Genomic DNA, 144179 nt, shown 5'->3' on the forward strand with positions numbered 1-144179 from the left:
CACAGTTTACAAATTTGTTAACTCTGTTTCTTCTGGGTCTCCCTTCTGTTTTCTCTGAGCTTCAGACATGATACAGCTGAGTGCTTTTTGGAGTGCAGTATAGTCTAGAACTCTGAGCGGATGTTAGAAGTTGTTCCCAGGAGTTTGGAAGCTTAGACAGGGTATCCCACATGAAAATGCCACCCCTGGGATATGGTGGTGGCTCTGCCCCTCCTAGGCTGTGTGACATTAACCACTTAATTTCCTTGCATGCCAGTTCTAGCTTTGTAAGATAGTGGGGCTAAATGAGCTAATTCCTAAACTCTTTTCTGGCATTGTACATATGTATTAGACCACTTCTTGGCCTTTAAAAAAGCAGAGCCATTTCCCATAACTTTATTTATAAATTACATTTGTTTAGATGTCCACTCAACAGTGTGAAGGATTTTCCAGTCTGATGCAGCTTTCAAACTGACAAGCTGGAGAGAATGCAATTACTTCAAAAACAAATTCATGATGACCAAAGCTTGCAGTAGCATTTAAAAACAAACAAACAAACAAGAAAAAACAAAACAGCAGCTAAAACTATTTTAGGAGCATTGAGTTGCATGTGTAAATAAACATTGACTCATTTAAGTTATTGTAACTATTGAATTCAATGTTTATAATGCTAAATTTAAAGGCATTCATAACTAACGTGTAACCTCAAAGGGAGTATGAGTAATTTATTTTATCTCTTAAAAAAGATAAAATGTGTCCTATTAAAAGATAACAAAATCTACTAATAAAATTTTACAGTCAGGTCAATACATTTTTAAAACTTAAAAGTAAAACATGCACAGTAAACAAAATTTGGACATGAGAGTAAAGAAGAGAAAACTTCACCAATTGCTTCATCTCACTGATGCCACTATATTGATACACTATATTTTGGTATTTTTTTGTGTGGATGTTCCTTTTTATCTATTACAATTTTAATAATGCAGTATATATATGTTCCTTTGATTTTTAATGATAAATTATGAAATGTTTTGGATGTCTAGAAAAATATAGAAAATAACATGGGCTCCATCATGTATTTACCACCCAGACTTCAGAGATAAGTTTTGACACGTTTGTTTCAGATCTCTTTCTTGTTTAAGATCTTTTCATTTTTACATAATAGAATATTAATAATATGTATGGAGCACCAAATTCATCCTATTCCTTTGTTCTTGTCTCTCATGAAATTGTTCTCTATTCTCATCCATTCTTTTCTAATTTTCTTAGAAATGGATGATTCCACAACAATTTATGATATTGTCTTCCATGTTTAAAATATGCATAAATGTTTGTCATCTACAAATTTGTATTTTGCGTTCATTATAAAATTTTTGGCATATATTCATACTGGTACCTATACATCTAGTTCATCCATTTAAATTGCTATGGGGCATTCCATTTATGAATAACTCAGAATTTCTTAGCTCATTTGCCTTTGATATAAGTTGTTTCCACAATTTTTACTATTTTGATAATTTTGCAAGAAACATCATTTACACATTTCCTTGTGACTATGTGGGAGGAATTTTTAGGATCAATACCTAGATTGATAGATTGCATGGTAGGTATATCTTCAAATGTACTAGGTATTGCCAAATTACTCTTCCAGGTAATTGAACTAATTTACACCCCTCGTCAGCAGTATACGAGTTTCATTTTACCTTGCTTTTACCAACAATTGGGATTTTCAGACTTTTGAAGTTGGTTAATTTGATAAGCTTAAAGTAACATTTTACCATTGTTTTAATTTTTATTTGACTATTTTACTGATTTCTGGTGAGGTTGAAAAATCTTCATGTTTGTTTTGATCATTTGGATTTATCTTTCTGTGAACTGCCTCTGAACTCTTTGTCCTTGGTTGTTTATTATTATTATTATTATTATTATTTTTTTGAGACAGAGTCTCACTCTGTTGCCCAGGCTAGAGTGAGTGCCGTGGCGTCAGCCTAGCTCACAGCAACCTCAAACTCCTGGGCTCAAGCGATCCTCCTGTCTCAGCCTCCCGAGTAGCTGGGACTACAGACATGCACCACCATGCCCGGCTAATTTTTTCTATATATATTTTTAGCTGTCCATATAATTTCTTTCTAGTTTTTTTTTTTTTTGTAGAGATGGGGTCTCGCTCTTGCTCAGGCTGGTCTCGAACTCCTGAGCTCAAACGATCCGCCCACCTCGGCCTCCCAGAGTGCTAGGATTACAGGCGTGAGCCACCGCGCCCGGCCTATCCTTGGTTGTTTTTTTTCCTTATTGATTTGAAGAGGTATTTGGACCAATTGATTATAATTTTATGAATAATGAGTACTTAAAAAGTATAGTATTTATTTATGTGAGCTTCATTCATGTTAGTGACAATTTATTAACACAAACATGATAAAGATTTTATCAAAAGCTTAAGATTCTATGGTGACTCGAGGGTCATATATCATGGGTATGAAATCCAAACTGTGAAAAGTACCTTTTTTGTTAATTTTAAGAATGCAGAGAAGACTATACACAGCTGTTAGAGTGTGGGAAACAGCCCTATGGGAGATTGCAAAAGGCCAGCTGATGTCATCATGTCACCTCCCTGGAATGTCTGTTTGTTACACCTTGAAGTAGAACAGATCATTCAGAAAACATTTCCACTAATATTTTTTTTTTCTTCACTTTGAGGTCCTCTTTGGGCCCACAGACCACAAAACATAACTTCTAGAGAGGTATAGAAAATGGTGTAGAATTCCTACATGAAAAACAAAATCATCTTATCTGTTACAGAGTTTATAAAGGTACGGATGTTTGTGATTAAAGTTCTTTTTGTGCCCTCCAGATGTTTGAAAATCAAAGCTCGTGTACCTGTGGTTATATCTGTCTGTCCTTGTTGTCTCTGCTCCCACTCTGTTCACACTTGCTTTTCCTCTTGGCAGCCCACAGTAAACGCCCTCCTGGTTACCTCCAGGGAGGTGGAGCCAGGTGATGGATGGAAATAATGTGAGACTGAGGCAGAGACTTCTAGTGTTCTTAGAATCATGCAGGCTTGGAATGTGTTCTCACTCTGTCACTTTCTATCTCGATGAGCTTGTTATTGACCTCCCAGGTTCTGTTTCTTCACCCATCAAACGATGGTCTGAGAATTATCTTACTGTGTCGTGAGCCAGGCACCATATGAGCTATGTCTCGTAGGGTGTCTCACTTAATTAGGGCTCCTAGGGCAATTAGTAAGGAATAGGGAAAAGCGTGGACAAGACTTAAGTGGTGGCAGCTATGAAGGCAAGAGGGCAGCATGAGACTTGGAAATTGAAAGGGTTGCCAAGAAGGCTGCAATCAAGAAGGAAACCCATGGTGGAAAGTGAGGCCAAACACGTGCAGAGGCAGGAAGCCTCCTCTACCTCCATAGTCCTTAAGGCACAGTTGCATTTCTGAGGGAGGTGTGAGAAACCAAAACGTTACTCACCGCTGAAATACCACCAAGGGTAGCATTGTGGTTTGCCTGAAGGAGTTAAATTCTTATTAATGGGAAGAAAATGCTTTTCTGGAACTGGTCATTCCATAATAATGGTGGGTTACTGAGATTTCATGATGCAGAAAGATTTCAACTGTTCTAACTTTCAAAGAGGGCATTGTTCGCAGAAGTTGAGTGTTCCAAACAGTTTAGGGTTTAATACCTTCAAGCATAAACACCTCTTTAAAAAATTTGCCCATTATATATGGGAATCATTCTAAAATATACGTTTTGTGACTCTGTCTTTTAAAGCAAAACATACTTATGTAATTTAATCTTTTCTTCCTGAATCAAGAGAATTATTACACATTTCAGTTTTTATATCATGTCATAATATAGTGATGCTCTTGGGATCTATTAATGTATAAACGTCTATTTGCACTGGCCTATTTGAATCCCAAGTCTTCCTTTAAAGTTTTATTCTGTTTTCTGTCTTGCTTTTATTTATCTTCTGATGTGCTGTCAAACATGTTACAAATATTTATAAAGTAAAAGTAATTGGGTTCTGAGCAAAGGCCCAAGGAGCTCTCCTTATAGTTCAAACAACTTCACTCACTCAAAATGTGTTGAGTGCCTAATATGTAACAGGCACTATGCTAAGTGCTCAGGATATAAAGATGAATAAAACCTCCACCCCCAAGGACCCCACATGCCGATGAATTATAAACTTCCCTGTGGATAATAGGCCTATAATTTCTTCTGTAAACGCTGAGACACCTGTTTTCGTTATTTGCCAAGGCTGCTTTCTCAATTCCTGATTCTCAGCTGCATTTCCCCTACTTGGAGTTGATGAATATCTAAACTTCCAAGAGTTGATAAATTCCTTTTACATATTAAATGGTTGTTGCATAAGAAGAATGAGCAGAGAAAATATTGAGAGGAGTTGGTGGCCATGTATTGGTTTGAAAGACTCTACAAGGTTTTCTACTGGCATGGTGTTTAAATGTCTGACTTTAAGACAGAGATTTTTGGACAAAATAGTTTAGTGGATCTGAATTTTAAACTCTGCTTTCTATTCCAAACAAAAATAGAATAGACAATATTACTTAGGTATTAACAAGATGTAGGTATACCGTGAGACAGAAGGTGAGCCGGGAAGCAGTGGCAAGGTGAGCCTGAAGCTATTGGCCCACCGTGCCTGGTCTAGAAATAGACAAGGAGTTCTCCGGAGGGTGGGGTGGTTGCTCCACCAACTTATGTTTGCAAACTGAGTTTGTCTTCTTGTATGAAACTGAAGGTGGCATTGGCATTCTTCTGTAACAAAAAAGGCTCGGAAGAGCCAGCATCAATGCTTGTATCTCAGGTTTTTGTAAAGCTGCTAGAGAGACAACCTCACAACCAGGGCAGGACTCAGCCTTTTTCTGATTCATAAAATGTATTGTTTTATAGCATAAGAGCCCTCAGCTGCCAATGAAAGACTTAGTTCCGATGTACCAGCCCTGGAGGACCAGAGGGAGGCAAAGTTAAAGCCATTAGCCAGAGAGACGGAAACAAAACTCCCCTAAGAACATCACCTCTTCTTGGTTGCCTGGGGGCTTTTCCAGGTTTAGCGCTGAGATTCCCATGGTCCAGGAACACCGGCAGTCCCAGGAAAATGAGGATGATCCATAATCCTAACCTCCCCCAACCCTCAAAATAACTCTGAAAACTACAATGGTAAAGCACATGAGAACAATGAGTACCAAGAAAGACAGCCGACAAGGTCACCAATCAGAAGACAAATTTACTCTTGAAAATATGCAAAATGACTTCATAATAAATGAGTTTAAGGAAAGCAACAAAAGTTATAAAACAAAGACAGCTTTGTATTAAGGAAGATAAATATGAGGAAAAAGCTGTTAGAAATCCTGGATGTTAAAGGAATGTATAGTCATTGAAATTTCAAAATATTCCAACTGGTTATTCATAGTAAAGATAGAATTTGTGAATTGAATGATGTTACTAAGGAATCCACTCATAATGCTGCACAGACTGATAAAGAGAGTAAGATCTTGGAAGAGAAATTAGGGTAACAGAAAATAAATTGAAAGATTCTAAATATATGTAATTTTTGTAAGGAGAGAAGAGAGGGATGGTTGAGAAAAATATTAAAGGGGATTATGGCTGATGCTTTTAAAGCCAGAAAGACATGAGTTTTCAGATTGAAAGCATCAAATACATACCAGGTACTGAGCAGATTACATGAAACAAATTCAGAATGACAAATTGAAGTTGTAGAGTATCAAGGGTGCATTCAAATATTTGGAAAGCTACCAGAGAGAGAGAGAAAAAACCCAGATTATTTACAAAATAACAATTAGGCTGATGGCTGATATCTCAGCTTCAAAAATAGATGCCTAGGCTGGGCGAGGTGGCTCATTCCTGTAATCCTAGCACTCTGGGAGGCCGAGGCAGGCAGATCATTTGAGCTCAGGAGTTCGAGACCAGCCTGAGCAAGAGTGAGACCCTGTCTCTACTAAAAAAATAGAAAGAAATTAGCTGGACAACTAAAAAAAAAAAAAAAAAAGAAAATATATATGTATATAAATATATATAAAATTAGCCAGGCATGGTGGCACATGCCTGTAGTTCCAGCTACTCGGGAGGCTGAGGCAGAAGGATTGCTTGAGCCTAGGAGTTTGAGGTTGCTGTGAATTAGGCTGATGACACAGCACTCTAACCCGGGAAACAGATTGAGACTGTGTCTCAAAAAAAAAAAAAAAAAAAAAAAAAGTAGATGCTTAAAAACAACTGAGTAGTGTGGAGAGAAAGGAATGCTTATACACTGTTGGTGGGACTACAAATTAGTACAACCTCTATGGAAGACAGTATGGAGAGTTCTTAAAGAACTAAAAGTAAACTTACCATTTGATACAGCAATCCCACTACTGGGTATCTACCCAAAGGAAAAGAAGTCATTTTATCAAAAAGACACCTGCACTTGAATGTTTATTGCAGCACAATTCACAATTGCAAAGATGTGGAATCAATCCAAGGGCCCATCAGTTCATGAATGGATTAACAAAATGTGGTATATGTATACCACGGAGTACTACTCAGCCATAAAAAGATGAATTAATGCCTTTTGCAGCAATTTGGAAGGAACTGTAGATAAGTATCCTAAGCGAAGTATCTCAAGAATGGAAAAACAAATACCACATGTACTCTCTAATAAATTGGAACTAGCCAATGGGCACATAAGTGCACAGAGTGAAGTAAAAGTCATGGCAAATCAATTGGGGGGAGTGGGGAATAGGAGGAGAGGGACAAAAATCCACCTAACGTGTACAAGGAGCACTATTTGGGTGGTGGGTACATTTATAGCCCTGACTCAAGCTATATATCAAAAAACATTTGTATTCCCTTAATATTTTGAAATAAAAAATAATAGAACAGTATTACCAAAATGCAAAGGGAAAGAAATTAGAATTCTATTATATATCAAGCTAAATTCTCATCTGAAAGTGAGTATGAAATGAGCACGTTTTCAGATTTGCCAGAAACCAAGAGAGTCTGTCAGTCACATTCCTTCATTGAAGTTACTACTGAAGAATTCTATCCAAGTGAAACTATCATTTGAAAGTAAGTGTCATTGAATCAGTAAAGGTGATATTGTAAAAAAAAAAAAAAAAAAGACAGTGTCAAATGAGCATATTTTCAGATGTGCAAAAACCAAGAGAGTATACTGCTCACAATTGAAGATATTATCTAAGAAGAATTTTTTAAAAAGCAACTGTTGAGTAAGGAAATTTATAAATTGTATTAATCACTGATTATAAGAAAAGGAGTCATTAATTTTTTAAAGGTGTAACTAAAATTCTGGATAAAAATAACAAGAAGAGGGGAGGGAGGATTACGGAGAAGAACTACTCAGGTGCCTGCACCTAATATGCTCAATTGCATAATATTGTTGACATTTCAAATACCTATTTGCTTTGTATTCAGAAAAATTCTTTGAAATTTGAATGTTTGACCCCGTTTCCACTTTCTTTTAAGCAAGGAGAGATTTGAAAGAAGACAAATCTTTTATCAGATTATTTTTAGTCAGGGTGGGAAAGGAAACTGGGAAAATGGTGGGAAATGGCCAGTGTGAAAGATTTCAGGCAATGTTTAAACTCACTGAGGTCTTCACGATCTGGTGTTGGGGTTTCATTAATATTTGATATAGAATTCCTAGAAAGCTTGGCACATACATACTAAAATGTTAGCACATATTTTAATATCATATTTAAATAATGGTTGCTTATTAATTACTTGGGATTATCCAAATCTTTTAGTTTTTTTTTCCTTCAATATAAATGCTTGAGAATTGACAGTAGTTATTTCTCTGAAGAACTTTAGAGAGTTTAGAAGAGGTGCCCAAGGGTGACCCCAACATGACTTCATATGTTTTTGATGTCATTTCTGTCTGTAAGTTTCTGTTTGAATTTGAATGTAGAGCTTACATTTTTCTCTTTTTGCCATACACACACACACACACACACACACACACACAGTTGAATACTGATATAGTCTCCATTCATTTTTCTACTGTTTCTCAATCTCTGATCTCCAAAAGAAATATTTCTTACCAAACAGATTTCAGACCACAGGGCTTGGGTTTTAGTAAGTACTTTTTTTTTTTTTAAATGAGGAGAGCATGCTAGTTCTGTGAAAAAAAATAGTAAGGAAAAGGAAGAGACCAAATAAAATGACATTTTGAAGGAAGTAATTGCCTTTGCGTAGCGGTTTTGAACCAATGTTGTTAAAGTGGTTTCTGGCATGATATGTGATTTTCCTATATGATATCCTGAATGTTTACCAGAAAAATTAAAGACACATGCTAAGAAGTCAAGACAAATCTGTGAGAATTCAGTAGAGCTTATTCATTCATTCACCACACACTTGTATGTGTATATATAATACATATGTAATGTATATATATATATATGTATGTGCATGTGTGTATATATGTGTGTATATATGCACACGCCTCTCTTTCTTTCTCCCTTGATAGTATTATGTTGTATATTGTCCTAACTTCTGTGGGGGAATAAAAGAAGTAATATAAAATCTCAAATCTCAAGAGCTTATTTTATGGTAGGAGAGAAAAAGACCTGTCAACATACTGCTATTTAAGCAAAAAAAAAAAAAAATTATGATGATATAATGCAAGAGATGTCACAGGCAGTAGATGATTCAGAGACAAAATAGCAACATAAATAAGCACATTCATGAAAGTTATTAAAAAGAAGAGGTAATGAGAGTTAGAGATATTTGAGGAAGTTGTGAAGGAGGCAAAGGAATTATCATTGGGGGAACTGGTGAGATTAAATGTGCTGAGGCAGAAATGGGCTGGTGTGCTTGGGAGAGAGTGAGTACATGCATCCTGCTGCAGCAGGTGGGATGGTGCGAATATCATTAGAAAAGTAAATTGAGCATAGATTGTCAAGAGTCTTAAGTGCTGGATAATAAGTATCCTTAAAGTTACTTGGGTGACACAATAAGGTTATGTTTAATGGGCAACTGATTATAAAATGGAATCAGGAGAGTGTCTAGATGCAAGATCAATTGCAATTCATGCAAACAAGATCTTAAAAGAACCTGACCTGTGGATACTACATCATGTGTGGCAGAGAACAAGCACACAGAGAGAAATAAGGGGATAATAGTTGACAGGTGTACATTAAGACCAGGATATAATGGGCAGAAAAGGAGGAGACAGAAAAATAGGTAATTCTGTGGAGTTTGCAAACGTGGGTGAGCTGGTTTTAACAAGGACAGATAATGAGTTTGACCTTAGTAAACTACAACATCCTTTTTGAAAACATTATTGGAAAATACTTTTCAGAGAAGTAAGAAGGTTACCCAGTTCAACTGCAAATACTTCTTAAGAAGTTGTATGCCAGGCAAATGTGCTTTGGATATGTTGAATTAGAGCCTCAGGGTTTGTAAATAGATGTTAGAAATCAGATATTTGAGGAAGCCTCACACTGTTTTAGAATACCTTAGCAGAGAAGAATTTGGTTATAAATTTGAATGTCTCCTCCAAAGCATCCCCATCCAATAGGACTTTCTGCAATGATGGAAATGTTTCTTATTAATATCTGTGTTGTCCAATATGGTCTTCACTAGTCCTATGTGGCTTTTGAGCACTTGAAGTGTGGCTAGTGCAACTGAAGAACTGAACCTTACATTTTAGTTAATTTGAAATAACTCAAACATAAATCTAAATAGCCTCTCATGATCAGTGGCTACCATATTGGACAATGCAAAGCTAAAGGATCTCTAAGTCAGCATGTTCGACAATATGTGGCTGGCATATTAGTTCAGGGAAAATGTTTGCTTTAGCTATATGATTAAAATTCAAACTTCCTTTGGTAACAAAAATTGCCATTTGGAAAAAATTATCCATTTATTGAGATGACAAATGTTTATTTATCATCTATCCTCTTCCAGGGTTAGTGTTTGCCACAGTGGCAGAAACATAGTCCTGTCCTCATGTGGCTCACAATGAGTGAAGACATTAAAACAAAGTCACACAATTGCACATGGAGATGGGCACAATAAAACAAGATAAATCTTCTGCAAAAGATTATAATGGTGTTCTGACTTAAGTTTGGGATGGTGGGGAAGTGGTGGGGAAAGGCTTCCTGAAAAGGCAGCATTTCGGCTGAAACCTGAACTCCAAGTAGGAATTAGAAAGGAAAGAGTAAACATAGAATGTATCTGGCAGAAGGCAATCTTGGTATGTCCAAAAGCATACTTTGTCTAAGGAACTGGGAGAAGGGCATTAGGGCACACACAACTTGTAATTGCCCTAGGTAAGGAAAGTAGAGTCTGTTTTCAGGTAAACTGTGGTATCTGTGAAGTATTCAAAATTTGCAGCTTTGCACTAGTTGAGAGTAACTGCCCTTAGACAAACTGCTCTGTTTTGTTCTATTCTTTCTCTTCTTCTTATTAAAACATGAAAATTTTGAGTGATGCATTGAATAATTATTCCCTATCTTCACTGCCTCTCTGTTATAGAATTACATACTTGGTGGTGCATAGTGGCTCACATCTGTAATCTCAGCACTTTGGGGGGCCCAGGTGGGAGAATCACTTGAGGCCAAGAGTTTGAGACCAGGCTGGGCGACATAGAAAGAACCTCTTCTACAAAAAATTAAAACATTAGCTGGGCATGGTGGCACATGCCTATAGTCCCAGCTACTCAGGAGGTTGAGGCAGAGGATCTCTTGAGCCCAGGAGTTCAAGGTTACAGGGAGCTATGACCATGTCACTATACTCCAGCATGGGTGATAGAGTAAGACCCTAACTCTAAAAAATATATAAATAAGAAATAAACAAATTCATGCTCAATCACTATGCCATGGGATACTGTAATATTTCCCCTTAGAGTATATGGAGTATATTTCTCCACTTCATTGTTGCAAGACTTGGCCACATGACTTGTTTTTGGCAAGAATGGGAGTCAATTGGATATGAGTAAAGGGTATAAACATGCTTTCATTATCTGGCTTGGTCCCTTACACTTCTGCCATCCTCCGTGAAGAGAACCTGTCCCGCTTAGCTGCTGGTTGACCATGAGGTGGAAACTTAAACTCAATTGGAAGCCTAAGCTAAATACTGCTAATCCAAGATGAGATCAGATTGGACCCACCATGCCGCAGAGATTAGAGTAAAAGTAAAGCAATGTTTGTTTTAAGCCACTGAGATTTGTTATGCAGCATAATTGCAACAGAGATCTATCTAATAAAGAGGGATGTTCTTTGTCTTCACTGGTTGACTCTCTACATACCAAAATATTCTCAACTAGTGCTTGAATTTTCAGTTTTTCTTTCTTTATCTTTGTTAAAAGAATTTGAGGCATGCAATAAAGGCTGAGTGTTCTGTGAGGGTTAGTTGAAGCAACATGTATCTCACACCAGTTTTACTTAAGTAGCCTCAATGATTATTCTAATTTAATTATTTTAGAGTGACTTGAGGATAAGTAGCAGGGAAGAACACGTGTGACATGGCTTTCCCACTCCACAAGTGTTCTTCATTTAACAAAGCCAGGAGATGTACTGGGGGAACGTGAGTGATACATCCCTTCTCAAATAGGTCTCACAGAATAGAAAGAGGAATGGGCAATTAAACAAATCATTGAGATAAAGAGTGATGGACATTTTAATGATGTAAGGGTGCTTTGGGCATAACTCAAAAGCCATTCCTTCAAGACATTTTCTTCTCTTAAATAAGTCAATTTAACTGACTGGTACATCATAAGTATTTGCAATTATTTTCTTCCTGAGTATAATTTAGCCTTTTCCTTCAGCTCTCAGAAGCTTCGAAGTCTTGGTCTCTAATCCCCTACTCTTACACTCACACAGATATTTTTAAGTTGGCTGAAACATTTGAGGTTACTTTTGTTTGTGCTTAATAATTTTTATACCATAATTCCCCTTAACTCAAGTCCTATGCTGAGTTTTTAGGTTTTCTATCTCCAGTTACTGTTTCTGACAAAGAAATGTGGAACTCATCTTCTTTATTTAAAAAAGCATTACTAGGATTATATTCTACTGAATGGATAATTCTTTAATTCTGTGTGACACAATTGGTCAAGAGTCTGCCCCTCTCTCTTTAACATGAAATTTTTAAGTCTTTGTTAATTTCCTTTTCTTGTGTCAGCTATTCATAAACTATTCCTTAGGGTTTAGAAGTTCAAATAAAAAGTTTTTTTCTTTTTATGCAAACCCTTTATAAACCTTGCCATAAGTTCTGTTGAAAGGAAATGAAATAAATGCCCAGTAATATCCTACTAAATTTTAAGCTAATGATGGAAGAGGGGAAGTATATGAGCCAAAGTAATTTCTTAACTATTTTTAGTTTTTGACAAGATCCCCTTAGGGGATCTCTGTTGTCTTGTTACCTACAAAATTTGGTGGAAGTGGAACACATAATTTAGAAGTTAGGAAGAAATATCAAAGGCTTGGATCAACTTCTTATGTGACTGCCAAGAGACCCCCCCCCCATTGATTTCCTGTCTTTAATCACTATAGGGGTAGAACTTACAAAGAAATGGCCTAGAGAGGTTAGAATGAGCCCATTCTTTCTTGTAAGCAGCATACAGTTGGATCTTGCTTTTGTACCCAATCTGACAATCTCTCTCTTTTAACTGGGAGTTTAAATCATCCACATTTAAAGTGATTATCACTATGATTATATTAAAATCTGTTACCTTTCTGTTTTATATTTTTCCATCTGCTATTTTTAAATTTCCTATATATATATATTTTTTGATTTCTCTTGGGTTACTTGAGTATTTTTATGATTCCATTTTATCTCTTCTATTGACTTATTATTTATACCTCCTTTTACTCTTTTTTTGTGGTTGCCCTGGGGTTTACAACGTACATTTTTAACTAATCTAATTCTACCTGCAAGTAATATTATACCACTTTATGTGTAGTGTGAATACCTAACAACAGCACATTCCCAATTCATCTCTCCCATGAAAGGATGAAGACATGCTAATATTGCCATACATTTTACTTTTACATATGCTATAAATGCATATACCTTGTCATGATTTTTGCATTAGACATTTTTTATAGCAATTACAAATAAGAAAATTTTTTAACCCTTATTTAGTACATTTCCAGTGCTTTATCTTTCCTTAGACCTAAGTTTTTAACTGATAACATATTCCTTATGCCTGAAGAGCTTCATACAATATTTCTTATAGAGTAGATCTGATAAAAATGAATAATCTTAGGTTTTGTCTGAGAGAGTTTTTTTTTTTTCCACCTTCACTTTTGAAAGCTATTTTTTCTGGGTATAGAAATCTGGTCTGGCAGATTTTTTTTGTTTGTTTGTTTCAGCACTTTAAAGATGCCACTCTATTGTCTTCTTACTTGAATGGTTTCTGATGAGAAATTTTATCCCATTTCTCTGTAGATAATGTCTCTTTTTTATCTTTCTACCTTCAAGATTTTCTCTTTATATTAAGTTTTCAGCAATTTGAATATAATTTCCCTAGTTCTGTGTTTTTGCATGTGTGTGTAACTGTGTGTGTGCTGATATTTATCTTGCTTGATATTCTCTGAGCTTTTTGGATCTGTTTTTTGATGTCTTATGTTAGTTTTGGAAAATCTTCAGGTGATATTTACTCAAAAATTTAAAAAAATTAAAGTTGACAGTGACTACAGATTGGCATTGCTCTCAAGTACCTGGCAGAAGCAAACTCAAATATTCTCTGGATGAAGGACACTTTACTAGGTCCACCAGGTAAATAGTTGCTAAAACAAAGTTTCAGCATGAATTTAACATCAAAAATCACCAGACATGTGAGGGAAAAAAATAGAAAGGGGAAAAATTAATAATAAAGAAGATAAGAAAAGAAAGGGGGAAAAGAAAATCTAAAAAAGCACAAAACAAAATAGTATTATAGTAATGGATCCAAATAGATTAGCAATTAAATAAATGGTTTTAGCGATTTCAAAAACAATGGACTGTATAAAAAACGAGAATCCAGCAATATTAATATATTGCTTATATATGACATAATTAAAATTTAATATAGGGAGGTTGAAAGAAAGCAGATGAAAAAAGATATACTAGGCAAATCCTAAGCAAAATCAACTGTGTAAGCATGGTAACCTTGGGAGTTTTTAAAGCTTACACAACAACGGGATCAGAGTGAGAACATGCATCTCCTCACTCCCTGCCCGCATTCTTAACCTTGAACATGTGGTAGGTCCAGAGTTGTGGGAAAAACATGAAGCCCACTTGAGGGAATTTCCTGCTGTTCTTGCACAGGGCACCCTATTCAGACTCATTCAATATTTGCAGATGTTGCTACTTGTCTAGAGTAGAAGTCACTTGAACTTACGGTTTCTTTTCCTCTTATTGTAGGCTGTCTCTCTCATTAGACCAAGCTATACTCTTTACCTTTCCACACTGGCCTCGACTTAGAATCACAGGTCAGTATGATCAGATCGGGTAGATCTGTTAATATGGCTTTAGAAGTCAAGAAAATGACATAACTTTTCTTCATGGGTGAGATATTTTGAGATTGCTGTTTGAGAAAATAACAATACTTGTCATATATTTCCTCTAAATAAATCTGGCTTTAATAGCAGAAGTCCCTGTTTTCTTCACTTCTGTTTATTTTCAATCACTCAAACTGACGCATGCTGTCAATATCTCCTCACTGTAAGTGTAAGCAGAAGTATTTAAAGAAAGCAGTATTGTTTTATTTTGGGGTTAGCAATTTTCCAGGGCCCACTGGCAGAAGTGCTTAGTTCTAAAGAATTGTGTGTGTTTGCTTTGTTCTAAATATAGGTTAAACTGAACGCAGTAGAGCCTGAAGGCTTCAGACTAAACCGTTTGGAATATAAAAAAAAAAAAAAAAAAAGTCCAGGGAAGCAGTATCTCCTGCCCAGAACTAAACAAATAAGCAGGTTTCTGCTAAATGCAGGAAACAAACTGATGGAGATCAGATTTTCTTCTCAAATCTTTTGGTGGTTTTTTGAACCTTTTTCCTTTAAAACTGTAAAACCAAAGTCAGCCTCCAATGCTACAGAAACTCATTGCTGTTGGTAAATGGCAACCAGTGTGTGGTCTTGCCGGACCATGGGGAAGGACTGCAATGTAATGGATGTGACTGCCTTAAAAAATCACATCATTAGGATCTTTTTCTTTGAACTCTGCCCTTTAGAATACTTTGTGCATGGATGTGGCATAATGCCAAAGAGCTTCTACTGTAAGTCTTCTTGCTTTGGATTATGCTGCCAATGAGAAAGGGAGGTGCATATGTAACATGTGGTATTAATATTATTAAGTTCTGTTTTATATTGTTTCTCAAACTGGAAACTGTAGATCCTTATGGCCCATGGACGTATTTTCAGAGATACACGAGTTCTTCATTACATATACTTTTTCAAATTTTAAGAATATCAGAAAAGTTAACATGAGCATATTAAAACAGCCTGATGGATGGTCATCTTCTGTATTAGTTTGTTAGTGCTGCTGTAACAAAGTACCACAAATTGAATAGATTAAACAGCTATTTATTGTCTCACAGTTGTGGAGGCTCGAAGTCTAAGATCAAGGTGTTGGCTGGGACAGTGCCTTCTGAAAGCTGTGAGGGAGAATCTATTCCATGTCTCTTTCCTGGCTTCTGCTGGTTTGCTTGCAATCTTTGGCATCCCTTGCTTTTAGATGCCAAGGATCTCTGCTGTCATCTTCACCTGGCATTTTCCTTATGTGCATGTCTGTCTCTGTTTTTAAATAGGAACACTGGTTATATTAAATTTGGGCCCACCCTAATGACCTCATTTTAACTTGATCATCCGGAAAGACCCCATTTCTAAATAAGATCACAAGTTCATGGTTACTGGAGTTCTGACTTCAACATCTTTTAGGGGGGTACAATTCAACCCAGAACGTCTTCTAAATAAGTATTGCTGGTGTGAGTTTATAACTGGAATAAAGAAAAGTAGCACTATTTTAATTGTCTTGTCCTCAAGAGAAAAAAGAGAGATGACAATACGTTTATAACATATTGGTGCCAAGAGAAGGCCAAACAGTGTCACGTCAAGACACCCCATAGGAAATTTATTTCATAGTAGTTGCAATAAAGAACAGTGGTGGTATGTGGTGGAATAGACAATGAATCCTAAGCAGCCTATATCATAAATGTCATATTTGTGAAATCTCTTAAAGTACCAATTCATATGCATTTCTACCTAGAATACAACTTATGACTGAGTTTTGAATCCAGGTAACTGGCAGCTAATTTAGCATACCTATAATGGAGAAGAGAGTTTATGCTTTTCTTAAAGGAAAAACTAGATACAGAGAAAATATTCAAATTTTATATTTTAATAATTGTGTAATGCCAATAGTTGTTTATTAAAGGCCTTCTTTACAGCAGGCATTATATAAATTGCTAATCCTCCTTCTCGTCCACCCAAGTTATTGCAATTCCTATTTGGTAAATGAAAAATCTGATGGGACTGGCATTTGGGTAATTTCTATCTAAACTCAAGGTTTGCATTCTTTCCCTTGCATTTTCATATTTTTCTTTTTTTTTTTTTTTCAACTTTTTAAAATAACCTTTATTTTTTTTAAAGTTAATATATGCAATATAGGAAACTGAAAAACACAAGAAGCAAAGAACAAAGTCATCCACGATCACAAGCAGTTTACAGTTGGACGTGTCCTTCTAGATCCTGACACATACACAACATCCAATTTTATGGGATTGAGATAGAACAGTGTGCATCATGCTTTTTCACACATCATGAATATTTACCAATCGAAAATCCCAAAGCTATGTGAGTATTTTGATAACCAAGAATACACTACACCAACTCAATCTGTTAGGAAAAAATGTAATCCTGCCTTTCTTGGGACAAAAATTTCATAGAAGACAAAAATGGCAACAGGCCTCTAGATAAAAGTACTGGCAGAGTTCCGATTAAAATACTGCATTCCCTTAATGCTCAATTTAAAGTCAAAAACAAAGCAACAGAGCACACTAAGTGTAATGTTTCTAAGCCAATTCATTATCAGATCTATACCATTAAAGTATTAGCAAGAAGATATGTTTCTATTTAATTACTTAATATATTCTTATAGTATAGCCAAAAGGGATGCACGTACATCAATGGCTATCATCAAAATGTAAAGATGAACACATCTGCATACTTCTCTCCTTTCATACCTCCTTCTGCCCCTCTGCTGCCAAGCTAATGAACAAGTCCTGATACGCACTGCTCAGAGGTGGTTTAACAATTCCATGTCCAAGATGCATCTTTTCTATCAATTATAACAAAGATACTCACAAAATGGCTATTCACTAGTTCTACTTTTTATCATACATTGTCATTTCAAGACATCTCCAAAGCTTAGATATTGCAAAATAATGAACTTTGTCCACAATAAACAGATACTTTACTGACTCCACTTAAGGCTTATGCAAGTAAGATGAGCATTTATCTGTGAGCATATCCTAGTGACTAGTCTTTGGCTTTGAATATCCAGAGATCTTTTTCTCTTTAAATCATGTGTTACCTCTCTTACTCATACAAAATCAAAGGATAGAGAAATATCTAAGGTGATGTTTGGGTCCATGAATCTAGCTGGAAATATAAACCTGATGTCTGGCCAGCTAGGCCTGCAAGTCTTAACAGGGCACTGTTCTCTGAGGAGTAGCCCCATTGAGAAGCTTGAGGGAGCCATGGCTTACTCTAATGAGATTAACACACATAATAATTCACAAATTTAACAAAAAAAAATCAATGTTAATTTTGCCCCCCTGCCAAACCCTAGAAGAGTGATCAAGTGTAGTCTCTAGTCTCTACCCCTGAGGTTATTAGCTGGGAATTTGTTTCAGATCTTTAATGGACAGTTGCATTTGCTTTCAAAGCTTTCAAGGTTTTTCACTGTGACATCATTGTTCCTTGGGCACATGGGTGAACTTCTATAATTAGGGAGGGCTTGGAGATTTATTTAGCTAGAGTTGCCTCCTGGAAAACTTAAGATGATGAAGTCTGACAGAAAAACCAGTCATTTTTAAAGAAGCTAATTTCTTTGACGATTAGGCACTTACTATTGTTTATTGAACCATCCAGTTCCCTCCTCCCTCATTCCAATCTTGTGCCATAAAATATTCCAAACATTAAGGCAGGCTGGACATAAATCAGGAATGAAATTGTAGTTAAATGGTACAGCCAGCTTGTTTCCATTTGGGAATAGTCCCTGATAGAAAAATGGGCCTTGCAATGTCATTTCAAAGATTTTGTTTCAATTTTTGCTCTGACAAGTAAGTGCAAAGATCAGAAATTGCATATGCAATACAAAATTTCAATTGCACCGCTCCCAACCTGGCAAGGACACCAAAGCTATTTCACATTGCTATTGGTGGTGTCTAGGAACAAGCATCTCAAAGGAAATAATTTATTGTAAGTAAATAATTGTTTTATCCTAGCAATGCTTACAGGATACGAAATCTAGGAAGAAGGTTTGATCACGTCAAAAGTTACTTGGCTCAGATAAAACTATCCTACAGGGTATCAATAGAATGGAATGTTGAGTTTAATTCCTCCTTCGCTTTCTTTTCCTTTCTTCCTTCCTTTTCTCCCTTCCTTCTAGTTTGCTTGCTATCCATTTTAAGATTGAACATGTGTGTTTATTTTATAATAATTTGGTAGCATGTTGGATACTTTTTGGATAGACTATCTTGTTGAAGTTTCAAAGCAAGGGAAGCAAATATTTCTTGGCTTTGGCTTCTAAAAGTTCCTTTTGCTGACAGGGGTGAGGTGTTGTGTATAACAGGTCAAACACACATTTGATGCACATGGTGGTAAATATATCTCAACCCTTTATAACCTCTTGCTGTGAAATTGGACTACATAAATAATGAAAGGAGATTTGATGGAAGGTCTAACATCCCAACATGGTTTGATCCCTGTATATTGAAAAGTTTGACGATTATGAAAGCTGACATTGCAGGTACCATGTGTACTGGAATTCAACTTGTTTCCATGTAGTTTCAATGATCTTTCTTTCCATTATGTATGTTTCCCAAATTTTCATGTGAATAACACTTTATAGCCTCAGTTGTGTTTTGTTTTTAAATAGTCTTTATTATTTTAAATATTGTACAATATATGCCTATTTTAGTAAATTCAAATGACTCAGAAGTATATAAATTAAAAGGATGTCTTTTTGTCTCCTATCATCATTCTTGCACAAACCCAGAAAACCAGTATTAATAGTTTGGTATATGTCCATTGGAGTATTTTTGATGCCCCCTTTTAAAAATAAATACCTATATCAGAATTGTTTTTTTTAAATGAATGGACACACATTATATTTTCATATTATATGAATCCCTTTGATTTGTGTTCTATGCTTTCCATCTTTTGGACTTTATTCAAAATCAGCATATGCAGATTTCCTTTTTATCTCTCTTAATAAATAGTTAAATTATCCAAACTGAAATATACATATTTAATTTTTTATTTATTTTATATATTTCTTTTTTTGAATATGACTCTGTGTGTGTGTACATGTGAGCATGCACTTTTAAGTAGTTAATTCTGTTATCTCTTTTGAGATGAGAGGGGAGGTTGCAATATATTTTTAGACTTTTTAACGAAGCCAAAAATTAAATATTTTAAAAAAATATTTAGATTCAGAGCTTATAGAAATAGTAACACAAATTACTCTGGCTTTGCATAAATATCTTTTTTAAAAAAAAATAAAACCATAAACTTTGACAGTAGGTAGACTGGACTATACAGCTGTATGTTCACAAACTAGCTTTATCTTAAATCAATATTCTTAATTCCAAGTGTCCTGGCATATAAGAATCATGCCAGTCAATAGACATCTTACAATGTATCTTCTCAGACCACAGTAGAATAAAACTAGAAATCAACTCCAAGAGAAACACTCAATTCTACACAAAGTCATGGAAATTAAACAACCTGCTGCTGAACGATTATTGGATCAATGATGAAATTATGATGGAAATCAAAGGATTGCTTGAACTGAATGACAAAGGGGACACAAGCTATTAAAATCTATGGTATACAGCCAAAGTATACCTCAGGGGAAAATTCAACACTTTAAATGCCTACATCAAAAAGACAGAAAGATCACATCAACAAACTAATGACACATCTCAAGGAACTAGAAAAGGAAGAACAAACGAAACCCAAAGCCAGCAGAAGAAAAGAAATAACTAGGGTCAGAGCAGAACTTAATGGAATCGAAAACAAGAAAATTATACGGAACATCAATGAAATGAAAAGTTCGGTCTTTGAAAAGATAAACAAAATTGATAGACCTCTTGCTAGATTAACAAGGAACAGAAGAGAAAAGACTCAAATAAGCCCAATCAGAAATGAAAAAGGAGATATTACAACTGATACCACAGAAATACAAAATATCATCTGCAAATACTGTGAAAATTTGTATGCGCATAAACTCTAAAATGGCACAAAAATAGAGACATAGGCCAATGGAACAGAACAGAAAACCTAGGTATAAAACCACCCACATATAGCTAACTGATCTTTGACAAAGCAGACAACAATATACACTGGGGAAAAGAATCCCTATTCAATAAATGGTGCTGGGGAAAATTGGATAGCCACAGGCAGAAGAATGAAACGGGATCTATATCTCTCATCACTCACAAAAATTAATTCAAGGTGGATAAAAGATTTTAATGTAAAGCATTAAACCATAGTAATTCTTGAAGAAAGTGGTGGAAAACTTCTAGATATTGGCCTAGGCAAAAAATTTATGAAGACGACCCCAAGGGCAATCACAACAAAAGTAAAAATAAATAAGTGGGACTTGATTAAATTAAAAAGCTTCTATAAGGCCAAGGAAATATTAATAATGAATAGAGCAAACAGACAACCTACAGAATGGGAGAAAATATTTGCAAGCTATAATCCTATAAAGGACTAATAACTAGAATATGCAAAGAACTCAAGCAAATCAGCAAGAAAAAAATCAAACCACCATTAAAAAGTAGGCAAAAGTCCTGAACAGGAGCTTCTCAAAAGAAGATAAACAAATGGCCAATAAACATGAAAAAAATGCTCAACCTCACTCATCATCAGGGAAATTCAAATCAAAACCCCAGTGAGATATCACCTTACTCCAGTCAGACTTTTTACCGAAAAGTCCGAAAACAATAGATGCTGGTGTGGATGCAGAAAGGAATGGTTATACATTGTTGGTGGGACTGAAAATTAGTACAAACTCTATGGAAAACAGCATGGAGATTCCTCAAAGAACTAAAAGTAAACCTACCATTTGATCCAGCAATCCCACTCTTGGGCATTTACCCAAGGAAAAGAAGTCATTTTATCAAAAAGACACCTAAATTTGAATGTTTATTGCAGCACAATTCTCAATTGCAAAGATGTGTAATCAACCCAATGCCCATCAATTGATGAGTGAATTAACAAAATGTGGCATATATGTACTGTGGAATACTACTCAGCTGTGAGGAAGGATGAATTAAGGCCTTTTGAAATAATTTGGATGGAACTGGAGACCATTATCCTGAGTGAACTATCAAAAGAACGGAAAAACAAACACTACATGTGCTCACTATTTAATTGCAACTTACTGATAAGCGCACATGTGCACAGAAGAAAGTGAATCTCAGAGGAAATCAAGTAGGGGAGCAGGGTTGGGGGAGCAGACAACCAGTGAAAACCTACCTAACAGGTACAATGAACACTATCTGGGTGATGGGTACAATTTTAACCTGACTTGAGCATTACAAAAGTGATCTATGTAGCCAAAAACTTTTATACCCCATAATACTTTGAAATGAAAAAAAAAATTTAAAGCTAAAATAAATAAATAAATAAATTAATTATTTTTAAAAAAGAACTATGCCAGGAAGAACATTGATTTTAGGTTATTTCAAGGGGAAATTTTTCTATTAGTTTAAGAAAACTGAATTTGTAATAATTTACTAATGTATGTTTAGAAATTATGGACTACGATTCAACATAGGCCTTATTGCTGTAATTTTGCTTATGGTAACACAATTATAAATAACTAAACATTAGTGACAAAAGTAGACCAAATGCCCTACTAGAAGATACTACTAGGAATATCAAAGCTTTATGAATGTTGAAGGACATACGTTATGATAAAAGCATAACATAAACAGTTACAGAGAGAAGTTTATAAATAGTCGTGTCATTGAACTAGAAACTTGGAATAATAATATGGGTACAAATATCTACCAAGATGCCTTTGACAGTGTGAACTAATTTCAATTTGTTGTATTCATGTGAATACAATAAGTCTTCACTTAACATCATTGAAGGGTTCTTGGAAACTGCGACTTTAAGTGAAATGCTGTGTAACAAAAGCAATTGTTTTTTCTTCATCAACATTATAATGAAACAACATTGAACAAAGGGACATTATTTCAGGACCTGTTGTAGCTCGTTTGCTTAAAGTCACAGTTTCCAAGAACCTATAGATGACATTAAGTGAGGACTTACTATATATGTTTATAGGAGCATCTTTCTCATTAAAATAATCCAAAATCAAATCGACATTCACTAGTGCTTTAGTGAAGCTATCATATTGAGATAGCTTCAAGCCAGTGACTTCTGTTTCCATCATTTTGAAATCTTCTTTTAGGAAGTAAAGAGTTAGTGTATATCTCTAAAATAGCAATGGTCCACAGCCTTGGCTGCACATTACAATCACCTGGGGAGCTTTAAAGAATCCCGAGGCCCAGATCACACTCCAGGTCAATTGCATCAGCATCTCTGGGAATGGGATCCAGCCGTCCAGTTTTAAAATATCCCCAGGTTATTCCAATGTGAGCCAAAGTCAAAGAACCACTGCTCTCCAGTCCCTTGCTACTCGCATACCAGATATTTTTGTTAAGATATTTAAAAGAGATTTTTTTTCAGTATATAATTTGAGACATTGTTTACTAGAGTAAAAAACATCTTGGAGATAGACTTGGGCTCAAGTGAAGATCCTACAGTTGCCATTTGTGAAACTTGGCTAACTCCATCTCTAGGTGCTTCGGTTTTTCTCATCTATAAAATAATTTGGTAAACATTTGCTTAGTGCCTGCTGGACACCAAGAATTGCATGGTCTAGCTCATAAGAGCCTCTTCAACCCCCTACAAGGTAGGTGCTATTATTATATACATTTCATGCTACTTCTGCATAGCCAGGAACCTCAAAATGTAAACTCTCAGGCTGTTCCCCAGACCTACTGAGTTAGAAACTCTGAGAGTATGGCCCAAAAATCTGTTTTTAAGAAACACTTTATATGATTCTGTTTTTATGTTCAAGTTTAAGAGCCCACTGTGCTGCACTACGCTGTGATAGTCTCCACCTCATAGGGATGTTGTGAGGATTAAAAAGAAAATGCATATGAAGTATTTAGTGCTGTGTCTAACTCACAGTAAGTGATTGATAGCTGATAGTATTATGTTGTTTTAGATTACCTGAATCAGAAATATATCTGCTCTTGCAAAGATGTAACCAAGCTGTCTCTTCTTTAGTTTGATGCTTTTTAGGAAATAAAAAAAAGTAGGAATATCATGAGCTTAACTCACAAACTCTTTCTCTTCCAAACTTTGATCATAATTCACTGTGATTTTCCAATCTGGCTGTATTTGCAATGTTGGAATTAGAACCTTGAACTTTGGTGTTTTTTAACTGTTTTGACGACAGTTTGGCAAAAATATTAACCATTTTATAATTCCTACCAGTTTATGATCTTGCTATTTCCCTTCCCCTCCCCCTAAATCACACATCATATTACCTTATGTGGATAGGCATTTGAGATTCTTTGCTTAGCCTTGACAAACAGTGTATTTGCTGTTACATCCTCTCCATTTTCCTCTCTACCCATAGGGCAAAGTTTAGTACCATCCTTGCTGCTGAAATAACCAACATGGTGCTAATTAATTGGTCATGTGAACACTAATAATAACCCCCCTCCTCTGTCTTCCCCATCAGATAACCCCAATTATTTTCCCTTGGCAAAAGCACATTTTCCTATGCTATTTCCATTGCAACAAACACAGACTAGTGCTGAGGGAAATGCCTTTTATGTGGGAATCATTAAAACCATCAGATGTGAAAATTCAGGCAATTTAGCTTTTAATAATAAAGCTAGCCAAAATGTTTTTGCATGGTTTTGTTCATCATAAAAAAGGAAGTTATACAAAGGCAGTGACCATGGTTATAGACTCACATTACGAGCTCTCCTTTTCCGAATAAATTGAGTTTCTAAAAAATTCCACAAGAAATCTTGTTTTAGGTGTGCTCAGACTACTACCCGAACCTTCATATCTGGATGAAATTTCCTCAAACTACAGCTAATAGGTATACATTTGTGGGTAATGTCATATATACAGTAGATTAAGAGCATCAATTATCATTGGCAACAAAAAGAAAATAATGAACTGTATGGACAAGTGTTCGGATTACACTCTATTGTAAGAAATTATCTCTGTCCAATTTCTGCTGCTATAACAAAATATCACAGACTGGGTAATTATAAAGAAAAGGAGTTTATTTGGATCATGGTTTTGGAGGCTGGAAAGTCTAAGATTGAAAGGTCCCATATTGTGAGGGCGTTCTTGCTGCATCATAACATGGCAGAAGGAATCATGTGGTCAGAAATGGCAAGAGAAAGAGCAAAAGTGGGCCAAACTTCTGTGATAACTAACCCACTCCTGTGATAAAAGCATTAATTTATTCATGAGGATATAGCCCTAATAAACTAATCACCTCTTAAAGGTCCTACCTCCCGACCCTGTTACAATAGCAATGAAATTTCAATGTGAGTTTTGGAGGGGACATTCAAAACATAGCAGGATCCTCTTACATTAAAATTCAGTGTCTTACTCTGGTATTGTCACCCAGGAATGATATGACAATGTCAAAGGCTAGTGGCTTATTGCACCAGGATTTCAGCCAATATCTGGGTTCAGATCCCAAGTCCACCATTTATCAGCTGTGTGATCCCTGTGTTTCAGTGACTGTCCTGCATAAAATGGTAACAGTCGTACTTCCCTTGTAGTGTTAACATGCAATTCAATGCATGTAGCTTATAGGGCTTTCTAACTTTAAGTTTGGTAATCATGCTCATTTACTACAAATATTAAGCAGAATTTAGATCACTGGTAAAGCACCTGGATAGGGCACTAGAATTAAATTTCTTATTAGCAATTGTGCAGAAATTTGTGAGAGATGTAAGCCTATCTTGTTAAAACATATGGAATAGACCATGTTGTTTGGGGGAAAATTGTTGAAAATTAGTGGTAACAATGCTCCCGTGCTCATCATTCTCAGGGTAAAGGGAGGAGTTGTTGAAAACTACTCAGTGCTGAGATGAGGCTCATTATAGATCTGAAGGATATGATTTGATAGAGGTGGGAACCCAGAAACTTGGCTTCTGTAGAAGTTGGGTCGGAAGAAATGAACTTCATTTCTTCTACAGTTTACTTCCACCATTACTTACAAAGGAGAATTTAAGGTTGGATGAGTTCTTCCATCTGTTGGTCCCCTATCCATAATTGTCCCATCTTATGGCTGGACTTGACTATGTGCAGCAATGAGGAATGTCACATAGTTTAGATAGGTTAGGGGTGATTTAATAGTTACAAAAGTTTTTATTTTGAACCTAGATCTGTCTTACCATGTCTTCTATCATTATTATAGTTATTTCCCTTGTAGCCAGTTGAAACAAGTCTAATCTCTCACTCCATGACAGCCCTTTAAGTGTTTGAAGATAGCTTTGTCCCAAGGCCTCTTTTCATTTGCCTAAAAGCACTAAGCTCCCTGTGTTCTTCATTACTTTATGGTGAACTATACTATGAACCTAATTCTGTTTCCTTTTAAAGAACCAAATGCATTTCATATTCAATGCATGAGCATCATAGATTGGGTCTGGGCTCAAGAGGAGTTGACAGTCTTCTCTGTTTCGGACATACTGCTTTTAATGTAATCCAAGATTCAAACACTTTAGCAGGCCCACAATTGCTTGATTCATAATGAGTTTACAGAAATCTATGATCTCTAAGTCTTTTTCACCCATGCTACTATTAACATATGTATCTTACACTTGGTTTTGGGGACTAGTTCCAGGACTAATATTCATAGGAAATTTCATCTTTTTAGGTTGGACCCAACACTCTAGCTTGATGATGACTTTTTTTTCTTGTAACCAATGTATTTTACTACTAGTATTAGCTGGAAGAGTGATATTGTGTCATGGATCAATACTGGTTATCACTACTAGCTATCACGTACTAGTACATGGATCAGGCTAGTTATCTGTAGTCTTGGCTACAAAAAAGCCAAGAATAATGTTACACTGCCAATCAGTTGGTAAGTCATTTACTAGTTTGGAAACCATGCCACCAGGTAGATATCATATACAGTGGCCATGTGATATGTTGGATTTCATTGTGTCCATTTGAAAAACCAATTTGAAAGTTTTCAAAATATGTATAAGAAAAAAAATAGACAATACCCCAAGGGCATGTTTTACATGTCATGTGGAAAGCTCAGACAATACGTGACCTACAAGCCCAGAAGTGTGTGGTCATTTAAATTGTCACAGAAGTGGTGGAATGTGAGCCAGGCAGGTTGTGAAGGTTAACTAGATTTGGGTTAGAGGGAGGGAAGTAGAGCATACATTTGAGAGAATCAGAAAGTCCAGGTGGATGAAGCAGGAACAGCAGGGTCACATTAGGTGATGTATGTAGATGAACTTCCAGGAACAAAGTCTGTGTATGGGAGAGTGTTGATAGTGAGTTCAGAAAGGTGGATCAGTGTACCTTGTGTGATGCTAATGTTAGAGTCAGTGTTCTTAAAAGGAGCAACTCTTCTCTGGTCAAGTAATCCTCCAGTGCTTCTAAGTGAAGATGCTGAAGGTTCCTGCATACTAGCTGTCCTCAGACTTGTCTTCATCTATTTCAATTACACTAAGTATCCATCACAAAGAGGAATTATGCAAGCAATCATGGCTCCTAGGATACTGAAAGAAAAATATCTGGTTTTCTTTTTATAGTAAGATGATCTGAGGATTTTTTATTGGACAGTGTGCTCATCTCTCATTGAATATTTCTCCCAGGTTCCTTCTAACATGGTCCACCTGGTTATTGGCCCTTTTCTGGGAACACTTTGAAGTTCTTGTGTTTTAATACCCTTTAAACCTATATTTAAGCATATGGTTTATTTTGAGGCTGTAAGTTGACAGTCATTTTCTTGTCTGTTTTTTGTGGCCTGTGCGGCAAAAACATCTGCTCTGACAATGGAAGGAATCCTAAAGTAGTAAGTCCTCATTAAGGTACCAGGGCAATAATGTAGTCCTCTTGGTATTTATTTCCATGGACAATGGCTGACTGTCAGTGATCCCTCAGCTTCTCTGGGTTTTGTTCCCTCACCCCTTCACAGTAGACTCTCAGTGAAAAGCAATTCCTTTCAGACTTGTATTTTCCTAATGATATATTTAATAAGGGAAAGGCAGGAAAACAGAGGGCATCAATGATCACAAGTATCTACATCTGGCAGTGGATTGAAAGGAAAACGGATCACAGCTGCCTTTGACAGTTAATGTTATTAAAATGTTCAACGTGGAATTTCTATTTTAAATAAGAAACACTTGAAAGAAATGGTCAGCATTAACGGGAGCTTAAATTGAAACCATGTTGGTTTGTAGGTAATAGAATGCAAGAGACAAACACTGCCTTTAATATAAAAGCATTCTTTACCCCCAAATTATCCATGTGGCCCTGTTTGTGCCACTGGAATTTGATTAGGTTTGGCTTTTTCAGGAAACCAGGAGTAAGAAGAACCCATTTAATCTTCTGTTAAGTGGTTCCCTGCCCAAGCCTTTGGGTAACTCAGTTTATTAAAATGTTCTGGAGTTCAGGTCTGTTAACTAAGTGGTACGCCAACCATATGCCTGCCTTTTGGCCTGTGCTGTAGTCTAACATCTGATTTGCTCAAGCCAGGGAGTAATAGAGTCAGTATACAATGGGGGACCTTGTTAAGAGCCCAAAATGGTGGGTATCAGTTCATTGTTTGGCCCACAGATTGTTAAACTCAGAATGCGTTCATCTGGCCATCGATATTTGTTGTGTCAACATACTGCAACTGCTTCCACTGAAGCAGAATTGCTGGTTCTAATTTTCCCAATGTACCCAGGAGCCTCAATGCCACTCACAAATAAGAACGCCATGTGTCATTTTAGGAGGGCTTACATTGACTTACAGCCTTTCTAATCTCTGTTCCGCATGTGTCTTTGTTAGTCAACTCAGCCAAAAAATATACATATATGTATATCAAATATATATAATATACAATGTAATATATATTATATACACACACATATATATATATATTTTCTTTCCTTCCCTAGGAAATTTCTGGTAAGTAGGTTGTGAGTATTTATAGGGAAGAATCCATTCTGCAACACCACCATAAGACATTCCAGAGAGCCATTAGGGGTAGATAGATTTGAAAGAAGCAAGAGTCTACTAAAGGGTTCTTAAGAGGAGAACAATCAAACTTCCTTGGTTAATGTTAATCCTGGCAGAAAAAAATGTAAAGATTCCACAGAGATTACTCCCCAGAATAGAAATTCTTGTTTCTGTTTCTTTTGTATACTGCCCAGTGTCCAGGACATAGTGTCTTGCCTGTTTCTCCTCCTATGATTCCATCTGCTGCTAATACTCACTCCCCAGAGTGCCTAGTGTCTGTTGCCAGGGTCTATGCCCTCAATAAATATTTGATAAAATGAATGAAATTGATTTCAGGTCCTTATTATCTATCATACTTAGGCTATTCCAATAGCTTCTTAACAGGTTTTCTCTTTCTATAGCATACACGAATCTGCCAAGAGGGATCTTCAAATGTTATGCTTTTGGTTGTTTCACTCATTATTTGAAAACTGTTAGTGCTGCCAAATTGCCCACAGGACAATTTGGAAACTTCTTAGTCTTATATAGCATTTAAGTCCATCCCAAATACCAGTCCAGCCTACCCTCTTGCCTTATCTCCCACGAAATTCTCCAATCAAATAGTCCTCTCTGGCCAAAGTGTCTCTAGGTCTTTCTGAATGTGAATTGTCTGGCAGCTGTATATTGACGCTTGTCAGCCCACTGCCTGCTCTGTCCTGCCCAGTGCTCTCTGCCCAGGAATCTCCTCCTGATCCTTTAGGACCTATCTGAAGCTCAACATCCTCCATGAAGCCTTTGGCTGGCATGTCCAGTTACAATGGATAAAGAACATCATTTCCCTGGTGTGTGGACAGCTTGCTCACAGTAGCCCCACATGAGAAAAATCTGGTGTCAAGCCAACCCTTTTTCTTGCCTCTTAGTACTGGTTGAACTCCAGTTGTTGGATTGGAAATTGACCTTGTCTCACCTGTGATATTTCTCTGGATCCACTTTAATGCGCTGAGACTATAAGCTGCACCTGTTCTATAATTGGTTTCCTGCTCATCTGTGTGCCTTGAGTATTCGTCTCTCTGCACATTTTTCAGTCAAGCCAGCCATGACTTTGTTTTGCCAAACTTTTCTCACTTCCAGGAAACACAGTAGGAGAGTGTGAAGTATCTCTCTTCCCTGTTCATAAAATACTCATACCTGTGGTGGGAACTGACCCTAACATGTGAGGATGAAAACCAAGCCCCAAGCAGCAAGACATACCACCACTACCTTCTCTGGCAGTGAATGCGCCCTTTGATTCAACTTTGGTAGGGATCCTTGTTCAGTTGAGAATTTACACCAGTGGTTCTCAAAGTGTGGTCTCCAGAAGAGCAACATTGGCTTCACCTAGAACTTGTCAGGAATGCAAATTCCCACTGTAGATCTACAGAATCAGAAATTGTGGGGGTGAGGCTCAGCAGTCATCCTTTAATAAGCCTCTCTAAAGTTTGAGAATTCTGGTTTACATGAAGGCTAGCAATCTCCATATGAACTCCTAATTAACTTCTTGTTAATGAGAGTAGGCGGCTCTTTATATATTTGAACACAACTTCCTACCTAAGCAGTCGGAGAACATTTTGTGTATTTCTGGCAGGCATTTGGGAACCTCACAATGACGGTAACAGACAACCTCAATGGCTGGAATCAGCAATCAGAAAAAGTCCTATTTTCAAATGCACCACCATGTTCTAGTAAGAGTGTAGCAAGATTGCTGAATACAAAAGACAATTCATTTACAATAAAAAGAAAAAACGAAATTAAACAATACATTTAAGATGTGAAGTAACTAGGACAAGATGTAACAATAGATGTGAAGAATCTTGGTGAATAAAGTTATAAAAATTAATTCAGAGACATTATTAAAGACTAAATAAAGGGATATACCACATTCATAAATTAGGTAACTGAATAGATAAATATATAAATTCCTTCTAAATCTAAAAATTCATTGTAGTTCAATTTTGAAAACCCTAAAGATCCCATGAAAAAATTGTTAGAACTAATAAATGATAAAGAAATATACCTGCAAATATACCAAGGATAGCAACAGATCTATACTTATATGGATATTTAAAATGTGGTAGAGGTAGTATTACAAATCAGTGGTGAAATGACAGACTTTTCAATAAATTGTGCTAGGAAAACTGGATATCCATATGGGGAAAAAGGAAATAAAAATATTCCAACTTTGCACCATTCACAAAAATAAATTCCAGGTGGGTGGATTAAAGATCTACTATGAAAAATGGTCAGTAGTCTTTTCAGATGATAATGTGGGGGATATCTTTATTACTACTGGTTAAGGATGAGTTTTTAAAACAATGTAAAATTATACTAATTATATTAGGGTACGGTTTTGTGGTAACAAATAGCCAAATTTTGGTGGCTTACAGATAAAGAAGTTTGTTTCCTTTTTTTGTTACAATGAAGGGATGGTGTTTGGGTCAGTGAGAGAGCTTTCCCCCACGTAGCCATTCGTGGAGCTTAGCTGAAGGTCATGCTTCTTTCTCCATCATGTAGCTTTCCAAGGATGCCCTGGATATGGCCCTCACAGGCTCCTAGAAAAAACAATTAAAAAAAAAAAGAGCACAGTAGAGCCTATTTGGGAGGTTTCTAAGGGCCAGGCCTGAGAAAGGTTCAGATTATTTCCACTCACATCCCACTGGAGGAAATTTAGGCACATAGTCTCATCTAATGGCAAGGTAGGTAAATTGTAGTTCAGCTCTGCTCCCAATAAGAACAGAAAGATTTTGGTAGCCAGTGATCTACACCATATTAATCACAAATGGATACATATGCCTATGTTAAAGTGACCAAAAGACAAATAGAGCAAAAGCCTAGCCAGCATGTGGGAGAAATTATATATGAATAATATAAATACTATACCCAGAATATATAAGAAACACTGAGAAATTAATTTAAAAACAGAAATTAATAGAAAAGTGGGCATAAGATTTGAAAAAGCACTTCAGAAAAGAAAAAATTCAAAAAGGAACTTTATTAATAATCAGGAAAGCACTAATGAAAATCACAATGAGTTACCTATCTATGTCTCTTTCTCTCTCTCTCATTCTCTCTCACTTAGAATAAATCACTCTATATACATATTTAATCTACTATATATATCAGATAATTTGAAATACTGTCAAAAATGGGGCAATGGGAACTCTTTTACACTGCAGTAGGAGTGGAAATTTTATACCCACTTTGGAAAACAGTTTGACATCATCTAATGTAGTAAAAAATGAGCATTGGATAAACCTTTCAAATTACTGAATAAGTAAATCACAAGAAATACAATAAAATTCAGGAGAGTAAAGCCTATAAAGTTTTCAAAGAAAAGAAGTTTAACTCAAGAATTTTACAGTCATTTATATCCATTTTGAGTATAAAAAACTAGAAACATGGTTTTGAACATGCAAGGACTGATAATTTTCTTTATCATTACAAAGAACCGTGGCTATCAAAAAATTTGGATATGCCACTGTCCATGATGTACTGGACTAGCGGGTACCACAAGGTATGCAAAGAAAATACCTAATTCTCCCTTTCTTAGTTTTGGGTTACATGTATGCAAAAATCAAAAGGTAGAAGTGCATGCCATATTGCTAGTTTTTAGAACACCATATCTCATTTTGGGAAATTTAGGTGCTTCCAAAAGAGAATGGTGCAATGTTGTAATGATAGGTCCCTTAGAATATGAATGATATTTAATAGGTTTAAGATTTTCTGATGGTTGATATTTGATTTCCCAGTTTTTGGCAGTGATAGTCTTTTGAAGACCTCCTTCAAAAAGATTAGTAATGCTAGGAATTACTGGTGGCTAGAGAGGTCTTCTAGGGCACTAAGTGTCCAAGCATTTAGTTGCTGACGTACTAGGATTCCCATTTAAAGTTGGTAAGGGCACAACCACAAAGTCCTTTAGTCCCCTTTTGTCTCAAGAAAATGCTCAACTTGGTCCTCATTCCTGTCCATATGCTTTTGTGCTAGGAAATTATACAGTAGTCGGATGTTTGTTATTCTGGGTGACATCTGATTTGAATACAGAGAACAAGAACCAAAGATAGACTAGCCTACCTTGGGGGACTTATGAATGATGGCCCAGAAGTATCAGTGTGAGCTAAACTTCATACTCCAAAATAGCAAAGATTTATCCAGGGAAACTAGGATCAGTCAACACATCTGAGGGGAATAAGCAAATCTGGAATCAGGAGGTGAAACTCAGAGCTGAGTGGAAGCAAAAAACCAGGAGCAAAGCTGGGAGTAAATGGAAAAAGGTCCCAAGTGATGCTCTAAATGGAGTTTATGCCTTTATTGGAGAACAGCTATGCAGAATCATGACCTTTGACGTTGCCAGAAAGGTAAAGGTCAGAGAAGACTTCCAGAAAAGTGATATTGGTGGGATATAATTATTCTGATGGGAATAGCAGAAAGCTATTGCAAAATCTAGGCTAGCGATGATGGTGTCTTAGGAAGGAGAGCCAAGAGCTTTAGTGGCTTCAGGGGGGAGAAGTGGTTTGACTTTAACTATAGCTTGAAGGAGGAGATGACAGGATTTACTGATGGGTATGAGAGAAGGGAGTCAAGGAGAATTCCATTAGCTGAGATGGGAAAGATTGAGTGCAGAATATTTGAAGTGTCTGGTGGAAATTAGGAATTCGGTTTTGAATATGTAAAGTTTAAGATGTCTGAAAACCATCTATGTGGAGATGTTTCTTTCAGCGGGAGGCTTAACAAACAACAGCTGTGGCAGCTGTTACTTTTCATCACCTTGACATTCAGTGACATAAATCCCTGGAAGTTGGAACCTGCTAACATCTGTCTCAGAAGGCAGAATCCTTACCCAACAAAAGCACTTAGGTTTCCCTTTCCATATAAACTCTAATATTCCTTCTATGTGGTTCTCGCTCCCTTCTTTTGGCTTTGTTTACCAGCCTGTGGCATCTGGACTCAAAGGACTGGATCAGGAAGCTCCAAGACCTTCTATTTCCATTGCTGATTCTATCAGCCCATTCAGTCACTGATCGTGTCTACCAAGGACTTACTCTAAGTGTCCAAATCAAGTCACCATTGCCCATAGTGGTGACCTCAGTGATGCTCCTTATATTGGCGTGACCTTCTCTGTCTCACTCTCCCAACCTTTTCACTCCTGTTTGGGGATCCTGATCTCAGGCTCTACTTTTGGAAAATATAAACTGTGCCATTCAAGCAACAGTCAACAGTAAACTGGAATGAACTGTCAAAACCGTAGTGGGCAGTCCCATTCGTCTTGACGTGTGGGGACATGTGGTGATGGCATTCATGGCAGCCACATAGTGTGTGTCCTTGTTAATCATATCACTGCCCACTCTGCAAATGGCGTCCGCTGGCTTCACACTGTACCCAGAGTGAGATCCACTCTCCTTACTGTGACCTCCCCTCACAACCACCCCTCTCCTGTCCATGACACTCCAGCAATGCTGACCTGCCTTTGCTTTCTGCTCCTTTAATGTATCCTTCACTCCCACCTCAGGGCCTCCTAGACTTGCTGTTTCTTCTGCCTGGAGTGCTCTTCCCCTGTGTGTTTGCATAGCTGGCTCTTTCGTACTTTTCAGCGTCAACTTTTTGGAGAGATCGTCTCTGATATCTCTCACTGAAGGCAGAAGCCTTGTTTTTCTTGTCCACTGCTGTGTGTTCATTGCTCACTCCAGTGCCTAGATAAGTGTCTGCCACACAGGTGGCCCTTGTAACAGATGCATTTGGTGCTCTGTCCACATCCTCTCAGTGCTTACCCCTCCATGTTGAAAGTTGCTTTGTTGTCACCTGTGACTCTCCCTGGAGCTTTTTCTGGCTAAAGGTGCCTGCTGGGCACATAAACAGGGCAAGCCAGAAATGCTAATGAGTTAATACCTTAGAAGTAGCTCTCAAACAATGACTAGCAGGGTTGTGTATAAACACCCTGGTTTCCTTGCTCTTTGGGTGGAGTAACTCTGAGGAATGTGTTCCACACTGTCTTCAAGAGTTCTCCACTTGGATTAAGCTCCAGTTGCCCACAGAGGTAACTTGCCTACAAATGTAATATTTATTCATTTCTTTTCTTTTCCGACTTTCTTCTCCAGTCCCTGCAGTGTTTCCTGAGATTACATCTCAATGAATCTACTTGCACTTAGATCCTTTTCTTACATCCCCTTGCTTCTGGGAACTCTAACCTCAGACAGTCCTCAGTAAATGAATGAATACATGCCCAGGTATTTATACTCAAATAGTATGTACTGTCTGGAAGTCACCAGGAGTTTACTTGATGTTCCCCCACGTTACGCATTCCATTAGTATGCTTTCTAATTCTATCTTTCGCAGGGAAAACATACAATAACATACGTTGGGTATGTTGTTTAAATAATGTTCACAGTAAGAACTCACTACATGCTTGTTGGTCCGAGAGTTAAGTCATGGAAGACATTTTTGATGTCATCCTGAGCTCTGCTGCGTGGGAGTGATGATGGAGAATGTCTCCGTAGGAAGCTCCACCATGAAATGAAAACAGAATGCATCATTAGAGTCAGAAAATTTCACAACCTTCCATAAACGGAGGAAAAAGGTCTTAAGCAAAGGGAAAACAGGAAGCAATATGAGGAGGAGGAATTTATTTTACTGGGATTTCGACCACGCTGGATTTTATTTTTATCAAAATGAAACCATGGATAGGTCAAGAAGGCTGGGCAAACCCCTGAGAGTGTGAGGTCTTAGATTTCCAACCAGGAGATTAAGAACTCGAGGAATTTGAATACATTTTGATCCTTCTAGAAACTGCTCTGTTTCTTGGAAGAGTCTGGATCTCCTTTATTCTTCTTCGAGAAATTCAAAATATTTTTTTTTTGGGTATGTAACATAGCAAACAGTTTTCAGGAACTCAGATTAAACTTGAAAGCCAGATTTCTGTAAGATCACTCAGCATTTTATTATTAGCATGGCCCACACCTGGGCTATAAATGATCCCAATCATTTTGTCTCCTTTTGTTAATCTTGTTAGACAAGGCAATGGGCTCTTGGCCAGTCTCTTACTCCCTTAATGTTACGAAAGGGGACAAAACCCTCAACATCTACAGTGGCCAGGCGTCCATGGGAGTTGTGGACAGGAAGAATGTGTTTTGGCGTCTTGTGTGAGCATGGGAGCAGTGAAGTAGGGTTTCTGATGTTTTAGAAGAAGCCAAAAGTCTAGATTTTCCTACAAAATTTTCCACTTTTAATGTTTTAAAATCACTGTGTAAAAAAAAAAATCCCTATCTGAAGTTCAGTTTTACACTTTGGCCACTTAGTTTCCAACCCCTACTTGAGAGAGACTTGAGGCAACTTTGACGTCATAATGAATGAAAGAGATCCCTGGTAACAGAAACACTGTCAGAGACCCTGTGCTGAGGGCTGGTGCCTTGCTGTTTAAAGAGTGGGCTCTGGCCAGGTGTAGCATCAGCATCACCTGGGAACTCATTAGAGACACAGACTCTTAGCCCCACACAGACCCACTAAATCAGAACCTGCTTTCTAACGAGCTCTCCAGGTGATTCATGTACACATTGCGTTGGCCTCTTCAGGGAGAGAAAAATCAGCCTATAAATGCAGCAGCTGCGATTGAAGTCGAATATGGAGAGAGGAAAAAGAATATTCCAGAAGTTGTAGAAACCTACAAAAGTAATAGCTAGCAAGAGATTTTAAAAGTGGCCTATTGATGAAAAAGTGCATATTTTGGTATGCAGTGAACCCTCTGTGGGTTCTGGCATCCATTCATTCAACCAACTTCTGGTTGAAAATATTTCTTGTCATTATTTCCTAAATAATACACCATAACAACTATTTACATAGCATTTACATTATATTAGGTTTTATAAGTAATCTAGAGATGGTTTAAAGTATACGGGAGGATATGCATAGCATATATGTAAATCCTATGGTATTTTATATTTGAGCATGTGCAGGTTTTGATACCGAGGAGTCCTGGAACCAATTGCCCGCAGATACTGAGAGATGACTATATACAGTCAATTAGTTGAGGAATGCAGTTGATTAAGGCAGCCCATCTCAGTATTTTCAGCCAAAGTCTGTATATTTCCAGTAACAGGATTTCTATATTTGGGTTATTCAGTCAATAATGTATATTAAAGAAACTACTAATAAATAAACAGTGTACATGCTACTGTTCTGAGCACCGTACCCAGGGATGAAAAAGGTATAGCTTCCACCCTCAGAACACTTAGTGTCTCCATGACAAGGCATGTCAAGTGCAGCCACACAGGCATAAATAGTGTGGGAATGTGGTGTAAGGAGGCAGAACTGGCCAAAAGCCCAATAACTGATCTTTGTCATGATCATTCAATGTGATATTATACTCACATTATTTTTTATTTGAGTATTTATTTGTTTAACATCTGTCTACACTTCCACACAGAAAGCACCATGCTTACAGAGACCATTATTAATTGAACAATCTGTCCCCTGCTTACTTCCACATTTACATAGAACTCTCTGCCCAGGGAAGGAGAATGTAAAAGAAAAATCATAGGAAACTTTGCATGACATGCTTGAGTCACTTCCTTTTACTTTCGTCTTTCTCTAAAAAGGATACATGGGAAGTAACATGAACTGAATTTAAAAACAAAAAACCCGCACTTCTGAGCTTTCACACACCGCTCCTCACTTCTCCAACTTCCCTTATCCCTTAACTCCAGCGCTAGGCACTGCTAATCTACTTCCTGACTCTATGGATTTGCCTATTCTGGATAGTTAAAGCAAATGGAATCATACAATATGTGCTCTTTTGTGACTGGCTTTTTTTCATTTAGCACAATATTTGAGAAACTTATCAAATTTTATTTTTATTCTACATTTTCTTGAAATAGAAAAAAAAGAAACTAAGGAAGAAGTTAGAATATTATGGAAGCATAAGTGACCCCAGAGCTTGAGCTGCATCATGCTTTTGTTTGTAAACTTAGACACACATGCTCTTTCTTTTTCCCTTTCGTTTGCTAGATGGTCCTAGGAAAAGTTGCGAAATGATTGGAGTTTACCTTCCATGCCTCTTCCTTCCAATTTTTATATCCTCCTCTTTCCTTTAGATATCCAATATTATAATGGTACATCTTTATTCACCGTAAAGTATTACATTATGATAGTGAATGTCTAAATTTGTTAACCTTGTTAAATCATACTTCATTTCCATAGAGGCCTTCAGTTTTCCATTTACAGGAGAGACTAATGGTAAACATTTCAGAAAGACAGGGAAACAGGCAACTATGTTTGGTTAAGGTCAACTTCCTAGATACTTGTTGAAAGCTTGCCATATGATGGGTGTTGGGCAAGTGCTGTATTAGAGAGGAAGTAACTTGCTCAAAGACACACAGCTATTAAGTGGTGAAAACAGAATTCAAATACAGTTCTTCCTGATTACAGGAATGCTACATTATTGTGGTATAATGCCTTCTTAATGCTCATTATTCATCCTGTAGGGTCTGCAACCAACAACCATTCCACCTCACCTCTCCTAAAACAAACACAGGACGTATCATTTGATATTTATTCTGTCTTTTGGCTCTCTCCCTAGAGAGAATATTATTAATTCTATCAGTTGGGGCTCCTGGTGGTCGTTTAAAAACATGAATGTCAACATTTGTTAAATTCTCTTTCTCTGCTATTTGCTAGAAAACTCTAGATCTGAGTCTTTGAAATTTACTAAACTGCATCTGAATATATTGAGCAATGGAGAACATATTAATAGTTACTATTAACAGGGAAGGTTCAGTTCTTTTATATTTATTTGATGAAAGTGAGGGTAAAGTGGAATGAGAACATATTTAATTAAACATTTATTGACTGTTTTATCAAGAAGTGCTAAAGGGAGTTCTTCAACTTGAAATGAAAGAATGCTAAACAGCAACATGATAGCATAAGAAAGTATAAAAGTCATTGCTAATGGTACATATAGACAAATATAGAATATTGTATTACCATAACAGAGGGAGGAAAATCACTTTTAATTCTAGTATAAAAGTTAAAAGTATTAAAATAGCTATAATGATGTTAATAGATATACAACATAAATACATGTAAATTGTGACATCAATAACAAAGTGTGGGGAGGGGAGAAGTAAATGTGCAGAGTTGTATGTGACCAAACTTAAATTGTTATCAGTTTAAAACAAACTCAACAAGGAAGACTGAACACCATGGGGAACGCTTTGGTATCTCGCTAAGTGGGTGCTAGAAAGAACTTACGGGATTTTAGCTTGTGTTTGGTGATCTTAGGAAGGATTTAAGGAGGAAGAGGTTTGTTTTTAAATAGAGGCTATAGGGAAACAACTCTATGCTTGGGTCGAGAGATAATTCTATGATTGGGTATTTTAATAAATTCCTATTTAGAAGACACAAGAAATGAAATGAGGCTAAGACAATAGAGGTAAGGAATCAGTAGCTATTCATATGAGCCAGGATATAGGGATATTTGGTCATTTTTCTGGTTTGGACAATATTTATGTTTTTGTGCTCACATGTGATTATGGAGTGGTCTTATTTTTGTCTTGGTCCATTGTGTTCACAGAATGGGTTTGTCTCATCTTAGTGTTATGGAAATTTTGTATGTTCAATAGGATAACACAATGACTCAGCTGTGAACACAAGGCCAGTTCCTCAACACCAAGGCTGGCTGGCAAGGGTTATTTTTCTCTTTTTGATCAGGCACTCAAATTTGCTGTGTGAAGAGTTGTGGAGAACTGGGTTTTACCCTGGCCCTGCAATTTACTAGCTGTTGAACTTGAGAAGACTTACATAGCATCAGAGCTTTAGTTACCTTATGTGTATAAGCCTTGGTTTCCTATATGTTTCCTTAAATGGGACTAATAAAAACTACCTTGATGGTTCATTGGAAGGATTAAAGACAATATAAGTAAATCTCCCAGCACTTTACCTTTCAGATGATCAGTCCATTTTGATGAATGATTGAGAGAAGATTATCTCCATTTTTATATTATTAAAATGTCATTTGATTAAATTGCACATTTATTAAGGACCCCTGACAGTGCAGGCTGGGTGACATGATCTTGGTCATGAGAGGGTATCACAGGCTCATAGTTTGTATTCTTCTCACAGAGCAGGGTGGGGTCTACTTTATAGGAAAGGTGCCCCAAATGTGCCCATTCCTCTAGTTTCTCCCTTCAGTTCTGCTCTGCTCATCTCCACTATCCCCCAAATATTAATATAAATCTCTGGGTTGCTGTCCTTATACATTACATACTCCTTCTCAAAATTGGATACACGTTGGAATCACTTGGAGGGTTTTGAAAACTATTGATGTCTAGCTTCCACCTCCAGACATTCTAATTTCTTGGTCTGGGTTGAGGGTATTGAGTCATTGGGGTTTTAAAAAGTTTCCTAGATAATTCTAAGGGGCAGTAGAGTTTGAGAACCATTGCCATAGACAATATTTCTCAGACTTTAATGTGCTTGTGAGTCATTTAGGGAATCTTGTTAAAATGCAGATTCTGATTAAATTTAAAATGCAAAATAAAAATGTAGATTCTGATGAAATTTAAAAGTTAAAATGCAGGCCTAGAAGTCTGCATTTGTGGCCAACTCCTAGATGACGTCAATGCTGCTGGTTCGAGGATCACACTTTGAGGAACAAGGCTAGATACATGTGTTCTCACTTAGCCTTGTGAAACAGTCTATAAAATTTTCAGTGGTGTTTCAGGTGGGATCTTTTAATGGAATAAGCTAGGAGGAAGGAGGGAGGAATGTAGTCATACAGACTTGCACTTCCACTGTCAAAAGAACACATTGAAGGGTTGGAATTTGCTTTATGTGTGTAGAGGATTTGTTACTAAGGGTGACTGGACTGCGTGTCTGTATCCATGAAGATCAAGTTCTTATATTCCTGGTTGTGACGAGCCTCCTAAAACAAAGAAACTCAGTTTCAGTAACAGTAAATTTAGGGGGGATGCAGATAGTCAAGATAAGTTTTTAGGTTGTGTCCTGTGTTTCATATCTCTACACCATTCCACCTGATCATGCCGTGAAAAGCCAGAGCTTGACTCCCTGTGGATCTCATCTGAGGGGGTTTTAACTATGAGAAGGACACTCTCACTACCTAGAGGGAGATGCAGAGGAGGCTTTGGTGCCATGCTGTGGCCTCTACTCCCTTTGCAGAGGTTTTGTAAAAAGAAGAGTGTGGCAAGGGATTTTTAACGTTTAGGTGCTATCTATTAAAAAAAAAAAAACCCTCAAAAAACAAAAAAACAAACCAACAACAACCTTGTTTTACTTTTTAATGGACCATGGAGAGAAAGACTGTATAGAGCTTTGGGTGACTGGATCCATTTTAGGCTTTTGCAAGGGCCTTTTCTTATGGAAAAGCATTGACAGGTGATGAAGTTTGCTAAGGTTCTTATTTGGAGCTGTAGATGAAGATACTAGTTATTCTCAGGTCATCTTAAGACCCTCCCTCTCTCACTTGAAGTATTTATAAGATATTTGTTAGGACATGCCTGGGAGAAGCACACCTTGGTTGATGAACATTATAGATAATTATGGAAGAAGCTTTAAGAAGAAAAACCTTAGGTGGTGATAAAAGATGGATAAATAAAGGCTACTAGCTTTAAGACTGGTGGTCTGTTTAAGGCTAACAGTTACAGGAGGCCCAGGTAAATTCAGAATGGATATGGTACAGGGGATTGGGTTTGGTTTGTACAGCAGATTCTGAAAATAATATTATGTGTCTTGGTCTTCTTTACTGTCTTCCCATCTTAGTTCCTCTCTAGGAATAGGTGGGGCATAGGTGTTGAAGAAGAAACTGTGCTACAGAGAAGGTGTGCTTTCATAGGTCAGAGAAGGTGGAAACTATGACAGAAATGGAGTTTAGAACTTGGCTGTTTGGCCCCAGGGCTTTTCTCACTAGACTGTGCTGTAATATTTCAAGAGAGTGTGAGTAATGGGTAATACATGTGGGCAGACTCGGGTTGTGCAAGGAGTAACATTTGAGAAGTGTAGGTTCTGGCTGGGCATGGCTTTACCTCCTGCTAATTTCTCTTAGCTAAAAGCCAAGCAATTTATAGTTGAATCATCCCTCAAATCTGAGACAACTATCTGTTGCTTTCTTTGTATAATTACTTCCTAGAATCACAAATGCAAGATTTAACATGGATTTCACACTGGGTGAAATGACTCTTTTGGTTTCTGAAGAAATGATGCTGAAGATCTCATCAGGAAGTGACACAGAAGACTGGGACAGGTGAGATCGACACCAATGGCAGAGTTAATTTTGGCTGCTAAGGAATCTGTAGTGAAAATGTCAGTAGCAAAGCTGAAGTCAAACATTATTTATCCCCCTGCAGAGGCTGTGCAGATCAGTACAAATACCCAAGTGCACATTCCCTGCATGGTCATCTGAAGCATGTATTGTTCATTGACAAGGCTTAGCAGATCTTAGCCATTTACTGAAATGTAATTTGTTTCTTTTTCTTTTATTTCAAAATATTACAGGGGTACAAATGTTTTTGGTTACATGTACTGATTTTGTTATGCTTGAGTCAGGGTTATAAGTGTTCGCATCACCCAGATCCCAGATAGTATTCATTGTACCCATTAAGTAGGTTTTCACCCATCCCCTTCTCCTCTCTTCCCCTTGCTTGATTTCCACTGAGTTTTACTTCCCTTTGTGCACATGTGTGCTCATCAGTTAGTTCCAGTTTAATAGCAAGTACATATGGTGTTTGTTTTCCCATTCTTTGGATACTTCACTTAGGATAAGGGTCTCCAGTTCCATTCAAATTGTTGTAAAAGGCCTTAGCTCATCCTTCTTCATGACTGAGTAGTATTCCATAGTATACATAGACTATATTTCATTGATACACTGATGAATTGATAGGCACGAGGGTTGATTCCACTTCTTTGCAATTGTGAATTGTGCTGCAATAAACATTCAAGTGCAGTGTCTTTTTGATAAAAATGACTTCTTTTCCTTTGGGTATATGACCAGTAGTGGGATTGCTGGATCAAATGGTAGGTCTACTTTTAGTTCTTTGAGGAATCTCCATACCATTTTCCACAGAGATACTAATTTGCAGTCCCACCAACAGTGTTCCTTTCTCTCTGCATCCATGCCAGCATCTATTGTTTTTGGACTTTTTAATGAAAGCCATTCTAACTGGGGTAAGGTAATATTTTATTGTGGTATTAATTTGCATTTCCATGATAATTATTGATATTGAGCATTTTTTCATATGTTTATTGACCATTTGTCTATCTTCTTTTGAAAAGCTTTTGTTCATGTCTTTTGTCCACTTTTAAACAGGGCTGTTTGTTTTTTCCTTGCTGATTTGCTTGAGTTCTTTGTAGATTCTGGTTATTGGCCCTTTATCAGATGTATAGCTGCAAATATTTTCTCCCATTGTATAGATTGTCTATTTGCTCTGTTGATTGCTTCGTTGGCTGTGCAGAAGCTTTTTAATTTAATCAAGTCCCATTTATTTATTTTTGTTGTTGCTGTGATTGCCTTTGGGGTCTTTTTCATAAATTCTTTGCCTAGAAGAGTTTTTCTAAAATTTCTTCTAGAATTCTTATGGTTTAATGTCTTACATTTAAGTCTTTTATCTATCTTGAATTATTTTTTGTAAGTGGTGAGACATATGGATCCTATTTCAATCTTCTACATGTGGCTATCCAATTTTCTCAGCACCATGTATTGAATAGGGCTTCTTTTCCCAAGGAGGTAACAGATCTCTACAAAGAGAACAATGAAACACTGAGGAAAGAAATCACAGATGACACAAACAAAGGTAAAAGCATATCATGCTCATGGATCGGTAGAATCAACATTGTTAAAATGTCCATACTACGCAAAGTGATTTACAGATTCAATGCAATCCCCATCAAAATACTAACATCATATTTCACAGATATAGAAAAAATAATTGTACTCTTTGTTTGGAACCATAAAAGAGCCCAAATAGCCAAAGCAATCTTAAGCAAAAAGAACAAATCTGGAGGCATCACATTACCAGACTTCAAACTATACTACAAGGTTATAGTGACCAAAACAGCATGGTAGTGGTACAGAAATAGAGACATAGACCAATGAAACAGAACAGAGAACCTAGATACAAAACCATGCACATATAGCCAACTTTTCTTTGACAAATGAAGTATAATTTCCGTGGGTGAACTACTCTGCTGAAGAATGCCAAGACTGAAACCAGTCTCCTCTTAGGAACAAGGCAAGGGTGGAGGGGCTAGGAAAGGTATAGGTCCACACAAAGAAGGGAACAACTGAAGGCTTGTGATGCAAAAATAATTATCATGCTTAACAGAAAGCATCACCCCATTTATTTACAGTCAGGGTAATTGAAACCTCATGTTTGGCAGTTCCCAAGATTTTGCAGTACAGATCAATCTACCAAACACTTTCATATATACCATATCATCTAATCAGTCAGTATCCACTCTGCACCTAATATATTCTCAATGGTCCAGTCAGACAGACTATATGAATACATATCATATTTAAATTGTTTTGAAAATGGAGATTAAACCTTTAATAATTTAAAAATGATATGAAGTACATTTTTCAGGACCCAAAATAAAATAAAACTAAAGAAAAAATATTCTAAGGGGTTAAAATTGAATTGCAAAGCCTGACTGAATGATCATTAATCTCAATGAGTTTTATGCATTTTTAGAATCAGAACATCATTTTCAAAATAAATTTTATAAGGATAGCTAATATTTTAAAAGTTAAATGATTGAAGCAGTCTTGGAAGAGACAGAACAGGGCCATAACTTTCCAGCGTCTCCCCCTCCCCTTCCTCTTCACCTTCTTCTCCCATGTAACCTGTTACCCTCCTTATTTTTAGTCCAGTCTCATATGGACCTCGTATGAATCTCTGCATGACTTGCAGAGCAGTTTGGGAATCTGTTCTAGTTCAATCCTTTTATTCAACAGATTGGTAAACTGAGGCCCAAACCTTGTTTAAAATGACAGGACAAGTTAACAATAGAACCAAGAACAGAGCTCAGTTCTTTAACTCTCAGCCCTGAGGGCTCATGCACCATGCCAGGTGACCTCTCCTGGAAGAATGCACCAAGGAATAAGAAGCTTTGTTGCCAAATGTTAGAATTCCTAAAGACCAACGAAATCCTCAGGTTTGCTTTGTATGTGGATCATCATTGATTTTGCCTTGTCAAGTGTACATCTGGTTCTATGACTGTTCTTTACCATGTCTTTAATACTTCTCCTCTGAAGTTGATAGGGTCTTGATTGTTCTTTGATGTGGCTTAACTTTTTGTCCCTGTGTCATCTGAATGTCCAATGTGTCCATTTTGGATTGTAACACTTGGATGGTTGACAGAGTGTCCAGCAGTTTCTCTTTGTCCCACATATATTTGGAAGTCAAAGTATTTTGTGCATGATGATAATGATCCTAACTCAACATGCCATCCACTGGGTCTGATTCATGAGGACAAATGAATGGGGCTGTAAAATCCCACCATGTTTAGCATGTGGGGTGAAGGGAAGAAAGGGATGAGTGGAAGCTATTGGCTTGCAACTTTTACTCCCTCCTGGCTCATCTCATTGATGTCACGGCCTGGCAAATGCCATGCCTGGCATATGCAACATATGATCTGCATACCTTTCATGTGTACCCTCATGAAAAAATGTTTGAAATCCACTGCACTGGAGGTTTTTTTTTTGCTATGATCCATTGGGGTTTAGCTGGGAAATGAAGTATCCAAAGAACATTATGGATTTGGGCATTTTCTTTTATAGGAAACATAAAAGCAATGTGAGTATATCTAGGCAGTAAATACTAAAGTTTTATTTAACCTCCATCCTTTAAATCAATTCCCATATTCAGATAGGCATAATTTTCTGTTATTTTAGCTTTTATGTTCTCATAGTCTTTTTTTCATACCCATTGCCAATATTCTCGTTCTTACCCAATGCAGTAAGTCTCCTACCTGGTCTCCGCCTGTTTAGTATTTTGAATCTAATCTGTCTTGAAAATTGTTACTTGAGTTATTGTCATAAATCCAAATGGAATTCCTTGTATAAATGAATGAGAGAATATAATACAAAGAATAGTCTCTTAATAGAAATTGTAAATTATTATAATTTAAGCTCCTAAAGCAAACCGTAGATTTAAAATGATTTTTATAGAACTGATATTTTCTCTGTTGTTTTACTTCATGTGTAAATGTAACAGAAATTTTTACTGAAAATGATAACCCCAGTGCCTATGAAGAACAGGTGATGGTGAAGGAAGAACTCAATGATGATTTGTCTTCTTTTATTTTTTAACATTATTGATGATTTGTGGCCCTTCTAAAGTCTTTTCAGAAATCGAGTGTATGTCCCATGGACTCCACTGTACATGTGCTCCATTCTCTTCCCAAATGAGCCTGTTGACTGGGTGAGAGCTCCCCATGCCATAGGAAAGAAGCCTGTTTCCTTTCTCCATCATGCAGTGGTGAAGGATGTGAGCCTTGAACTTACAAATGAAGGTTCTGTGTGGGGGGGGTGGATTGTGGGGGGTTGTGGGGGGAATCCTCAGTGACTCATTTTACATCAAGTCACAGACCTCAGTATTCATCTCTGGTCTCAGGCCCTCTGCTCTCCTTACCTTAATCTGAAAATGGGGCTGTTCCATAGTTCTTGATGTTTACCTTTCTCTGGAGCAATGGGGTTCCTGCTAAATCCTTTCTTCTCAAATAAAACCTGTGTATCCAAGACAAGGTGACCTTGCACATTACCTTATGAACTGGGCAAGAAGGAAACAGGTGAGCAGACTCTGCAGCAAAAGGCCTCAGCCATAGTGTGAGATGGTGGGAGAGGGGATGGCCTGAGACTGGGTTTAGCTTCAACGTTAAGGGCAAGTACTTGCCCTCCAGGCATTCACGGTAGACATATGCTCTCTCTGGTGTTTAATTAGTGTTTCCCAACCACATGGAGAGTCATTTACTTTTTGGAGTATGGTTGGATTTTAATGAATATGAAAATATGGTAATTATTAATATGAAGAATCTTCAGTTCCAACTAGCAAAAGAGATATGAGATATAAATATTAAAATCAAATCTTTATGCCTAGCTTGAACTTTCCTGCTAGGGGCATGAGAACTTGAACATACACAAAATACCCACAGACAAAGGAGGGAAGAAGCTGAGAAGTCCAAGTAGAACTCTGAAAGCTGCTGATTCTACCCTCCAGCTGCCTTCTCTAGACAGAAAAATATGAGGCATCACTTTTCTCCCAACATAGGCCTTATTTATAGAGTACATCTGTTTTATATTTCTTTGTAATTTCCCACACCATCTAGCATAGAGTGTGTACAAATACTCCTTGACTTATGATGGGGTTATATCCCTGATAAACCCATCGTTAAGTAAAAAAATGCATTTAACACATTGACTGCCATGTGAGTTATATTTAACTCAGGCTAGTTTTGAGCCAGGGCAGCATGAAGCAAAACCCTGCAGTTGGTTCCTGAAAATCTTACTTGTTGATGTTCTTATTGTTATAATTAATATTGATAATTTAATTCTAAAAATGGGGATTACATTGCATATAACTTATGCACAGAAAACAATAAAAAATAACAAATTAGAAAGGATCGTTTTGTTTTAGTAAAACACTGTGACGCCAGGGAAAAATTTTTCTTCTAGTGTGGCAGTCAATGTGTTAATACACCTAACCTATAGAACATCATAGCTTAGTCTAGCCTACCTTAGTCTAGCTTAGAACACTTACATTAGCCTACAGTGGGGCAAAATTATCCAACATAAAGCCTATTTTATAATAAAGTCTTGAAGATCTTATGCAATTTATTAAATACTGTACCAAAAGTGAAAAATAGAATGATTATATGGGTGCTATTGTAAAGTTGAAAAATTGTAAGTTGAATCATCGTAAGATGGGGACCATCTGTATAATGGTACAAATAAGTAAATACTGACTGTATTTGACTTTTGGGGGGGATGAGAAAAATAGGGGGCAGGAGTTAATATAATACGTGTTATTTGAACTAAAAGTGTTTACTTGAACTTATCATAAGAATTAGTTACTAAGGTAAAACTGAAGAAGTTACTTAACCTCAGAAAAACATTTTTAATGACATTTGGTTCCTAAAAGCTTCCTTTCAGTTAGAAAAAAAAAAAAAAAAACCAAATATAACAAACATTAAGGGGACTTTTGGTTTATTTTTGTTAATTTTAAACTAATATTTAAATTTGAGAATCTATAAACTACCCATCACAAAATATTTTAAAAACCATGTTGATACTTCTTCCAATTTCACTCCCCTTTCTCTTCCAGATTCGTATAAATTGTATTAATTTTAGGGTCAAGGTTTTGAACATTAATATTCTACTCTTTAACTATAATTCCTTATCTTGTTTTTTGTTTGTTTTTGTTTTGATGCATTATCTTCCTAGGCTGTAAATTTGGCTTAGAACAGTACAAAACTCCTGTGGAAGTTTGTAAGGGTGAAAATGAATTATTCCATGTAAATCACTTACCAGAGTACCTTGCACTGCTAGCCATTTTTACTTGCTCTGGTACGGATCACCAATCTCATCCATAAGGTGTGGCCAAGTGCTATAATGGAATCATTATCATAGCATTCTCACTCTTAAATTCTATATTTCTTGGACTTAAATATCTTTCCTTCCAAGTTAGAACTCATCCTTCTCTTTTTTTACAAAGTATGTTTGAACCCACTATAATCCTTTAGAAAATTAGCTAAGGTTCTAGGCCATTGTGGGTGACCTGCCTTGCTCAGTTTCACTGAACCAACGTTGGTGACCACCTGCTTTGTTGAACATGTATGTATAGTACACCAACAATTCTGTATTTTATAATTTTCTTTATCTTTATCAAAAGCCAGAGCTGGGCACTTTTGATAGACATGAGAAGTTCTGATTTACATTTTCATTTATTCAACAAACTCTTATTAGGTACCTACTATGTAAAAAAACAAAACAAACAAACAAAAAAAACCTCTTAAAACAATGTAGAAACTGTAATGAGGAATAAAATTTGGCCCCATTCCTCAAGGATCTTATTTAAAAAACAGGACAAGATAGTGTTGTAAACAACTCACTGGAATGCACAGCAGAATGGAATACTGTAGCTTTCTCAGGAAGATGGAAACTGTATAAGTGTTGATGAAAATAAAAGGAGCAATGTGGGGGAAGATCGCACCAGGAATTAGAGGGACACTGGGAGCAGATCCAGATTCAGGTGACAGAGGATCATCAGACACAGCACATCGCCCAGAGAATGAATGTCTGTTCTGTGCCTAAACTCAGTGAAGACTCAAGATATACGTCAAGCGAGCTGAGCACAGGTATGGGATGACAAGGAGAAGGTCATTCTGTGGAGCTCCAAGCAGGCAAAGTATCTGCCCCCATCAAGGAGATGTAGCAGTACTTTAAGAGAGTTGTCTGCAGAACTGGGGTTGGTTTCAGCTTTCTATGTACTGAGCAAAACAGGACAATTCAGGGTGGGCCTCCAGACGAAGACCCAGGATGAAGGCTTGATGGTGGGGGTCCAAATAGAAGAGCAATTGTTAAACTTGAAGCAGGGAATTTTACCTAAAATTTAAATCCAAGAGTTTATAGAATCACTTCTATTCCCGTGAAGGCTCCAGAATGAGGTGCAGGACAAGCCAGCAGCTTGGGAGGAGTCAGCTTCCACTAGGAGGAGAAAAAGTGCTGGCGGGTTGGGGCCTGGGAGAGTCATAATGAGTCTCTTTGCTTGTTTCCAGTTCCCTGTCTACGAGCTCCTATATTCACTGTCTGGCAGGTAGGTTGTACTTTTGGATTAAGTTCTTCTTTTGAACCTTATCTGAATTCTGTTTGCTCAGGTTTCCAAATTGCTCTGGGTGACATCTGCTTGTCACCAGTAAAACCAAAAGGACAGCAGGGTAGATTGCCTTGCACAGGGCAGACAGGTAATTGCAGCTTTAATTTTGTTTTGTTTTTGGAAGGATCCAGGTGTCCAACCTCTTTATCTCACAAAAGAACCTTAATAAATGTGCGAGTGTTGGCAGACAAGATGGCCCAGTGGGCAGCCTGCCCATCAGATGTGTTAGCCTTCTGCTATTGAAATAGTGCTTCCCATGGAAGCATCACACATTAGGAATTCTCTGTCGGTCCAAGCACCCCAACAGCTTCCAAGCTAGGAGCACAATTAGAGACATGGAGTCTTCTAAGCAGCCAAGAGATACATTTCACCCTGGAAATTCAGATCTCAACAGAGAGTACTCAGGCCGTGTGAACATAAATCATTTCCCTGAAAAGCTTTTCTTCTTGTGAAACCAAACTCTCCAGAGCTGGAATCAGCTGGTTTGTTGGTAGGTGTCTCTCCGACTTTAAAGAATAGACCACATTAGAAATTGTGCACATATATAATAAAGCTGGGTTATCTAGAATCTGGCCTTAACTGTCTTCCCTTTCAAAGCCAAGCGGCTTTGCTGCATGCACGCACAAATTGGAGTCAGATGTGGCAAAAGCAGGACTTCATCAGAAGTGGAATAGGCCGAGGCTTGGGTCTAGGCTTAAAGTAGCCCGAGGAGACTGTCTAGGGAGGTTCCACAAGCATGTGGAAGTGCTACTGGGTCTGAGAAAGTCAGTGAGAGGCAGGGACATCTGGCAATAGGCAAAGACCAAGGCCTTGGAAGGTAGACGGAGCCCAGAAAAAGATGTGGTAGGTCTATTTTCCACAGGGACTGGAGTTTGTGGGTAAAATTATCCCACTAGAAACACTAGGGATAGTAAAAGATAAGAGACACCGAAGAATCCTGGGACTCCGAGATGGGGGCTAGAGAACGTTCCATTTACTAGAATTGCAGAATGAGATGAAAGGGGATTGAGCAGAAAAGAATAAAGCCCAGTGACCAGAACTGATCGCAGTTAGAGACCTGAGGATTCCAATATAAGCATTCTTCTATCCTCCAGGTCCCAGGGCAATGTCATTTCAGCTGCCCTATGAGTAACCAGGCATATGGTAGGTACTGTTTTTTTACAGGCAAGAAAAAAACCGCTAAACCCCCACCCCCTTAAACTTACTATATGCAGCTAGCTCCAATCATGGACTCTGGTAGAACAGGCTTGATTCTTGGATTCTGGCAAGTGTGTCTATTTCCAGGGCCTTGGAAACAGATTGGCTCAGACCTACTGTCCTGTGATGTGGCAGGGTCATGGGTAGAGGCTTAGGGGGACTTCATTTTAGTGAAGAACTTTACTAAACTAAGAAGATTTGCCTCTTACCCTGCCTTCTGCCTTCTAGAATAAGGAAGCACAGGTTCCTTTGATAAGGGTAGAAATGGTTGGTCTGGGCCCAGTCTGGAAGAACAGGTAGACCTAGCCCTGGATAAGTCGGAGAAGAAACTAGATAGAGCTGGTGAAGAAAAGGTTTCTAGAACTTGTGCTTAATTAGGGGCTTCCAGTGCAGCTTCAGTGAGAACGAAAGAGTAGGTATCCAAAGATGAAGGTGACTAATTGAGAGAGCAGCAAGGGCTCTGAGGAGACAGTATTTGCTGGTTTGGAGGATATGGTCAGGATTTAGAGGTTGGAGAGGATTGGCACAGGATTTGAATACTCAGAAAAGGCTGGGACAAACCTGGAGAAATGAGGGACAAAGCAAGGCTCGGGACCCAAGTTTTTATGGAAGCAGATCTCTGAAGGCTCCCCTGATTCCAGCAGTATCTGCTTGTCAAGGATCTCACACACATTAGTGCCAATGCTAGATATCTCCTCACATTAGTGTGTATGTTTACCAAACATTCATCTGCTCAGCCCACTAGGACATAGCCTTCTTTGATAGTGGGGATGGCGAACAGGTATAATTACAGGTACAATTTAGTTTGGAGGTTGAAACTAGATTACAACTGGGATTCTATTGTCTTCTTCCAGCAAGCTGCCAGCATTCTCGGGCATCTGGCTCCGCTTCATTTGATTCGACTCGATTCCTTTCCATTCTACTCCCCTCCCTCTCCTTTCACTCTATCCCATTCCATGTCATCCCATTCCAATTTAGTTTTTATTTGTGGCTAGAACCATGCTAGTGGAATAGTCCAGTGATAACTAGACAAACTATTGGCTCACAAGGAGTTCCACAAAGTATATTTCATAAAGGACTAATCTTGTGAATTGCCTCTCAAGAAACAGCATTCCATTTTATTCTCTTATGGAGAATCATGTTATCATCTGGAAATGTATCAAAAGTTTGCAATAAATACATTGGTTTAATTTTGTTTAACCTGAGTTCCCCCAAGATTTTGGCCACAGAAAAGTTACATACTTATTAATAGCCCACAGAATTATTTCAAGGGACCCAGTAGGATTGTTACACGCGGTGGCTGGTTGGGTAAACTGGGGCTGGCCCCCAAATTTAAGTGTCCAGATAGACTAAGAAAGGAAAGCATTTTCAGTATAAGCTGGGTACCGCTGTTGGAGTTTTATGGGTATTGAAGTGCTGGGGTCAGGCTTGATCATGTGTGCAGGCTTTTATTTCTAGGACTAACTCAAGGAGTATCCTTCAGGTCTAGGTGAGAAAGTTTTGGAGGGAGAAGATGTATTATTTTTTTTCTCTCTCTGTTGCTTGGCTTTCAATTTGAAGGGTTACCAATTAGCTAGTGTAATGGTTCTCAACATTTTTTTCTTTTTTAATCAGAGAACATATGTCAGAATACATTTACGTGGGAACTCAGGCCTGTGGCTATCCCCAAAGGTTTATACAAATCCCACCCAGCATCCTGGCTCCTTTACTCTGGACAAAATCCTCAGTCACTGAATGTTTGAAGACACTGAAAGAGGTCCGACCTCAATCTTGCTGTGTCTAGATTGGGAACACAAAGGCCAGTGGCTTTACAAAGGGTTGCTGATGTCTCTCATGGGAATTGGGTTATTTTGGTGCCCAGTGTGTTGTCAAAATCAGCACTGAGAGGCCTTTCTGAGTCACAAGGTCCTTATACTCCAAACAGTGGTTTCTTTCTTTTGCATATTTTTCAACTTTTTTAAAACAAATATGACTGGGCTCAATATTCCAGATAAATGTGCAGCAATGAAGAAAGTGACAGGGGAAATCAAGGCAGCAATTGACATGCAGTTGGCTTGATAGAGGCGCAGCAGGTAGAGTCGATGGCTGAGGGAGGCACGAGTCAGAGTGAGAGCAGAGCTGGAGAACTGGAGGTCATTTTGCAGCCAGGAGTAGGGTCTAGCTGAAAGCCCGCCCTCATCAGAAAGACGTGATGTGAGGTCATGAGGCAGCAGCTGTGAGGACTGAGTTTTAAGCTGGTTTCGAGTTCTCTGGCAGAGAGCTGAGTCTGATACCATGACCTCAGCACCACTGGAAATAGAAAAGTGGCAGGTGCTTGGAGAACAAGTAACAGCCAAGCAATAGACGAATGATACTTACTTGCCTCTTGTATGCAAAAAGCCTATAGCCAGAATTGGGCCCAGGCAATTCTGGGAGGGGCTCAACTTTGAGGCAGATTCCATGGCTGCAGCTGAGAAATTTGCAGGGAAGCATCTTTTTTTTTTTTTTTTTTAGTGTTTATTCTTCTGGAAAGGGCTTTGTTTTATTTAGCCTATTTGGCATTTCTACATTATAGGATCCTTGTACCCTAAACAGTGATTTCTTTCTTTTTAATTATTTTCTTTCTTTAAAAAAATAAAGTTGTGTAAAATTTTTTTTTCCTTTCTCATGAGGTGGGTGGAATGGGAGGTATTTCCATTTTACAGATCAAGAATCTAATGGGAAGAGGCAAGCAAAGATGTATTGAAAGGCACGTGAGTGCTTTCTGTGGGATGCAAGATTGTGGTGCAGTTAAATGATCCTCTTCTCATAGTTCTCTGCAGTACTTGGAAGTTAGGATGTATGGATGATTTTCCATGTATAGTTTTCAAAATCTCAAAAATCATAGGGGCAGCTCCACACTCAGAGATTGTCTGGTGTTATGTGAATTTTGGGCAACTGGGATTTTCTTTTGTGTGCTCGGAGTTAGAACCTCCCCTCCCACCTCCCAGGCACATCCCATTAACTTGGCTTCATTCATTGCAGCTGGGCAACACATTGTCAAACGTACCTTCTTAAGAGCACAGGACCAGCTTGCCTACACAGATAAGAATGATCCCAGAAGATAGAGTTTCAGATCAGCCTTGTGGGAAGCAGATGTTAACTTTCACCTGCCAAAGAAACAGGAGGACCCTCACACTCTTTGATATATTTGGAGGTGACAAAAAATGACACTTTAAGTCTGTAGCTCTTCTAGGAAATATATCTGAATACTAGCATGAGATAGAGGCCATCAGATGCAGATTATGAGGGCCACTGTCACCCCTTATATAGTAGTTTAATGAGGCTTGTTACACAGTCTAGTAAACATATCAACACTGTTTGAATTCTAACAGTATTATTTTATTCCACACTTTGGAGACAAAGAAGGTAGATCAGAACCTGGTTAGTGCCTGCAGTTACTTCAGTGGTGTGTGCACACCATGTGTACTTTTTTGTTGGGTACTTTGTTCATTTTGTGAGAGAGATGGTATCAGGTTTTCATTTGTCACACATGGACATTTTCCTTGGGGTGGGGCTGCAGTTCTTATATTTGATTCTCAGCACAGCAGGGAGGCTGTACGGTTCTTGCACAGGTTACCATCACCTACATTTTTTGGGCGAGGAACACACTAGAAAACTAATCTCCTCCATGCCAAAGATGAGGTGATTGTGAGGAAGTCTAGAAACTGTCCTCTCAGGAAAGAGCAGGCGTCCTGCGAGATTTTGCTGTGTCCTAGACTGGGGTAAGCCAACTATCAACGTGAAACATTGCAGTGCTTGGGGTGGGGATGATCCTCAGAGGTTAAGTGGCTATCTCAGTTTGGGTTTCCCAAACGTAGACCTTGAGACAAGAATTCGGGTCCAAATATTTATCTTGGAGGTGATTTCAGGAAGGATGGATGTTGGGAAGTGAGAAAGGAAAGCCAGTAAAGGGAGTGGTTATGAGTGGGTTACAATTCTGGGCAATGAAGTTCATTCCTGCTGAGGACCCTCTGAATAGCTCAGCCAAATGGCATAGAAGCTGAGATATTTAACTCTCAAGTCTTATCCCTTATTGCACCCTCAGGCAGAAAGATGCACACACTGTTGCATATTTGAGAACTGAGGAAGCTTCAGGTGCTCTCTGGGGCAGGCTGAAGGCATCTGCTATGACTGGGATGTCCTCAGGGCTTAGATCCTCATCCCGATGTGCCTCTGTTATTGCTGGGCAGACTGGTTAGCTCAATGCAGAGTTGGTGGTGGGATACCCAACTTGCCCAAATGTTTGTCTACTGCTGATAATCCCCATTATTAATAAATGATTTTGGCATTGGATAATTTTGTGTGTATTTTTCTTTTAAAACCTTGAACTTCTTTAACATTTTAAAATTAGCTTGCATGTTTGGGAGGATATAGTGTGTGTTATGTGTGAGTGTGTGTGTTTGTGTACTTAGCATGCATAAGCCTTCATTACTGAAGGAGAATCAGTTGGACATGTCAATCCATGGATGATATGAAACACCACGCTTACAGTGCACGTGTGAACTTGCTTAAGCAGAAATGCCAAATGTCTTGATTAGAAAATGGCCTCACTACATGTGATACGTGTAGTATGAAATATTCTCTGGAAATGAATCTGTGGTCAGAATAGCTGCTGAATGGAAACCATGTGCTTATCTTGGGCCTTTCTTACTGAGTGGTCTGTGTGTTAAAATTAGGAACAGAAAGGTTGACCACACCAAAGGCCTCCCTGTATTGTGGAAATGTGAGGCCCTTGGTAGCCATCACAAGGAGTGAAAGGCAGTGTGGACTATGGTGGCAGGATATCCCTTCTTCCCCACGTGGCCTGAGGGAAGGGCAGATGACCCAGCAGAGCACAAGCTTGAGAAGGACGAGTGAGCATCATGCTGAAAGTAACAGCCCCACCTTCAGGGTGAGTATCTTAGAAAGCCATTTGTGTCAAAACTGGGCAGAGTTTTAAAAGATATGGGTGAAATATCAGAATAAATCAGCTATCTGATCCACTTTTTCAAATGACCCCTAGACAAAATATGAACTCATCATTTTTCACTACTTATCATCAACATTCTCCTGGTTTGGCAGGCTGACAGCGTAAAGATCTTTAAACTGTGTTGGTATAAAAGCAACACATAGTTTTCTTGCCACTTGGATGCATTTTCAGTGGTCTTGGGGGAGGTTGAACTTGAGGAAATATTTTCAACAGCCACTGTTGTCTGAATATGTTAAAATGTGTATGGTATCATTGTCATTTTAAGTTTTTCTATTTATCTGTGTCTCTGTTTCTCTCCATATACATAAAATAAAGATCTATACATAAAATATATATTTAAAATATGTATACATACTGTATCAGTCAAGAAAGCAGAAATCATGCCAGTTATTTTTGCAGAGAAAATTTAATATATGGAATGTGTTAAGCAAACATTGAAAGACTGAAATTTGTTACAGAAATAACAGGTATTACAAGCAGTTATTACCTCTTAGGCTATGGGAACAAAGAGAAGGACTTGGGGTTATGAGAAGCTTAGAGGAGTGGCCCTGCAGAGCTGGATTTGAGGGGCTGCAGTAGGACTAGTTCTTGGAGCATGGGGCAAAAATAAATACATATTACTACAGAATTGGAGCTGGAATCAAAAGCCACTGCCAGGTGAAGTAGCAGGGTTAGTGGGATGTTCACAGGAACAGCTCACCAACAAGAAGACGCAAGACTTCTCCCTCTTCCCATCTTGCGGTCTCCCTCTAGCACCCTTTACTGGCCCAGCCCAGCAGAGAGCAAGTGGCAACATAGAAATACCGTCTGCAGAGTCCCAGGCCCAGCATCCAAACCAGTGTTTAGAAGGTGGGCTTGGAGATGAACACAATGGCTTAATGGCCACCCAGTATACATATTGGATGGAGTTGTATGCAATTGCCAATGCTCAACTAAAGTATTTTTTAATCCAGCAAAATAGGCAATTTCATATGGTTCAAACAAGCACAAGCAAGTACATATTGCATTGTGTGTAATCGAAATACATTTGATGTGTTCATAAACTTTTACACCTTATAAATGTGTATATATATACATGTATAATCAAACCTATTTAAGGTGGAAGGAGACCTTTCCACACTTGATTGTGTCAAAGGAAGCCGGTGCCATTTCCCAAATGAAATAGAATGTATCTATGAATCTAATCTCAACCTATCAATAAAGCCCAGTCATCCTGGGACCCAGTGATAATTACACTGACATTTTTTCACATGGTGCCTTTTTTGCCTTTTTTACTTCTATTGAGTGTTTTCTCATCATGGCTACATCATTGATTCATTGTACCATTGCCTTGACCATGATCTGTCGTTTTCAAAGATCCACAGTGAACATGTTCCAGAAGCAAGGACTGGACTTATAGACTCCTCCAATATCTAGATTAGAAGAGGAAACACAGACTTTTTGAGGAGTTCTTCGAGGATTTGAACTCCCTTGCAATTGCTACTGCTATGGGGCTGCCACAGTGGTTTAATGTAGAGTTGCTGTCTCTTAGACAGCTGTGTGTCTGTGTTCGGGTACCTGTGTGCGTCTTTGGGCTGGGCTCTCCTAGTCTAAAAGGAGAAAGATATGTTTGCATTTTCTTTATGGGAGTGATTCAGAGGCCGTCGTGTGAGTCATCAGAGAAGGCACATGCTGTGCTCATAACAGACCATGGGAAGACTCCTTGGGCACTCGTCAATGGCTATTGTGCTTTTCCTGAGGGCCGTCGTGAAAATTCCTATTTTGTTTATTTATTCTCCAGCACTATTTAAATAGAGTATAAGAGAAGGAAGAGTGAGGCCCAGCAAAATGGGACAAAGAATGGGGCTGTGAACCTAAAAGGTCTCTGAAGTATCTGTGTAGCTACAACGTGCAACTCATTTCAGGGAATCCCGCAGACAGCCTTCCCAAAGTGGGCATTTCCTCTTGAGCAACCCACAATCCTTTCCTGGCCCGTGGGGCCTGTAGTCCCCTCTCTCCCCGACAAACCAATGCCACAATTTCAAAGAGATTCAACTGGCGCCCCAGCCATGCCTTCTAATTCTGCCTCTTTCACAATAGCAGGGAGTAGAGGAAACTGACAAATGAGCTATTTTTGAACCAGAAGTTGGCCCAACTGTCAGGCGTAATAGCAGCCGGGTAACTTTTGTGGGATAGCCCGCTCATGAAAGATGACTTTATAATTGCCTTCCAGATCCCAAGGATAAGAGCCTATGTTGAAATCGGCATAACCTTCTTCGGCTTTCAAAATCCAACCTCCAGAGGCCCAAGAGATGTCTTGGCAGCGCTAGCACTTGGCTGTTCATACGATGATCGTCTCCCCCGTTTGCCCAAATGTGTTCTGGGCATTTTGTTTACTCTGCGCATTGTCTGTTTGTGCTCTCTAACAGATCAAATGGCACCTATTAATAAGTCGTGGCCTCTTTCCAGAGGGACTCATTATTGCCTTTACTGCTCATAAAATCCTTTTGTGTTTAATCCTCTCAGCACTTTCCTTTTTTTCATGCCATCTGTCAGTGGGCTTTTGTGCCCTGTGGGTCAGTATATCAACACTTCACTCTTCCTTTCCTGAAGACAGCTCCCGTTTCTGAAGTCCTTTCACTGGGGAAGGCCGTTGGAACAACTTTCACAGGACAAGTAGGAGAACTGGAGGAATAAAATAAATAAATAAAACACTGCATTTGCCTCAGCACAGTTGAATTATAGCCTGATAAGGCTCTTGCTGAGGCAGGGTTCCCCTCTGGACCATAGTTTCACAATCTTATCTTGGGAGCACCGGCTCTTTGCACTCTGTGGTAGAACGAAAAGGTGAATTGTGGAAACCCATTGTTTGCTGGGAAGATGGAATGTTCTAAATAAGACGATGATTCCCTCTCGCATTGGCTTCTTCTGTTAAACATATAGGTATTTGTAGGACGTTTCTAACCCTGGGGCAAGGGGCCATAGAAAACAAATTGGTTCTCAGCTTTTCTTGAGAATTCCCAAACCCTTTCACTCTCCCCAGGCAATTATTTAATAAGTTACTTGCATATTCTCAGAGAGTTTCCAAAGGGGAGTCTGAGGTAAAGTTAGCATTGACTCCAGTCAATGGGCAGGTAGGGGGGTGACTTAGGTGACCTTGATCTGATGACCAGGTGAGCATGTTCCTCTTTGTGCACTGCAGCATTCGTTGGCTCAGTGTGAGAAACAATGAGACAAGGTTTACGTGTCTTGCATTTTTCAAATTTCCATCTTAGTTTTTGAACGGCTAAAGTCAATGAAATTGGGACTAAGACATAGCAGTTCAGCACTAGTGTAATGTGCTCACCAGTTATGGAGTCTCAAAGTACAATCTTTGGGTCTCTTGCATTAGAATTACCTGAATGTTTCATAGAAATGCAATTTCCAAGGCCCACTCCAGACCTGCTGATTCAAAATATAGGGTCTATATGTTTAGTAAGTGCTTTCAGTTATTCTAACACACATCAAAGTTTGAGTTACTTTTATAAAGGGCCAACTGGTAACTCTAAGATAAAATATTTCTTTCTATCTTGATTAGAAGAATGTGTCGTTTAACTATGCCAGGAAGGATATCCTTGCTTATCTATGAAAATAGATAAGGGGAAGAATATAATGAAAAGATTTAGTTTTGAGAGACTTTTTTCCTCCAATCTAATTTGGATAGAACAGTTGACCATATTCTCATTTCAGGTGTTGTTTGCTTTTATCTCCATGCAGTTCTGTTCATTTAATATTTTAAACACAGCAACAATTCTTAGGAGTAAAAATAATCATTTCCTCTGTATTATCTAGGGCTGGGTGAATGGGGGTATTAAAGTAAACTGAACATTAGCCAGCAAATTCTTTTTGTTTGAGCCCAAGCTGTTAAGCATGTCTTCAAAGCATTAATCTAGAAAGCTTCAGTAAAGAACTTGTGATGTCGCCAGGTCACCTTTTGGAGAACATATTCTCATGTAACTCTAGGACTTAAGTTGTATCTAAAGAAAATGTCTATGTAACCTCTGGAGCAGACTATTTTCTCCCCATTTAGATGGAAGTACAACATGAAAAACAATTTGATAAAGACTTAGTACTAAAGAGCCCAATAAATTGAGGCTTCACCATATATGGTTCTGAACCAAAAGCTAAACATTCATTGTCTGGACAAAGGAGACAGCGGCTTTTATCACAGGCATATTATTCTGCCACCAAAACTGTCCTTTGCATCTGTTGGCACAACACTACAGAAAGTAAAACAGGCTCCCAGAACAGAGTTGTTTCCATCCCCTCCCACATAGTATTCCCTTTGGAGCAAGCAGTTTGTCTGCGCTCAACTTTTTCCCTTTGAGTCTCTGAATCAGACAGACTTTCCCCAAACCCCTAGAGCTATTAGTCCTGTTAATCTTTGCCCTTCACAAATGAATCTTTTGTGCTGCTCGTTACTGGGCTTGGACTGCTGTCTTTCCTTCCCTTTCATTCTTTTTCTATTTTTTTTTCCAAATGAACAATAAGAGCAAACAGCTCAGGATAAGGGGAGGGGGGTGAGGAACGATGACCTCTGGTTGGTCAATCTTGATGACACAGTTTATGGGTTTGGAGGATTCCGTTGTCAAGGGACGCAGGGCAGGGTTACCTCGTAAGGAAATAATGTGGTCTTGTGAAAAAGAGCTAAGGATGAGAGAAACTGCAAGGTTTCTGCTGCGGAACAATGACAAAGTTCACTGGTGTTCTCAGGTGCAAGGGAGAGAATAGGCCCTCATTGTAAGGCGGCATCAGCACCTGCCTTTGTTTCTGGTTCCCTTGCTGCAGAATTAACACTATCTTGTCAATCTGAAGTCAGGTTGGCATGGAACATAACCACTGATGGATATTTAGCCAGTCAATGCATCAGAATGGTTTGTCCTTGTTGATATGTGTCTTTGTACACTCACTCCTCTACTAGATACATAAGTAACTGAAACCTTTACCGGACACAGAGTTTCATGAGGAAGCTTAACCCTTCATTGGCTAGTTATTAATATATCTATTTGTTTTAATATCACGGTGTGTTGAAACCTAAAGGCGTTACAAACTAAACTTGATAAGCTATAAGCACTGGCATTTTAAATATTGTTTTTTTTCTAATTCCAGGTGAAATTTTCTTTTCTAATTTTTTTTCCAAATTGAGGTATAATATACACAGTGCATCTATTTATAGTTTATAGCACAAGTTTTTGTAATATATGCACCCATGCAACTACCATTCAAATTAAAATGTAGAACATTTCTAGTAGACTCAAAGGCTCCTTTCTGCCCCTTCCTAGTCAATACCCACCCCACCCCCAAGAAACACTATTCTAAATTTATTCCCGTAGATAAATTTTGCCTATTCTTGAACTTCATATTCATGGGATAATACAGAATTTATTTTTTGTGTGTCTGGCTTCTTTCATTCAAAATTATGTCTATAAGATTCATCTATATGGTTACATAATATTTCATTATATAAATATACTGCTATTTATCCATTCTACTGTTGATGGGCATCGGATTATTTCCAGTTCACAACTGCAATGAGAATTCTTATAGAAGTACTTTGTGTATATATGCCATCATTTCTGTTAGATATGGCCAAGAGTTTTAGAAGTGCTGAGTTGTATGGTGGGCAGATATATTAAGCTTTAGGAGATACTGCTTAACAGTTCCATATTCTTTAAAAGGTTGTTAATGTAAAGTTAATCTAGACACAAGGAATGAGATTTATAATAAAACATTTGGACTACCCACAATATTAGGCTAGAAGGAAACACCACTCTAGGTTGATATTTATTTCTAAGCAATCTCCAAAAGCATGGTTAGCAAAATTGGATGATGGCTAAAGGCTATTTTTCATAAATAGTTGTCCATCTAACTCAAAGACGATAACTAGAAAGGAGATAAAAGTTGTTTATGAGTCAGAGTCAGCTGCACATTTTCCAACTTAGTTATCTCTACCAATTTTAACCTGTGGGCACAGGTATGGGGTATCTCTAACTTCCTGAAAGTGTAGATTGAAACCCTACTAAGGGTCATGCATCTTTCAAGGTGAAGAAAATAAGAGTGGGGCAGATTTATTTGAGATAAGTGAGACTTTGGAAACAGAAGCCTTTTTCCAACTTGGAAACAATTACTGTGTTTCTATAAAACTCACAAACCCTTCCTCCACATACTACAAAACTTGTTATTGGAACACCTTACAGAAAGAAAAGGAGACAGGGGCTGTTCTGTTGTTTTGAGCTACAATTTCACGTTCATTGTCCCAAGGCATAAGTCTTAACTTCTCTTGTAAATGAATCATTCCGTTTCATCAGAGTGACCTTTTAAAAATCCATGAAGTCAATAGAGTAATCTCTATTGACTCAATGTGAAAGCCTTCACTGTATATTTTTCTTTATATTAGAGACTGTGGGAAATACAGAAAGAGTGAGGATGGATCCTGCTTTAAGGAGTTGTGTGTTTAGCCTGGAAGAGGAAAGAAACTAATGAAATTGTGACCGAGTTAGGCCTAACTGCACAGTGCTGATGACAAGAGCGACAGGTGTGCAGGAAACGTGTGATCAGTGTGGGCTGGAGGAGTCAAGTAAGGCTTGTGGAAGAGATCAGGGTTAAGGCTAGTATTGAAGGATACAGGGGAATCTAGGCAAGGAGAGAGAAAGACAATCTATTTAGAAGAGGCTTACGGAGAAATACAGGGTAGAATAACCTTTAAGTAAAAGTGTAGGAGAGGAAATTTGGGAACCTTTAAAAGAAAGGATCATTTTCCCACAAAGTCAACCAGCTGTGAATGCATATCTTTCAAAGGTAAAGTCTCGGTTGTTATTTTTACAGTGGGGCAGCTTTAGAATAATAGGAATATTGCAGTGATTCACAAGTTCTGTTATTGTGCAAACCCTGGAAAGGCATATTCCCAGGCCACACTCCAAGACAATATAGTATCAGCCAATTGTTGCTGCATAACAAACTAACCACAAATTCAATGGTATACAACAGTCAGCATTTATTTACACATTCAAGGTTATGCAGGTTTGGCTCAAGTGTTCTTCATGTGTGTTCATTCTGGAACCCAGACCAAAGAGGCACCAGCCACCAGGGGCATATTCTTCTCATGGAAGAGGTTGGAATCTTCCATAGGGTATTCCTCTAAAGGCACATGCTGTAAGTTCTACCCACATTTCACTGGTCAAACAAATCACCCAGCCAAGCCTGACATCAATGGCATGGGAAAATAAACTCTGTCTTTAGTGTGAAGGATGGCCAAGTCACATGGGAAGAGGTATGAATGCACGGAGGCTGAAAAATTGGAAACAAAAATTCAAAGGACCACGTCTGCTAAACCTTTAACACATTATCACACAACCTCAGGAAAACCCTGTGAAGTTGGCCCTGTTATTACTCTAAGTTACAGATAATGAAAAGTTACCTTAGAAAGTCCAGGAGACTTATCCAAGGTATTCCTGTTAGTAAATGGCCAAGACAAAGCTCTAAATGTGTTTAAAGTTTAATATAACCCCAATAGCATGAAATATTTACCTAAATCCCTAGAAGAGGCTCTGCATAGTGTTACAGTGCATGTTACTTGAGCTGTACCTTTAAGATCCCCTTCACCTTCCTGTAATTGAAATCTCCATTCTTCAAGGTGGCTGTTCCCAACCTCCCTTGTTTAAATTCCCACATATATACACAAGACAAAACCCCTACAGCACCTGCTTTTCCATCTCAGAAAGAACTTTGGTTAAACCTGGCTTTCTTCTACCCCTTTCCTTTGCCATTGTGGACATCAATTAACCCCAGAAACTCACTGGTATTGTAACACATCTAACATAATTGAAAATAGCAAAAGAGTAAGTGAGCATTGCCTTATTATGAATTACTAGGTTAATCATTAGGAAGGTGCATGTTTTGTTGCCCCTACAACGTTTTACTTCTTACTAAAAATACTCAATCTTCATTTTCTCAACTTTTATAGAATTGTGAAAAAAAAGTTGGACTCACTCCATGTGCTAAGTGCTGATAGCTTGGCTCTCACTTCACTAGTTTCAGACCCTCACGTCATGTCGTTTCTTCTCCTCTGCCTTTGTCTCCTGCTTTATCCCCCATTTCTACTTCTAGTGAGAATCAACTGTACCTCCTGAATCCCTGTATCCTAAATTTCCTCAAATATGAAAACACCCTTGGGGCAGACATCAGAGCCAAACCAAGAGATTTCACCACCCACTCCTCGCCTACATATTCCCAATCCCAGGGCCCCTAACTCACGGCATCAGGATGAGTTGGGACATCTCAGAAGTCATGGTTGTGTTTGTTTGCCCAGTATCTTATGGTGATGCTTAACATTGTTCATTGATGTAGATTGGTTGGGCCTCAGAGTTCAAGAGAATAGTGATTATGGACTAGTTTAGAAACTGCCTGATGATATTTCCTGACACATGGCTCATTGAGGAGGGCATCTCAGCAGATAATGCTCAGCAGTGCCTTGCCCTTTGGATTAATGGGTCAACCTAGAAAGTAGCACTTCAGAGTGTTTGAAGGACCACTTGGCCTTTCTCTGCCCTTGGTGAGGTGCTCCTGGATATGGGCAGAGGTACCTGATTTTCTCAAGGACCTGTTGTTCTTTTCCATACTCTGACTTCCACTCCCATGCATATTACCCATTTCAGTTTTGGTGGTTGACCTTAACATTTGTCTATGACCTTACATTTGTGAATCGTGAAATAATGGAACATTTTTTTCCACTTACCATTCTGGAATAGTAACACTGGAAAATGTGAAGCAATAAAATGTTTTAGGATGTAAGCAGAGGCAAGGATGGATAGGGGATATGATATATAGATTTGACCTAGATTCTATTTTTTTGTTTATAAATTGCCATTTTGTAGCATTCATAAATTTATTAATTTTAATCCAAAAGACTTTTACTTAAAGTCTCATTTAGTAACAGTTAATTTACATAAATATAATTAGACACTTCTTCTAACTTCATAAATGTAATGCACCTTCATCCAATACTTAGGTTTCTCAGTTGATGTTTCCTTTTTACTCTGATGAAGCAACAATATATCTATAGCCACAACCATAGCTATGTCTGTGTCTATATTTGCTTTAAATTCCTTTTTTTTAAATGAAAGTATTTACTCATCTATTATCCCTTTAATACAAACTCTTCTTCCTTGAATAATTTATTTTTTTAGATGAGTTGATTAGTTTATCTTGGAGAATTCTTTAGGTTTGGCTTTTAGAAATACTTAAATGTTGTTCCAAGTTACTGTGGATGGCAAGGACACCTAAACAGTTTCCCCAAAGCCAGAAATTACGGGAATGATAGCTTTGCATTTGTTTCAAAACAAAAATATGTAACTTTTCACTAAATTGAGCTTACAAAAATGTGACTTCTCATAGTTCTGAGGTACACTTGAGAATCACAATCTTCTCACAGCCCAGGCTTCCAAAATAAGTTCTGCATTTCTATTTGGACCAGCCTATCCTGCCTTAGCTGTGACCAGGTAGGAAGGAAGGCCAGGGGTGGGAGAAGAAAAAAAGGAAGATGCTGGCACCATCAGCCCTTGTTTCAGCTGCTGACATTGCCTTTACTTCTTATCAGGCTTTCATGATGGTGGCTGGAGTCAGGTCACTGGAGTCCATCTATGGGACTTGGAATAATCACATCCTCCCCACTGCTCTCTACCCCTTTTAGATTAGGAAAAGTTTCAGTGCAAATATCAGAAAGAGCTTCCCTGCTTTGCAGTGAAATCTGAAGGTAGCTCTGAAAATCTCAGGCTCCAAATGCCATCCCCCACCTTTTCAGAAGACTTTGTTGGCTTTTTCATCCTTCAGGAATCTTCTACTCTATTCTTATTTAGTCAATTAAACAAAAGATTACCAAACTTTGTTAGCCACCAGGAAAGTGGAAGTTAAAAGCCAGAATGTCCCAAATATGAAAAAGTGACAACATCAAATGCTGCCAGTGATATGAAGCAACTGGAACTCTCCTACACTGTGGATACAAGGGCTTTGTTTCCTTAGTTGCTTTTTCATTTACATGTGTGTATGTATCTACTTTTTAATTCAACTTGATTCAGAATAAAACAACTTTTCTTTTTCTTATTTATTTATTTATTACATCCCTTCCTACCCAATTTTGATTATATTATGAATTTGGTAAGTAAAGAACAAAATGTACACAATGCAAAATAATAAAAGTAGATCCTGTTAATGTTTGGTATAGGAGAAGGAAAAATGACTTCCCTCAAACCTCCTAGGTTCTTTGGCAGAGCTATGAATTAAATTGACATAACACAGATGAACAGGAGAAAAACTATTTTAATTATATGTGTACTCACATATGAATGGGAGTCCCACAAAAATATGGGACTCAAAGAAGAGCCAGGTGATTGAAGCTTAGATTGCATCCTCAGCTACAGAAAGGAATTGGGCCTTGGGACTTCTAGGGGGCGGTGGAGACAAATTATGGGAAGGGGAGGGGAGGAAATGTATGAAGAATAAGGACTTTCCAGTTATGCAGATAAGTGAAAGTAGCTCAGGGGATAAGGTTGTTTCAGAGTAGCTGTCTTCCTGATACAGATACCTTTACTAATAAAAATTTCCTTATAGATGTAAATTTCTTTTGCAAAAGAGCAACTTTTCAGTGCTACTCCTGTGTCTGTAGTTTCTCAAAATAATCAGCTTGAAATAATCAATATACCAAAGAGGTATATTATGGGGTGGTCTCCTGCAGTCATATTTTGGGGTGGCATGTCCTGAACCCCAGCACTGGAATATTTTGGATTGGTGAGGCTTCTATCTTTGAGCAAAAGCAATAGAAAGTTTTATTCAAGATTTGTTATTGTACTTCTTTGTCTGTTAAAGCAACTTTGTCAGCTTTATTTTCCCCAAGCTCTTTCCAGGTGTACATTTTTAGGAACTCAGGAGTAATACTGTAGCTTTTTCTTCTCATTTGTCAGGAGACATGGTCTTTAGGTCTACTGAGGGCTATGGTGGGTTATGCAAGGATATGGAAGATTTCTTGGGTCTTTTCAGCTGGGTACTATGGACAAAGGTGGGCATTGTCTATATAAGTTTTCTCATGACAAAAACAGGGCTCCTGGAGTATGCTGAAACAGAAAAAATCTCTGTGGTCATCATTAGTGTTATTCAAAAATGTTTCCTGTTTTCCTTCTAGATCTTGATGTCAGGTATAGTCACATGATTTGCTTTAGCCAAGTACATAAGAAGGGATTGAAAGGTACCCATGGGAGAAAACTTTAAGAGTCAGTGTGAAATTCACCATTCTCTCCCTTTCTATTTGCCATGGTGACTGGCAATATTCCAAATAGAGGCTTTTTTGTCAGCCTGGTTCCCAGCATGAAGACAGTGCTGAACTCAGCCCCCAGCTGACCCATGATGGACATGTAGCATGAGCAATAAATTAAACCTTTGATGTCTTAGGCCACCGAGTTTTCTTTGTTTTTGTTACTGCAGCATAACTTAGGTAATCCTGAACTTTACAGATGGGTCCAATAATTGATGTCTGGAAGACCAATTTTGTTAACATGCCCCAAACAACAGGGTTTCATACATCAGAGAGCACAGGCATTCCCAGAAGATAAATGGGTCTGGAAAGATACCTGATGATTCAGAATCTTGGGGCACAGAGGAAAAACATCCTTCCTTGGCCTGCCATTCTTTGCCAAACTCCTGAGCACAAGTGAATCATGGTTCAGTGACTCACTGTGTGAACAGGGTCACAGAGAATCTTAAACCCTTGCGTTTTGTATCGAGAGTCCAACAGTCTTTTAGGTTGCCCATGGCTGAGAGGTTTAATAATAGAGCTAGATGCTCTATTATATAAGTGGTTTAATAATAGAGCTAGATGCTCTTATTATATATACTTGTATCCATGGTCAGTTTTTCTAGGTCTTCTATTCTGATTTGTTATTTTTAAAACTATGAATCTAAATCCTAGAGAAGTTAAGCAACCAGCTCACAGCTACACAGCAAATATGTGGCAGAGTCTGGCCTGGAATCCAAGCCCCATGTCACCATTAAAGAACTCTTGACACACACACTACTATGTGTTTTCTGGAATCAGAACAGAAAGAGAAGGTGGGTCATTCTAAAGTATTGATTCTTACAACACTTCCTGCAAATGATCCCTAAATGGGCTATGTGTGTGGTTGAGTCACCTAACTAAGAGAGAAAAGCTGAAAAGTTGGAGAGTTGGGGAGAATAGATAGATTAGAGAGGGAACACCATTTGCCCACAGGTGACTTTACAGCTCAGACCTCACTCTTAGCTATAGCATAAGAGAGTCGGGCTTCAGTTTCTTCTGTAGACCCACCTTCATAGTGAAACCCAAGATCTCCTGCCCTAATCTCAGCCACTGCTGGTTATCACTGGGGAAACCATGCTGGGATGGAGAACAAGATGAGGTCAGGAACCTCCCAACAAATGACAAGCATGAGGTCAACTCTCAGGTCTCAAGAGAACTGCTGTAAATGATGAATGGTTCACAGCCCACTGGCTTGGATGAAAAGAGAATTGGCTGGCTTCCCCTCTGCCTATCAGTGAGCTGGGTACCAGGAGCTGCATGAAAATGAGGGAGGCGTGAGTGTAGAGGAGGGTTGCAGAGATCATCCCTAAGGGGGATGGCTACAGGTAACCCACTGCCTCCTAGGTCTCTTTGTTTCCACCCCTCCCAAATGTTTGGCCTCTCACCAGAAATCTAGTTTCTTTTCTCCCCTGTGTTTGCTCAGAGGGTAAAATGACAAAGATTGGAGGTCACCAAAGGTAGAATGGATGAAATATTATGGTGCACATGGTCATATATCTTATCCAAACAATTCCTGCCTGAAAAATTGTAAGATTTCCTGACTTGGGCAGATTTCATTTGTACATGTGTAGGTGTCTAACTTTTAAATTCATCTTGATTCAAAAAAGAAAAAAATAATTCCAATGATTGTTTTGTCTTATTTATTTTATTTGTGTAACTTTGCTTCCCATCCACTTTCAATTCATGAATGGTTTAGTAAGTAAAAGCCAAAATGTACACTCCCTGCTAAATGATGAAAGTGGACCCAGTGAATAATTGGTATATAGCTTATATGTCTCTATTATCGGATTTCTTTTACTCCATGAAGTTGAATCCCTCCTGCAAGAATCGAGGGATGGGAGATGCTTCACGGCATTTGAACACCAGGGAAGTGCTGAAAACATGAGATGAAAACAGGAAGCTTCCCCAGCAGTGAGAGGCTGTCTGGATTCCCACATAGCTCCTCTGTCACATTTATCTTTGGAAGGCTCTGTAATAACACCTGTCACTCTAACCACAAACCTCCTTGAAGCTCATCCTTTCCCAAGGAAGGAGATTCTCTGTGCCAACCTGGTCTGGTGACCTATTTCAGCACCTTGAGCCTTCTAAACAAAGTTCACAACTTTGGGCCTGCTCAAGATAGGCTAGATGGAGAACAAAAGAACAAAATTGCACCAAACAATAAAATAAAAGAAATGTTTATAGTTTCTTTCTACGGGCAACCCAAGGGGGAGGGGACAGGGTTCATGAAATGAGAGGGAGGTAAAGCAACGAGAGGGGGCTGTGGCCCCAAGGACAAATGATGGCCAATTCTAGGATATGAGAGTAGCTTATGCATTTGCAAAGGCACTGCTGGCTAATATTTTCTGTTATGTGTTCTGTGTTTTATCCTCCCCCACCATTATCCTCACTCTTTAATACAATTCTATTGCATACATCCCTGGCTTAGGTGAATGACATTTTGAGAGACTTAATTAAATAGATTAACATTTGGGTTATCACAGAATGGAGAGAAGTGAACTTTAGCCAGTGGCTGTGAGACTGAGAATTCATCAGAAGCAGAACATTGGAAAAGGTGACTAGGAGAAAGGCAGCCCCATACCACTTCCTCTTCCTCCCTCCTTCCCACCATAGAAAAATCCCCAAATATGTGGAGGGTAGGGGTAAGGGAATTTGGGTTTAGGACATCCTTTTAAATGTTGTGGGTTTGGACATCCTTTTTAAATGTTGTGGGACAGGGTAACTCCTGCTCTCCTGACGAAGTTAGGGTGTATACTGGAGGAGACATTTGTTGCACATTTGCGCTGAAGCATCATTTTCTTCATTTTTAAAGGCACAGCAAAATGCACACATATAGCACGATAGAAAATAAACTCTATTGGTCATGTCTGTAAACAAAGACCACCTAATAGAACTATATTTTGGGTAACTCATTTACTCCATATATTTCCAGCCCGCCTTGATGTTCTATAGAACTTTGATTTCAGTTTGGATCCTGTGGGCTTCTGGCTTCTAAATTTTTATTTGCATTTTGTGTGTTAGACCATGTGAGACCCAAATCCAGTGAGGTTTCTGAACAACCCATTTAATCTCTGGGGTTTTAGGATGAGGAATAAAAATGACTGAGCTGGTTAATCTCAGCTGAACGACCCAAGTTTGTATTTTACATTGATTGAGATCCCACAAGTCACTCACAGAAACTTAATTTGGAAAAAGATTCTAGAGTTGCAGGGTCGGAGAAGTGGAGATAAGGAAACGCAGCAGATTATAGTAACTGTGGATATTGGCTTTGTAGACAGGTAGATCTTGATTCGAATCCTGGTTCTTATTTTATTGCACTTGTCATGTTGCTTAACTTCCCTGAATCCCAGTTTCCTCATCTGTAAAGGTGGCTAATCGATGCCCAGGTTGGTATTGAGTATGTAATAAAATACATTTGGTTCAGTTCCTGGTACCTGTATGTAGAGCACTCAACAATAGTAGCTGTTATTTTATTATTGATAATGTAATTATTAATCTTATTTATTTCATGTTCCTTGTTTCAAGGTGGGAAAATTTAGGCCCATGGTGGCCTGATAGAGGCCACATAATTCATAGTTAGAGCTGGCATTAGATATCCCAACTCTGAATCCAGCTTTCATTCAATTTGTGAAGTTTCTCACAGCTCTCGCCAAGCTGCACTTAGGTTTTCCACCTTCCACGTCTATCTGGCTTACCTGGGAGAAAAGATGATGCAGACAGATGTGGCCAAATGGGTTTGTGGAGCAGTGGTTAACTGGGGACAGGCTGTGTTGGTGAGCTCAGCCCGGAGGCTTCTTGCCTTCCTTAGTCTGCCCTTCCCGTCGAAACCAGACACTCTCACCTGGAAACTATGCATCCTTCTTGAGCACGATGCTTCACCGCCAGTCCAACCCTATCTATGGCTCGAGCAGCTGTTTACCTCCCTCAGACCTCTACCTAGAATTTTATAATGAAGGAGAACAGTGTGATGTAGTGGAAAGAACAGTGAGGTGAGCATTGAGTAATACAGTTTATAGTTCTGGTAGATACACTCTCCAACCAAGGGACACTAGGGGTAACTTAACCTCTCTGGACTACAGTTTATTTCTCTAAAAAATGAAGGGATTGGAGGAAGATATGTCTCTTGAACATGAATTCCTGAATCTATGAAAAGGAAGCAGTGAAGACTTGCTAAGTATACAAGATGGATCTAACTAAACCGCTGTTTGTTTCATTATTTTGTGAAAATGGGGAAAAAGGCAATGTCATGAAGTTTTTACACAAACAGACACTTGTTATATCAGGATAAATTTAAAAATTATATTAAATATCTGATTGTTGACTCACCTTTAAAAGGTAATAGGCATCAGTGTATTTTTTTTTTTTGGTGGATTTTTGAGCAGCAGATAAGTATTATAATTTCCTGCATAAAATGAAGATGCTAGCCCTTTTCTTTAGGCCAGTGTTTCTCAATTTCCAGACAATTGACATTTTGGGCCAGATCGTTCTTTTGTTGTGGACTCTGTCCTGTGCATTGTAGGCTATTTGGCAGCATTCCTGGCCCACTATATGCCAGTATCACATTTCCTTCCCTTCACTCCCCCTGCTGCCATGACAACCAAACATGTCTCCAGACATTGCCAAATGTCCCCGAGGTATGGGGAGGTGGGATAAGTATACCCACATCGTGGTTGAGAACCACTGCTTTGGGCACATGTATATGATAATTTCAATGGATGCTTTCTTGCTCTTAATCAATGTATTTTTCATTGTATTAGTCAGGACAGAATAGGCAGGGTTGCAGTAACAAACAAACTCTACATGTCAGTGTCGCAATGGAACAAGTTGATTTCTTGTTTTAGGGCAGCTGGCCTCCGTGTGGTGACTGAATGGCCCACGCTGCTTGCATTTGAGTTCCATCTTCACAAGGCACCCGTGGTGGTGGAGACATGGTGAGAAAGCACACAGAGAGCTCACACCTTCTCTTACATGTTTTGGCCCTGGAGTGACACAGGGCTCCTCTGTCCACAGGCTATGCTGAGATCTAGTCACATGGCTCTTCCCAACAGCAAGGGGGCTGGGAGACTTCAGGGGATACATAAATGATTTGGTGAACATTACTGTATCTACTACATCTTTCACAACGTGGAGAGTTGGATGTATATAGTAGAGGCATGGAGGGAATTTTCCATTTATCTGTCATCTTTTTACCTTGGGAGAGGCCACTAATAACTAGAACAGAGAATGTTCTCAATGTACTCAAATTCTTCCTTGTCCTTTGCATTTTACTTTTTATTGAATAGGTACTAGTGCAAACCATTGTGGTGATATTTCAGTTGCTCAACAGTATTTTTTTAAGTCCTACTCTGCCCCATTTTCTTCAAATAAAAGTCTCCAGAGAAGCCCAGAATATACAACTATGGGGTGGGTACTTCATTCTCCTAAGCCTCCAAACACACAGTGCCTAGTGGGAGCACCATGCACAGTTTGCGTATCTGTGACCTTAAACATTTTGAACCACTTGCTCTCAACCTATCTGACCTGATTGTAACACCTGTTAAGTTGCTCGGAGGAAGGTGATGGGGAGGATGTACAGGAGCGTCGCCCTCCATAGTCTAGGAGAGGTCTAATTTCTCCCTGAGCCCCTATCAGTAAAAGTGTTGGATTCCTAAATTCCCCTGGCGGTCAGGCATGGCTGACAAGAGTAAGGAGCACGAGACAGCACCCTGGTGCACTCATTGATATTTTTGCTTCACGTCCCAAACCTCACTCCACCCATTACCACCTGTATTATAGTTCCTACTCCTCAGCACATCTCTCTCTCTCAAGATGAGCTGCTCAAATTAGCAACGTCTTCCCCAGGCCTCAGCACACCAATGGACTCCCTCCGAAAGTCCGATTCTCCTTCCATTTCTGGAGGGATCCAGGCAGGTGCCCTGAGACCATATGGCAGCAATTCATCTCCAAATCTCTGGGACAGATTTGCTTCCACTTTCCTGACCTGGCTCCATTAATCCTTAACTCTTCCCCCCTACCTGGGTTTTCTGGGTGAGCTCTGTCTTTATGATTCTTCCATTGGGGGAAGCATTAGCAACAATGTCACTTGGTATCATTAGTTAAAAAGTGTCAAGCTTCTTGTTTGTTGTTTAAAGTAGATAATTTCTTTTCACCAATATAAAGTTAGAGCATCTTAGAATTAGATTAGAGAAGGAAGAATTTGTGCACCTGTGCTAAGGTGGCATATGTAATGGTTTATGAGTACAAATGTAGGCACCAGATTGCTTTAGTTCAAGATGTTGATCTTACAAGCTGCTGGAACTTGAACACATTACTCAAGTCTACTGCCTCTACTTCTTTATGTGTAAAATGGGAATAAAATAGTACCTACTTCACCTCGTCGAGCCATCAGAAGTCTTCATATAGTTAAATTTGTACTGTATGTAAATTTGTAATGTATTTAAAAGAGTGCTTGGCATGTAGTATGTGCAGCATACATATTGTTAAATTAAAATAAGTAAATAGATAGATAGATAAATATGTTGATATCCCCATTATAGCCCAGCTCTGCTATACTAAAGGAATCTGCTATATTCTGGAGAATCCTCAATAAAAGGCCAAATTATGATTCTTGAAAAATAATAGACGGCAGTCAGAAAATCCTGGTATAACAGGTTAGCCACTAAGGCAGGTATCAGGTTGTTTCCCAATTTTAACATTTAAAAGTGAATTTGCTAGTTGACATTCTGTTGTAAGGAAGAGCTTTGCCTTCTCCAGAAGGAAGGAGTTTGACAATCACAATCTTACAAGAACCATCAATGGATACTGAAAAAAATAGGTGAAAATCTGATGAGAAAGTGGGCATTTCCATGGTCTCAAATTATCTCTCTAGACTTTATATACTGATTGCAAAATGGAACATAGTAACTTATCAGTGGAAAAACCTGGTAGACACTTTGTAGCTGACATCACTAGCAATGGAACAAACTGACCTATTTGTCTTGATGGGATGGAATGAGAACATTACAAGCGTAACGATCACTTGCTTAGTATCCCTGCCAAACTTTCATAAACTGATCTAATCCTAGGAAATATCAGATCAACCCAAACTAAGAGACAAGCTATAAAGTAACAGTCCTCTATTCATCCAAGGCATCAATAGCATGTAGACAAGGAAAAGTTGAGGAACTCTTCCCATGTAGTCTCTTACAGGAGACTAAAATGGCATGACAACTAAATGCCATAGGTGATCCTGGACTAGGGGGAAGGTAGCTATAAAGGACATTATTGGGTCAATTGGTAAAATTTGAATATGAATTGTGGATTAGACAATACTAATTATAGTAACTTTAAATGTTCTAATTTTTATAATTATATTTTAATTATGTCAGAGCATATCCCTGTTCTTAGGAAATGCACAATGAAGTATTTAGGGGCAAAGATGCATAATGTCTACAACTTACTGTCAAATGGTTCAAAAAAAATTACAATGTGTGTATTGAAAGAATTGCAAAACAAATGTCACAAAATACTGAAAATGATTTATCTTGGTGAAAAGTATATAGAACTTCTTGGTACTATTTTTGAAGTTTTTTATAAATATGAAAATATTTAATATTCAAAAGGTTAAAGAAATTATAGGAGGGTATATTGTCTTCCTCATTTCCAAAAAAAAGTACATTTGTTAGCCAGTTCTTAAGGCTAGCATGAACCTGGGTAAGTAACCTGGAAATTCCATAGGTGCCCAGAAACTACACTTGATAGACAAAAGCCCTGTGAGGACTTACTAAAGAAACACGGTTCTCTCCTTTGGGTTTAGAATCTATAAAAGGAAAGCCTTTTGAGAAATCTCTTGGAGGCCTGGGGTATTTGCTGAAAACTTTGCTGATGCAGTTTTGTCTTATTGAATTAAAAGGTCTTTGTGGGATTTTGCTCCATGCATGAGGCTGGCATGGGGCCGCTCTGGTGGTTATCTATGGTCATGTGTCACACCAGAGGAAATCACCTCCGATGATGGGAGTGTTTAGTATTAATTATAGCTAAGGTATCACAGTGATATACACGAGAATTTGTTCTAAGGACAGTCATTCAGGAATATGTCAAATGTGGACTATTTGTGTGCCTGGCACACTCACCCCCTCCCTGGCTGTGCATGAAAACCAGCCTCGTGTGAGGACACCAGGGCATCCTCATAGACCATGTGCTGCCTCCACAGATGTCCTCGGCAGGTGCTTGGGTTAAAGACCTAGGCAAAGAGAAGACAAAAATATTATTTTTAATAATCCCTTCTGGGGTGTAGAAGAGGAGAAAGGGCTGAAAAGGCATTTGTTTCCTGAGTCAGGGGTTGGTGACTGTACCCAATTTTGAAGATATAAACAATTTCTATGCATAAAAGAGGAAAGGCAATTAAACTTAGGGGGTAAGGGCAGGAGGGGGCCCCTAGGGCAAAGATTTACCAGCAAATAAGACTGTGGAGAACTGTGTGCGCCCAGATTATATGATGATCTTCAAGGAAGGCCAAGTTCATTTTCTTTTCATACAGTACTGGCTGATTCTACCTCAGAGCTCTCAAGTGTTGTTCAGTATTTCTCTAGGGCAATTCTATCCCTGTAACACAAATCTCTGGCCACTAACAGAGAAAAAAAAAACACAAAAGTTTTTTTTTTTTTTTTTAATCTGTGGATGAAAATCACTGTACTCCTAAAATAGAGTATCCCCTCTATACCCTTTTAAAAATTTCATTGAGAAAGCGATTTCATTAAAAAGTTTTCAGCAAACACGATACCTCCAACATTGCTTTTCTTTCTCAAGATCTCAAGAGTGTTTTGGCTATATTTGGGTCTTCTGTGGTTTCATATGAATTTTAGAATAATTTTTTTAATTAATTTTTTTCTATTTTTGTGAAAAATGCCATTAAAATTTTGGTAGGGATTGTGTCAACTGTGTATATCACTTTGGGTTGTATGAATATTTTAACAATGTTGATTTTTCCAATCTAAGAACACAGGATGTCTTTCCATTTATTTATGTCTTCTCCAGTTTTTTTTAAGTCAATGTTTTATAGTTTTCAGTGTATAGATCTTTTGCATCCATGGTTAAATTTTTTTCTAAGTATTTTGTTCTTTTTGATGCTATCATACATGGGATTATTTTCTTAATTTCTTTTTCAGAAAGGTCATTATTGGTGTAAAGAAATGCAAAGATTTTTGGTTGGTTTTGTGTTCTGCTACTTTATTAAACTCATTAGTTCAAACAGGTGTGTGTGTGTGTGTGTGTGTGTGTGTGTATGTGTGTGTGGTTTTTAAGGTTTTCTACATATACTATCATGTCATCTACAGGCAGGGATAATTTTACTTCATGATTTCAGATTTGGATGTTATTTGTTTCTTTTTCTTCTCTGATTGCTCTTGTTAGTACTTTCAGTATTATGTTGAATAGAAATGACAATAGTGGGCACCCTTGCCTTTTAACAGATTTTAGAATAAAAGCTTCCAGTTTTCTCCATTGATTACAATGTTAGCTGTGCACTTTTAATACATGGCCTTTATTATGTTGAAGAAATTTCCTTCTATACCTATTTTGTTCAGAGCTTTTTAACGAATGATGTTGAACTTTGTCAAATTCTTTTTTTGCATCTATTGAGATGATCACATGGTTTTTATCTTTCATTCTGTTAATGTGATGTATAGCCTTGATTGATTTGTGTATGTTAAAACAGGTTTCCATTTCAGGAATAAATTCACTTGAACATCATGTATACTCTTTCTGATGTGTTGTTGAATTCAGTTTGCTACATTTTATTGAGGATATTTGCATTAATGTTCATCAGAAATATTGGCCTATAGTTTTTTTTTCCCTTTCTGTGGAATTTTTGACTTTGGTATCAGGCTGATGCTGGCTTCATAAAATGAGTTTGGATGTAATTTCTACTTCTATTTTTTGGAATTGTTTAAGAATGACTGGTATTAATTCTTTGAATTTGGTAGGATTCATCCATGAAACCATCTAGTCCTAGGCTTTTCTTTGTTGGGTGATATTTGATTACTACTTCAATCTCTTTATTTGTTATCAATATGTTCAGGCTTTCTATTTCATCTGGATTCAGTCTTGGTAGGTTTATGTTTTTAGGAATTTTTCCCATTTTCTCTAGTTTATCCAATTTGTTGGTGTATTAGTTCATTATAGTTCCTTATGAACCTTTTTATTTCTGAGGCATTCATTGTAATGTCTCCCTTTTCACTTATGATTTTATTTATTTGAGTCTATCTCTTTTTTTCTTAGTCTATGTAAGGGTTTGTTGATTTTATTTTTTTTTAAAAAACTGATAGTTTTGTTGATTTTTTTCTATAGTTTTCCTATTCTTTATTTGGTTTCCTTTTGCTCTGATCTTCATTATTTCCTTCATTCTGTTAACTGTGAGTTGAGCTTGTTCTTCTTTTTCTAGTTCCTTGAAAAAGTTATGTTTGAAATCTATCCTTTTTTAAAATGTGGGTGTTTATCTTTATAAAAGTCCCTCGTATTACTGCTTTTGCAGCACCCCATAAGCTTTGGTAAGTTATATTTTCATTTTCATTTGTCTCAAGATCTTTTTAAAATTCTCTTTTGAATCCTCTTTGACCCAGTGGGTTTTTTTTTTAGATAAATATTTTGTTCAAGAATGTGCCATTTAGTTTTTACATATCTGTACATTTTTCCATTTTCTCACTGGTATTAATTTCTGCTTCCATCCCACTGTGGTTTGAAAAGATAGTTGGTATTATTTCAATCTCCATACTTCCTCATTTCAAATTATATTACAAAGCTATAATAATAAAAACAATATGGTACTGGCATGAAAATAGACACATAAACCAATCAAATGACCAGAGAGCCCAGAAATAAATCCACACATTTAAAGACAATTGATTTTCAAAAAAGGTGCCAAGAAGACCCAATAAGGGAAGAATAGTCTCTTCAATAAATGGTGCTGGAAAAACTAGTTATTGACATGTAAAAGAATGAAACTAGACACTTATCTTTATACCATACACAAAAATCAATTCAAAATGGATTAAAGACTTAAATGTAAGACCTGAAGCTATAAAACTTCTATAAGAAAACATAGGGGAAAAACTCCTGTGTATTGGCCTTGGCAATGATTTTTCAGATATCACACCAAAAGCTCAGGCAACAAAAGCAAAAATAAATATGTGGGACTACATCCAACTAAAAAGCATCTACACAGCAAAAAAAAAAAAAAAAAAAAAAATCAATTTATAAAATGAAAAGACAGGATATGGATTGGGAGAAAATATTTTCAAATCATATGATAAAAAGTTAATATCCAAAAATATGTAAGGAACTCATATAACTCAGTAGCAAAAACCAAACAAACAAAGCCCACAACTGATGAAAAAAATGGACAAAGGACCCGAATAGACATTTCTCAAAAGGAGACATACAAATATCCAGCATGAAAACATGCTCAGCATCATTAATCATCAGGAGAATGCAAATCAAAACTACTATGAAATATCACTTCACACCTGTTAGAATGGCTACTGTAGAAAAAGACAAAAAATAACAAGTGTTGGCAAGGATGTAAGGAAAAGGAAACCCTTGTACATTGTTGGTGGGAAAGTAAATTGGTACAGTCATTATGGAAAAGAGTATAGAGATTCCTCAAAAAATGAAAAAATGAACTACCATATGACCCAACAGTTCTTCTGCTGGGTATATACACAAAAGAGATGAAATTGTCACCTCCCAGAGATACCTGTTCTCCCACGTTCATTGGAGCACTTTTTTTTTTTAATTTCAGGAAATTATGGGGGTACAAACATTTGGGTTACATGTTATGACTTTGCCACATCCCAACCATGATTTGAGACATGCCCTTTCCCCCCCACAATGCTCACCGTGTCCATTTGTTGTGAGTTTACCCACGCCCAACCCCCCAAAGAATATTACTACTGTGTGAGCACCTTAGTGTTGCATTATTTACTATAACCAAGATAAGAGATCAACCTAAGTGTCCATCAATAGACAAACGGGTAAGAATATTATGATTAATTAATATATATAAAAATATATGTGTGCATGTATGTGTATATGTGTGTATGTATATAAATAAAATAGAATATTATTTACCCTAAAATAAAGAGATACTACCATTTGCGACAACATGGATGAACCTGGAGGACATTATGCTAAGGGGAATAAGCCAGATACACACACAAAAAAACCACTACATGATCTCACTTATATGTGGAATCTAAAAAAAAAGTCAAATATATAGAAAGGGAGAGTAAAATGGTGGTTACCAGGAGTGGGAGGGGGAAGAAATGGGGAGAAGTAGGTCAAAGGGTAGAAATCTGAAGTTATATGGGATGAATAAATCCAGAGATCTAATGTACAGCATGAGGACTATAGTTAATATTATAATACTGTATACTGAAAATTTTCTGTGAGAGTAGATTTTAGGTGCTCTTACCACACAAAAAAGGTAACTATGGAAGGTGATGAATATGTTAATTTGTTTAACTGTGATAATCATTTCACTATGTGTATGTATATTGAAACAACATATTATACACCTTAAATATAATAAAAAGTTTCCAGCCAATATCCCCAAGCCTCTAGGGTATTGCTGATTTTGCTGGATTTAGGGGTCACTAATTGGTCTTACTTCATCCATCTGAGTCCAGAAATTACTTCTAAGAAACAATACACAGTTGTCTTCATGGACAATTATTCCCATTGTCACTGATGTGTGCCTTCCCCACTTTTTGACTGTCTTGATCTGTTCAGCACTTGCAATCAACACTCATAATTTCCTCCTTCGTTTTCTGGGCCCTGATGGCATCCATGGAGAAAAGCTTTCGACAAGGCTCTGTGTTAATGCTATAATATACATCAGGGTACCTGAACTTAGAGACCTTGTCTGTGCCCAATCGGAATAAGGGTCTCCACACAGGTAAAATAACTACAGGACGCTTATCACAATTTCTATTCAACCAGAAATCTCAGAGGGCTCTCGGTGCCATCCCCACTTTAGCTAGCATAACATGAAGATTTCTCAAACCATGAGATACAAGCTGAAGAATTCTAACCCTATATTTCTGTTAAAAATGAGGGTGCTTATTTGGGTCTTTTCATGTAAGATAAAACTAATCATTTAATACTAAACTGTACTACACTCCCTCAGCTTGTCAGCCTAGCTCAGCACCCAGGCTTTCTTTTCAGAATACTTTAGCATGAAGTATCTACTAATGAATCACATTTGCATCAAGTATGAAAGAGGAGCTACACTGCTAGCATTGTGGCCCTGGTGGGACTCCTCCAAATGGTTAATCATGCACTACTTTATAGACTCAGCCTTCCATTATGCCTGATTAGCTGGTGTTCACTTTATCCCTCACCTGCTGAGGGAACATAGTCTTGGTTAGCTTAGATATTCAGCCAGGCAGCAATTCTTAGACCCAATATGGGTCTAAGAAAGGCTACATTGTCTGTACAGGAAATGACCCCAACTTAGAAGCATTTTATCACAAAGTGTGTATGGATGTTTGAAAAATCCCTCATTAACGCACATCCTCAATCTCCTCCCGCTTTCTTTTCTCTTAAACACCTCTTCTCTACCTTGAATGGAAAGGATCTTGTAGCTGGTGAATGCCTTCCACAATCTGAAGGCATTTACCATTACCAGATGATGTCAGTGGGATGATAAGCGGGCTGTTATTAGTACTGTGCTGATAGCAGGCTCTAGCTATGCTTTTTTGGGATTGTTGATAACTTAACTTTGGATATGAGCAGAGAGTGAGTGAAGCCCTTAATGTTTTTTTAATCCCAAAGGTACTATATTTTTTCTTTTCTGGTGTTATCTAAACTATAATTCTAATGTTAGCTTCCATTTATTTATTCATTCATCTGAGATATTTTAGAACTCCTAGTATGTACCAGGTACTGTAATGATAGAGTTCACTGGCGGAAAAAGGCTACAGAAACACAAGTCAATCAAAGTGACATGTGCTATCATTATGGCTAGGAAGCTCAAAGAAGCCTACTTGGGTCTCCATTATAATCTTAGTCTTCCTGATGCAGTATGTTTACTTATTAAAACATTATTCATACCAGGTAAATAAGTCCCCATGTATCTTCTCCCAACTCCTTTCATGTGGCCAAGTTTCTCTCTCCTTGAGGATGACTTTCCAGACTATAGTAGGTTCTTACTCTTCTCAATCATAACCCTTATTTGTCTGTAATGTACACTTATGGCAAGTTGCTTTGTTATCTTTTTTGAAACTTAAATTTTGTTCCATTTTTGAAAAATCATTTCATGGTTTTGCAACTGTCTGCCCTAACTACAAGTCTCTTTAGGGCTAAGACTTGTCTTGTACTTGGTAGAATTGTGTCACAGGAGATGCACTGGATACAAGGAACCTGAATTCTAGTCTCAATTCTAGAACTCACTGGCTTTGTGACTACAAGCCTACAAGCCGGAAATTTAGTGTCTTGGGATTTCAGTAGTCCACTATAATAATGTGATGTTTAAATTTCACATCCCTTTAAGTTCTAAAGTGCAGAGAGTATACCAACTCAGTGCCTTAAATTTAGCAGGGCTCAATTAGCATCTAAAATTTTTTGAAATATAGATGGTCTCTGACTTATAATAGTTTGACTTTTGAGTTTTTGACTTTACAATGGATTTATGGGGTATTTAATGCATTTTTGACTTACAATATTTTTGACTTACGAATGGTTTATTGGGACATAACTCTATCCTAAATTGAGAAGCATCTATATTGTTTATTGTTATCAAGTGCACTCAAATGTGGTCAACTTCAGATAGATCATGATTTTTTCAAAAGGAACCCTAAAATTTGGGGCATGTACTTCATAGCAAGGTTTTTATTGACCAGAATCAATTATTCTCCTTTAGATAGTGAGCTTAACTGTGGAATCAAATCCTAGTCCTGCTCCTAGTACTTGTGTGACCCTGGACAAGTTATTTAATGCCTCTAAGCCTCAGTGACTTCATGTATATTAAAAATAAAATTATGAATAATGCTTGCCTCAGTGTTGTTTGTTATAAGTAAAGTCAAATGCTACCTTGAGCTGATGTAGAAATGAAAATTAGATATATAGTTTATAAATTACTTGAGTTTTAAAATTTTTTGTCTTTTAACTTGAATCTTGGGATAATTTACCCAAGGATTTTGAGAAGCTGTCACAAAGGGTTTAGGGTAAATTCTGAATTTTCCAGATGGGATTATTTCAAGGCCCCAGAGCTTCCATAAGCTAAGATGGCTGCATTGGCTTTCTTTGGGTGAGCTTGTTACTCCTTAGTAGCGTCATTACTTTGTAGGGTAGATTGATAAATGGAAATGCAATGAAGTCTAGTTAGCCAATGGTACTCCTAGCAGAAACCTTTCATGGTAAGTTGATTGGCAAAAGCACTGGAAATAGTGGTTGTGCATATGCTCACTCTAGTATCAAAATATCTGGGAATGTAATGCTATTGCATTTGTGCTCCCTTCCTCTAACAGTACAATTAGTGAATTGGAATCTGATTTCATTCCCTGGTTTCCTCCTGAGAGCATTCCCTTTCTACCCCTCTATGGCCCTATTCCCATGGAATCATTATCAGAAAGGTCAATTTACTTGAAATGAATATGTAACTTGTTTCAAAACTAAATGTAATTGGTTATTGGATTGTCAGTCTCTTCCATTTGTGTGGCTGCAATTTTCACTATTAAGGGTCCACTATTAAAATAGCTTCTGTCCATTTACATTAGAATGCAAGGTTCCCATTTAGTAGTCTTGAGGGAGAATGCCTGGCACTTACTGAATTACCCACTAGGACCATTCTTGGTGCTTGGTGTCCTGGAGTCATCAAACTGCCTTCTTGGAAAACAGCCAACCATCCCCCAAATAACAAAGAAGCCAGATTCCAGAACTAGTAGTAATAAATGTTTAAAAGAATGAAACACATTATATTTAAGGGGAAAACTACCCTTCGGGCTTTTTCCCTGGAAACTTTAGAGGTAATGACTAAATTAAAGCAACAATCTTACAAACAAACAAGTCCACCTCTGGAGATGTCATTTTAATCAGCACATATTGAAGAGAACCTGTAGACATTAGCCAAACACATTATTTCTCCTTATAACAGCCTTGTTTCTTCTATTTAATAGCAATGTCTAGCACACAGTCCTAAAACCTGGAGTTTGTTTTAATATTAAGGAATGTTTGGAACTAAACAGTTGCTTCATTATTTCCTTAAATGCTAGCAGGTGATCTTCAAAGATAGGGGAATTCAATTAAAATAAAATAACAGGCAAAGCTAAAAAATTCATGGTCTTAAGTCTACACTGGTCTTTCTTCTATCTGTGACTGTTTATTGCAGAATCTCTATGATTCTCTGTCTTTCTCTTTCAGATTCTGGCTGGTTTCACTTCTGACCTTTCTTAATTCAATCCATCAAATGTCTGTTGGCACAATAACATTTTAGGTGACAGAGGAAGACAAATATAAGTTGGTCATAGAATCTGCCTTCAAGATTCTCCCTCTTAGGCCGGGCACGGTGGCTCACGCCTGTAATCCTAGCACTCTGGGAGGCCGAGGCGAGTGGATCGCTCGAGGTCAGGAGTTCGAGACCAGCCTGAGCAAGAGAGAGACCCCATCTCTACTAAAAATAGAAAGAAATTATCTATCCAACTAAAATATATATAGAAAAAATTATCCGGGCATGGTGGCGCATGCCTGTAGTCCCAGCTACTCGGGAGGCTGAGGCAGTAGGATCGGTTAAGCCCAGGAGTTTGAGGTTGCTGTGAGCTAGGCTGACGCCACGGCACTCACTCTAGCCTGGGCAACAAAGCGAGACTCTGTCTCAAAAAAAAAAAAAAAAAAAAAAAAAGAGATTCTCCCTCCTACTTCTGTCTGAGCTGTGAAAAGAAACATTAGCTCGTAAATTCAAGATATAATGGCACTTGGATAATTAGCCCATCAAAAATGTGATTTATTCAGCCTCTTTTGTGAGTTTTTGTTTGAGATACATTTTCTAATTTCAAAGTATTATGGGGGTACAGATATTTTTGGTTACATGGATCGCTTTTGTAATGCTCGAGTCAGGGTTTAAAGTGTGCCAGTCACCCCTTTTATAATGATATGGAAGGGCTCTGATTATCTTTGTTACAGTCCTCTTGCTTCCACCAAGAGATGAGTGGTAGAATGAGGGGAATGTGCGAAGAAAAGAGACATCGCTGGGAATTACAAGTAGTTCCAATAGTTCCAAAACAGTCAACTAGTCAGATGACCTTTTAGGATAATTGCTCACAAATCTTTTATTATATAAGAAAGGAGATTTGGGCACCATTCATATCACTCTGAATGACAGCTAGGAAAAGGAGCATCCAGAGCTAATTGAGTTTAGTTAGAGATAGATCTTGCTGATATTATGGAGGAACTTAACTTCTCAGAGGAACCCTGACAAAGTTGAAGGGCTTGTTAAGGTAATTTTAGTTGACTTAGTTTTCTAGCTTGAGAGTATAGTTTTCTGTTTTCATCAATAGTTGGGGAAGATTCCTTCTCTATGTTATGAAATAATTTCTACAGTATAGGTGCCAGTTCTTCTTTGTAGGTCTGGTAAAATTCAGCTGTGAGACTATCTCATCCAGGACTTTTTTTATTGGGAGATTTTTTATTGCTACTTCAATTTTGTTACTTGTTATTGGTCTGTTCAGGAGTTCTATTTCTTCCTGATTGAGCCTAGGGAGGTTGTGTGTTTCCAAGAATTTGTCCATTTCCTCAATTTTCAAGTTTATGTGCATGGAGATTTTTATAGTATTCAGAGGTGATATTTTGTATTTCCATGGTATCAGTGGTAATGTCTCCTTTTTCATTTCTCATTGAGCTTATTAGGGTCCTTGCTTTTCTGTTTCTGGTTAATCTAGTGAGAGGCTTGTCAATTTTGTTCAACTTTTCAAAGAATCAACTGTTTGTTTCCTTATTCTTCTGTATAATTCTTTTGTTATTGATTTCATTTAGTTCTGTTCTGACCTTAGTTATTTCTTTTCTTCTGCTGGGTTTGGGATTGGTTTGTTCATTTTTTTCCAATTCCTTGAGACCATTCATTAGATTGTTGTTTTGTGATCTTTGTCTTTTGGATGTAGGCATTTTTGGTTATGAATTTTCCTCTTGTGGCTGCTTTTGTTCAATCTCCCAGATTTTGATAACTTGTGTTCCCTTTGTCATTTAGTTCAAAAAATCTTTTGGTTTCTATATTAATTTCCTCCTCAATCCAATAATCATTCAGCAGTAGGTTGTTTAATTTCCATGACTTTGTGTAAAGCTGAATGTTTCTGTTGGAATTGATTTCTAATTTTAGGGTACTGTGGTCTGAGAAGATGCATGGTATAATTTCTATTTTCTAAAATCTGTTGAGAGACATGTTGTGGCCTAGGATGTGATCAATCTTAGAGAATGTCCCATGAGCTGATGAGAAGAATGTATATTCAATGGATTTTGGGTAGAATGTTCTGTAAATGTCTGTTAGTCCTATTTGTTCTAGAGTTCTGTTTATGTACATTTTTTTTCTTTGTTTGTTTTCTATTTGGAGGATCTGCCCTCCTCTGTCAGTGGGGTGTTAAAGTCCCTGGCTACTATGGTGCTGCTGTTTATCATTTTGTTTAGATCAATATAGTTTGCTTTATGAATCTGGGTGTGCCTGTGTTAGGTGCATAAATATTTAGGATTGTTACGTCTTCTTGTTGAATTGATCCTTTTACCATTGTATAATGATGATCTGTGTCTTTCCTTATTTTCCCTGATTTGAAGTCTATGTTATCTGATATGAGAATGGCTACACTAATTTTTTGTTGTTGTTTTGTTTCCATTTGCATACAGTATTGTTTTCCATCTCTTCACCTTGAGTCTGAATGAGTCCTTGTGGGTTTAGGTGTGTTTCCTGGAGACAGCAGGTATTTGGCTTATATTCTTTTATTCATTCAGCCAGCTTGTGTCTCATGAGTAGGGTATTCAAGCCATTCACATTTATTGAAAGAATTGATAAGTGGGGTGGATTTCTGTTTGTTCTGTTGAGTAGAACTTTATTGCATTGTTTTACCACTTGGGCCATTATGGTATATGGGCTCTGAACTTTAGCTTTGGGTGATTTTTATAGTGGTGGATGACTATTGTACTGATCTTTGTGTAATGCAATTCTGAGTACTTTCTGCAGGGCAAGTCTGGTCTTCACAAATACCCTCAGTGTTTGCTTGTCTGAGAAAGTTGTTATTTCTCCCTCATATAAGCAACTTAGTTTTGCAGGATACAGAATTCTAGGCTGGCCATTATTCTGTTTGAGAAGACTGAGAATAGGGCCCCAGTCCCTTCTGGTTTGTAAGGTCTCAGTTTAGAAGTCTGCAGTTAGTCTGATGGGTTTTCCTTTGTAAGTTACCTGTTGCTTTCACCTTACAGTTTATAGGAGTCCCTCTTTTGTGTTTACTTTGGCCGGTCTGGTGACAATATGTTGTGGTGATTGCCTCTTGCAATGAATCTCCCAGGGGTCCTTTGAGCTTTTTGTACCTGGATATCTAGATTTCTAGCAAGGCCAGGGAAATTTTCCTCAATTATTCCCTCAAATAGGTCTTCTAACCCTTGTGTATTTTCTTCCTTTGCCCTCGGGGATGCCTATAACTCTTCTGTTAGGCCTCTTTACATAATCCCATATTTCTTATAAGTTTTGTTTGTTCCTCTTATTTCTCAGTTCTTTCTCTTGGATTGACTTAACTCATAGGTGTTGTCTTCAAGTTCTGAAATCCTTTCTTCTGCCTGATGTAGCCTATTCTTAAGGCTTTCCACTGCATTTTGTATTTCCTGGAATGATTTTTCATTTCTAGGAATTCTGTTTGCTTTTTAAAATAGTTTAATTAATTGCCTTAGTAAATTTTTTATTCATTTTCTGCATTGTTTTTGTGGTTTCTTTGTGTTGGCTTTCTATTTTGTCTTGTATTTCACTGAGCTTCCTTGCAATCCATATTCCAAATTCTTTACCTGTCATTTCAGTCTTTTCCTTTTGGTTGGTATCCATTGGTAAGGACTTGTTGTTTGCTTTTTGGGGTGTCCTTTCACTCTGATTTTTCATAATTCTGGAGCTCTTTTGCTGATTCCTTCTCATCTGGCCTCTCAGTCAAGACCTGGCGGTGCTAGGCCTGGATTATAGGCCTGTCTCCAGGTCCTCAAAGATCAATCCCTGAGTGTGCCGGGGCGAGGAGTTCTTTTCCTGAGTTGCATATGGGATGTTCTAGGAGGCTTGGTGTACCTCTTGGTTTACCTTTGGTATGCTGTCTTCACCTCTTCCCAATAGTGTATAGTGAGTTAGGTCCCCCAGCTTAATCTTGATGATGGTGGGTAGCACTTGTGAGTATGAATCAGCCACTTCCTGTTTGTTTGAATTGGTAGGCCCTATGCTTAGCTATGGGGTTGTTCCCCTGACATTGATTGGTGTTTGTGTGGAAAGGCCAGCTGCCAAATGGTCTTTTGTGCCCATGGTAAGCTCTGATCCCCCAGGTGGCACACAAATGCCAAGGCTCTAGGAGGGATCCTATAACTCTCTGGTGTTTGCTTGATCTCTACTTCCTCTGAGGTGGGAGAAGGAGCACCCTGTCAGGTGGCTTTTGCCAAAAGTAGCAGCTGCAATTTTGTTTCTGGGTCCTGTGACCAGCACTAGTCCCTCAGGAGAAGCACTTGAATGCCCCAGGTGGTGGCTGGGGCCCTGGAAGTTCCAGGGGAGTCCTTATTCTCTGCCACAGCAGAATTGGGTGGGGGAGTTTGGTTGGGCAGGGCTGGGTGATGTGAAGCTTTCCCTCAGGCTCTACAAAAGCTGGCATGGTAGCTGTTTTGGCAGGGGTCAAAAGTCTGCTCCCAACTTCAGGGCAAAGCTGCCAGGGAGGGGCTGAAGTGGCTCCCTTCAACCAGAGAGTCTGCTTGTGGAGGAGGGGCCATCCGAGATTCACAATCTGACAGTCTGGAATGGGCCTCACCCCTCTTCCCCCTCCTCTGTTCCACAATCTCTCCCCAGTGTCTGCCAGCAGGCAGGAGCCTAAGCCAGCCTAGCTCCTCACCAACTGTGCTGTGGGCAGGGAGGATCCTAGCCTGAGCGGATAGCGTAGCCTTGCCCTGGGGAGGTGGGGGAAGGGGTGCCCTGTGAACACACCACAGCTAGGACCCACACTGCACTCTCCCCCCAGATATGTACACATGGGCTCTCTCACCTCCCAAGACCAAGAAGATCAATCCCTGACCATGCCACGGAGAAGCACACTGGTCCAGAGTTGCTCATGGTGTGCCCAAGCAGAATCGATGTCCCTCTGCCTTAGGGCATGCTCTGCTTTGATGGAGCTGCTGGGCAAGCAGCACTAGGGAGGGCCAGCAAGCAGGGAGCTCACAGACCGAGCATCCCTCAATGCACTGCATAACTCCAAGATGAAAGGCCTGATTCCCACTCTCTGTGGAAGCTTTGGTGTAGTGGCTCAATTGTCTCTCTCCGCAGCCACAAGTAGGGGAGGGGAAGGGAGGAAAAGAGTCTAAATGGGGGAATACTCACACTTTGGACATCTCCAGCCCATTCTCTGGGAGGCAGTCCACTCAGAATGTTCCGGCTCTGGTGTCACACAAATCACCTGGGTCCCACTGCACCCCTGTGGCTCCTATGGTCTGGACTGGAGTTGGGAAATGTCTGTGTGGGAATGAGCAAGATGAAACCTGAGGAGTTGAAGCTCCCTGGGGATGTCAAGGATGCATGGTGGGTAGAGAAGCCATATGGTGCCTGCTGTCCGGGCTCAGGTCTGTGGGGTGGGAAGTGCCCCAGAGGGGCTGGAAGCCTGGTGCCCTGTCCATAAGAAGCTCCCAGCTCACTGGCAACAACAGCCTCTGGGCTCTTGTGGGCAGAAATTCTCTCTAGCAGCTCAGGAACCTGCCAACTGTCAGAGATAGGAGGGAGTCTCCTGAAGGTATGGCATCCTTTCTTCAGGCCCACATTTGATCTATGTTTGTCTGTTTGTTCATTTTTTATCTTTCGTCTACCATTTCCTCTTACTGAGATGCTCTGGCAGCTGGTGTCTCTGGTCAGCTGACTTAGGAATCTATCATTGTGGTTTTAATTTGCATTTCCCTGATAATTAGTGACATTGAGTATTTTTTCAAGTGCTATTGGCCTTAATACAGTAATATTTTAAAATTACTTATATTTGTGACCTGTAGCATCTTTTGGGATAATAAACTTGATATGTTTATTAGTCACAAAGAATTTTTCTTTATTACTCTTAGATTTATTTAAAATATTGATGGTAAACTCTATGTTTCTATTAGCCAAACACTTTATGATTTTAGACTCTTTACAATATCCTTTTAAAGTTTTTGTCTTTTTAAGCCAAATAATACTATTACTTAGTGTGTTCTCATAAAGAAGCTCCTTGTTCAATTTAATAACCCTGGTTGTCTCCATTCTAGTTCTTGGTTTTCGTGAGGTATAATGACCAAATGATACACATGGCTCCAGGTGTGGGCAAACCAGGTTTCCATAGAGGGGGTGGATAAAGTTTTTTGCTCTGTTTCCATTAGTCTTTCTCATGCTGCTCAGGGTTCTGTAGCCTTCTCAGCCACAAGGGCACATTGTGCTGATTTATTCAAGTCTCCAGCATGACTCTTTTCTGAGTCATAATTGTTCAGATTATTTTGAGAGTAAGGTACACTTCTATCCTTTGTTTATCTAACTTCTGTCGCTACTGAAACATTTGGTAATTACTAGGGATCTTTGAAATACTGTAGGCAAACCTCAACCTATTGATCCCAGATTTATTTTCGCCTGTACAATGTTCTTATTTTAATTGAGTCATTTTTTCCATTACTAGAATTTGGTCTTCTAAAGGAGTGAGGTTTCACAGTGGGAACCACTTCATAGATGGGTTGGAAATCAAGATTTTTTTCAAAGTTAGTATATTAAATGCACTCTTACCCCGTTAGTATTTTGTTCTTTGTGACATTGTATGTATAATCTTCCTATTAAACATATAAATATATACACATTGTGTGTTTAATGCTCCATTGGAGAGGACAGAAATGGAAAGCCGAACACATGGGGTGTGATTCAGATGAAGTCTGATTAGGGTGAGGTAAAGCTCTTTCTGTCTCAGAGCCTCAGCATCACCATTCACAAGTAAAAGAAGGTAACTCTGTGACAGACATGGTAAAATTAATGATTCCTGTAGATGTATTTGGAGATCTTTGAGAAGAGGGGATTATTTAGATTTAACTAATGATAGTATCAAATGAATGGGTCAAAGGAAGTTAACATACTAGTTGTGGCAGTATCACATACTAGTTAATAGAAAGACTCCCTGGGCTCAGACTTAAGTTAGAATGTGATTGTACCATATATTGACTCAGTGACCATGAGTGAGTATGTTGAACTCCCCCTCCCATCCCAGCTTTGTTGAGGTAAGAATGCTAGACAAAAATTGCATATATTTAAGATGTACAATGGGATGTTTTGATACATGTATACATTGTAAAATGACTACCACAGTCAAGCTAACATAGCCATAACCTCACTTAGTTACCATTTTTTGTATGTTGGGTGGTGAGAACACTTGAGATCTATTCTCTCAACAAATTCCAGGTGTACAATACATTATTATTAACTATTGTCACCATACTGTACATTGGGTCTCCAGAACTCCACAACATGTTCATGATATATTAAAACTGAAAGTTTGTACCCTTTGACCAACAACTCCTCTTTCCCCCCACATCCAAGCCCCTGGTAACCACCATTTTACTCTCTGTTAATGTGAGTTTGACTTTTTTTTTAATTCCCACATATTAGGAATATCATGTAGCATTTGTCTTTCTGTGTCTGGCTTATTTCACTTAGCACAATGTTTTCCAGGTTTACCTGGAAATCTTACAAGTAAGATTTCCTTCTTTTTAATGATATTGTCTATATATACCATATTTTCTTTATCCATTCATTTGTCACCAGACACTTAAGTTGTTTCATTTCTTGGCTACTGTGAATAATGCTGCAATGAACATAAGCAGGCAGATGTCTCTTTGAGATAATGATTTTATTTCCTTTAGATATATACCCAGAAATAAACTTGTTGGCTTATATGATAGTTCTATTATTAATTTTTAAAATTTTATTTATTTATTTTTAATTGACAAATAAAAATTGTATATATTCATGGTATACAACATAATGTTTTGACACATACATACATTGTGGAATGGGTAAACAAGCTAATATATGCATTACCTCACCTACTTATTTTTGTGTGGTAAGAATATTTAAAACCTCTTTTAGCAATTTTAAAGTATGCAATATATTGTTATTATCACATTATGATATATGATAGGTAATTATTCCTTCTGTCTAACTAAAATTTTGTATCCTTTACCAATATCTCCCAAATCTCCTCACTCCCCAGCTTCTGGCATCTACAATTCATTCTACTCTCTGCATCTATGGGTTCAACTTTTTTACATTCAACATATAAGTGAGAATCATGCTGTATTTGTCTTTCTGTCCCTAGCTTGTTTCACTTTAAATAATGTCCTCCAGGTTTATCCATGTCACAAATGACATGATTTTCTTCTTTTTTAAAGGCTGAATAGTATTCCATTGTGTATATATACCACATTTTCTTTATGCATTCAATGACTAGTCATCACTTAGGTTGATTTCATGTCTTGGTTACTGTGAAAAATGCTGCAATGAACGTGGGAGTGTAGATATCTTTTTGACATACTAATTTCCTTTCTTAAAAACATACATCCAATAGTGAGATTGCTGGATCATATCGTAGTTCTATTTTTAATTTTTTAAAGAACCTCCATATTCTTTTCCATAATGTCTGTATCAGTTTACATACTCACCAACAGTGTACTAGGGTTCCCTTTCTTCACATTCTTGCCAATACTTGTTATCTTTTGTCTTGTAGATGATAGCCATTCTAACAGATGTGAGTTAGTATCTCGCTGTGGTTTTGATTTGCATGGCCCTGATGATTAGTGATGTTGAGCATTTTTTTTAATATACCTGTTGGCCATTTATATATTTTCTTTTGAGAAATGTCTATTCACACCCTTTGCCCATTTTTAATCAGTTTATTTATTTTGTTACTATTGGATTGTATTAGTTTCTTGTATGTTTTGGATATTAACCTCTTATCAGATACATGATTTGCAAATATTTTCTTATTTCTGTAGGTTATCTCTTCACGCTGTTGATTATTTCCTTTGCTGTGAAGAAGATCTTTAGTTTAAGGTAAGCCCATATTTCCATTTTTGCTTTTGTTGCCTGTACTTTTGGGTTTATACATTAACAAAAATCATTGCCCAGACCAATGTCATGGAGATTTTCCCCTATATTTTCTTCTAGTAGCTTTATAGTTTCAGGTTTCATGTTTAAGTGTATAATCAAAAAACCTGTCTTCAAGTTCTGAAATTCTTTCTTCTGTTTGATCAAGTCTATTGTTGAAACTTTCAAATGTATTTTGTATTTCATTCAATGAATTCTTCAGTTCCAGAATTTCTGCTTTTTTTTTTTTTAATGATGTCTATCACTTTGGTAAATTTATCATTCATATTCTGAATTGTCTTTCTGATTTCTCTGTATGTTTTCATGTATTCTTTTGTATCTTCCTGGGCTTCTTTAATATAAATATTTTGAATTTTTCTGGGATTTCCTAAATTTCATTTTCATTGGAATCTATTGCTGGAGAATTATTGTGTTCCTTTGGAAGTGTCATATTTCTTTGATTTTTTATGTTTCTTGTGTCCTTATGTTGATATCTGCACATCTGGTGTACAGTCACTTCTTCCAACTTTTTAGATTTGCTTTCACAGGGGAGGACTTATTCCTGAAGATGTATCTTTGGTGTTGGTTGGGTAGGGCACTTTGGCTTTGATTTTGGGTGTATGCAGTAGTGTAGTTTCCTTATGATTTCTTTAGCTTATAAACAGTGTCACTGATGTCTGTGATTTCCTCTGTGGTTTAGGGTATACTTGTTAGTGGAGGCTATGGCAAAATTTTGCTGGGGCCTGGGATGCTATGTGGGCCAATCCTTGGGCCCTTGTGGTGGCAGCAGTGGGCCAAGTGTGCCTGTCCTTAGGCCTCAGGGATGCATACACTGGCACCAATGTTAGCAGGTCCATGTGGGTCAATTCCATTTATATGAAATATCCAGAATAGGCAAATCTGTACAGATAAAAAGTGGATTAATGGTAGTGGTTTCTCAGGGATGGCTGTTTGGAGGGGGAAATGGAGAGTGACTGCTAAAGGGTACATGGTTTCTTCTGGGGGACAAGAATGCACTCAAAGTGATTGTGGTAATGGTTCCATAAATCTGTGACTGTACACTATAAAGTTGCAAATTACATAATATGTGAATTACATCTCAACATACGTATAATTTTTAAAAGATAGGTTGGCTTAGAGAGCATGTGCCTTCTTTAGATGGCATACATCCCATAGTTCCATCATTCCATATTGATGCTACCACACTGGGGCTCAGATGACTTCTTTCATTATGGTCTCTGTTGATTTGACTTTTTAGCCTCAGTTAATGTTCAGGAGCATTTTCCTTTTTCTAGTATCTTTATCCTGATAAGTTCCCTTTTCTCATTTTTTTTCCTCATGAAAATTACCTTTCTTGGTCATCTCAGAGCACATCTCCTCCTATAGTATTTTTTACCTGTAGTTGTCAAGTTTCTGACAAAGAAATGTATTTCCTTATTTGTAACCATATTGTTATAATATTATGCCTTATTGAACCAAACTTTCTTACAAATACCACCTGAATTCTGTATTTAATAAGCAAATACTGCACACTATGCCAACAGAAAAATAACAGGAAATAGTTTATGACCCCAAATCATCTATCTATTCTCCCCTAAACATCCCTGTAGCATGACCAGGCAGGAGAGGCTGCAAGGCTAGAAATTGAACTGTAATCGCTGGCATTTTCAAACAGCTTGTTGATGGGCTGCCTTGTGAGAAAACCAACATTACATTGAAACTCTTAGGGATACTTTAAATTGGTGGATTAGATGGTCGCTTGATTAAGTTTGGGTTATGTCAACAGTGGAGTGTTTAGATTTAGGCTTGGCTGTTGGAGTCTAGGCAGCTGTTTGTACTTAAGTTCAGCAAGAAGAAGTCTTGTTAATCAAAGAACTGACTGAATTTCTTTCTTTCTTTCACACCCCCCCAACCCCCGCGCCTGCTTCTTTTTTGGTACCTGTGTTGTTTTTCCCAGTGTCCAAACCTTTTGGGCTCAGGACTGTTGGGAGGCAAAAACAGAGCATTTTGAATGTTCCTCTGAGGACTGGGAACTTATTTTTTTGATTACATAGTGATGTGCCCCACAGATTTCCCTCACTGTGAGGTAATCACTTCATTTATCCAAGTTCTACAAAGCCTTTATTATTTCGGTTAGTTCATATTTTTGAAGCTAAGTCATCAGTTTGATGCGTTTGTTGTAAAATGTGGTTTAACAGCTTGTTAGCACATTTATTTTTTTTAAATGGAATCCAAAGATATTTCATGCTTGAGCAGCAGTGGATTTAAGAGCCGATGAAAAGCCCTGAGAGCTGTGCGCATTCAGCACAAAACAATGCACAAGAACATTGTGGAACCAAGCGCAGGCTGCAGCCAGCATTGGTGTGCAGGCTTTTTCTTGATGAACTCTAGGTTTCTTTTTTCTTTTTCTTTTTCCATTTTTTTTTTTTTTTTTTAGCTGACTGCGTCTCATAAATAACCAGTGTTGCATTATGCTTATTGGTTTCAGGTTGTCTGGGATGCACTGGATCATTTGAGCAGTGTGAGTTCATGTGGTTTTTCTACCCCTGGAGATGATTCTATTTTGTCCGCAGAGCAAAGGGGAGACTTAGATTGTTGTTTTCTGTCTTCTGCATGTGGCTTTGTAAAGTTGTCTCAGAATTAACGGGTTGGAACTGAGAGCTATTGTGGAGTTTGGTGAGTGTCAACGAGCTTTTGAAAAGTAAAAGTGGGGAAGCGGCAAAGCTCTTTCCATGCCTTTGTCACAAATACAAGCTAGGTCATTTTCCTGGGAGGCAGCAAAAGTGAACATTCTGTGTTTGACCAAAGACAACCTTTTGTTTAGGTTTTGCTACTATGGGGATGAAATAGAGGCAAATGGTCTCCTTTGCCAAAATCCAGACCTACTTTTGTACCAGGCTAGGTGTTTGTTGGATTAAAAGATCTGCAGCCCTTGGAGAGCACCCTAATGAAGTGGAATTGGTGAAAATGAACTTTCTGATCATAGCTAAAATGTGTTCGTTACCTTATCAGTCTTCCCGTTTGCATTTCTCTGTTGTCAGTGCATAAACCAGACCACAGTGATTTTTCACCCAAGCAATTAGAGATTAAGGAAAAGTATTGAGAAGAGAAGGTGTTTCTTCTTATATAATACCTGAGGTTTTCAAGTTGTAATGCCTGCTGATATAGTGCTTATAGCCTAGATTTCCTACCTATCTATCTACCTATCTATGCATGAGAGAGAGAGAGAGATTGAAGCACTTGCATAAGGCAAAGAGAGGAGACCATATGTGAAAAATTACCAACTACTCTGCCAGTGATTACCTAACAGTGGAAGAGATCCATATTTCCAATCTGCTCACACCTCCAATGTCTCTTTGAGGTTGAGAACATAAAATGAAACCCCTGTGTGAAGTAATCTCACTTCTTAAAGAAAGGAAAAAAGGACTGCTTTTAATGGCAATGCTGCTAATTTAGAGGATGACAAAAGCTAGTCTTGGAAGGGACCCTTTTTACAAACTAGTCCAACTGTCTAATTTTGTAGACAAAGAAACTGGGAAGAAACTTGTTTCTATCATTTGGCCCTTGTGAATATTCTTGTGACTAGTAAGACTTTGAATATTCATGTACCAGTTTTTGTTTGAACACCTGTTTTCAATTCTTTTGAAGTAGAATTGCTGAGTCATAAGATGATTCTATGTTGAACTTATTGAGGAACCACCAAATTGTTTTTGCAGTGGGCATACCATTTTACCTGCCCTCCGGTGTTCTGTTAATATTTTCTCCACATTCTTATCAACACTTATTTTCCATTTTTTAATTTATTGTAGCCACCCTAGTGAGAGTAATGTGATATCTTATTGTGGTTTTGATTTGCATTTCCCTAATGACTAGTGATGTTGTGTACCTTTTCATGTACGTGTTGTCATTTGTATATATTCCTTGAAGAAATGTCATTTAAGTCCTGCCCATTTTTAAACTGGGTTATTGTCTTATGGTGGTGTTGAGTTGTAAGATTTCTTAGTATTTTTTGGATACTAGATCCTGTTCAGATATATGATTTGCAAATGTTTTCTCCCATACTGTTGTTGTCTTTTCACTTTCTTGATAATGTCATTTGATGTACAAAAGTTTTTAATTTGATGAAGTCCAATTTATTTTTTCTTTTGTTGCTTGTGCCTTTGAGGTCATATCTAAGAAACCTTTGCCAGATCCGAGGTTTTGAAGGTTTACCATTATGTTTTCTACTAAGAGTTTTATAGCTTTAGCTCTTATATTTAAGATCAAAATCCATTTCAAGTTAATTTTTATATATAATGTGACATAGGGATCTCACTTCACTCTTTTGCATATGATTATCCAGTTGTCCCAGCACTATTTTTTGAAGAGACACATTGAAAGACCTGGCACCCTTGTCAAAATTCATGTGACTGTAGATATATGAGTTTATCTCTGGACTCTTAATTCTATCTGATCTATATGTCTAGTCTTTTGCCAGTACCTAGAAATTCAGTTTTGGTTTCTTCTTTACCCTAAGTTATTTAGAAATTATTTTTAAAATTTTAAATTGAAGGGTTTTATGAGTAATATCTTTCTGTTAAACTAAATTTTCCTTTCACTGGGCTTAAAGAATGTGTCACACATATAATCATTTTATTTTCCTTTAAGTTTAGTAACTTCATATGTTGTTTCCCCCACACCCCAGCCCCACCCCCAGAACAAAGTTTTTTTTTTTTTAAAGCAGCAGATTCATGTCTTTCTTTCTCACAAATTTTCTTCTATTATATCTTTATTCACTTTTTGTTTAATTTTTTTCTTATTTTCTTCTTCAGGGAATTCAATTACATGTGTATGCTATGCCCTCTCTTTGTCTTCCACTTGTACTATTTTAAAATCTTTATTCTTTTTATCTTCATTTCATGTGATTTCATGAAGCTTGTCCTATAGTCAATAGTTTTTAAAAATTATGGTTTTTTTTTTTTGGTACTTTTTCTTGCCTTAAGTGTGGATTTCATCATTGTAATGTTTTATATAACATATTTATAATGACTGTTTTGAAGACTTTATTAATTCATTCATCTGGGCCCTTTCACATGCAGTTTCTATGGCCTGATTTTTTTTTTTCCCCCAGTATTTGGGTTACACTTTCCTGTTTCTTTGCATGTCTTATTTTTTTATTGTTGTTAAAAACTGGGAATTTTAGATAATATATTTTAGCAACTCTGAATATTGATTCCCCCTCCAGGGCATGTTGTTGTAATTATTGTTGTTGTTGTTTGCTTATTTATTTGTTTAATGACTTGGCTGGACTGTTTTAGTGGAGCTTATTTTTCCCTTCCCCAGTGCGAAGCCTCTGATACTGCCCTGCAGAGGGCACAGACTTGGGCATGCACACGGTAACCCTCTGGTGACAGTGGTTTTACCAGGGCTGTTCTTGACTGTCTCTTTCCCTGATCTCTCTGTCAAGCTGTCTGCCTTTGTTGCTATCATACCTAGCGGTTAGGCATCTCTAATTGCCATCAGATTGCTCTGTTTTCAACCATGCCCTGGGATATAAATTATAGTCTCATCCAATTAAATTTGAACCCCTCTGCAGGGTTAGGTTTTAGGTCAATCTTTGAGGGTTGCTTTTACCACAAGAGGACACTTCTTGGATGTTTCTTTCCCTAGTTCTCTCTGGTAATCTTTCTGGCCTCTGGTTTAGCTTGTTGCTCTCATGAAGCTACCAGACTCTTAATTATTCACTACCAAAATTGTCACTGTTTCTATGAGTGCCCTTGAACTTCCCCATAATCTGTTTCAAATAAAGTCAGTTTCTTTGAGGAGAGGTTAGGAACTCTCTATTCTTATGACCTGCTTCTTCCCCTAGGCAAAATCTCTGAGCCATTGTTCCAAAGCAGGTGGTGGGACAGTGCCTCTTTCTTCTCTTGGAGTAAATTCCTGATTTACCAGCAACAAAAAAAGGCCTTTAGTCTTCTTAGCTTACTTCTCCCAGTGTGGAACCTCTATGCTATGAGTAGACTGGGATATGGGTGATTAGGGCCCCATAGTCTCAGCCTCCTGCATCCTCAGCAGAGCCTCTGCCCTGTGAATGGCGCCTGGGTGGATGTGGGGACTGCCCTCCTGGCTGCGCTAACATGAAATTCAGCCTGTGCAACATGAAACTGGGAGGGGATGCAAAATACTGGTAGTCTGCCCCGACTGGGAAGATAGAGTAATCCTTCACTGGGAACTGGAGTGAAGTATCTGTTATGCTGAACTGAGGGGAGGCAGGGAGCGAGCACATCATGACTCAAGTGCCACAAACTCTGTGTTCTTACCAAAATTTAGCAGATTTTTAAAAACATTTCTTTGTTTTCTGCATGCCCTTAGGACAATTTGCAAAGACTTCACATTTGAACAAAAATAATTTTCACCAGTTATGGTTGTTTGTCTGGGGAACAGATCTATAGAAATTCTTATTCCTCCATTTTCTCCTCTTCTTTCTGTTCCTTTTTTTTTAAAAAAAATTTCAAAGTATTAAGGGGATACAAATGTTTTTGTTATATGGATACCTTGTATAATGATTAAGTCAGGGCTTTTAGTGTGCCCACCACCAGAATAGTGTTCATGGTACCTGTTAGGTAAGGTTTTATCCCTCAACACTGTCCCAGCTGCCCCCTTTGTTTCCAATGTCCTTTATAGCTCTCTGTGCCTGTGTGTATCCATTGTTTAGCTCCTACTTATTAGTGAGCACATGTGGTATTTGTTTTGCCATTTCTGAGATACTTCACTTAGGATAATGGTCTCCAGTTCCATCCATGTTGCTGCAAAAGACATTATTTCATTCTGTTTTATGGCTGAATAGTACTCCATGGTATATATATGCCAGATTTTCTTTACCCACTCATGACTTGATGGACACTTAGGTTGATTCCACATCTTTGCAATTGTGAATTGTACTGTGATAAACATTTGAGTGCAGGTGTCTTTTTAATAAAATGACTTCTTTTCTTTTGGGTCGATACCCAGTAGTGGGATTGCTGGGTTGAATGGTAAGTCTACATTTATTTCTTTGAGGAATCTCCATACTGTTTTCCATAGAGGTTGTACTAATTTGTAGTCCAACCAACAGTGTATAAGCATTCCTTTCTGTCTACAAAGCTTCTGCACAGCAAAGGAAATAATCAACAGAGTAAATAGACACTTACAGAATGGGAGAAAATATTCACAAACAATCCATCTGACAAAGGGCTAATATCCAGAATCTACAAAGAGCTCAAACAAATCAGCAAGAGAAAAACAAACAACCCTATCAAAAAGTGGGCAAAAGACATGAACAGAAGTTTTTCAAAGAAAGATAGATGATTGGCCTACAAACATATGAAAAAATGCTCAATATCTGTAATCATCAGGGAAATGCAAATTAAGACCACAATGAAATACCATCTTACCCCTGTCAGAATGGCCACTATTAAATGTCTCCTTTCTGTTTCTTTCTTTCTTTTTTAAGTCTTCTTTTTGGAAGGCTTGCTTTTCACTTCGTCCTGTTATTCGAATATCTGAATCTACATTCTGTACCATTCTTCACTTTTTAGATTGCATTTATAATGTGTTTAGTGTGACAATCTGTTTGTTTGATTCCTTAAATAGTATCTCTTTGGTTGTGTGTGCCTCTTCTGTCTTTTGCTGGTATTCCTTTCCTCATTTTGCTTTGTGGTTCCTGTTCATAAGTCCATAGCTGGTTCTTTTCTCCTTATTACTTATCTTTGAAAAGGTCAGGTTATTTTCTAGTGTGTCTTGGGGTAGGCAGGAAGGTAGAATAGCCTGAAATTTCCTGTTTGGGTTAATTTTTTTGAACACCTTTTTTTTAATCTTTGGCTAGGGCGCACAGTCCTCTCAATTTCTGTGTACTCACAGTGGTCCCCATTCAGCCACACTCTCTGTGCTATAACCTGGGGATGACTTTCCTTTCTCCTTGGCTGGTCCTCACCTCCAGCAGTCTCCCTCGGCTTCCAGGATAGGTCATAGACAATTAGAAATGGCATTCCTATTTCTCCTTCAACTTCAACTCTCTTGCTGTGCTTTGGTTTCGGGTTGGGTCTCTCAAGGCACATCATCTGCCTTTTCCCATGCCCAGTCCACGGAGTTTGATTTCATTACCAACAAAAAGCCTCTAGACTGGCCTTTCAATATTGTACCACATTAAGCAAGAAACCTGTTTCCTGGTTGGTGTCTGAGAGGTTCTGTGTCAGCCATGACACTGTTCTGCCTTAGGATCCAAATAGCACTGTTTAGGTATATATATCTGCTTTGTAGTTTTCATTTTTGGAAGTGTTCTTTTCCTTATTTCAATGAAAATGAAGTTGTTTTTTTAAAAAATCTTTTATTATTCCTTGCTTTCAGTTTATATCAAAAGGTAAAAAATGGCTTTCATACTCCATATTTATTTTTTTTTTTTGAAACAGAGTCTAGCTCTGTTACCCAGGCTGGAGTGCCATGGCATCAGCCTAGCTCACAGCAACGTCAAACTCCTGGACTCAAGTGATCCTCCTGCGTCAGCCTCCCAAGTAGCTGGGACTACAGGCATGCGCCACCATGCCCGGCTAGTTTTTTCTATTTTTACTAGAGGTAAGGTCTCACTCTTGCTCAGGCTGGTTTCAAACACCTGACCTCAAGTGATCCTCCCACCTCAACCTCCCAGAGTGCTAGGATTACAAGTTTGAGCCACTGTGCCCAGCCTCATCCTCTGTATTTAACCAGATGTCAATTGTGTTCACATCTATTTTGATAATTGATATATTTGATCATTTTTCTAATATCTTGTTTACGGTTTTCAAATTTGCTCAGTTTTCTTGATGTTTCCTTGTTTCTCTTTATATACTGTCTTTAATATGACGGATGAAGTATTTTTTTAATGTTTGGGATTTATACATTTTTTTTTCTCTTAGACATTACCCCAAAATTACTTAACACTTTTTTTCTATAGATCTTAGTGTTAATTAGTATTGCCTCTCTGAAAAGACAAGGACTCTAGTAATCTTCTATCATTCTTTCTCCCATTAAGCTCTTACCCTGTCTTCCATATTTTGTTGAAATCATCTTGTAGATATTTCTATAGTGGAGGCTTTTTAAAAATTGATTTCAGGGTTTTTTTTTATATCTGGTAGATACAGATTTATATTTTGCCGCAACCTTGTCCCATTCTGATGCTTCCTTTCTCATTCTTTAGTAAAGTCTTTTGACAAGCAAAAGTTTTAAATTTTAATGTAGTCCCACTTATTTTTTCCTTTACTCTAATAATTTCAGATATTTTGATGTGATTGCTTATATAGCCAATGTTATCCAAGGCTACCATACTGAAACTATTCTTGCAAATTGAATGACAGTCTTATTACTCTCTATGGTGTTCATACCTTACAGAGAGAAATTTTTTTTATGGGTATCCCATAGTATAAAAGGTTTGAACAACTAGAGTGTGTTCAGAAATAACACCCAGAATATTGAAAGGTTTTCAAATCTTGGCCTCTGAAGACGAGTTAAAGGATATGAAGACATTTGAACTAAAAACCCCACATAATAGGTGTAAGAAAGCATTGTTTTAGAATCAGAAGTAAACTTATGCTTTATAACTGTAAGAGGAAGAACATGCCATAAAAACTGAAAGTGACAGGAATATCAATTTCAACTTTTCAAGGAAGCACTTGCTGTCTCAGTGATCCAAAGATGGGTGGTAAATGGACATGGTGCCAGCTAATAGTGTTAAAAAGGGATTCTGACATTGGCTGGAAAGTGACCAAAAGGAAATTGGCCTTTCCTGAGTGTGGTATCATCTTAGCTCCTGTCATAGCTTGGGTTTCCTAGGAAGCAAACACTTCCTAGAAGTAGGAGTGGGAAGGGTTGGAAGTCAACAGTAATGTAGTCTCCAGGGCAGCTTTGGCCAACTCCATAGGGAGCTCTGGAGCTAGAGTAGCTGTTCCTGGTTGTACCAAATTGGACAGAGATGGCTGATATCCCCACATCATTTAATCGTTGCATGTGGCCTGCCCCAGGAAGGGCTGTGACCTGGGACAGGGCAGTTCTCTGCCACTGAGGCAATCTGTAAATGTGCTGAGAGCTGAAGGCCATCTGCTGACCATACTCCCAGGGGCTGGACAACAAGTCCTTTCTTAAGAAGGATTACAGTGTCTACTGAAGCAGGTTATAAATATTTTTATATATCTTTTAATAAATCTTTTTATTTATAATCTTCATTTACTTTGTCAGTATGTCTGATTTAATTGTATCCTACCTAGATGTCAATTTGACCACAATTCCAAGAATGGTAGCAATGACTCCAGAAGCCTCAATCTAGTGCCTCTCCTTATGGTCAAAAACTCCCCACTTAGTGGATTGTCCAGCTTCCCTACAACTATACACATCCCCCACCCCAAAAGTCCTGACCATCACTGCAAAAGCCTAGCTTTTCTGGAGCTTATGTGTTAGGACTTGGGGTTCTGTGTGCTTTTGTGTCCAGAATCAGCGAGTAACCTATAATCCAACTCCATTTTACAAACCATACACCAGGTTCATGCCCACTGAGGATATAGCCCTTCAGGGCCTCCAGGGCTGCTTTCACCAAAAATGAAATATCTGCTTACAGAATTCTGCTCTGTTAGCTGGAACTCTTATTCCCAATAGCTAACAAAAGAACCAGATGTTTAAAAGATTCTTGGAAAATAAGAAACATAAATATTTAAGTAACATTCTATTTCATATTTAAACCACTATTTCAGTTATCAGGAGAACTTGTTCTTCTTTATTTACAAAAGAGAGTGGGGCAGCTGGGATATGTATTCTGAGGTTTAAACTCTAAAGCACACTGGATCAATTTGTAGCTCATTGGGATGACTAACTGAGAGCAATGATGGTGAAAAAATTGAATAGGATATATGTGTATATGCGTATGCATTTATGTGTATTGCGTTTGCTGCAGGATATTTCAAAAGACTATTTTTAGGTTCACAGCAATTTTAGGTTCACAGCAAAACAGAGATTGCCCACATATTCCCTGCCCCTACACATGCACAGCTTCCTCCAGGATCAACAGCCCCCACCAGAATGGTGTATTTGTTATGAATGATGAAACTTCACTGACTCATTATAATCACCCAAAGTCCATAGCTTACATTAGGGTTCACTCTTGGTGTTATAAATTGTGTGGGTTTAGACAAATGTATAATGACATGTATCCAGCACTGTGATATCATGCAGAATATTTTCACTGCCCTGAAAGTCCTCTATTCACTGCAGGACCTTGGGCAGGAAATTTAATCTGTCAGTTTACTCATCTGTAAAATGGATATAATATTTGCAACAGCCTCACAGAGTGTACCCCAGGTATACTCTGACTCTGAGATGAGTCAGCCGACTCTGAGGTGTTTAGTGTGTAAGATGTTTACTGGGGAGAGAACTGACCTCTGGGAGAGTTAAATTCCAATGCGGGGAGGGGAGATAAAGAGGAAAAGCTCCAGAGCATGGCATGCTGACTAGGAAGGACTGAGGAATAAGGCTAGGGTCCCTCTCCCAAAATACTCTAGCCATTTCCTGTGACCTTTGAGTAAGGGAGAAAACAAAGATACAGTTACAGGAAAGGTCAGGGGGAAAAACAGATGGGGAAATTTAACAGGTGATATCTATGATAAGTGTATTATCATTCTTTATTACACTCCATCCACTTCCACAAATAAGTGGATGTGGGTTATACATTTGAACACAACATATGTCAAAGACAATTTTTTTCTTAATAAAAAAATTACTAGGAAAAAAAAAATACTGGGGACAAAAGTATAGGCATTTCAGCTACCTGGAATGAAAAGCTCATTTTATTTCATCTGATTAACAAAGTATACCATTTGTCTGGCAAAACAAAACAAAACAACATAAAACACCTCAAAAAAACAAAAAAAACCTTATTTTTGGGGGGAATCAATCAATAGAAGAATTTTATCATGGGTGTTATTTCATATCTTCAATATGTTACAAAATACCCACAGCAAAAATATTGCTTGACTGGCTGTTTTTTATTTACTCTCCATTAAAACCAATGGCATAACATTACATTTACTTTCTAAAGGAATTTTTATGGGAATCTTAGGAAATATGGTCCATTTACTTTGCCTAGGCCTACACTGATAACTTAACTAAGGGATAATGTTTAGATGCTACACAGCAATGATTCTCAACCTCACTGTATATTAGAATACCTGGGATCATTGGGGGAGCTTTAAAAAGCCTAATGCCCACACCACAACCACATCCCGGACCAATTAAATCCAGATCTCTAATGGGAGCCCAGGCAGTTGTTAAAGCTCCCCAGGTGATTCCAATGTGCAGTGAAGATTAAGAAATGCTGATATAAAAGATGGAGTAGTTACTGTCTCTGTTAGCCTACCCTCCTTATATATCACTGTTTCTCAGTGGAACTTGCTTAATGCTGGCTTGCAATCAAATGATATACCAATACATTTCTACAGTGCTAGTCTTATGAGCAATTGGTTAAATAATGAAATCAGGTTGAGGCCCTCCTCACATGTATAAGTTCTCACGTGCACAAAAACATAAGGCTTTGGTACTGAATCTGAAAACCTCATGTACTTTTCACAGCTTCTCTTTGGACATATTTTCTTTTTAGAAATGAAGGAAAATTCTCCCACTTTTGAGCCATTCTTTTGTCAGTTCTTCAAAACTGCATGGAACTATAAATATTTGTAAAAGATTTAGTTTTGTAAATATTTAATATTCTGCTAATTTGATTTTGAATTGTGAATGTCAAGTATTCTGTTTCGGGGGTTGTTATGTTTGACTATGCTTTGTTAAAAAGGAAAAATGGTACATTTTTAGAATGTTTTTGCGAGTAAATGTAATGTACTGAAAATAAAAATTAAAAAAAAAAAAGAAAAAATTAATAATGAAATCAGCAAAGTGGACCCAGAAGTCACTAAAACCAATAGGCTGTGAGTAAATTAGTGGGGGATTGGGTTATTATCTCTAGGTTGACAAAGAAGTCAAATAATTGCTCGTGCTTTTCAGTGGTCAAAGCCTGTGACCAAGTTACTTTCCTCAGCAGTTTGCCTCAGAACTCCAGGTTGGTGAAGGGTGGAAAAAAAAAAAAAAAAATCCTTGGGGTTGGTGCCCTGAAATATCTGGAAACACTAGGCTGATTCAGGAGATGCTCTGGGTTCCAACAGTACAATTCCCCCAAATGACTGGAGACTGGGTTGAAGTTCCCAGGAATTAATAAGAAATGTGACTTCATGAATCGAAATGTGTTTGTAAATGACTTGTAAATAATAGTGTCATTCTTCACCGCCAGTATAAGGTGGTGGCCTTACATCTTATCATAAGATCTAAGGCCCAAATGGAATTGCAAATCTTTCCAAGGACTTTCATTCTTTTCCTTTTGGAGGAGAGAGCTCTGAAAGGCTTATAGCTCTGCCCCTTTATGGCCCAGTCTTTCTGAGTCACTTTAGGTCCCACAGTTCACCTTGGCTATAAGCCATTACTCGTTTCACCCCCATATTATTTGGGGTGATGCACGGGAAAGCTCAGCTGAGAAACAGACGGCAGTTTTGACCGCTTAGCCTGTTCCTATTTCTGAGACCCCTGGGCAGGCTGTCAAACTTCTCTGAACCCAATCCCTAATGTTTAATGTGGAAATAATAATCTATCATTGAAATGCTTAACATGATGTTATATATACAAGAAACTATATGTGAAAGGATTTGATAAAATGTTCAGCAAACACAATTAAGGAAAAGAGAATGATGGCGTCAAATAGTGTAACTAGAGTTTTTGGCCTGTGTTCTACCCAATATTTGACAGTGTTTAGTAAAATATGCACCGATGAGGGTCCTTACCAGACCTACTGACTATAGGAGAAAAGGATGATTATTTTCTAGAGCTACTCTGTGCAATATGAAAGTCACTTGAAATGTGACTTGTCTAAATCATGATGTGCTATAGATAAATGCATTCTGGATTTCAAAGGCTTAGTGTTAAAATAAGAATGCAATGTGTCTCATCAATAATTTTATACTGATTATATGATCTTATTTTGGACATATGGGGTTCAATGAAATATATTTTTAAACTCAATTTTACCTGTCTCTTTTTACTTTTTTTAAAAAATGTGGCTAATATAAAATTTAAAATTATATATGTGGCTTATATTTATGGCTTGCATTATATTTCTATTGGAGAGTACTGTTCTAGAGCTTCCTCTTGGACCAATACAATTTAATGGGGAAAAAAAACATTAAACCTCAAGATGATTACTTTCTCTGGAAACCTGTGACTCTTGCTTTTTTATACATTTTCCCTGCTTTTCATGCAGCCATTCTCAGATTGAATGCATGCAATAACTCTCTCATATCTGTTTTATATAAGAGTAAATAGAGGTACAGTCCCCAACTCCCAGTAGGTCAAATTGATACAGTATGGCTTAAAGCTCCAGGCATACAAAAACCATTCACCATAACTGAATGGTAGAACCAGATTCAAGCCGGGTTCTTTTAGATCCCCAGCTCTTGTTCCAACATACCATAGCAAAGATGTAGCCACACATGGCCATGGCACATGTAGCAGAGGCCGTGGCTTCTCCACCTACACGGGAGTTCACTGCAGAATTCCTGGGCATGCCTGCCACTTGATACATTTCTCCATCTGACCGTTCTCTCTGATAGGTTGGGCATGCTTGTCTGCACCTGGGGAAGTAATGCCTTAAGAGTGGCCCTCAACCAATGAGGAGAGTTACTAGTAAGCAAATACCCAACTTTCCTTGCCCCTCATTTGGACACTTCTGAGGCTTGTTCCACAGAGTCTCCCATGTGACCCCCAGTGAAACTGAGCCCTGGTTGCTGGCAGCAGCATCCCACTTTGTAACATGTTGTTTACTGGCATTTTTCCTTACTCATCTCACTTCACCATTCCTTTACTGGGACCTGCCATTTCCTCCCAAATAAACTACTTGAATCCAAATTCTAAACTCAGTATCTATTTTTGGTGGGAACTCAAACTAAGAAAAGATATAGGATCACACCTGAATAGCTCTATACAAAGCAAAAAAAAAAAAAAAAAAATGAAGAGTCTGTAGGACAGTGGCACTATAGTTATACCCTATATTCTGTACTTTCAAGTGTCACCTTCATAACGTACATATAGTTCTTTGTCCTGTATTTTGACTTAAGTTGAATCACTGCGTTCAATTCTATCATGAAATATGTACGTGCTGTAATTTGCCATGCATGGTTCTATATTATGATATGTTCTTTGTATTTTAGTTTACTTGGATAATTCTTGTTTTCCACCCTTAATACCATTAAAGTATGTGGCTAAATGAACCATCATTTGTAAAGCTGAAAGCCGATATTTACTTAATCAAAATTAGACTTCCTAATACCTGTTAAAGGGAAAACCCACTGGGAGAAAAAAAAAAAAAAAACATACAGGATAATGCTCATATTATTTTTCAGACAATAAACAACCTTGTATAATCCTATTATGAACATAAGCATACATTTCACAGCCCATCTGGCAAACAATAAAGGTCGTGACTCTATGTATTTGAAATGCTACCCAGGGCATTGTAGTAACTAAAATGGTAAAACCTACAGCTGTGTCAGTGGGTCAAAAAACGGTCATGGTACGTTTCTCAGACATCGAGAATGACCCAAATAGACTTTTATGAAGACAAGCAGTGTATTAGGAAACATGGTTTTCAAAGCTACACAGGTCTGAAGGAGAAGTGATGTGAGCAGCAGTAGTGGAGGAGGGGAGAGAGCATGACCTGTTTTCAGCGATTCATGGTTAAATGAAACTATGACAAAACTCCACTGTCCAGTGGAATGCAAATTGTTATTATTAACATAAAAAACATCCTTTATGAGACAGAGAAAATACAGTATCTGCTTCCAGTTAAATAATTCTTTTCCAGAACTTCAAAAGGAGTCACTCTAATTTAATCAGTTTGCCTGAGAATTTCTAACCCGGAAGAACTAAAAGACTTTGGGTTCTTTTTCCTACCTCATATTTGGTAACAGTAGCTTATTTTCCTAATAAATTTTAGAATCCAATAGAAATATTTAAAATAATGTGAGGTTCTGGAGATCTTTTGGGCTGAGGTTCCATGTGCATATTTCATACTCCTGCTATAGGTTGGATTGGTCTGGTTTCCTTGATCTATTTCCTTTCTCTGTGCCTATTTCTTTCTGAATGAAATACTAAATTCATCTTAGGATTGAATATAAAGTATGATATTATATCTCCAAGGGAGTATGATACATGTCATACAATATGCTCTGACTACTTCACTCCTGTCTGAGCTAAACCTGGAAAATAGATTCTGCCTCCATTACATGTTATTTTGTTAGAGTGAGCATGTATCTAAATGCCTGCAATGATTGTTACAGGTATAGACTACTATTTAAAACCAATAATTGTGGGTGTGTTGATATTATCATTTAATCCCTCATGAGCTCTGTAAATGTAAAAGATTTGTCACTGTTATTCTAAGTGATTTTCAATTATTTCATGCATGCAGTTTACTTATTAATACTTTGTACCCAAGTTTGAGGCAGCCTCATTTGTCAAATTCCTTTCTCTGACAGTAGTGTTGAAATCACTGCTAATTTGAAAGGAACTTTAAAACTCTATATTAAGATGTTGGAATGATAATATTCATGGTATGGCAATATAGTCAGTACAACATTGAACATGAACTTGATGAACAGTAAAGTTCCCGTGCTGCTACATTTTCTGGAAGTATTATGGACCTAATGTAGATGGGCATGCATTTTTAATAGGATCCTCAAACGGGTAGTACCATTTCTTGCCAAAACACCAGAGGATAACACCCTCCACCCTCCCTTCCAATGCCAATCCCCTAATATCCTCTTTTTATTCCAGAGAACATGGGGTAAGAATGTAGAAGCCACTATCTTGATAGCACAAAGAACTACTATGTGTCACAAATAGAGAGATCCACACCTGGCTAGCGCTGACAACAAGAATTTATAAAATATCAAAGAAAGTGAAGCCTTTTTAACACACCATAGATCATGTCACTCTCTTTAATGTACATTTTGAACAACTGTAAATGGGAAACAGAATTGTCTACAACTTAAGTCCTGTTGCAAGGAAGAGACCAGTCTATGGCAAAGCTATATGAAATACTCAGAAAAGAGTGAGCAAAATCCAATATGCTACAAGAGGAGAAATAATGCATCCAAAGAGACACTGTTTTCTAGACCCACCTAGCAAAGGATTTTTGTTAATTTCGTAATAATGGGGACAATTAGCTAAGCTATTGCTGTGACAAATAGAGGTTTTAATTCAATAGAATGTATAATGGCTCATGTCTAAGGCTCTAATTATCAGATGGTTCTTCTCAACACAAAGATGGGGGACCCAGACTCCCACTACTTTATGGTCCTGCCATCCCATAGGACAGTTGATGGAAATGGCAAAGAGGGTGTAAAGGAGGCACACCCGCTTCTAACAGGTTTGGTTTGGAAATGTCACTCATTGCTGCCACTTCCCATTGGTGTGAACTCATCACATAGCCAGACCCAGCTGCAAGAAGTGGGAAGAATGGACATAGCCTCTGGCTGAGCAGCCACTTCTCATTACAACTATGTCTTTTGGAAAAGGAGAAAAGACTGTAGTGGGCAGCTGGCCACCATTGCAGGAGGAATTGGAAATGCCAGAATTTCATGTACAGTATCTATGGTGTTTACCCACTAGTATCAAAAGAACAAGGAAGAAACTTTCCAAATAGATCTCTGCCCATTGACGTTTTATCCATCCTCCAAGGCTCAGTTTTAAGTGTTACTTTTTCCAAAGAGCCTTCCCTAGCTCTCATCAAGTACATCCCATACCACCTATCAGAGAATAATGAATGGCATAGGTGCTGTTGATTCCCAACTTATATCACTTTTACCAGGCGGGTAACCTCATCCCCCAGCTGCTATGACTGTTGGCTGCTAATGGCTCAGAGCTGCTCTCTTCCCTATGGAAAATTGCCAAATAGAAGGCACCTTGGCTTGGAGGTTAAAGGACCTTCCTCCCACCCTGGGGATAGCCAACATCCCATTACTGACGGACATGTGGGTAAGGCAGCCAGTTTCAAGGTGAGACCAACTCTGTGGTGCTATTCTCACTTCAGGGCTGTTATGGGATTGGGCTAAAGCTAAATCCTGGTTCAGCTACTTCCTTCATTGCTCTTCTCTTGAGAACATGCTAGCCACCTCCTTACAAAAAACCACATGCACTGGAATCCCTGTTTTAGGTTCTGTTTTCAGGAAGCCAGGCCTAAGACTATCAGCTGCCCTACTTTCTACAGTTGAGAGACTGTACGGAATCTTCATATTTTCTCTTCTATCTTCGTTTCATTTTTCAGGGGCGAGGCAAACCCTAAGAAAATAGAGTAATAGGGTCATGACTTCAATTTGATCAGAGAATAAAATTCCAGGGTTTTCCCCACATTGAGTGAAAGTTCTCCTTAATTACCCAAATCCTCCATATTTTAAGACTTTACAGTGAGAACTAAGTCTAGATAATTATCTAGGGGTCTTTTGTGATCCTCTGTTATCAGAAGTAGGTGTATCAGGGTCCTTCACATTCTAAGCAGGAAGATGGGCACAAATATTTTATGTTTTTAAGCATCAAGGAATCCTCCTTTAACCAAAAAACATCAATGAACCATAATATCCTATCCTATAAGCAGTTGCACGGGGTAAACTGAGGATAAATTAAAATGTTATTTGATACAGTGACATATATCTTCATGTTAAAGTATCCCCACTATGATTTTGTTGTCTCCTTATAACTCCAGGTGAGATAGGGAGAAACACAATTGGCCTTATTTTTCTGAAGTAAGATTTAAAACATCAGAGTCAGCTTCAAATCATGACTTACACAGCAACAATTTGGGAAGCCATTAATTTGGTTTGAATGTCCCCAAAATTTGCTGCAGGAATGCAGGGTGCAGTCAGTGAGCAAACTCCCACTTGGTTTTTATAATGTTCATACTTGGTTTGTGACAGGCAGGAAGTTTTATGTTCTGCTACAAATTAATGATTCATTAATATATTTAATAAGAATCAGACATGATATCACTGATGTGTTCCAATTAATTCTTGTGGATATCATCATGTTTCTTGAGGCAAAACATTTAGGAACACATTTTAGAACTTCTCTGATGGCAGAGAATAATGAGTCTTTTGCCTCTATTGGGAACAAAATTCTTTTAATTTTCTAGATTAATGGGATAAATGAGGGAGCTCAATTTTTCTTGCATATATTCAAATGTCCACATAATCTCTCAATTAGCAGGCAAATGGATTTCTCTCTCTTAATCAAATTATACTAATTTTTGCCTCTTTTGCTTAAACTATTTCTTCTACTTGAAATAACTTGACTCCTCCATTTTGCAAATCCATACACTTTTCTGTCTTCTGAGTCAAACCTTCACTATGAGAACTTTTTAAAAAACTCTGAGCTGCAATTATTTGATTATTTTCTAACTTGCCAAAGTGTTGCCCTGGTTGTTCAGTTTGTGATTGGATTACATACAAGTTATCAGTTAATTTCTGTCTGTCATAAGTCAACAAGTTTATCTAAGTCATACCCTTTGTCTGAGAGCATACTGCACAAGGACACAGATCATGCCTCATACACTGCAGTGTAACCCTCATCGTGCATGGCACGTAGCTGGCATATGGTAGGTGCTCATATATGCTTGGATGTGTGAATGTATGCACATCCCATATTCTGTGGCACCATCATTACTGGGTCTCTGAGATGAAAGAGGGTCAGGAATGTCATATGCTTCTTCAGCTCACTTCCTTGACCCAATGTGACCCAAGGGTGTTGTACAATCAAGTGTGGAAAGGAATTTGTTCCCTTGCCCCCCTCTCCCAACACATCCTGCTCAGAGACAGCTTTAGACATCCTTGGCAACAGAATGTCTATAAGCAGGTCAGAGGAAAGGGTCATTCCTGCCTTAGAAAAGGTCTGTGGTATCTTTCCCTCAACAAGGAGTAAGACCCCATTAAGTGTCAATTGAAGCAAAGATAATGTATGAGTATGGAAGAGTATACACACAGAGTTGTGTGTTGCTACGTATGGAAAAATATATAAATATGTATATTTTATATATTTTTCTTGGGGTTATTACCTAAGGAAGTAACTATAAAGTATGTACATAAGAATCCTATAAACTGGTATACTTCTAAGGAGATAATTATATATTTGTGTCACTATAGTCATTTGATGTAATTTTGAATTTCCACATAGTAGCAATGAGAATTAGGAGAGAGGCATCTGCCTCCCTTTGGCTGAACTGTAGAGTTCTGTGAATCAGGTTCCATAGACCTACACATCACTCCAGAAATGTGCTTCATTTGGCCATGCTTTTTGTGTCCCCCTGTTTGTGAGGGCGACATTGATTTTCAAGCCTTGCAGTGCAAAGGAGAGTAAAGAGGCTGAAAGAAGATGAACCCTGGTGTCAGTTTCCAGCTTTCACTAGCTGAGCGAATTGTAGAATGTTACTTGATTTATCTCCATCCGTACAATGAAGACAATAGTATCTCCATGTCAGAATTGCTTTGAGAATTAAATGAGTTGTATATAAACCACCTAGAACAATGCTTGGCAAAAAGAATCCATTAAGCCATCCATTCATTCAACAAATATTTATTATGTATCTACTACATGACAGATTACATTCTCCAACAGTTTTGGAGGCTGAGAAGTTCAAGATAAAGGCTCTGGCAGATCCAGTGTGAAGTCACCCTTCTGGGTTTTCAAATGGCCGACTTCTCATTGTATCCTCATGTGGTGCCAAGCAGAAAGCAAGAGCAGACTTTTGTGTCTCTTCTTAGAAGTGTACTAGTCCCATTCTTGAGGGCTTCACCCTCCTGACTTAATCACCTTCCCATGACCCTGCCTCCCAATGCCATCACATTGGGGTTAGGATTTCAACAAATGGATTTGGGGGAAACAAGCATTCAGTCCATGACCCGGGGGGGAAAGTTCCAGGTAGAGGAAAGTGCAAATGCAAAGGCCCTGGGGTTGGAGCATGTCTAATGAGTTTTAAGAGTACCTTGAAGGCAAGAATGGCTGGAGAGTGTTCAGCAAGGAGGAGAAAAGATGAAGATGAGGTGAACAAGGTAATGGACAGCTTGATCAAGTGGAATCCTGTAGGCTACTAAAATGACTGGCTTTTACAGTCGTCTGCTGAGATGGGAAACCAAGTAAGCATTTTGAGCAGACAACTGATTTAACAGCATCACTCTGGCTGCTGGTTGAGAAAAAAGTGAAAGGAAGCAAGAACCCCAATTTGCAGGCTACTGCAATAATGCAAGAGTGAGATGATAGTGACTAGGACTGGGGTGGTCCACTGAAGTTAGTGAGAAGTGATTAGATTCTGGACAATAATGATAAACAATTAAATAGAGTTTGCAAAAAAAAAAAAAACAACATATATAAAACATAATTTGATTTTTTATAATAGCAATGTCTATTTGATATAGCAATAATTTTTTATATTATAGCAATGCTTTTGATAGTAGCAATGTCTTAAGTGCCTCATCCACGCCAAAAATCCCACAGGAAATGCCATGAATATTCTACGTATAGAACACCAAATATCAGCATTAAATGCTTTGGCAAGATATTTTTGTCTTTTCTAACATATCTAACAAACTGAGATGAATCCTTGAGCTTTCTTATGTTCTATCTCACTGTTTTGGTGGCTTGTTGCCAAAGCTTCAAAGGTAAAGTAGGTAGAGATGAGAGAATTTCAGGGTGCCTAAAGTGCAATTCTAGTTCTGTGCCAGCCTATTTGCATTTGGTTAAGTTTCAGTGTCTACTGGAATTAGTAGTAGAGATTTACCTGTTGTGAAACATAATTTTAAGTAAAAAGATGAAAACTCCTACTTATTATAAAAAGTTTTTCTTTAGTTTTAGTGGATTCTTATACTTAGGAAAATAGATATAATGTATCCACCCTAAATAGCACTGCTGAAACAGGGAGACAGGGAAAGACTGTAGGAAGTTGCCAATTCCAGAAGAGCAAAGAGTCTACACCCATAGAAGGAAGGAAGTCTCTTGCAGTAATTCTTTCTCATTCTTGATAAGCATCATGGAGCCATACAAAGAGTGTACAATTGGAAGCCAAGAGACTGGGTTCTGTTGCTGGCTCTACCACTAACTAGAGACTCTGCTGAATATCTGTAAAATAACTTATAAATATCATCCAATTCCACTTTTCAGTGGCTTGTTGATTACCTTTTCCTAGCTCTTTTAAAATCTGTAAAACTATAGAGAACTTGAAAAACAAGATATCTTTGCTGCCAATTGAAAAGACACAAGCACAGTGATATGGGGGGAAGTCTCAGGTCTACGTGCCACCTTCCAAGACTTTCCAGTGGTGTGGAGATCACGGGCTCTCCCTCAGCAGGTGGATTAAGCAAAGCAGCCCATAAAACTTAAGCTCGTTATCACTATTTTCTTGTACAAAGAAAAGATATAGCTGTCAAGGGTAGTAACTTGCAAAAACATTTGAATTACTTTTGTTTTTAGTTTGTGGGGAGAAGAGGAATTAAGGGGTATTTCTCACCAGCAACAAATGGTGCTGGGGGATGATGTGGTAATATATTCAAAGTGCTAAAGAAAAGGAACCGTTAATCTTGGATTTTACTTGGGCTGCCACTCACACTCAAGGTGAGGGTGGAACCAGAGACTAACATTCAAAAAATATCCACCATCCTTGCTGGACAAACCGAAAGGATGTATTTTGCTACAGAAGAAAAGATTCCATGGGGGGAAATAGGACTTAAGACATAGTTATAAGCAAAGAAATTGATAAAATATTTTGGTAAGTCCATTGAAATTAGTAGTATTAATAACAATATTAACAGTAATAACTGATTTAGTTTGTGCTTAAAACCAAGTAAAACTTAAGTATTACACAATATCCATGTAGAAGACAAAAGACGTATGTTAGAGGTCACCCTCTTAGAGTTTAGTCAAAGTGCTCTATCATACAGCAGTACTTCATAATCAGCATCAACACGACATTGCCAAAAATCTTGCCAAAGTATTTAATGCTGATATTTGGTGTTCTGTATGCAGAATATTCATATATATATGACATATCCATATACATATAATTTATCTTGTTAGGACAGATATTTCATTAATTATAGAGTTTGTTTAAAAATATTAAGCTGTGTATGTTAATGAACAGACTAGCTATATAATATGCAGCTTTCCAACTAGTAGTATAAAGAAAACTGCAAAAATTATAAAACTGAAGGCATGGAAGGAGAACAAATAGGCAGACAAATATAAAGACATATAAAATAGCTGAAATAAGCCCAAATATATTAGTAATTAAACAAATATCAGCTTAAATTAACCTCTTAAAAGCTTCTGGATTAATAGGCTGAATTTGCAAAATCCAAGCTACTTAAGAAACACACTCAAAGCACACTAAGAAAAATTGAAAAAATTAGAGCTTGGATATTAACAGGTTGGGTAATAATTTTTAAGGAATTTGAAATATAAAGTAATTCAATACTAATAATATTAGCATTATTTCTTTACTCCCTGACCTCACTTGTCCTAAATTCTATGTAACAACTCTATCTTCTTAAATACATTCTCTCTCTATTTGAATTCTCTGTTCACACACACAGATCTATAATTTTTTTATCTTGTTTTTCAGAATATATTCACATCTTTCATGTTACTTTATTCTCTAAACCTTCCTGTAAAGTAGAAAGGTAGAAACCATCTTCAGCCTATCTCTTTTCAATTCATTTATATAATTTATTTTTAGCATTGAAAAAGTATAACCTGATAAGAAAAGTCTAATTAATCTCCTGCTTAAAACCCATCAATGGTTTTCCATTGCTTTTAAAATAAGGACTCAAATTCTTACCATGGCCTTAAAGTTTTGGGATAATCTAGGTCCTGTTTATGTGATCAACTTCTCCTCATGTTGTTTTCCACCACACTCACTCATCTTCAGCCATGTGCATTGCCATTCAATTTCTTGGGCACAGCAAATACGTGCTTTTTCACCTAAGGTCTTAGCAGACACCCTTTCATCTTCCTAAACACTATTGCAATTTGCATGGTAGAACTGTTTTCTTTCTTTAGGCTTGTCATGGTTAAGTGTGTGTGTCAACTTGACTGGCCCAAAGGGTGTCCAGATATTTGGTTGAACATTATTGCCAGGTGTGTCTGTGAAAGTGTTTTTGAATGAGGTAACATTTGAACCAGTAGACTGAGTAAAGCAGATCGTCCCCTCTGATGTACATGGGGCTTCTCCAATCTATTGAAGACCTGAATTTAAAAAAAAAAGGTTGAGGATCTGAGGAATGGAAAGTTTTTTCTCTCTGCCTGACTGTCTGCAAACTGTGACTCTGGTCTTCTCCTGTCATTAGACTTGAACTTGGAACTAGAATTTACACCATTGGCTCTGATGGATTTTCAACTTGCCAATTGCAGATCTTGAGATTTCTTAGCCCCATAACTGTGTGATTCAATGCCTTATAAAAATAGGAATATCCTATTGGTTGTTTCTCTGAAGAACCTGGATCAATTTAAATGTCACCTTCTGGAAGAAGCCTTTTTCATATTCTCTGTCTCAACCATTTGTTTCCATCATAGTACTTATTTTTACATTGTCTCATTTGTCTGTTTTCTTATTTTTTTACCTGTCTCTCCAACTGTGATATGCTTCCTGAAAGCAGAGACCAAATAGAACCTATTCATTCCTTAAACTTTGTCCAAAGACTGAGGCAAAGTAAGCTCTCAATAAATATGGAATACATGACTAAATAAACAAATGCTTGACTGATAGGCTATTTCGCCTGAGTGGTTATATGTTTTCTTCCTAGTAGACTGGAAATACTGTCTGTATAATTCTGATTTCCAAACCATAATCTTTCATCTTGAATTTCTGTCTCTGGAACTCAAGATTCATATTTCCATGCATACTTCTCAATTATCTAAAACTAGATTCAATTTCTTTTACCCTCCACATTCCCCTGCCATCACCTACCTATTTTGGTTAGTGGCCCAAGTTTTCATTCACCCAAGCCTGAGACCTGGAAGTCGTCATTCTTTCATGTATTCACTCACATATTCATTTGTTTATAGAGCAACTAGTATCTGGCCCACACTGTGTGAAGCACAGCATAAGTAATAGCGAGCAAAACAGGTATAACCATATCCTCACAGGGTTTATTCTACCATCTTTCTCTCTCAAACACAAACATACACACCTTTTCTAGATTTAGCCAACATCTTCTCTTATCTGAACCTTTGTAGCAGCTTCCTGATTGGTTTCTTTGCTTCTAGTCTCATCTCACTCTAATTCGTTTATCACACCACTAAGTGCTTTTCCTAAAAGCATAAATTTAGCCACCTGATGGCTCTACAAAAACTTCCATATCTCACCATCACTTACCAGATGAAGTTCACACTCTTTAGCATGACATGCCATGTCCTGTATGAGTCAGCTCTATCAAATGACATTCAGATTCATGAACATGACCCCATGTCTTTGCACATGTCATTCCCTTACCCTGGGATCTCCCCTCTCTGCTTCACCATAACAGCCTGGCAAACTCCTTCAATCCTCTCCCTTCTTATTGGGGCTTTCCTGACTCCTCTACCCACTGAGGCAGAAGCAAGAGCTTTTGGAACCGTGTTCTCATAAACTCTTATAGGAAGGAATATGTTCAGTCATTTGCCAAAAGTGACATAGTTATCAATGGCATAACTGATTCAAATTTCCAAATTCCCACTCTAATGGTTTTTCATTAGACTAAAGCACCTTTGTCATTTATCCAACGATTTTCAATTGGTTCAGGAGAAAGAAAAGCCACAGAGCATTCCCTGGGTTAGGGAGATGGGTCAGAATTACCTTGGGTCTCTTTCAATCTATATGTGCTTAGCTTAGAAATTTGGATATGCACTCCCTGAAAAAAATATTGCCAATTGGGTGTTATATACATTATAGATATTGAAGTATAAACAATGCTGGTGGGGAAAGAATGATTTTGGAGTTAGCAGATCTATTTCTTCATTCATCAGCTTTGCTTACAGATGAGGAAACTGAGGCACAGACATTTAACTACCGTGTGCCTCAATTTCCTCATCTGTAAACATGGCACCATATTCAGAAAGTTATAATGAGGATTATGTCTGATGACTGACCTTTGATAAAGAATTAGAATAATTCCTGGCACATACTAGGTGTTCTAAAGTTTAATTTCCATTTCCCTTTCTTCTCCTGGCTTGGATCAGAAATCCGAACACACCAAAACGGCTTTTCCATTTGTGTGAGGAGAAGGTTATTACTCTGCTGGTGAATTGTCTGCATTTCACACACACTTTAACAGCTCCAGGGTGTCTTCAAATTAGAGCTTCTTATCACTCATTAACACCGTTGTAAGAAAGCCGATGAACCTCACCTCCTATTTAGTCCTGTAGTGCAACTGGGGAAACCTCCATTTTCTCTTATCATCTGAATTCTGACCTTAAAGGCTTCACTTTAACACGAGGGCTTAATTTATCTTGTGTTAAAAGCAGCCGTTTTCCCTTACATGGACACTCTCATGCTCTGCGTATGCAGAGGAGACAGGGAAGCAGACCTGCCTGTTTGATCTCAGACCCAAGGGGCAAGGCTCTTGCACCGCCCTCTCCCACTGCGGATGGATCAGGCTTTGATTACAGAGCAGTACATGGCAACTTCAGGCTGCTGTTGTACCCCACATACTGTAAAGCTTTAAAAGTCGACAAAATGCCATGAGTGTCATTGTGTGAAGTCAACCTTCTGTTTGTTTTACCTACTGTGTATCACAGGACATTTCCTGATAGCTGAGCGTTTGTGTTGTTTTGACTAAATTTGGACAAACATGCATAAAATGCATATTCAGCAGATATTTCCCTTAAAAACAAAGGAAGGTTTGTGTCTTTAGATTGCCCCAGAACCTGAGGGCTACTGAGAATTATAAATAAATTTGGCTTCACAGGCCTGCAGTCATAAATGACATTTTTTTTCAATGATGGAAGGGGGGAGATTTGAGTGGTACAGAAACCTTCCGTTTAATTCCCCTCCTACCAAATATGTCCAAAATGTAAAGAAAGCGCCTTTAAATATAACTCTCCGTTGAAAAGGAGCTTTTGATTCCTGGTTATTGGGGAAAGACCTGTTTAACTATTTATACCCTTGCTTTGTTTTCTTAAAATGGATGCAGAAGGAGCATGGGTCCAGCCAGCCCTTTTAAAATCCTACGTTTTATCACTCTCTGGTTGATGGGCGCAATCCAGCATGAGGAAATTGGAAACAGCTGGGGCAGACACAATACTTTCTTTTGAAAAGACAGTTCAAAATTACTAGAGAAAAACAGAGATTGCACTAAAGAGCGTATCTCAAAATGTGGTTCCTGGACCAGCAGCTTCAGCATCTCCTGGGAACTTGTTCGAAATGCGAATTCTTGGGCCTGACCCAGCCCTGCTGAATTAGAAATTCTGAGGGGAGGGCCCAGTGATCTGTGTTTGGACAGACCTTCCATGCCCCACCCCAAGGAATTCTGATGCATACAAGGGGACCAAAAATGAGACCTAAGCCACAGGGAAGAGTAGCAAGAGAGAAGAAATCCTGAAAGGCCAGAGGGCCCAGGGAGGAGTGATTTAATGATGCAAAGGAACCATGGGAAGGTGATAATCAGGCATTTAGTAACTATACGTCAACACACCTCTGTTTCTAAATCGGAAATTAATGGACAGACTATAAACAGCTTCTAAGGGCAGTGGAAAATGCAAACCAAACCAAACAAGCCAGAGTCAGGAAAGAGAACGGTCACAGAAGTGTCACTGATACTTAGATGATTTTGTTTTTTTTTTGGAAGACTTAGTCTATATAGTAATTTTAACATTAATGAACAGGATGTAAAAGCAAATAAATGCATATAAGTATTGAAATGTGTTGGGTACACTTTTACTTCCTGGATGATGGAATAACTTATAGTACACAGATCGTCCTCCTGAGAAAAACTAGAAAAGCTGAATAAAATATAGAAACCATGTGTTTAAAGGCTTCAGAAAACTGTCTCAGCAGTCAGATCCTGCAAAGAAAGGCAGCTCATTGAGCCTAACTTTTGCATTCCAGTTTCCCCTGAAGTTCAACATACCGTTTGACCCAGCGATTCCACTCTCACATATATGCCCAACAAAAAGTCATACGTAGTGCACCAAAAGACATGTATAAGAAATTTCATAAATTTGCTCTTTGCAGTAGCCTCAAACTGAAAACAACCTAAACATCCATGAACAAGAGTGGGTGAATACATTGTGGTATATTTACACATGAGACATTGAGAATTAATTAATCACAGTTACATCCAACAACATAGGTGAATCTCACAAATATAACACAATATATCCCACTTACATAAAATTCAAAATCAAGCAATGATAATGTATGATGTTATAAGTCAAGATAGTGGTAACCTTTGATCTAGAATTACGGTGAAAATGGGAGAAGGGTGAAGGATCCTACTGGGTTCTGGTCACGTTCCCATGGTTGAAGCCTGCACGGTGTCTTCCCTTTGTGGAAACTCAGCTGGCTGAATACCTGTGATGTGGGCACTTTTCCTTATATATGTTGCAGTTGTACAAACACTCTGAATTTTAAAAAAATGTATTAAGAGAAATATTTTTTTTATTGTTTCTCTGACACCTTTGGAGTGAATCCATCAGGTGTGTCTATGTCACTCCATGGAGGTATCATGGCTTATCTGAAAGTAACTGGTGGCAGGTGAATGAAGACATGAAAAATCTCACATTCGTGGGCAGACAGGCCTACCGATGGCTGTGTGGCTTTGAAAGGCTCTTCAACCCAAGTCTCATTTTCCTCCTCTCTGCAATGGAGTTGATTGTTACAGCAGCAGATAACTCACAGGCTTGAATGGGGATTAAATGGGAGTTCACCTAAAGCACTGGTGGTGGTGGGTGGTCTAATTGCCCGGAATGAAGGCTGGGTATCTCAGATAATTGAAAGAGCCTTTCTGAGACCCATGTCTCTGTGACTGCACCCATTTTGAATAATAGAAATGTTATGGTTACTCACCTGGCAGAGTGGATATCCCTAAGAAATTAAGTTAGATATTTTTTTAGGATGGCCAGAGAGAGAGAGAGAAAGAGCGAAAGAGAGAGAGTTGGGGAAAGAAGAGGTCATGACTGGGCACTCTACTGATGACCTAGGGTTATAAAATAAATGATAAATTTAAAAAATTAAAAATGATAAATGATTAAATAAGTTATAAATAAAATACATGGTAAAAATACCACCTGCACAGGGCAGACTGAAAGTGTTGAGAAATGAAAACTCTGTAGGACAATCCTTCACCCAGTGACTGACGGGAATTGGCAGATACTCAACTAACTCTTGCCCCTTGAGCGAGACGCCTGTGAAACACGTGCTCTACACAGTCTCCCTGAGATGCCCAGTGGAGTTGAGCTCCAGCTGCCCACAGTGGCCATTTGCTTGACAGCACACCCTATATTGACAGCTTTCCCCTCTCTATATCACTATCCTTTCTCTTACCAGTGTTTGGTGAGATCATCTTCCAAATAAATTACTTGTACATACATCCTTGTCTTATGAGCAGTTTCTAGGAGAATGTAAACTTAGTCTCTGTTGCACACCTCATGGTGTAACCTTACTTGCTTTCTCTGGGACCTCTGGTGGTAGCCAGCACTGCCATGGCTGCCTCCTTTAGACACTGTCATCACCACTGTGCTGCTGAGGAGCCAGCCCCGAACCCCAGTGCTCTGAAAAAGACTTGTTGGCCACTGCCCAGGCCCTCTGTGCAGCCCCTTCTCCTTCCTTGTACCTGGCATCAGGAGTGGGACAATTGTCCCTCTGTTACCTAGGCAGTGGCCCTATCACTTTACTCCTCTTCTTTGGACCCTGAGGATCTAGTGGAAACAGAAAGAAACATTCTTGCTATCTTCCAGGGATGAAGACCTCCTGCTGTTTCTCCTTTTGTCTCTTTTCCTGGTGAAAAAGCCTCCCATCCACTTGGTGGTAGCTGAAGGTTTCTGCTACTACTCACCTCTTCGGAGCAATTTGCTTCCTTCTTTCTCTCTCCTAAAGTTAGACTTCAGCACTCTAGATCTGCATATTCTTATTGCATCCTCTTTACCAGAATCTTCATCTTAGTCAACGGAGTTACCCCTTCTGCTTTAGGATGCTGGGCCACGTATGGAAATAAAGAGTTCCAAAGGAATTCTCCCGTGAAAGCATTGGGACATTCCAATATATAGTTTTATGTCAAATCTACAATAATCTCCCAAAAGAAAAACTCTTCAGTGTTCTTAATTTTTCAAGACTTAACATTTTTTCACCTTGTGTAGCATCTTCACACAAACTAGAATAAAGGCGGCTTATAATAGTTACATTCATGAATACAAAGAATGATTTAATTGTACTAATTAGCCTAACTGGAACCCATAAAAATACACCAAATCTTACTTTATCGACGTCCCCCTCTGACCACGCAATGTATCTGGGTGCCTTTTCAGCAGTGACACAATGAGCCACTGGAGTACCACTTCCTCTCTCTAGACAGGCTAAACCAGCACAGAAACCTCCATGAAGATGGTGAAGAGTTGGGTAGAGAGGGCCAGGAAAGCAAACACCCTGGCATCTCAGCCCTGGAAGTAACCTCAGAGGCATGTAGTCCAACCTGCATTTCCTCGGAGTCAAACACTTTATGTCCCCCGAAAGGCAGGAGAAACTTTGCCTGTGGTAGTGTGGGTTGCAACCTTCCAAGGGTGCTTCTGAGAAACACATTATTAAAATAGCTACTGAGCAAAAGCTGCGGTCCCCAAAGTCACTTTGAACACATATAATAGGAGGCAGAGATGAAGTCATCTCCCTGAAGGTCAGCTGCATCCCCAGATGTGCTCCTACCTCAGCCCTCACTCCCAGAGAGCCAGAGGATGGCTCATCGAGGGGAAAGTGCGGGACCCGTGCCTATACCTCCGTAGCAGACCCAGCACCTGGCCAGGCCTGGCAGCCAGGAGGGGGCCCGCCCCTTGTTCTCTGCCAAACATTGTTCCTTGTACTTGGCCAGTGCCCGGGTTTTGCAGCCTCAGACATCTAACCACCTTTTCCCAAAGGACCTCACCCACTTTACCTCAGCCCCACCCCATCCCATCCCTTGGCCAGACCTGTAATTACTGGACCTGAAAAGCAGCCTCTAAGATACCACACGGGGGCAAGGCAGCCCCCAGCAAGCAGCCAAGTAAGATTTTCTTTCTACAACATCCCCTCACTGTGGTCTTCCTGTGTCAGTCTCTCATTACCTCCCACCACGGGGCTGTGCCAGGCAGGGCTGCTCCGCACACATTTGGGGCCAGAACAAGAGTAAAATGGAGCCCCCAGCCTATGGCCCGGCCCCCTCCCTTCCTACTCCCTGCCTCTGTCCATGTGGAAGGACCCTCACATGTGTACACTCACCCCATCCCACTCTTCCAACCCCCTCCCCAAGCAGCAGCCCCTTGCCATGTCTTGGACCTGTACATGTGGACACCGGTCACCCCCTGGGGGACAGAAGCAGGAAATAGACCCCTGTAGGTCCTGAATGCAGGTTCAGGACCACTTGGGCAGGGGATTCTCATGTTCTAGATGTCCAGAGCCTGGTCAAGAAGGAGGGATGCGGGCCCCAGAGAGGGACATTCACTTGGCCCTGAAGAATCTTTGCCACAGAAAGGTGAGAGTTGGGCTCTCTAAAAGGGGGACCCTGGGCAGAGGTGCCTACTGCCTGGTCTAGGGTTGGTACTGGCACCAACTTACTAAAAGATTTCTTGGCCTCTAATGGCTTCCTTCTCTCCACTGAAGATATCTGTGCTGGGTCAAATCAAAGCTCTTTATGACTCCCATCGTCCTCTGAAATAAACACATCTTCTCTACCAGGGCTTCTAGGACTGTAACCCAACTTGGCTTCCCAAATCCTTTCCTTCCCATACCTGAGCATTCTGGGACCAGCAAATAGGATCTTAAAAGAGAAGACCCTGAAAGCAAAGGGATATGAACGAAGTAGCCACTGAGTCTTCTGAGCATGAAGGGTTACCTGCCATTCTCTTCAGTCCTCAGCTCAGCTTTCCTGATTGGGCTTCACTTTGTAAGAAGTAATTATATAATATGTTTAATGTAATAAGTGCTATAAAAATCTATGAACACAACAGAGGTTACAAGTTTGCAAGTTTAAATGTGGGTAGGCTTAATGAGAAAGTGACGTTTAACAAAGACTTAAAGGAGATGATGTATTTGTCCATGTAGGTAACTGGAGGAAGAACCTTTCAGACAGAAGACACAGCCAGTTCAAAGGCTCTGGGGTAAGTGATTTTCTAGTTACAGAAAAAGAGGAGGTCAATGTACTTGGAACTGAGGAAGCAATGGGGAGAGGACAGAGGATAAGATGGTACCCAGATTGCGTGGGGCAGCATATCTTACATCAGAGAACTTTCACTGACTCATGGGTGAGATGGCAGCAGAGGGGGCTTTGGAAGGTCGTGAGCCTAGAAGTTGGAACAGCATGACTCTGGCTACCATTGTTGAGAACAGCCAAGGGTGGAAGCAGAAAGACCGGTCATGAGCCTGTTGCAGTGGTTCAGAGTAGAGATGATGGTGGTCCAGGCCAGTGCGGGAACAGTGCAGGTGGGAAGAAACAGTGAGAATATGGATGTATATTGAAGATAGGTTCAGTGGGATTTTCTGGCTTTCTTCATTTTGGGATAATGCAATCAAGTCACTAGTATTCATCAAACAACAAAGAAAAACTGGTGGAAACAGCTTCCTCCAGGGAATGTTATTAATAAGAGATTAGCATGAGGCACAGTTCTCAGCTCTTGTTCCACCTCCTGTCCCCTGGTGGTCCTGCCCTCGCATGACTCATGCTCTCTATTTGCCCAGTTACTCTCCGTGCATCTCATCCATAAATGATTTTGGTGCCAGTCACCACCTTCTCATTTAGCCACTGCCAATACCTCTGAAACAAATTGGAATGTGAGTAAATACATACATTCCTAGATAGACAGATGACAGATAGATACATAGGTTCCCAAGGAACCAAAAATATAGGTACGGTGGTCTCTGCATTTGGTTATGTGTTTGTTTATTTGAAAGTGTCATATAACACAACACATCATGAATTGAGCAAAATATCTAGTGTTGGTGCTTACTTAATAGTCGAGTAACAGCAAGATACTCAAATCTCCTGGGCTTCTACTTTCTCCCCTAAAAAATGAAGTGAGTGGGAACAGTGCCCCTAAGGACCATCTAAGTTTACCCATTGTACTTTCCGTTTCCACCGTGCCACTGTGCATTTATTTCCTTTCATCTCTCCAGTGTCCCCCCAGCAGCTCAGCTTACCTGGTCCCTTTCGTCTCTTCCAAGTCTCTTCCTCACCAGCTTCAGGAGCTTTCTCTATGGTGTGCCTTTTTCTCCAGTAGATGGCAGTATTCAGTTTTGTTTCCTGACGATACTTCTCTGCCCTCCTTGGAAGGCAGGGGCCAGCTTCTCTTTCTGCAAAGCTTGTGTCGTTTTTTTGCACTGGAGGTGCTCACAGAAGAGGAAATTAAGGGAGGAACTGATGAGTGATGAGAGACCCTTCTGAAAACCTTGGCAATGCCAAGCAGCCTCTCCTTGCTTTTCAAACAGGTTTATTTTATTTTATTTAACTTTGGGGGGTTCTGGATAAAAACAATAGCTGTCTTCCACATTTCAAAGAGTTGTCCCAGCTCATCTGATCTTTCAACCCTGTTAGTACAGCTCTCATTCACCTCAGGTCTTGGGCCTAGAAGTTGTAACAGGATGCCCCCGTCTGCTGTTGTTGAGAATAGTCAGGGTTAGAAGCAGGAAGATTAGTTAGGAGGCTACTGCAGTGGTCCAGGCAGGAGATGTTGGTGGCTCCATCGGTGGCTCCAGGCTGGTAGCAGTGGCAGCAGGAGAGGTGGGGTGAGCTGGACAGTAGAAGAATGAGCTCTGGGCTTGGGACCTGGAGAAAGAGTCTCTTCTGGCGCTGTTCACCTCAGGCAAGACTCTCAACTTCTCTGGGCCTCTAAAGTCACTCCCTGCTCTAAGATTCATTCTATGGAAGCATGAAAGGAAATTGATCTACACGTAGCTTTCAAACCACTTGACGTAAGGACACACCACTCGCTGGTTAGTGGTGAGTGAGAACCAGAAGTCAGATCGTTAGTGGGTGCTTTGCCACCGACTGAAGATGGTGTGAAAACATCTATTTTAGTGGTCGAGTTTCTTTCCTTCCCAGAAGATGTCTCAGCTAGAAAAACCAATATGTGCAACAAATCAAAGCAAGCTGCTCTGATTGAAAGAGGATAGAATCCTGACCCCCCTCAACCTCCATCCCCTTCCCACAGACTACCGGTAGCAGGCATAAACCTCCAACATAGAGGAAGCAACAGTCCTGCCAATGGGACTTTGACTCTTCAAATGCTGTGCTCTGACCTATGTTAACCAATGAATTCTGCCATCCCTGATAATAGTTTTTCTTTGACTGCCTTGGGAAGATTTTTCAGGGAGGAGAACACACTAAAGGCATGGAGGAATTTTTCTGGGGTATCAGAAGCTGTCTGGGTGTGGGTTATATTGGGGTGGGTGGTGTTACACTTCAATTTTAAAACCTTTTATTGTTCTTAATTGCCTATAAGATCATGTTCAGACTTGTTTGCATAGATAAAAGAGTTTCATAATCTGCCCCTACAGACTGCTCCATTCCTGGAGGGCACACTGTCCTCCTGGCATATCTTTGAAGATGTCATGGCCCCTTGACACTCCTACTCATTCTAGAAAACACAGCTTCAAAACCCTCCTTAAGCAATATCCCTGACAAGCATTCATAGCATTTTGTACACAATTCTGTTATAGCCTGTATCACAGTATTTGTTTCCCCACACGCTTCCTCCCTTGTTTGTTACTTGCTTGAGAATAGGGACCATGTCTTATTCATCCTAAGCATCAAGCATGATCCAAGAAAAGGTCTTACTGTGCTGAATCAATGACTAACAGGAGGTTTTGGGGGTCATGTTGTACTGTTAGGAGGTGAGAAAATGTTATAAACAAAGAGGTTAAGGAATGACTGGGAAATTTATTACAGAGAATTTAATCAAATACAGCTACCACTGCCTCACAAAGAAATACATCCACACGTGTGTGCGCACATACAGACACACACACACACACACACACACACAGAATTAACCACAATGTTGAATGTCTGCCTGCTTAGTAACAAAGAGATTACATGATTTGTTGTTATCATTGCTTGTAAATCAGTGGTCCCCAACTTTTTTGGCACCAAGGACCGGTTTCATGGAAGACAATTTTTCCACGGATGGTGGGGGGCGGGGGGGCAGGCAGGGCAGGCAGGGCTCAGGTGATGATGAGACAGATGGGGAGTGGCTGTAAATACTGATGACATTTCACTTGCTTGCCGTAGGCTCACCTCCTGCTATGCGCCCAGTTCCTAAGTTTCATGGAAGATATTGTTTTCCATGGGGAGGGGGCAGAGGGGAGAGGCAGAGCTGGGGGGGGAGGTGGAGCTCTGCGGCTGGTTCTTAACAGGCCATAGGCTACCACTGGACTGCAGCCTGGGGGTTGGGGACCACAGTTGTAAATGATCTTGTAGTAGTTTCTTTACAATCTGATAGGCAAATAAGACTTCAGTAAATGAAGAAAATTGGTACCCATGAATTGAGCATATACAACAATTCAACCAATACTGTTTGAAGTTATTATCCTTTTGGGGGGAAAGCAAACTCAAATAAATTGTGAAAACAGGGTTATGGTAGAAACTATGACCTATTTAAAGAAAATGAACTACTTTATTACACAGTAACAGCATCAGTTTGTATGCAAATAATAATAAATGAACCTTATGTGCATATTACATTTGATTACTCATCTGTCTATTTAAAAGTAATGCAATATTTTATATTGCAGCTTTTTATTATTTCTCCAATTGCTGCAAATAAATTCCTCTTATAGTTTATTCTTAGGATCAAGGATGATATAGAAGAAATGAGTTATTGGCTAATGCCAGCCAAGCATTAGAGAACATTACAAGTGCTGTATTTTCTATTCTTTAGAGATATTTTTTCTTTTAGATCTTTAAAGCAACTGTGTCAAACTTTGCAACATCCCCTGCATTTGGGAGGAAGATACCATATCAATTTAATCCTACATAGCATTTCTTTAGATAAGCAATTTTTAAGGTTTTCTACTTAAAAGCTTAAAGTCTTAAAATGTGATGATATTTCATGAAAAGGAAGGGTAGTGGGGATTCAGGGTACAGAGTGTGGGACCTTGGCTGGGTTCAAATTCCAGCTCTACTCCTTAGAAGCTGTGTTGACCCAGGACAAGTCACTTTGCCATTTTGTGCCTCATTTCTTCATCTGTAAAACAGTGGAAATAAATGTACTAGTCTCCCAGGGCTGTTGTGAGCATTAATGAGTCGAGATGTGTAAAGTGCTTAGCAGAAAAGGTGAGGAAACAGATTCTCTCCTAGAGCCCCCAAAATGAACCAGTCTTGCTGACACGTTGATTTCAGTCCAGTGAAACTGATTTTGGGATTCTGTTCTGCAGAACTGTAAGAGAATGAATTTGAGTTGTTTCAAGCCACTAAGTTTGTGTTAATTTATTACAGCAACCATAGCAATCTAATACAGATTTTGGTAATAGATTTCTTCTATTACCATAAAAATCAATGGAAAAGTAAAATTCTATTTACATAAATTTAATTTAAAATACATTTTTAACAAATCCTATTAGTTTCTAGCAAATAGAAAGTAACTTTTTTAAAAAAAACTTTTAAACTTTTTAGAAAAAACTCAGCAATGTGTATTTTGAAGTTGACTTTCTTTACATTGAAGATATAGGTATGGGAGTTCTATATGTACTGATTACAATAGAATATTCCATAGGGAAGAGGATTAAGTCTTCCTAGTCTAATTAAAAATAAAATAAAGTCTTTAAATCCTTTTATTATCACAGGATTTGGTCTGATGCCTCAAGACTGGCCCTTTACTTTTGTGTATTAGTGCAGACTACTTTCTGGTCACTTTTATTTTCCACTGAGTGGAATTTATCACCTTAGAAAATGAGACAGAAAGGAAGGATGGAAGGAAGGAAAAAAGATGGTAAAGAAAGAAAGAAAAGAAAGAAAGAAAAAAGAAAACTCTGTTTATAAAAAGAGTTTATAACTCTTTTACAACCATCACCAACAATTTACAACTCTAGCTTAAAATACATGCAGATTTATAAACTTCTTCCATTAAATCTATAGATGTTTAAAACACTACAAAGGATATGAAACATAAAAACCCCCCAACACCCTCAAATTGTGTGCACACACGCGCACATCTTCCAAGTACCCACATGCCCATAACCACTGCTATCATTAAATAATATTCATTTCAAAAACTACCCCAGGGGGAATGTGAAATTTATAACCTCTCTTTTTAAAGTAATTCCCCTTCTTCATACTTTCTGCTACCTATACGTAAACTTGGTTCATGATCTGCATGTAAAATAGAATTGACCTTTTATTTCCCCAAAATACATAAAAACAGCCTTTATGATTTCAAATATTTCAGTTAAAGTCCCCAAAACATATAAAGTTACCTCAAACTATCAGTAAAGAATTTTCAATAATGATTTCAATAATATTATTTAGCTGAAAACACTTATAACCAGCTTATTCACATTTTTAAATGATCACCTTTGTACTTGTATAAATCACCCTCAGAGTATTTGAAGTTGGCACCAACAATCTGACTGGTGCTTGACAGTTCTGCTGGAGGTGATGTTCTTGAGATCTTCTCCTCAGCTCTGAAGCCTCATCAGTTACCTTCACAAAGTAAAGCATTATTTACAAGGATCAATAAAAATATTATGCATAAATCAATACAGAAGTTAAAAGCATAATTTTAGATTCACGTCCAAGTTTTGGGCAAGTTAATGAACTCTTTTTGAGCCCAATTTTACCATTTGTAAAATTTGGGGAAAATATAGCTCCTGCTAAAGAACTAATCTTCATGATCAGTTTTCAATCAAGGGCATTTCACTGCTGAGAAAACCAACCAACGGCAGCAGTGACACTCAACGCACGAGCTGGAATTGGCTGAACAGTGATGCATTCCTTCTTTGTGAAGAGATAGGTAATTAAGATGGGGAAACATGTTACTGCCTACAGATAAAATAAGTTTCCACCCATACATAGGTGCAAAATGGAGCAAAAATATTCCTTATGAAGGCACTGCAGGCTAATAGTTACGTAGTATCCACTGGCTCTTTTATATATGTATTCATCACCACAAAGTACATCAGTGAAGGTTTCCATGGTAGCTAAAAGTGACCACAAGAGAGAGGCTGACTGTGTTGCATATAAGCTGTCTGTCTGTTTAGGTCCCCACCTCACACCTCTACCCTAATCGGGCTGGTCTCCTGTTTCGAGAACATTCTGTGCTCATTTCTGAGTGCCCACTTGGACTGTCCTCTATTTTAGCAGGCTCTCTTTGCCTCTCCATGTACCAAATTCCTTCCTATTCCTCATGAATCTACCTCCTGCCCCCAGCTCTTGAATGGAACCTCCCATTATTGCCTTGCATGTTGATAGCCCCTTTCTCTGAACTGCTGCCCAGTCTGGCATTTGATCAGATTTTGCATGATGTAGGTATGAGCCTTTCATAGACCCACTGAGCTAGAAGGGGCATTAGAGAGCATCTCGTCCAACCCCCTCATTTTATAGATAAAGAAACTGTACTCCAGAGAGTGTGGGCATCCTGCCAAAGATCACTCAGAGAGTGAGTAGCATTCTGGCTTCTTGACTCCTCATCTACAACTCTTCCCACTTCACCACTCAGAGACTGTGTTGGTGCCAATATTTCCTTCTTTTCTTTTCTTCTTTTCTTTCTGTTCTTACTCTCTCCTCTTGGTTGTAAAATCCTGTTTCTGATAGTTTGATTCTGTCCCTTTCATTGACAGCACAGTGAAAAATAGCTGTTTCTTGATTATCTGTACATAAAAGTGTGTGTCACGTTCCCCTTTATATAGCAGTTAAATAATTTCTGGTCTTTAGGGAAAATTTAGAGAATTAGTCTGTCAAGCTGCATTGTTTCCAAAATTGCAAATTTGTTATTCCCCCTCAAATTCACATACTATTTTACAAATTTATGCCTACTTTTACAAACCATCTATGCTTCTGAAAAAGTATGCATGAAGAACAGACCTGTATCTGTACCTCACACGCAATATCCACAAATGCACTAAGGCTCCATTAAGCATGTTTAAAACAATCCATATCTCAAATTGAGGGACATGCTAATAAAAACTGTCTTGGACTCTGGAAAAATGTCAATGTCACAAAAGACCAAATCAAAACAAAATAAAAAAAATATGTTTCAAATTAAGAGTATAAAAGGAGATGACAAGAAAATTTAGTGACCCTGAATTGGGACCTGAAGAAGATAAAATAAAGTATCTATAAGAGACATTATTTGGACAATTGGCAAAATTCTATTATGAACTATGAATTTAGATAATAGTATTGTATTAATTACATTATGGTTATAATTAATAGTACTAAAATTAATAGTTTTATTAATTATACTATGGTTATGTAAAGGAATAAGATGATATCCTTTTTCTTAGGGGATCCAGGATGGAATATTTTAAAGTAAAGGGACATAATGTCTACAGACTACTTTCAAATAGTATAATATAGTATAATATAGATAGATAAATAGATAGGAGGAGAGAGATTAATTAAATGTGACAATAAAAGTAGGCCAAGATAAAGAGTTTTTAAAAAGTAAAAATTCCTACCAATCTATGTTCAAATGTGTTGTATGGTCCCAATATGGTTTCTAGCAGCTATCAAAACTACAAGTTTCACCATTCATGTTCAGCACCAAAGAGAAAGCATTTTGCCCCAGAATTCTACAATTCCTTCCCCACTTCAAAAAAAAAATCCCAAGCTTCACTCTGATTGTCCTGGCTTAGTCACAGGACTAATTCTGAATCACTCCTGTGCCAGGGAAGGGAATGAGCTGATTGGATCAGCTTAAATTGGCTGCTCGAATCTTAGAGCCCTGCATGAAGAGTTGGGGTCCTCAGAACTCCCTGGATACTCAGATCAGAAAAAAAATGTCAGGAGAAGAGCTAGATTGGGTTTAAACTCCTGGGAAAGATGTTAGTAACTAGTGATAGGGTCCCGAAATGAACAAATAGTGAAGTTGGAAAAATGGACATGCAACATTCATTCTCCCAAATAATGACTAGTTACCAGCCACATTTTAGTTGAAACTCTCATCCTTCTCAAGTACTCCATACCTCAAAGCTATTCTAAGTGCTACAGCCTTTCAATCTGTTGTCAGCCATTAACACCTTGCTGTTAATGACCTTCTCATCCTTTCTTGAAAAAGTTCTTAAAGAACAGAGAGATGGAGCAGAGAAGATCCCTGTACAGACATCAAAATCTAGAACTCCTCCATGTTCTTTATGCAACCCACATGCTTTACAATTTTATAAAAGTGGCCCGTATAAATTTTACAATTTTACCATTTATGCAAGTGGCTTCATACAACCCACAATTTTTCCTAAAATATTCTTCTGTAACAAACACTACTGAATTAATTGTGAAATCTGTTTTTAAGCTTGATGCTTACATTACTAAGAATCTGACTCTAAATCATGAAACACAAATGTAGAAATAAATGATTAAAATGATTGCCTATAGTAGAAACATCAGGAGTGCTGTATCCAGACTTTGAAAGTGACTGAAAATATATTTTTTTAATAAGGAATGGTGGTGGTCTCCTTTACTTAAGCCCACCTACCTGTTGACCAATGGGTTAAGTATAAAGGCAGAGCTCTAGTCTGTCAATAAATAAATAAAATTATTATGAATGTTCCCTGCAGACCTGCCCATACTGTGAGGGAAGGGGCGGGGAAAGGGAAAGGCGGGGTAAGAGTAGAGTTCCCAGGGCTGGAGAATATATTCATGCACTGTGGCCTTGAGAGATTCCTCCTATCATCAATTTTGTGTTTGTATCATAATCTCTAGAATCACTCCTGTAAATTAGGCTTAGAGAAAAAAAAGGTACATGCATAAGATTTTGATTCAAATCTAAGTTTATCACTGATTAATTATGAGATCTTTAGACCCAGGCTTTTTACTTCTGGGGGGCTTATGAGCATGGAAATGGCCGTATTTTAATCACATGGATGTTCTGATAAAAAGAAAAATAATTCGCTCTCAGGAAAGTCAACATTTATGAAACTTTGCTTGGTGACCCAATCAAAAGACTTGATAATCCAAAGGTCGATTGTATTTTTTTTTTGTTGTTCATGTATTTAGGAATAGTCTGATTCTGAAATTTATTTTGCACAGTCTAACCTGCTCTTAAATATGCATCAAGATACCCAGGAAACTACTTAAAATACAGATTCTTAGGCCTGATTCTAGATTTCTACTAAATCAACACATCTGACTGCAAACCAGGAAATCTGCATTTTTAAATGACCTCTCGTTGATTCTGAACAGCCAGATTTGGGATCCACTGGTCTAACTCAGTGGTAGAACTAGCATTTAGCATGGGAATCAGAAATCCCAAATTCTACCTTTGGCTCTGCCATTGATTACATAATATTGGCAAATTGTCAGAAGTAATTTGGACCCCAATTTCTTCATCTATAAAACAAAGGACTTAGAGGAGATTATCTCTAAGCTTCTTTCAGTAATACTATTTATGAGCGGTCCTTTTGGTTATTCCAAAGAAGGCTGTGGTATGAAGCAGAAACATTGATAATAATATGTTCTCTTTTTTTAAAATTATTTCAGGATATAGCCGAGGCACAAATGTTTTTGTTCCATGAATTGCTTTTGTTCTTAATTAAGAATATGCTTACAGGGCCACAAACTCTGACATGAAGTGCCTCAGAGTTACCCCATCCACGTACATCAGCTGAGGCTCTGTAACCACAACTCAGTAGTTCTCTCGGCAGAGGCTGCCTGGCAGCAACAGTGTTTCTGATCCAGTACAAAGAAAGACCATATAAACGTTGAGGGTGCACACCTCTGACCAGTGCTCAGGGAATTTTCATGGGAAACTCCCATGCCTACAAATTGGGTTAAGGTGTGAAAACCCCACTATATTAATGGGGGACAGTCAGTAGAATGGAATGCTGGGAGAGGTGAGCTAAGCTGATTGACTGGCATATATGGGGCATAAATTCTGCTCCAAATATAGGCACCTAGGTGCCTTCTCCTCCCAGCCCCGCCTTATCTCACTTGGCAAAAACTGTTTAGATGAGATATATTTCCGAGGGCTTATGAATCAGTTGCAGTTAATGGCTCCAGGACAATTGATTACTTATATCTTCTAGAAATCCCAGTCCGTAGAAAATGACCTTCAGCCCTTGACCATCACGACAAACAACTTTTCTCCCTCCATTTACACCAGGTGATTGAACAGAAAGGGTAAGGGGCGTGGGGGTGCACAAACTGCAGCTCTTGTCCTTGTCTGCACTATTGAGTCATCACCATCCCATGCCAAATTGCTCAAATGAGTCTGGTCATGTTCACATTCGGCAGTAAGGAGGCTACTCTGTATGACTCGCATGAGGACATGAAGTGCCGGCGGGATCCATATAATCAACGTGTTGGCTTGTGCCAAGAAGGGCGGGTGGAGTCGTGTGCCACATGCAAAGGATTCCTGAATGTTTACTCTAATTTGCTGCCTGGTTATATTTGACTTCTGTGGGTTGGCACAGCAACCATTCTATTTAATTCTGGCTCTTCTAATTGTTGGAGGAACAGTCAGGGGCTTTTAAACTAATGTTTAAAAACACAGTTGTTCAGAGTCATTGTTTCTTCTCCTTTAGCGTCATTGTCGAGCACAGTGTTGCGGTTAATACACACAGTGTTGTGGTTAATACATGGGTTCCAGAGAAAGAAGGGTTTAGATTTCAGTGCTGGTTCTTACTCCTGGACTGTGCCTGACTTCTCCATGCATCTGCTTCCTTCCTTATTTCCATAATGGGGATGATAGCGTCGGCTCCATGGAGTTATTGGGAAGATGAAATGACTTAGTGTGTATTGAGTACTTAGCAGGATACCTCGCATAGAGTAGGCACTCAATAAGTGTGCTTGAGTTAAAAGTGCCTATCATGCATTATTTTGAGTTGTGTATATGTGGCTCTTCCTGGATGGCCTGGTTTTTCCGATACCCTTATGTGGAAATGATCTTCTCTATCCACCATTCAACAGGAGCCAAGACTCACAAAGTCCGAGACCAAGGTCATAAGACCTTGATGGTTACATTTCTTGCCTTGTTCAGAAGTTTTGCCAATGGCAAAATACCTGTGGCGACATGCTGCTGTACACCTGAACTAGAGACTCTCAAAATGCGATTTTACTTCTGTGCTCTGTGAAACCATGTTCGAAACACTCTCTCTCTCTCTTTCTCTCCTAGACTGGTGCCACTCAAACTTGAATATGCTTATGAATCACTTAGGGGTCTTGTTAAAATACAAATTCAGATGCAGCAAGTCTGGGTAGAGCTTGAGATTCTGTATGTCTAACAAGCTACTAGGGGATACAAACTGTTTTGTTCCCTGGACCACACTCTAAATAGTGAGGTTTGGCTGCTAGGCTGGATCTGATGCAGAGTGCTGACCCCATTGTCCTGAGGGAGGCCAGAGTCACTGGTAGAGTGGCATGAAACTAGTGCCCAGTTTTATAGGTAACTTTATGTGTGTCTGGTGGGGGACGGGGGAAGGAGTAGAAAATCTTGGACATTGTTTTCAACCCCAGCTGCATATTAGAGTCATTTGGTGAGCTTTAAAAATTACTCGAGAATAACCTATTTGAATAAAAATCTCAAAGACGGGTGGTGGTTCAAGCATTTTATAAAACACCCAAGTAAATGTAATGGGCAGCCAAAGATGAACACCAACCAGTACCTTAAAATAGCGGTTCTTCAACTTCAGCCTGCTTCAGGATCACCCAGAAGGCTTATTAAACTAGGTTGCTGTATCCAACCCCAAGAATTTCTGATTCAGTAGATCTGCGGGGAGGCCTGAGAATTTGCATTTCTAACAAGTCTTTAGATGAAACTGATGCTGCTGGTCTGTGGACCACACTTTGAGAACCACTGTTTAGTATACAGAAAGTAATTCACTTACTCACTTGTTGATTGATTGATTCTTCATTGATTTAGCAAATGTTTGCAGAGCTCGTATTATGTGGCATGCAGCATTTCAGATGATACAAATGTAATAGTGAGTATTACATGGTCCTTAGCAGCTTAGAAAGGGGGTACACCAGCTTAGAAAGAGGGTGCCCTGGCCAGTAAGCAGATAGCACTGGACGCATTTGGAAATACATAGGAAAGGGATAGATCCCAGGAAGTGATGTCTAAGTGGGCACTTTAATAAGTCAGAATCAACTGTGAGGTAGATCAGTATTGAGGAAGAAGGGCAGGACAAGAGAGACCATGTCAGGCAGAAGATCATGTGTGTGTTGAGGTCCACCCTGCGTGCATCTGGGCTTAGCAGTGGAAAATCAGGTGCTGGAAAGGGAAGGAAGAAGAGTGGGAGTGTTCAAGAGACAAGATAAAACTAGAAAGACCAAGCTAGAAAGATCAGCAGAAGCCAGATCATGAAGTTCGCGGACCGTTCAAACTTTGTCCTAGGGATAGCCCGCCACTAATGCAGGGTTTTAAGTAGGAGGTGACACCATCAGCATTGCTGCTTGAAAATACTATTCTGGCTGCAGGCTGGAGAACGGAATGGAGTGGAGATACGAGGACTCAGTAGGTGAAAGAAAGGCAAGTCATTTTAAGATGTTGACTTGCCAATCTTCTTAGCGGCCTTTTTCTTAAACAACCAGATGTCATCCTGGCATCTCAGTGTGTGCAGTCTGGATTGGGCATGGAGAGTAGAATAAGAAGAATGGAGCCTTTCCATAGTGGTGGCTAAAGCGGGGAGGGGTGGAACATCTCCACGAAGGATTGGAGCTTGAGCCAGCGTCAGAAGTGAACAGAAAAGTTCAGGATTCATCTGAAACTTATTTTGGGGAATTATTAGCTATTTCAACAAAATCTGTGGTCAGAACTGATGCTCTTTCTGAGCCTCTTCCCAATACAACCAGAGACGTGGGGCTGAAGGAGTAGTGGAGATCGACCCCTCTTCCTTCCTCATCTCAGATGTCTCCCTAAGTGTAGAAAACTATGACGACACCTGGATTTTCTGACGTTTGTGTGGATTCACAGACTCCCAAAGCACCATATTATTTTTAAATTAGAAATTTCTGAACAGATGGAGGATTCAGAGCTTTCATAGCTAAATGCTAAAGAAATATTTACTGATGTCAAGGTACTTTAAATTATGGTCTTCTCTCTCCAAAAATATTTCCCAGCCATCAAATTAGCCACCAAAGGAAATCCTTCAAGATTTCTAATGCCCACTCTACTCCTAGCAGAATTTTGAGCTGCTTTGGAGACAATAATTAGGAAGATAGGTACATTGATTGGTTTATTGATTTATTTATACTTTATACACTTGGTCTATACATTAGCTTATTTAGGATTCACAGCAATACTCTGGGGTAGGTTTTCATCATTCCAACTTTACAGAAGAGAAAATGACATTTGTAAAACGTAGGTGTTCAAGATGAGAAGACTGGTGAGGTCTGTCTGACACCAAAGTTTATCAGTGCATTTAAAGCGTTTAAGGTAAGAAGGTCACTCTGCTCAGAGAAAACTAAAACTAAAGTTAACAGTTACCCCAGGCTTTTCAATGGAGGGAGAAGCGAAAACTTGAACTTGGATGGCAGAGAGGAGTTGCAACTTGCCACAAGTTCAGATCTGTTGAGGCAGAACTTCCTTCTGCTTTGGAGCTCACCCTTGATCTTGACTTTAGTCACATGTAATGGTGCCTCAAAAGGCTACACCCTGGTTGGGTGTCCCCTCACAGTGGCTGGGAATTCCTCCTGAGTTTTAAAGTCACCCTGAAGCAGAGCTGAGCACAGAGGAAATAGTATAACTAGTACGAAAGCTATATTACCCAGTCAGTCTTCTCACCTTAGAGACACACACCATTTTTTGCCTAGATTCCTCCTCCTCAATGGACCCCTGGGATTTCAAGCAATGATGTGTCGTTCACCACAACACTGGGTAGTAGATATTTGAATAACTACACACTTGGCAGTTTCTTATGTATTTATGCCCACTGCACCCAACCCCATGTCATCCGGCAAGTATGTATGATGCATTGTCAGGTAACTTTGGAAACCAAAACTTAAAGGGGTGAAAATACAACCACCTTGACTTCTTTCAGATTCCCAGAGTGCTTTTTAGCTCCTTGCTGCTCAAAGTAGTGGCTCGTGACCTGGTATTGGCATCACCTGGGAGTTTGTTAGAAGCACAGAAATGCAGAATTTCAGGCTCTTCCATTACTTGATCATAATATGCATTTTAACAATGTCCCCCACCGTAATTTAGGCACACTAAGTTTGCGAAGTCTAGAGAACTGTTGCTAGGAAGCGGGTCTCTATCCTCTCCAGGATGCACAAGTTACAAGGAGGAGCCTTGGCAAGAACCCCCAAAGACACAGTTCCTTTCAGAGCTTGTTTCCTGTTTGATAACTCACCAAATCTTTAAAACTGGAATGTGAAGCAAGGGTTCAGCCAAGGAACTGGGTGAGAGTTAATGGATCAATCTGCTCTCCCCCGTCAGTGCTTTTACCGCTGACTTCTGGAATGTGTTTGATGAAAAGAAAGCAACTTCTTCAGACAGAAGATACTGATGTAGCCTGCTGAGGTTAGGACCTACAGGAACAATACGCCAATGTTATCAGGGCTTCCTTCGCCTCCAACTCCATTCCGAAACTGACAACGGGAGGGAAAGCATTTTTTAAAGCCCTGGCTGTCAGTTGCCATTATTATAAATAGCCGTATGCTCTGCTTTTCCCTGGGGAGGGATGTAGGCATCATTGTTCAGTGCTTATTTGGATTAGGAGTTTCTTTTCAATAACTTTTTAAAAATAGGCCTGAAAAATGGAACAAGTAGCAAAAGCACATCGCTTTCATTTATCTCTCCAGAAGCTTGGATATGTTGAAAGTCAAAATCAGAGAAGGACGTTCCTGCTTCTTTCCTATCATCAAGTTTAAATGTCCTTTGCCAATGGGGAGTTAACAAAGAAGTCGATTTCATGCTGATGTTCACCCCAGAAATTCAGGAAAATAAGGAGAGTCGAAAGAATCCTAAATCACTAATGTCTCCATCAACCCAACCATTGGTGACCTCTAACTCAGCTGATTTTCCTGATAAGCATTTTTTTTTTTTTTTACCTTTTCACTATGGTTAAGTGAGGTTATTAATACAAACCAAATAAAATGAGTCCAGGTTCCAAAATGTGGCTGTTAAGGGGCAAGACTGACCAATGGTTTCTAAGTATATTAGGGTAAAATTTGATCTCCTGGCTCCGCGTGAAAGATGCAATTTTGAGAGAGAATTGTAGTAACAGGTGTAGGACAAGGCTCTAAGTTCAGTAGGGTTGCCTTTTGGTTATAAAGCTGCACCCAAGACCTCCGATAGTATCTACTGTTTGAGTTGTATTTCTGGGAGTGAGTCGGTTACTGAGAGTTGGGTCAATTGACCTGTTTTCTACCAGATTCCTCTCCTTTGTTAGGGTTGGCAAGCACAAAGTGACTGGTGTCAGTTAGTTAGCAAACCCACCTGGGGTTTATAAAGATACTGTTTGCTTCATTAGCACTAAGAAACCGAGCCAGCCGACAGCAAAGTTACTGAGTTTGTGCACCTGGCTTGGAAGGACGAGCTGATCAGAATTAATCAAAACTGAAGTGTAAATGACTGTCCCGAAGAGATGGGACATGGATGTCAAATTGGCACATTGAGGCCCAAGGAAAAGCCACCTGAAGACTGTAGTTCACCAAGGGACCCTGTTGGCTCTAAGGAATTTTAAACTTTCCCACTAGCTAAGTCCATTAATATCAAGAGCTTTATTAGAGTAACTGGCTTCTGGTGAGCCTTTTCAAGGCTCAGATTCCACAGCCCTTGTCAACAGAAGTTTCCATTGTTAAATGGTTTATTTTGGTGTTTCCTCAACTCCATAGATAAAGGTGGTTCTCAGAAAGGTGAGGCATGTGTGCAGGAGAAGACACACAGCACCCTGGGGCTCAGTCTTCCATCGTGTGACTCTTTCTGGGCGTGCTTGGGAACACAGACAGGCCTTTATGCAAAGAAAGGGTTCCACTAGAAGCACACCTGATTACACTCAACCTGGATCCAAGGAGCCTTGTGCCATGTCAAAGGAAAATGTTCTATCATAAATCTCCAGACATGGAAAAGGTCAAAACCACTCTTGGTAATTAGCCTGCCAAAATACAGTGGCCCTGCTTTTTGTTTAACCTTTTAAGAAAAGGGCTCCACGCTCACGAGTCTCAACAAGCAGCCTTTTATGAGGCACATCCTCAACACTCCTGCCCCTCTTCTTAACCCCTTCCCCCACCTGCAACCCTAACAGAACATGTTTTTGGTTTGTTGCTTGAATTCTCTAACTTGGGATGGATTACTGTTTCTTTCTTAGTACAGTCTTTGCAGCCCTAACTGCTTTTAAGTTCATGGAATTGTACCACTTTGCAGAGTAAAAAGTAAGCTATATAGAGATCAGCCTCCAAGGAAAAGTGCCATTTTAAACAACCAGAAAAAATCTTCAGGGATGCATTATCAGTTCAAAAGATAAAATTCTGGCCAAGCAGGTTAGCATAAGCATGTACATTTTGTTATGTTACTGTATAAAACTACTCTGTCCAACACAATAGCCACCAGCTACTGTGAGCACTTGAGTCTAGTCTGAAGTGAGGTAGGTTCTAAGTGTAAAATACTCATTGGGTTTTGATGACGTAGTGTGAAGAAAAGGATGTGAAAATATCTCATTGGTCATTTTTATGTTGATATGTGTTGAAGTAATAATATTTTGGGCATGTTAGGTTAAATAAAAGGTATTACTAAGTTTGATTTCGCCCGTGCTTTTTGCTTTGAATAAGGTGGCTATAAGAGAATTCAAAATTACAAATGTGCCTTGCATTGTGTATCTGTCAGACGATGCTGGTGTAGCAGATCAGTTTTTCCATGTATGCGTAGAGAAAAAGGAGAAATGTGATACGTTTGATTCGGGTATCACACGATTTGTCATACAATTTTGCCTTACCTTGTATTACTATATATTTTTGTTGTTTATTGAATCATCTTCCAGCTATACTGGGATCTTCTAGAAGATAAAATGTTTTAAACTTATTCTGTGGCCCATACTGAACTAGCACAGTGCTGAGCATATGGGAAATATTTAATCAATACTTATTAATGGAGTAAAATTCAATGGTAGGGAATTTTCTAAATGGATCGATTTCTTTTTTGGTCTAGTCTGAGAGAACGAATGCAGGTTTGGTCCAGCCACTTAATCTCCTGACTGAATACGTCCAGCTATCCTTGAGCCCATTTCTGGCCACTGAGCCGTGAGTAAAAGTGACATGTCACTTCTGAGCTGAGTAATGTCTCCAAATGACTTGTGGCCCGAGGAAGAAATACTCCTTTGTTGTTTTCAGCCACTAACATTCAGGAATTCTTTGTCGTGGCTGCACAACCTCCCATCTGCTGACTGATACAGCATGGCTATTTGACTACCGATTGGCTCCCAGGTTGTGGCTCTCACTTTGTAAACCTTATATTTTACTAATACTTAGTCTTAATAACTAAAAAGAAAGAGGATCAGTATTATACTTACCTCTTGCGTCAATGGTTGTCTTTGGTTACAATGTTTGGAGTGAGACTATTTGCCATTAAAACCTGGCACAGTGTTTCACACCTGTCATCCCAGACTTCGGGAGGCTGAGGCAGGAGGATCACTTGAGCCCAGAAGCTGAGGCCAGCCTGGACAACATAGTGAGACCCTGTCTCTAACAAAAAATTTAAAAAAAAATTATCCAGGTGTAATGCTGTGTGCTTGTAGTTCTGGCTACTTGGGAGGCTGAGCTGGGAGGATCACTTGTAAAGGGACGTGGGCAGGGTACCCACAACAGGGTACCCTGCTGCAGTTATTCCTATATCCATGCTCAAATTTTTTCAGGCCCTGATGCCCCATGTCTCCCTATCCCTTGCTTTCTAATTTCACAGTTCACTAACCTAAAAATCAAGTACCACTGTCTTATCTCAACAATGAGAAAGAGGATAGGCTCACTGCTCTCTAAAGCCCTTCCAATTTAAAAAATTTTTTTAGTAGAGATGGGGTCTCACTATGTTGCCCAGGCTGGTCTCCAACTCCTGGCCTCAAGTGGTCCTCCTGTCTCAGCCTCTGAAAGCAATGGAATTACAGGTTTGAGCCACTGCATCCAGCCTCCTTCCAACTTTGTGAGTCTACTATGTTCTCCTAATCGATCAAAGGTTGGCAAGTTGACCCTTTCCTGATAATAAATAGACTTTTGCAGAGAGAATGCCAGCTCAAACAAGCAGTTCTCAAGGTGGAGGTTTAAGGGTATTCGATCTAGGTCTGGGGAGAAGTGGTGTATGGAACCTGGCCAGTGCTGCTCAGTTACATGTTGAGAATCGCTGTTTATGCTGATGTTCTAGAGGGCTGACTTTGCTAGACACCTATGCACCACATGACCTTTTTTGGTGGTGCCGTGCTGAGCCCTGAAACTAAGGCACCTGAGATCATCAGAGAAAGTTGTGGTCGGGGAGAGGATGTCTGGGGATGAAGTCAGTTCTATTCTGCAGTCCTTAGCATGTGTGGTAGCAGGAGCAAGCTCCATTTCCATCAGTCTACATCAGTTCCCTCTGATTATTCTTCTGCTTCCTTTCATTCTGCTACTTTGTCTTTCCATCCCCTTCATCCACCTCCTTTCTCTTCTAAAAGAACCCAGTATCACAATGATTGACATCTACTCTGCCATTCTTTCATTGGACATGGTGGGGAGACTGTCTAAATTGTCCAGTACCTGCAAATGCAGACATCGTTGGAGTAAATCACATTTAATCAACTAACTAACTGGCCTGAAGAAGGTAGCCAATACACTTCCTCATTAGGATAAACTGTACTGCATGGAGGGGGCTCGATTCTGGAATCAGACAGCTGGGTTAAAATCCAGACCCTGCCATTTATTAGTGGTGTTACCTTGAGCAAGTTACTTAACCTCTCTGTGCCTTTAGTTTCCTGAAAGTTTTCCACAAGATTGAATCTTCAGATCCAGTGGGTACATGTTGTCCAAGGCAAAAATGCTATAATAATCTCACAACCAAGATAAAATCCCAGTGATTAAAACACAACTATGAAGGAAAGTCTTTCACAGGTTCTAGACAGAAAAAGCAATCACTAATTGGGAAGATAATCAGATTGTTCTCAAAAATCTACACAGAAAACATGCCCAAAGACAGTAAGACAATGTCCAAGGAGTTCTGAGAAAAAATAGTAGTTGAGAATTCTAGATCCAGCCAAGTTGTTTTTCAAGCAGAACGTCAAACACATCAACATTTTCAAATATGCAATAATTCAAATAGTAGAACACCCAAGAGCTCTTCTTGAAACAAAATTGTTGAAATATTTAATCCAGTCAATAAATCAGAGAATCAATATAAAAGAAACTCAGGAATGGAGCAGCCATTAAGAAAAGGTTGGTGGTGGTGAGTGTTGGTGTTATTTAAATATAGAAATAAAACTGAACAACTATTGAAATTACCATGACAGAACAGAATGTCATAAAACTCCAATATAAAAAATATACATAATAAAATAAGGAATGCTCATTTCCACATTTTTCATAAAGGAGAGTCAATAGATACCATCTAACGCTTAAT

Source organism: Eulemur rufifrons, chromosome 20, assembly GCF_041146395.1.
Source record: "Eulemur rufifrons isolate Redbay chromosome 20, OSU_ERuf_1, whole genome shotgun sequence".
In the NCBI taxonomy this organism is placed as follows: domain Eukaryota; kingdom Metazoa; phylum Chordata; class Mammalia; order Primates; family Lemuridae; genus Eulemur; species Eulemur rufifrons.